Genomic DNA, 116,468 nt, shown 5'->3' on the forward strand with positions numbered 1-116,468 from the left:
CGATAACATATTCAGAATATTCTAAACTGATCAACACCACAAAATAAATTAATTAAAAATCCCCTGTGCCCTTAGTTTCTGTGGCTGTTGGCTTCTGTCACATTTGTCTGTGGTAGGCCGTTTAAACCGACCACATTAAACGCTATGAATTTAGAGCTACTTCAACGCTTAATATATCAACGAAAAATTGCCATTCATATCTTAAACTCCTTATACAGCTAACGCTGGTGCGTTAATCCGGCGCGCTGATTGAGACGCGCAGCAAAGGGAACGGACTGAAGGCTTTATAGAAGGAGATAGGCATCGTGAGGTTGATTAAACCTCGCATCTAGAGTTAAGGCGAGGAATTGTATCGCTGGCAGATGCAGTTCTTTGTGGCGTTTATAAAAAATTACATAGAATGTTTCCTACATTCCAATCGGAGCGAAAGCACGTGTTGGAGAATGTGGCCGTTTTAAATTTAAGCCTCAGTGGTCACTGCGGAAGCTTAACTCTTCGTTTCTAAATGAGGAGGACTTCAAGCAGCGAGTAAGGGCAGCGTTGGAATCTTGCTTGACCATGTGAGTCCCATTATTTGCAGCTTGGGAGCCGTTTAAGCAGGAAGTTCGTGGCGTAGCAATTGAGATTGGCTCCATGAGGTCTTACTTTAAGCATGGTGAGGAGTTTCAGAGCCTTTATAATTTGCACGAACTTGAATGCGAGGCTCCAGGGTTGTACACAGAAGAAATTCCAGCTGTAAAGTGTCACCTTCAAAAGTTCGATGCAGAACGCTTTCGAGCGGCCCCTGCACGATCCCGCAGTAATCGTGCTTTGCACTGCGAGGAGCCAACTAGACAGGCCTTGCTTGATGAGCGTCGGAACGTGAGTGCCAAGCGCGACTCTGAGATGGTGCCCTGGTCGCAAGCGCAATGAAAGATGAAATAGTAACCGAGTTTGCCAATATTCCTCAAGAGAAAAGTCTACAACAGCTGCATCTCACCGGCACTCATCTACGGGGCAGAAACGCGGAGGCTAACAAAGAGTGTTCAGCTTAAGTTAAGGACAACGCAGCGAGTTATGGAAAGGAAAATGATAGGTGTAACGTTAAGAGATCGGAAGCGGGCGGAGTGGGTGAGAGAACAAACGCGCGTTAATAATATCCTAGTCAGAATCAAGAGAAAGAAATGGGCTCGGACAGGGCATGTAATGAGAAGGCAAGATAACCGGTGGTCCTTAGGGGTAACAGAGTGGATTCCAAGAGAAGGCAAGAATCAAGAGGAAGAAATGGGCTTGGACAGGGCATGTAATGAGAAGGCAAGATAACCGGTGGTCCTTATGCGTAACAGAGTGGATTCCAAGAGAAGGCAAACGTAGCAGGGGGCAGCAGAAAGTTAGGTGGGTGGATGAGAATAAGAAGTTTGCGCGGATACGATGGCCGCTACTGGCAAAGGACAGGGTTAATTGTAGAGGCATGGGAGAGGCCTTTGCCCTCCAGTGGGAGTAGTCAGGCTGATGATGATGATGGTGATGATGTTCATGGTGATATTACGGAAAACTGACGATAGAGAAAAACAACGATTTGTAGATGGCTACTGACCTATCACGTTTTCTAATGTTGATTACAAGATCTTCGTTAAAGTCCTCTCGAATCGCCTACAGCTTGCAAGGCTACTTTGATTGGACCTCATCAAACATGTGGCTTGAGGGGTCGGTCTATCTAATCTACATATAGCGCGCACAGTGTTGCAGTATTGCAGTGACACTCACGAACAATTAGCACTGCAGCAAATTGACCTGGCAAAGGCGTTCGATCGGGTGTCCCATTCGTTTCTTTTTTGTCTTCTAAATCCCGTCAATCTTGGTTAAGTTCTTTCTACTGGTATACGCCTTTGTTAAAAAAAACTGTTCAACGCACTTGATTCTTAATGGCCGTTTCTCACAACCAGTTCAAATTCAGTCCTCTGTGAAACAGGGCTGCCCGCTGTCTCTTCTGTTTGCATTATGCTTGGAACCACTTTGTCTAAGTGTTATAGACAGTGCAGCTGTCCATGGTTTTCGTATTATGGGTCACGAACTGAAGGTGTTAGCCTATGCGGATGACCTCGCGTTTTTTCTGCTCTGACAAGCCAAGCATCAATAAGGTTATGCATTTAACAGAAGACCGGTTCAGTGTCAGGAGCTCGAAATAATCGTTCTCAGGGTTGCGGTCTCTGGTTTGGTATGTGGGGAACGACGCCTGCCGAATGCGCTCGTATACAATGGAGACGTACGCCACCTAAGTACCTTGGTGTTCCTTTGAGTGCCTATGAGCACAGTAAGCTTTACTGGAAAGACCACGTGCCAACTCTTCAACGCTATGCTGAGACTGTTGTGCCCCGTGGTCTCCCGATTTTTGGCAGGGCGACCGCATGCAATCTGTTTTTCGCCACTAAAATTTGTCACGTACTGAAAAATTATTCATTGCACAAGACTTTACATGCAACGTTTCCACAGAGTTTTCGCAACTTTTGTGTGAGGTTCGTGTTTTGAATCAACGAGGCCTGGTAACCTTTTCCGGCCTGTAAGCGCTGATGGCCTCGGTTTAGTCCTCCTGTATGTTCGACAGGCGTTTTCACGTTCCTTGTTTTTCCGGGACACTACACACCCAATAATGCGGGCATTCCTGCAAGTAAATTTAGCTCAAGCTTTACCGAGCATCACTGTTTCTTGTAATGATTCTGATCGTCCGTGTTTGTGGGCATTGACGCATGAGGTGTATTTTTCTGTTCGTTTCATACTTGTTCGTTTTTTCCCTGAGTTCCTTTATTCGGTGTCAAGAAAACGGTTTTACAAAGACTTAATCTCTATGCTCTTTGCTCCGCCATTGTACTGCTCTGTGTGTTTTGGTTTACCGGGAACATGGCGTACTCAAGAGAGTACGTAAAATGCCCCTCTCGCCATGTACAAAAACATTTTAATTCAAGGTACACACTGAGACATTACCACTTACACATGGCTAGAGGGAAAAAAAATTCAGTGAGCACTTTAACTGTCTGAAGTGCGTAGAGGAGTAAGTGTTTTCCGCACCACTCTGACTGCCCCTGTGGCACTGGTGACGTCACCACTCGATGAGGTCACACATAATTCATGACTAATTACTAACTAATGACAAATTACTATTGTATGGCTAATTACTGATTGATGACTAAATACTAATCAACTGCTAATTAATGACGCTTAAGCTTCGCCTTTAGGAGGGGAACGCGACAGCGTGTTGTAGAGCTGCCAGGGAGTCCACAGAACGCCAGCACCCAATCGGCGCGATGCCTTGCCCTTTGAACGCAACGCTTTTTGAGGAAAGGAAATGGAGCAGTAATTCTCTGTCATCTCGGTGGACACCTGAACCGCATCGCACAGGAAGGGAGGAAGTCGGAGTGAAAGAAGAAAGAGGGGCCGTAATGAAGAAAATGAAAATTGTATTTTAGAAAAGTAAATTACGCAGGAACTGTCTCATATCTTGATGGACACCTGCCAAAATTACCACAGGCACTTTGGAAATTCTAGTGTCCTTGGCGAAAGCCTTGTTGTGGTCAACCCACTGCCGCTGCCCCTTACCCTAACCCACTATCATCCCTCCTTCCCCACTCCTGCTTGCGCCCTATGCCCAGAACCCTTCGCTTCTTCCCTCCACATCCTTTCCCTCTGCCCGGCGGACCCTCCCCCGCGGGACCTAGAGAACCTCAAGACCTGGGAGGACTGGGAGACCCTGCTGCGCTCGGAGGACCCGGCCGTGCAGACCATCGCCACCGGCCGTGCTGCCAGTGTTATGAACCTTAGGAACATAAACACTTGAGTGCAGTGGGGTCGTGCGGGGACCCTGGGGCGTGCCCCGAATTCCTGTTAAATTAAAGTTTTAGAGCGCAGCTCTTTGGCGTCCGTTCCTGGGTTTCGCTTCGTCGTCGGTGTCGGCCTCGTAACCAGCTCCGCCCCCCATTCATCCCCCCAACGCTAGCAGCGACCGACTGATACCGCTGGATGCCGCTGACGCCGCTAGAGAGTCAAGATAACGTGACTGCATAGAACACCGTCGCCGCCATGCAGAAAGAGGAGGAAAGGGTCCCCCCCCCCCCCCCCCCCTGTTCTTGTGTGGCGGATAGGGTGCTCTTCAGTTGCCGACGCGCCGGTTGCCGACGCGCAGTTGTCGACGCGCCGACGATTACGTTACTTTACGTTCTGTGATAGCGCCGACGCGCAGTTGTCGACGCCGACGATTACGTTACTTTACGTTCTGTGATAGCGCCGACGATTACGTTACTTTACGTTCTGTGATAGCGCATACATGTGTTGCTCGATTTCTTTGCCTCAATCTATCGAAAAGGTGAAACAGCTTATTTGCTGCGCTCAAATTTCGCATTAGGAAGTAACGTAATCGTCGGTATTTTCTCTCTCTCTCTCTCTCTCTCTCTTCCCCGAACCGCTTGGCGCGTGGCTGGCTTCCCCCGCACGTGCGGTTTTGACCGCACCACAGCCGCGCTTCGCGTTAGCGGTCGAAGCCAAGATTTGCTACAGCTGGGCATGCGCGAAACCGAGTGACGTCACACGCGGCACAAATAAAAAAATAGACAAAGAGTGCGCCAGGATTGGTTGGTAAACATTTATTAAAACAGTCAAGGGGCCGAAGGCCCTGATCTAGGGGTCGACCAAGACTCCTTGGAATCTGGCAGCCTCTAGAGCGAGACCGATGAGCGTTCGTTGGTCGTCTAGGGTAGAGCTGCGTAGACGAGCCTCCCAGGTATCTTGTGTGGGTGTTGGCATGTGTTGTCGTGGACAAGTCCAGACCATATGAAGGAGGTCTGCTGGGATATTGCAGTGTTTACACATCGGCATATACCGTTCAGGAAATATATTATGGAATCTTTTGGGATTGGGGAAAGTGTCCGTCTGGAGTTGGCGCCATACGATGGCCTCTGTCTTTGTAAGTTCTTGGTGCGAACCTGGATAGAGTTGGCGAGAAAGACGATAGTGCTGGAGCAGATCGCGTGAAGTGATTATGGTGTCCTTCCTGACCAAGGCGGGCATGTTGGGGGCGGGGTGATAAGCTGCTCGGAAAGTGAGCCCTCGAGCTAGCTTATGTGCTCCCTCATTACCCTTCAGACCCATGTGGGCTGGAGCCCATATTAGTATGGTCAGGTGTTTAGGAGGATTTGATACGAGTACGCGAAACGCTTCGACTGAAATACGGCCATGATTAAAATTAAGAATGGCGCGCTGTGAGTCACTTATGACTACTCTAGCTTTAGAAGTGGAGAGCGCGAGAGCAATAGCTACTTCCTCCGCTGTAGTGATATGTGAAGTGCGTACGGAGCAGGAGGCATGAAGAGTCATGTTCTCATCTGTGGCAACCGCTGTTGCAGCAGTCCGAGTAGGATGGTCTGCCGCGTCTGTGTAAAGCACGTCAAGTCGGCCAGCGTATCGCTGCTGGAGTGACGCGGCCCGAGCTTCTCTGCGATCTTGATGATGAGTTGGATGCATGCTGCGGGGGAGAGGGAGAGTCTTGATGTTGGCCCTGATGGCAGGTGGGAGATTGACCACCGAGGATGGCGGACGGAAGGGAGCGATGCGAAGTCGTTCGAGGATAGAGTGCGCCAGGAAACGCATATCTCGGTGGACACCAAAACCACGTCGTAAGAGAAGGAAAATGAAAAAAAAAATGGTTTTAAGGGAAGGAAACGACGCCTGTCTCTCATATCTCGGTGGACACCCGTCATCCGTTTGTAGACGAAGGGAGGAAGTGGGAGTGAAAGAAGAAACAGAAAGGGGGGCCATAATGAAGAAAATGAATTTGAGGAGAGGAATTTACGGAGGAGGTAGCATCGCTGCGCGGAGGAAAGGCCTCAGTTGGCACGATTCCAGCGCACGGATGGACACCGCGAGCATGGACGGACACCGCCAGCATGGACGGACAAAGCGAGCATGAGCCATTAAAGGCTTTCGCCTTAAAATTGGTTGTAGCTTGACCAATGGCGATCCTGAGTAGAATTGCGAAAGCAACGGCTTGACAATCGCAGCGGCGGCGGCATCTCAGGGGGCACTTTAACTGTCTCACGTGCGTAGAGCGAAAGCGTGTTCCGCACCACTTTGACTGCCTCTGTGGCACTGGCGACATCACCACTGAATGACGTCACACAGAATTCATGACTAATTATTAACGACAAATTACTAATTGATGGTCAATTACTGTTTAATCACTACATACTATTAACTGATAATTAATGACGCTTAAGCTTCGCCTTTAGCAGTGGAACGCAACAGCGTGTTGTAGCGCTGCCAGGGAGTCCACGGAACGCCACCACCCGTTCGGCGCGATGTCTTGCCCTTTGAACGCAACGCTTTTTGAGGAAAGGAAATGGCGCAGTAATTCTCTGCCATCTCGGTGGACACCTGAACCACACCGTAAAGGAAAGGAGGAACGCCACCACCCGTTCGGCGCGATCTTTTGCCCTTTGAACGCAACGCTTTTTGAGGAAAGGAAATGGCGCAGTAATTCTCTGTCATCTCGGTGGACACCCGAACCGCACGGTACAGGAAGGGAGGAACGCCACCACCCGTTCGGCGCGATGTCTTGCCGTTTGAACGCAACGCTTTTTGAGGAAAGGAAATGGCGCAGTAATTCTCGGTCATCTCGGTGGACACCAGAACCGCACCGTACAGGAAGGGAGGAAGTCGGATTGAAAGAAGAAAGACGGGGCCGTAATGAAGAAACGAAATTACGCAGTAACTGTCTCACACTCGCTCCTAGCGCATGCGCAGTTGGGGCTCTCCGGGTCTCCGCGAACGAAAGGTATTTTCGAAACAATAGAACATTATTTTCATCCATTGAAATGATACAATACTCTTCTCAGTGCATGCAATACCGCAGTCCCTCAGTACCGCACGACTGCCCGCCGATTGCGAGTGGAGTCGCTACCATTAGCCTCCACTGGCAAGTGTTCACTAGCAAGGCGAGAAAGAGCTCAAGGTAAGACAGCAAACTTATGTTCTGCCTTTGCGAAAACATTTTGCCTTCTCTTCTGCATTCAATTCCAGAGTTCCGCTCAATGCTTCGCATGAAATTCTTATTCTAACCAAAAGAAATGCTGCGTCATTGAGGCATATTTATAAAGTTATCAACGTTTCTATAAAAGACAATGATAGAATCTACAAAAATAGGCCACATTTGATGCCCGCTATGGTTGCTCAGTGGGTCGGGCGCTACACTCTTAGCAAAAAAACACCCAAAAGGGAGTAAATGGCTTGTCCTCTAACGCACACCCAAAAGAAGGTTTTTTTTACTCCATATGAATTTCTTTGGAGGAGAAATTCTAAAGGCCCGTGTACTGTGCGATGTCAGTGCACGTCAAAGAACCGTCGAAATTTCGAAAGAATGGTCGAAATTTCCGGAGCCCTCCACTACAGCGCCTTAGTCGCTTTGGACGTTAAACCCCATAAACAACAACCATATGTATGGCGTTTTTAAGCATGAAATGCTTTTAGCTCCCGTTGTCGGCAGTGTGGTGACGTCACGCCGAGACCGAGATCCACTCATCCGGGCTCCGAAACGAGAACATCCGGGCACCGTACGAGAGGCTCTCTAAGCCCTCCTACGCGACCGGCATGCAAGCGCCGGTTGGTCTCCAAACTAGTCACAAAAAATAACTGCTGCCAGTGCCTTCTCAATGTTTATCAAGATATCAGTCGAGCTGTGCGTTTGATAATGCACGGAATTATAATTTCCGATTTCTAATAACGCATGCAAAAAGCACATACATGCCACAATATTATAGCATGAAATGCTTTACGGTGCGGTTCGGGTGTCCACCGCGATGACAGAGAATTACTGCTCCATTTCCTGTCCTCAAAAAACGTTGCGTTCAAAGGGCAAGGCATCGCGCCGAACAGGTGGTGGCGTTCCTACCTTCCTGTAAGGTGCGGCTCGGGTGTCCACCGAGCTGACAGAGAATTACTGCGTAATTTCCTTTCCTCAAAAAGCGTCGCGTTCAAAGGACGAGGCATCACGCCGAACGGGTGGGGGTGTTCCGCGGACTGCCTGGCAGCGCTACAACACGCTGTCGCGTTCCACTCCTAAAGGCGAAGCTTAAGCGTCATTAATTAGCAGTTTATTAGTATTTAGTCATTAATCAGTCATTACACACTAATCAGTAATTTGTCATTACTTCGTCATGAATTATGTGTGACGTAATCCAGTGGTAACATCACCAGTGTCACATACGCAAAGTGGTGCTGAAAACGCTTTCGCCTCTACGCACTCTGGACAGTTTCGAACGCGCTGCATATACATTCTTCTCAGGCCTGCGTCTCGTCGTGTCCGCGTACGCTTCGCATTATGCCCGTAAACATTTCATGCTTACTCTACTCTCGGTTACGGGAGAGGCGGAGTTTTTTTATTTACTCCCTTATATAAGGGAGTAAATTTTTTACTACCTACAGGAATAGTGCCCAAATATGGCGTCATGTTTATTCTCATTCAGGCTCATTCTTACAGCAGTGGCAGCGGCGGTAATGGACAGCACCTGCGGGGGCCGCCGGCAGCCCAACTTGGGAAACTGCGCTGCCCTAATGTAACTTCGCGTCACACCTTCTATTCGCCGTCTGCAAACCCAGCGGCGACGTAGGCGGCAGGAGTCGTCTGCTTGTAGTCTCTTTTTGCTGTACGAGCTCGTTTGGTTGGCAGTGTTTGTAGATAAAGGAATGTAACATTATAATCAATAGCTGAAAACTGAGAAGGAGTCGCTGGGTAGTTTTCACGGTCATGCACCACGCTATATTTGACTAAAAACCAAAGCAGAAAAGTTGTAAAACACCCCTGATGGTAGTTTGGAATGACAGTGTTTGCTTTCATATTCACTTCATTAAGGCTTGGCTTTTCAGTATGATTGAGGAAAAATGCCGCCTACATGAGCTTAATGAAGAGCTCAGCGTTGACACTACGTTCTATCACAGTTCCATGTTCATGCAACACATAATCTGCTGCAACACATTACGAGGACCACTGAAAAAAGCCTGTGAGAATTAGGCCTAAGCGGGGGCTGTAACGCGGTGGCGACACTAACAAAGGAAATGCAGGTATGGTTACAGCACTGGAGGCTTCACAGGAGCAATTAAATTATGTAGCGTACTGTAGCGTAAAATGGCGACAAGCCGATATCTTGTACCGCGGCAGGCGCCCGTGAAGGAGCAGAAGCGACGATGGTAACCAAAGTCTTCACTCACTGCCATTACCAGAGACTGACCAGAAGCAGACGAGACGCTAGGTGGCTGGGCAGATAGTACAAAATGGTGTTTTTAAGCATGAAATGATTTTAGCTCCCGTTGTCGGCAGTGTGGTGACGTCATGCCGACGCCGATAGCCAACATCCGGGCACTGAATTCCACTCATTAGGGCAATGAAACGAGAGCATCCGGGCACCGTACGAGATTTAACGAGACTCTCTAAGCCCTCCTACAGGAGCGGCTTGACCGGCTTACAAGCGCCGATAGCTTCGCGCCGAACGGGCGATGGCGTTCCTGTCTTCCTGTACGGTGCGGTTCGGGTGTCCACAGAGATGGCAGAGAATTACTGCGCCATTTCCTTTGCTCAAAAAGCGTTGCGTTGGATGGATGGATGGAAACAACTTTATTACAAAAAAAAAAAATCTTCCAGCGTGGTCCCCTACTGGTCCAGGAGTCCACGGGCTTGTGCTTCACGTAAAGCCCGATCCACCAGCCAGTTCTGGCCGGCGGGCTGAGCGGTCTATTAAGCAGCCTCCCAGGAAGAATGAGTGGGATTGGGGATGGGGGGTACTGCCTTTGGGGAAGGACATTCTCAAAGGTAGTGGAAAATTGTGGATCTGGGCACGCCACAGGTGGTACAATCAGGAGGAAAGGTGGGGTGAAAGCATGAGAGTCGGTGGGGGGAATAAAGCAGCCTGTAATTGTGTTCAGGAAAGAAAAAACAGCGCTAAATTCTACACAAACCACACAGAAAGACGTACAGTACGGGCGCCCGTCCTGTCCGTCTTTGTGTGTGGTTTGTGTAGAATTTAGCGCTGTTTTTTTCTTTCCTGAACACAATGTCACACCAACTAGCCCAGCAAAAGGTACTGTCTGTAATTGCCGCCATGTGGCGCCGGATGAGGCTTCCTCCCTTCCCTTGCGGAGCGGGATCGGTTGTCCAGAGATGTGGACACCCCTCTAAAACCAAAAAACCAATGTTCTCAACTTGAGTATGGTAAGACAGTGCACCCTTTTAAGAAAATGAAAAGATAATGGTATTTTGACCGTAGCCCCCTATAGCAAGACAGAAGAGCGAGGAAGGTTAACGACGCAATGCCCAGTTGTCTACCATACTGGGGGGGAAGGAGGTGGGTGAGGTGTTCATAATATGCAACGTGCCCAAATTGCAGTCGACTTCATGGCGTTCTGCATCTATGCAGGCTGTCTCGATTCTGTTGACCTCCACAGCGGGTGGCTCCTTGGGTCCATGGTGAGCCACTGCACTGTGCAGAAATGCCGACGAGATCGTATACGTTTTTAAAAAGATTTTTTCTTTCCTGTGCTGTCACCCCTTGCTGGGGACTGGTTTTACTTGCTTCAGACTCCTGGTTAGCCATTACAGGCGCACTTAGAACGGTGCTTTTGGTTCACATTTTTCACTTATGCAGGCTGCTAAACAAAGCTGGATTTGCTTCATGTTACCTCCTAGTAGGCATCTTCCTTGCAAGACAAGTGGTTTTGAGAACACAGTGAGCTAGCTGTTCTCTGCCATCTACATCAGAGCAACTTTCTCATCAAAGCATCCAAATGCTTACCATTTTAATGTCAACAAAACCAGTGACACTGCCTCCCCAGTTCCTCCCAACATTAATTTCCTGGTCCGTTTCTTCTTTAGCGTGTGTGCGCATTATATTCAAATAACGCAGCGGCTGAGAAGCACGCTTTCTTTTCACGATTTACAGCTCTCGACGGCAGTCGTTCACCTCTCGTAATGTGGGCTCGCTGTTGTCACTGCAGATAAGCTTCGAGCTATTTTAAGCAGGCCCATTCAGAAAAATCAGCCCATTCCTAATGCTTTAAGAGGATTTAAAGGTACCATTAAAATAAGTCTCACATTGCTAATTTAGGCACCCATTTCTGAATAAAAAGTAATGTCTAAAAAGTTATTGAAAATGTCTACATATGAAGCTTTGAAGTCACCTACAAGCGTAGCGTGAAACCAGCTACAAGAGGACTTGTAGACATCTGTGTCTAAAGAGCTGCTTAGGTAAAACTTCTCTTCGACATCGTTTTGTTCCCAAGATGTTTTTTAGAGCGTTAGCTCTACTCGTCGCGTTTCGAGCCTCTGAGTTAGGCCAATTCCACAGATAGAATCCAAGATAGCAGCCTCCATAGCAACGACATTGTATTACAGCATTAAGCACTACTTGTCGCGTTTCAGGTGTCTGCGTTAGGTGTTAAAACGTAAATTGTAACCCAGTGGTTGCCATGGTAACCGAGGTGGTTACATAATGGAGTAAAATAACAGGCAGCAGCATGGTGCCCGAGCACCACAATTTCTAAATTTCTAAACTATGTCAATCTGGTATATATATCCCTCAGACTATCCCAAAGTCAGGCCACTTAGTCCCAACATTCGTATAAAAATAGTGGGGCAACCATTTGCCGCAGAATGTCCTGGATGGTGGCATACGAGTCTAGCTCGCGGCAGCAATTGGAAACGGCTACCTATGTTAGGTGTGTTAACGCTCGATACTTCATCCTGCCTCAGCCGCAGCCAACTTTTAGACGTCTACTAGCTCTGTTTCGTGCGAGCGCTTTTTTTTTGTGCTGGCAATTGGCCCTGCGACAAGAAAAATGCAAGTTCGTTCATGTGATAAGCATGCACAAGATCATGCACATCAAACCAGTGTGCGCTCTTTAGAAATGTTAAACTGCGGATTAAGGAGATTTCCGAATGTTCGTTGAAATACTTTGACAAAAGTGTGGTGCATTAAATAGTCTAATAGCAAGCAGTCATACTAACTTTCCAAAATTTCGAATATTCACTGTTGTCGAAGCTACGAGTACACTCCGCCAACTTTAAAAAGCACACACTTTTCACAAGCGCACACACAACCACATCAGCAGCTTATGCTAACAGCTTCCACTCCAGTATTACACAAAGTCCCCACCCCTGAGATACTAGGTTGTATTTTTGACCTTGCTTTGACAAAGACATACAGTGGCTGGCTGTCTGAAATGGGTAACACAAGAGTTACCTCTGTTTATTTCACACATCTAATACAGCCACTCTCACCCCAGAAAGTGGCATACAAAAATTGACAAAAGCAGCTCGAATGTCAGTGACCTCAAGATGATTAAAAATGGGAATCTCGCAAGGGAGGTCTGTCCAGGGAATCCCGCAAGGGAGGTCTGTCCAGAAGCCCTCCTGCAGATGAGCGTGGTTTCCGCTGGAAGTCAGCTGAACCCCTGAATTGCAGGTCGTCATAGCCATGACTGCTGCTGTAGTCCGTATTGTAACTGTCAGTAAAATCGTGACTCCTGCGTTCTCCATAGCTGTCAATTCCAAGCCTTCGATCAAAATCATCTCTCCTCTCAAAGGAATAATCTTGCTCTCGACTGTTAAATGTTGGTCCCGACTCTCCCAGCAGAGGTGGTCGTCTTGGAGCATGGTCTTCAAATGAATCACGAATAAGTGGGGCCTTATCACGCAAAAGCGGAGCATTGTCACGAAGCAGTGGGCCTTCATCCAGCAGTGGTGCCCCTTCTCTACGCAGCCGCAAGCCATCACCAAGCGGTGGTGCTCCTTCACCACGAAGCCGCAAGCCATCACCAAGCGGTGGTGCTCCTTCACCACGAAGCCGCAAGCCATCACCAAGCAGTGGTGCTCCTTCGCCACGAAGCCGCAAGCCATCACCAAGCAGTGGTGCTCCTTCCCCACGAAGCCGCAAGCCATCACCAAGCAGTGGTGCTCCTTCCCCACGAAGCCGCAAGCCATCACCAAGCAGCGACAGGCGCTCAGTTGTTCCAAAATCTTCCCTTGTTGATCGATCCCTGTCAGTGGCCATTTGCCGCTGACGGCTCAATTCCTGGCTCAAGTGATGGCTCAGCTGTTGACTAAGCTCCTGGCTGAACTCAGGTCTCGCCAAACGTTGCGAGAGCTTGCTGATTTCTAAAGCTAAGTCAAGCTGAAGTTTTGAAAACTGCTGTGATGTACCATGATGTCCATAGGCTCCCTGTTCCCTTTTAGCTTGCACAGGAGGATCCAAAAGGCCAAAGCTGCTACTGAAGGGCTCTTCGGAGGACCGCTGACTTGAGAAGGATGGTGCAGGAGTAGGCAAAACAGGGTTTCCCCATTGAGGCTGGACAGAAGGATTTTGCCATGGGCTAGGCTGACGTTGAGCAGGTGGAGCAGGTGTCCTGAAATGGCCACTGCTACTGTTAGGGGCAGGCGGCCCAGCCCAGTTCTGGCTTTCCCTTGTTGCAAATCCTTGCCGATTCGGTGCACGCTGTGCCCCGCCAGGAACTTTCTTTCCGGCTTGCGTAAAGGGAGATGGTCCGCTGCCACCCTGCAGTATGCCACAGTGATGCGAGCACAAAATGTAATGCGAGCACAAAATGGCCAATTCTACACCACCAGTTAAGATTTGTAACTGTCAAACCTTTGCAATTTGGTAGAGGGGTATGTGAATATCCTAATCATATTTCAAACACAGGGTTGGAATTCATGAGTGATTCAAACTCCGAACAGACAGTTATGTTGCTAGCCTCCGAGATCAACGATTAGTTTCAAACCTCAGGGTCTACGATGCTGAATGGCCCCATTCGTTTTGTTTCCCCTTTTCCCCCACAAAAAAGTTTTCATGAGCGACTATCTCTGACATGAGCGTGACAGCAGGCGTGACAATGAATGGATGGTCCTCTCTCCGAGAACAGCCCAATCACTTATTTCTCAGTTTCGCGCCAGCCCACAGCGGCCGGGCAGCCAGCTGACCGCTAACTTAACCCAGAGAGCACCGATTTGGACACTGACTGACACTGGTGTTTCCTACTCCCACCCAACCTTGTTTCCTCACCGCTCTGGCGCAGTTTCTTTTGCTTTCGTCCGCCTGGTTCCATTCATCTACTGCGCCGAAACTGTGCACTCGTCACGTGCCATTCATGGTTTGTGCAGTGAAGCCTCCTTATACACGACGGCACCGCTCATGATGGGTAAGACATCCTAGTGGTGCAGCTCCATCGCAACACACCGTGAAGGATGTGGCAGGCCCTTACGATTGTGGGGCGGTTCTGCTTCAATGCTCCTGACAGTATGCACACGATAAAGCATTGATGAAGACACGAAAAACTCACTGCTATGCTGTTCTCATCTAAAAATCTGGCAGCCACTGCCCAGTCTTTCACCAAATATATTTACCATGACGCAAACAGTTCTTGACAGTTTATTAAAGGTCATTCAATAATTCGACCTTTCGGAAAGTTTCAACATTTTTTGCAGCCCCTTGAGGTTCGAATTAAAGAGCTTTTACTATACTGAAAGTGTCGTGAAAACACTGCAGTTACCGTGAAAGTTTCGCTGGACTGATGCTGACACACGATTTGCATGAAAATATGCACACAAGCACTAGACTATCATTCTGCAGCATTCTTGAGCGTATAAACCATTACAGATGCTGCATCAGCATTTTAGTCATAAAAGTAGGTTCCATCAAATCTTAATTAGGACCTCCTCCGGCATAAAATTTGCTTTTCTTCACTAAAGTGATAATGCACATTATGTCACTGGCCATGTAATTGCAGCTCACTGCTACATGAGCTATAAGACATGCTCCAATTCTTGCTTTACCACATAACACGCTGCAGGCCAGTTGCTATAATGTACCATGTACTATACACTGGGAACAGTGGGACGACTTCCAGGAGCTGCAGCACGGCAATAGGTTGTGCTGAGGTCTGGTGATTAGTGTAGTGTTTGGAACACAGCTTCCTACACAATAAATATGTGTGCTATCAATGAGGCACCTTCCTACCTTTGAAGCGAGAGTGCACACTTGCGGTGAAAGCTGGTCGAGTGTTTAGCTTTGCTCTGATGTGAACCCATGTGTTATGCACCAACCACAGAACACGAGTGCAAAAATAAACAAAAAAATGTCCACCCATAAGAAGAGGCCATCAACAAGTGTAAAGATGACCAAATTTTTCACCTACCCGTTTATCTCATACAGCCATTTATTCTTCGGACATTCCATGGCTATTGCTCAGCACAATGAAGTGATTAATAAAACGATTATGCCATAAAAATGGAAATGGGTGGATCTATCAAGGACAGAAAGAAACGGCCTGGACGTGCGAGTGCCTAGAAAAAAACGTATCACTGGTGGCGACATTTTTGTATCCTCGTGCCCATTCCTGCTTGGAGAGGCGGTCGTTAGAGAATGTCCCCGGAACAGAGTTCAGATTCTTTGGCTTGATATACGTAGCAACGCTCAGGCACCCCGCAGCAACAACTGCCAGTAAAAATTCAGGGAAAGGGGGCACTTTGTTGACCTAAAGTGCGGTAAGGCGAAAGCCTTAAGCGCGGTGTTGCTGCTTGTGTCACTGATGTGTGGCTAATAAGAGTGAAACGCTGCCAGGAAGTCCACAGAGCGCCATCACCCGTTCAGTTCTACGCCTTGCTCCTCGGTAAATTTGTTTTTGAGGAAAGGAAATGTATCTGTCTCCCATATCTCGGTGGACGCCTGAACCTCTCCCTGTAACCAGAAGGGAAGAAGATGGGAGTGAACGAAGACACCATATTCACTAGACGCGCCTTTGCCTCCAAACCATCGAGCTGGCATGGCGAGCTGGCATGGTGGAGTGGTTAGCATGCTCGTCTCACACTCTGGAGACCGGGGTTCGATTTCCGAGCTCTACCAATTTCCTACTCGGTTTTATTTATTTATCTGGCCTGAATAGAAAGGTTAATTAGGCTAATTGGGTGATTAAGCAATTAACTAAACTCAGTCCCACTTACTTGGAGCATCACTATTCGATCCCTTTAATTGGTTGCATGGTTACTAGCCAAAGCACAATTGGCACCGCTTGAAATTCGCGCACTGTGGCGTCCCAACCGTTTCGACCAATTGAAAAGCGCGACGTTTCTGTCGACAACTCCTGCTCACAACGATGAGGCATTAAAGGCTTCCGCCTTAAAATTCAAAAAGAAATGCACATTGCTGGCAACTTATCAGATTAGTGGCATACACCGGGAAGCGCGCCAGCTTGTAGACACTTCCAGACGAGCATCCCTTGGTGTCAAAAATGGACGCGCCATTCCCAGTTCACTAGATGACACTGGTGACGCAGCGACGCATTTGAGCTAGTGGCTGCACACTCCAAGTACTTCTGTCCCTGATAGTAAATGGCTTTCTTTGGTTCTTTTTGGCTTCTCAGCAGCCCATCTGCAATCTCCACATCGAGATAAGATTTAAGGGAAGATGAAATTTCACTGGGTACCTCTAATTTATGTTGTTCTTTATCGCTTCTGAGCAGCCCATGTGCAACTTCCACATCGAGATAAGATTTAAAGAAAAGATGAAATTTCACTGGATACCTCTAATTTATGTTGTTCTTTTTGGCTTCTGAGCAGCCCATGTGCAATCTCCACATCGAGATAAGATTTAAAGGATAGATGAAATTTCACTGGATACCTCTAATTTATGTTGTTCTTTTTGGCTTCTGAGCAGCCCATGTGCAATCTCCACATCGAGATAAGATTTAAAGGAAAGATGAAATTTCACTGGATACCTCTAATTTATGCCTACAACAGCAATAACTGCTTACACAATGTCCACATATTGATATACTCACATAGCGAGCAAAGTTTTCGCAGTGACGATTACTTCCCAAGTGCTAGAAAGGAAGGAAAGAGAAAAGCAACCGTGAGAGAACCATTCCACTACCACACCACAAAACGCAAGCTTTCATCCTGCAGTTTCATACCTGGTTGAAATGCAATTGTGAGTTCAAGTTGACCTGACAAACATCGCACCAAAATGAACCACTTCCGTTCAATTTTTGCTGCTGCTGATTCTTCACCTTCGGTGCAGAACCTGGTAAAAAAAAAAAGAAGGAAAAAACATGCAGAGGATTACAAATTGCACATGCTCTTTTAAGGCCTGCGATCTCTTTGACCTGCACGTGCTGCAAGCAATTTCTATGCAACTTGAAGACACTTAGTCCGCACAGAATAAACAAGGAAATATGGAAAGTGACAACACAAGGATGTAGCACAACTACTGTATTTACACAGGTAATTTGGGAACTTTTTTTCCCCTAATATTAAGTCTTCAAAAAGGGAGTGTGAAAATTGAGCTGAGATTTTGCGAACACATTGTAAAAAACTCGACAAAGGTCGTAACATGCGATGTATACAGTATACTGTCGCATATACATTTCACCCCACGACTCACACCCCTCAATGGATGCTCGACAAAGGTCGAGCAAACTCGAGAAAGGTCGTAACATGCGATGTATACAGTATACTGTTGCATATACATTTCACCCCACGACTCACACCCCTCAATGGATGCTGAGATTTTGTGAACACATTGTAGAAAACTCGACAAAGGTCGTAACATGCGATGTATACAGTATACTGTTGCATATACATTTGACCTCACGACTCACACCCCTCAATGGATGCTGAGATTTTGTGAACACATTGTAGAAAACTCGACAAAGGTTGCAACGTGCGATGTATACAGTATACTGTCGCGTATACATTGACCCCACGACTCAGACCCCTCAATGGCAAAAAAAAAAAAGTTGACTCCAAATATCAGACTCATAGAACCCCCCCCCCCCCCCCCCCCCCACACTGTGCACGTCCCCGCAGGATGGCATGACTGCGCGTGCACAGCTCAAAGCAATAAACATGCAACGATACAATTTCGAAGCCAGCAGTCAGAGGCAAAAGGAGATTGTAAGGGATCGTTAGTGTATGCAGGGTCATCGGAACGCGGCTGGGAGCGCTCAAAGCGAAGCGTCTCCTTTCTCGGAACGCGGCCGCTCACGAACGCGCCAGGAAGTACGGGTGTCCCCCGCCCCGCGGTACCGATTCGCGCACGTACTGGCACGAATGTGTATTTGTGTTTGTTTTTATGTTTATTTAGTGGTAGAGAGGGTGGTTTACCTTGTTGAAGCCGGAGGGCTGGCCATGCCCTTGAAGAACCAATCATGTTAAGAGCAAAACATGATTGGAAGCTACGAAATGTGGGCCGGGCCTTTAGGGCTTTAAAACCGGGCCCCGGAGCCAGAAGCGGAGTTCTGCGCTAAGGTCAGATGCTATGCATCTTCGGCTACGCCGAGTAAGGGGCCTCCCCTAGTGTTAGCCAGTTCCACCCTTTTTTTTTGTTGTGTATCTCTTTGCCGTTTAATTTGTCTCTAGTGCCTTATATCTGTTGTAAATTGCTGTACATAAACTGTACATAAGTATTCGCCTTACCCCTGCGTCTCAATTCATCACGAGAGCGTCTCTGACGGGGCACCCCTGGTGCAGAGATCAAGCTTCAGTCTTCGAGTTACCAACCGTCTCTGGCGGTGCACCTCTGGTGCAAGGAAAGAGAACCTGTGAAACTTTACTGAGATAAAGGCGATAAAACGGCATCCTAGCGTATGACCCGGATCAGTAGCGGCAAACCAAACAGCAAACATCTCGATAGTATCGGATTCCTGCACGCTCAACTGTTTATCTGGGAAAGCGACCGCAAGCGCGAGCGAGCTGGGCAAAACGCCGTGCAATTCATTCCCTCGCCTCTTGCACTTTTCACAGCTGCACACACGGTGACATGGCCGCGCTGTTCTTACCAAGCCTGCCTTCAGCACACCCACTTGCATGCTGGTGGTCTGGCACAGCAGGGAGTGTGAAATGTGAGGGTAAAAGTTTCTTTTATAAACCCGGGTAATAAGTTAAAGGGACAGTGAGGAGAGCTCTATTAATATTTTTTTTATAGCAAAATCCGATAGTTCGGCATTTCATGGCTTTGTTGCCACTTGGCCGGCAGCGAAAGATGCATTTATTTTTGAGAAATTTGGATTCGAAGTTCGAAAAGTTTTTCCGCCGCTCAGATTCAAACTTGGGATTCTCCTATGACGACACAGGACTAAGTGACGTGAAACATGACATGCACATGACGTAACGCAGACTCCGTGATTTCTGACGGCTAGCACAGCGGCCTTGCAGCAGCCGAAATGAAAGCTACCGCCGGCCGCACGTTGAAGGCATCTATCGGCTATTGCGGCCGTCGCTACCGTCGCTTCGCTTACGTTTGCACCGGCGTTTTGCCAGCGTTACGATGGATCCTGTTCTCTAAGTCGTCAACGAAGTTCTCGCAAATAGACACCTTTAGCATACCGTGTACCTTGTTACCGTTAGCGGAATACCGGGAGCCCGCCTACCACCGGTGAGCAGGCGCTGATTGGTCCCAATGCTGCAGGCGCGCGCGTAGCTGCCGGGTACATGGCGCCATCTGGCGACGCCAAGGAGATTTGCGCATGCATTGGCTGCGCCTCAGTGATTCGTGGCTCCTCGTGTCTCAGTGTTACTAGAACCATTGGTTCTAGCAACACTGTTTTGTCCTATGACGTCGTCACGCTTGTACTTGCAAGTTTGGCCTGTGGCGGCGATACCTGTATTTTGGTTCTTGCTCTTTTCTATGTTACAAGAGCTTTGTTGTCAGTATGAGTGGCGTTTTTGTAATCAGGAGGTGGTATTCTGTCGATACAAGCCAACTTCAATTTCTCCTCAGTGTCCCTTTAAGGGTGCGCACGTTACGAGAGTAAATAAGCTAATCTATGTAACAGTTGACCCCTAAAACATGCACATTTCTTTTTTTTTTTCCTCCCTTTCCCAAGATCACTTCCCCAGGCAGACAGAGCTCAGTTACCCTGAAACCTGCCCCAGCCTTGCTGATGCCAAGTTTAAGTGTCCGATATTTTCGTAGTTGTTCTTTGTATCTTTCCATGTGCCCGTGTTAATTACACACCATTTACAATCGACATGAGAGAAAAGGGCCTTCGGACTCTTCTTTGCAGTCTGCAGTGCTCCATGGACATGCGGACGTCCCTTCTAACTCTGACTCAGTTTCATAGCACTAATTTGCATACCTCGACACCATGAGAGGCGGCTCAATCCCACTCATGTCCACTCACATCCACAACCACTCACTCAGAACTAGCACTCATGACCAATCGCACTCACTCAGAACTAGCACTCATGACCAATCGCACTCACTCAAACTAGCACTCATGACCACTCACTCATGCTTATGTTTACTCACTCTTTTCTTGTTTGCTGGCAGCGGAGGGGATGAGAAATTTACTGCTGCCGATGACTGCACTCGTGGCTTCCCTGGCACAGCCAGAGTCACAAAGATGGGGTGGTGAGCAGCTCACGCTCTGTCAGGCTATTTGGCCAATTTTCACAGTTTCAATGCTCGAAGAAAGCGGTCACTTATCATGCATATTCCATGTCCCGAACCAATGTTACGCATGTGTGCTCCCGCGCTTGTTGCTGAGACAATGAGTGCCTGTTTAGCACCACTCACCTCTACTTGTAATCACATATACTCACTCACACTCGCATCCACTCACTCGCACTCATGACCACCCATACTCAGATTCACTCACTAGCACTTACACTCACGTCCATTCACACAACCACTCACTCGCACGCACACTCATGACCACCTATACACTCACGGACGTGAGTGCGAGGCGATATGAGTGCACTAGTGAGTGAGTGTGCTGACCTATGCTAATGCGTATATGAGGGTCATCTCACACTCACATGTGCTAAGTAAAGGTTCATTTAAAAGTGCCTCTTCTAAGTAGGCTGAACTGTAACCTGCTTTGTTTTGGCTACAGTCTGCTTGCATGCCTCTCCGAAAGGGCAAACTGCTCACAAAAGCTATGATTACCTTGTTTTCCCGGAGGAGCACCTTGTGGTTTGTTTCCCAGTAGTGCACCCTGTAGCAAAGAAGAAAAAAAAGGAAAGTAAAATTTCTCTGAATTCAAAAAATGCTGGCACCCCCGGCAACTTGCGTTGAAGCATCAAAAAAAAGAGGAAACCACACAGCCGCATCAGACCTATACATTACCATGCACATTATTTGGAGGAGCAAGTTGCGTGCAGAGGCAGCACTGCACACAACTATCCATAAAAATGTAAGCAGTTTAGCAGTTTTAAGAGGAAGGCAACGTATGGTTTGTGTGTGTGTGTGTGTGTGCGCGTGTGTGCGTGCGTGCGTGCGGTGCATGCAACTGTGTGAGAGAGAGGGAGACAGAGCGAGATTAATTCAGTCCATCTTCTTGAAAAGTTCTGTGTTGTGCCCAATTCAACAATTACATTGTGGCGATGATGCTAATAAGTTGTTTATGCTAATAAGTTGTCTTGTTTTAAACGTTACTAGAAAACTAAATATGGTTGAACCCACTTATAACAAATGCACTAGCTCCACTAAAGGTGATCATTACAACAGTAATTCGCTACATCTGGCCCCAGCCTTAGCAGCATCCAAAATATTATGTATGCGTGCAAATCAGCACCTGTTTATATAAAAAAGCAAGCAATATTTGCTTTCACTATATCCTCGTTAGACCCAAGCAAAAGTTCGTCCTGTCTGCGCTCATCCAAAAAGATATATCAGGCCTGCGTGGTCCAGTGAATGCACACAAAAAAATTTGGCCACCTTAGGTCCAATAATTCTTCCCTTATGAGTTTTCTTCATGCTCTTTCCTATGGGCCTCTGGGCCTAGATAAACATGCAACAATATTTTATGGCATATATTTAGTTGAATACATGCATGACAGAATGCGTATTTAAATAAAAATTAGTACAAGAAAAATCATGGAAACGCACTAGACTTGGGAGATGTTTGGGTGCTGGGAACAGAAATCTAGTTTAGACAAATCAACCAACTTGAGAGGCTGCTCAGACCGCTCCTATTGTTTCACACTTGTTGAAAAGTTGGCTAGGTGGAACCACAGTGAGTAATTTCTGACTTCCAATGACACTTAAAAAAACAAATGTGCATTATAATGTATGCGGGGTCTGATGAGGATACAATAGAACCCCGTTCATACGTTTTTCACCGGACCGGGAAAAAAAAACGTAACAGCCGGGAAAACGTAACAGTGAGGAAAGCAACGAAAATTAATGAAAACAGTGCAGCTTTGACTTGAAACAATTTATTTCTGCAAATTGACCCTAGGTCTTTAAAAAATCGAGAATGGTGGATTGCAGTTTCTTTCGCTCGCTGGAAAGAACAACGCGTTTCTCAATAGCAAAGGCCGCATTGCTGTCAGCGTCGTTTGCGGTGCGGCCACACCGCACGTAGCAGTGCTGTGCAGTTCACGCGCTCACTGCAGTCCACGCTGAAGCGACGTTGTGCACAGCGTCAAGCACTGAAATGTTCGTAGGCTGCTCGCCGCGCTGCTCCGCGTAGGCCGCCCTGACTGCCTGCCGACTGCGTTTAGTACGTCCAGCTTTTCCTCAAGGGGAAGCGCCTTTCGCTTAAGCAACGCTATCACGCCATCAAAGCACGATAAAGATGTTGCGACCGAGAGAAGGATGAAAAGGAAATTGCACGGGCCTGCCGACTGGCTCCAGCCGAGCCACCACCGCTGTCACTTGCAGATAGAGGAGAGTTAAAAGATAAAAAGAAAGAGTGAAAGAAAAGAAAAGACGCGCGTCGCAACTGAGAAACACAGATAAGCGACCGCAGCCGCGCGCCTCCTCGTCACCACCTCCCACGATAAAGATCGCGGCATTCGGCGTTCGCGAGGCAGATAGCCATCTAGTGGCGGCCTCTCCAACTCGCGTGCGGCTTCTTGCAGCCAGTTCCGTAGCCAAGCCTGGCCAAGACTCGTCAAAAATCAAAATGCCGGTTGGCGCGCATTGCCCGGGCGGGTTCGGGGAGCCCGATTGCGACGTATCATGCGGGATCGTTTCCTCGGCTACGACGCAACAGCGGGGTTCCCAATACATTGGATCCTATGGAAGCTATGCCGGGACCCGAAGAAATCGAAGTAACAGCCGGGAAAACGCAGCAGTGAGGAACGTAACAGCGGGGTTCTACTGTATATGGGTTCTTTATAAGCTGCCGTGGCGGTCCTCAGGAGAAAACGAGGTCCATGAGGGCTGTGGTGTACTCGGGTGCCGTGGCACTGCTTACAGCTAAAGGAGGAGTGTCCTCATGATAGCATTCCATCACATGTACCACAATCTCAACACTGCTTCACTGCAATAAGTTTAACCTTGCTAACCCTTCTACTGCATTGAGGAGAACCTCGTACGCTGCTCCTCTTCCACTCGATTATGTTTGGGCAACCCTGAAAACTGTCGTTAACCTGAAAAACTTGCTCAAAACCCGAGTACACACGCTTCTTGGTGTCCATACGCATTTGAAAGCAAAACCTGACTTGTGTGGCTCGCAAGGAAATGAAACCCACTGCCGCCCGTCCAATGCACTAGTAGAATAAGGTGACGTTACCTTTCCACCTCAAATACAAGGTCAGAAACTGGCAGACTTATTTTCAAACATACAAGTTACCTGCTTAAAAGAAACATTAAGAGTGCATACAACTGCACAAACAGAATGCAATTCAAGCATTTTTTTAAATCAGATTTTTCTCCAGTATCACTTCAGCATTGCAGCTGTGGATCCTACTCTTTCCTGTCTGCATAGCTCTCTGTGCCAAGAATCCGTGCTCATTATATGGACAGTTATTCATTTGCGTGGTGAAGCCTCTTTACAAGGATGCCGTCGCTTGTGAGGAGGTTCCACTGCTATTGCATTGAAGCTGTGAAGGAGGCAGCGGAAGTCTTTATTAATGTGACAGCATTATATGCCCCATTAGCCGTCCAAAGCCGTCTATGACTTGCCGTATTTACTCGCATAATGATTGCACTTTTTCCATAAAAATGACGCAAATTTAGGGGTGCGATCCTTACACGGGGTAAATATTTTACAAAAAATTTTTGACCACTCAAAGCGCAAACAAGTTGCAGGCAGATAACCCTTATCACACGGACGTGCTACCCGCGGTTACGCCATTAAACGCGGTTATCGCGAACCAAGCTCTGTGATCTTGGTTTACGTCCTTAACCGGGAAGGTAGAGTGCGAAAACCGCACGAGCTGGCCCGCTTCAGCAACGTACTTTCTTCGCACTAAACCATGTTCCAGGAGCAACGCATAAAAATAGGCAGCAAGTATAGTGCTGCGCGACGGCGCTTTTATGCGGCCTTCGATCTCGTCCGATGGACGCAGCAACAGTGTACAACAGCAACGTCCCGCGGTGCTCAAGCTACGCAGTTTACCGCCATTACGCCGAAAAATATGGACGAGAACCGACACGTTGCGAGCCAACATAGGCAGCGGAAAGCTAGAGGCGGTGTGGCGGTGGTTCGGCAGCATGGCCGACTCGCAACAGACGGCCACCGGATGTGACGTCGGTGCAAGCTATGTAAACGCGTTTATACGGTATGTTGCGCGGCGAAATACAGTCATGAGGAGCTTTAGAATGTGCGCAATACAATTAGCCACTATCTGCGGCAATAAGTTCGTGATTTTTTCGGTGGAATTTGATTTTCCGGACTGCCAGATTTTTCGGTCGTTTTCGCGGTCCCTAGAGAGTCCGAAAAATCGGTTGCCAACTGTACATCTCTTTGTTTCACCAGAGCATGCTCAAACTGCCTACTGGCATCCTACCTTCAGCTGCATGGGCCCAGCAGACTTAATGGTACCAGCAGGCTTAACGGCACCACCTGGTCCCTTCTTCAGTTCAGCAAGCCGATCCTTGTGAACCTTCCCTTTTAAGTGCTGCACAAGACACAAAGACACGACATGAAAAAAAAACATTAACAAGCTGCACACGCACACATACACATTATGGATACACTTAAACCACTTGACCAGTGAATTGGTTGTACATGATGCTCGATTAGCATGCTACCACTGAGACCCTACACTATGAAGGGTACGACACCTCGCCCTCTGACAAACAGCAGTTACCAGTGTATGCTCTGTCTTCGAGGACTTCGTTTTTAAGGCAGAAGCCAGTAATGCCTCATCGTTGTAAGCAGGAGTTGTCGACAGAAATGTCACGCTTTTCAATTGGTCGAAATGATCGTGACGTCACAGTGCGCGAATTTCAAATGGGACCAACTGTACTTCAACTAGCAACCATGCAAACAATTAAAGGGATCGTATAGTGATGCTCCAAGTAAGTGGGAATGAGTTTAGTTAATTGCTTAATCACCCAATTAGCCTAATTAACCTTTATAATCAGGCCAGATAAATAAATAAAACCGAGCAGGGAATTGGTCGAGTTTGGGAATCGAACCCTGGTCTTCGGAGTGCGAGACGAGCATGCTAACCACCCCGCCATGCCAGCTCGATGGTTTGGAGTGAACAAAGGCCCATCTAGTGAATACAGTGTCTTCATTCACTCCCATCTTCCTCCCTTCCTGTTACAGTGAGGTTCAGGTGTCCACCGAGGTATGCAAAACAGATAAAGTTCCTTTCCTCAAAAACCAATTTACCAGTGAGCAAGGCGTACAGCCAAAAGGGCGATGGCGTTCTGTGGACTCCCTGGCAGCCTTGCAAGACGCTTTCGCGTTTCACTCTTAGAGGCGAAGCTTAACATCTTCACAGCACATCAATGACACAAGCAGCAACACCGCGCTTAAGGCTTTCGCCTCACTGCACTTTAGGTCTACAAAGTGCCCCCCTGAATTTTTGTCCCTTTAAGTGTCATGCAGGGTTTGGTCGGTGCAAGGAGGACGACATTATTTTTATTTCTTTTCGCCTCTGTTCAACTTAAAACATGTCAGCGGAGCATACCTCATCCCACTGTACTGCGGAAACTCTCACGGTGAGTGGGACAAACACTGTTCCACCTTTTTGGGTGAGGCATTTACTAGGTAGGGGGGCACCGAAAAATGGTTTAGACCAAGTATTCTGTGCTGACGAAACAATACCAGCACTAAAAGATAAAGTTCCACTTTACTCCTCCTTGCACCCAATAAGGGGTTAATTAAAGCACAGCAACTTAGCTACCAGGACTTGAAACTGCACAGACTGATTCCGTTTTTTCTACTGATTTCAAATATGCAATTTGTTTATTTCTAGCCTAATTAGTTCCTGAGATATTAATATATATCATGCCATTGTCTGCTGAAACAGAAAAAAAATGGGCCACCAGAAATTTAATTTCAATATGTGGGTAGATAATACAGTGTGTGAGGAATGCAACGCTGGAAGCAGTTTTCAGTTTTTTGTCCATGTGGACAAATGGGCTTAATAGTTAGTTTTCAAGTGAGTTAACCAGATATACAGTGCCAGAAAACACATGACACACATGAAACTAACTATTAAGCCCATTTGTCCACACAGACAAAAAACTGAAAACTGCTTCCAGCGTTGCATTCCGCACACATGGTAGTATCTACCCACATATTAAAATTAAATATCTGGTGGCCCATTTTTTTTTCTATTGTTTGAGCAGACACTGGCATGATATATATTAATATCTCAGGAACTAATTGGCCTAGAAATAAACAAATTGCATGTTTGAAATCAGCAGAAAAAAACTGAATAAGTCTGTGCAGTTTCGTTGCATTTGGTTAGTATATAAAAAAAATGCTCTAAGACCCATGTACCCCTTAAAGAAACTATGAAAAGGTTGAACATACCTCATTCCTTTGAAATTCAGAGTTGAGCCTGATATTACAGACGTCACATGACAATATCCTTTTGGCAGCAGGTTTTCCGTCTGGTGCCTTCGGCACTGCACTACCTGGAAACACCACAATGGAGCAATATTTAGTGATCTGGTTCCAAACCAGAGAGTGGAGCTCCAATCAAGGAGTTACACAGGTTAGAGGTATCACAACCGACAAAAGCGGCAAATCAAATCCTCATGCTCCTACATTACGCATTCAGCAGCACAGTAGGTGTCATTAACTCTTTCCGTACCATGGGGAAAATCAACATTTTCTGAAGGTTTCAGTACATTTTTCTTTTCTGTAAAAACTATTGCATTCAATATTTATTGCAACACCAAAAAACAGAGCTGAATAAAGGTGCTCTCTATTCATATAAGTTTAAACAACAAATTGCATGTTGCAACAAAAAAATTTCATTTACCAACAACGAGATTTTAGGAAAAAAATTGAACAAAACCTGCAAAGACACGCTTTGACTTAAAAGAAAAAAATGTTAAAAATTTTCTGAAATATGCAAAATGTTTTTTACTCTATTGGCCACTATCTGCAAAAAAAAAATCATTTCTATCTTGAATAATATTCTTGCTACAAAACAATAACTGGAAACCCTATAGCTATGCATTGGAGTGCGGCCGCCTGTGTTTCAAGGCTGGTTTCCATCATCACCGATGTCAAAACTGAATCTTCTTCAGCGGCTTGCAACATTTTCACGCTCATTGTTGCACAGGACGTCGATACAATCACTCGCAGACGAAACGGAGTCCTGACATTTGGTATGTTTTAGAGCGCAAGCACGCAGGTGAAGGCTGCCAAGCGACTTTGATGGTACCGCATCTTCGGAGCGCATTCAAAAAACGACGTTTTGTAGGGACCAAAAAAACTACATCGGAAACAAAGCTTCAGTTCTCAGGCTACAAGCCAGATGCGCATCGTGCCTGTAAGCAACACGGAAGGCTCCGAAGTCGAGCAGCGAAGGCGTCATCTGCGGGCAACATGGCGGGCAATGAGCGCAGGTCTGCGACTTCATTTCTTCGCAGTGCGTTAGAAAGTGCCCCCTCGCGGGACAAAATAAAACTACATCGGAAAGAAAACTTTTGTTCCTTGCCTACAAGCTACATCTGCAGCGTGGTTATTAGCAACCCAGAAGGTTCTGAAATCGAGGCATGAAATGATCGTTAGCGGGCTAACGATGCTCAGTGGGCATGGTAGGGAAAGAGTTAAGATCTGGTATAAAGCCACATGGTAATTAAGTTAGAGTGCAGTAATCGGCTGATGCATTACATCACTGCAGCTCTGGAGTACGGAACACAAGGACAGTCAAGAATTTCTGAAGCTAAACAACTTCAACTATAAACATGAAGTCAGTCACAAACACCCCCTAAAATATTAGTTACGCACAATCTAATCTGAAGTGGAACAGGCATATAGAAATAATGTGGGCAAAAGCACCGAGAAAACTTGGTTTTCTTAAATGCAGCTTGAAGATAGCCCCAAAAGAATGTCAGATTACAGCGTATAAATCTTTGGTTAGACCACTTCATGAATATGCTTCTGCCTTTTGGTCACCCTATCATCTATGCGATATAAAACTACTTCAGTCTGGTCAAAAAAAAAGCAATCAGATTTATTTATCACTGTTATGACTGTTTCCATCCCTTGCTGACAGGCGCATACATGACTGCATCATTCCCTTCCACAGGATTATACCTGGCACTTTATCTGTACAAGCACCAATTCAGTTCTCCAATACTTCTGCCTGCTCAACTTAGTTCCATTACAGGCATCAATTGATTCTTACAAATACCCGTTTTTTTACGGCACACTAGAGAAATGTGGAATTCACTGGATGGTTCCTTTCGTGCATTGCCGCATGACAAATTCTTCAATCAACTACAAAACCATATGTGATAGTGTGTTTATTTTTTTTGCTTTCCTTTGCACGCTTGCTGCTATACTGTGATCACTGTTTGTGTATGCACCCACTCCTGTAATGTCTTGCTCTGCGAGACAACAGTATATGTAAATAATAATAATAATAATAATAATAATAATAATAATAATAATAATAATAATAATAATAATAATAATAATAAACTACAAGCCAAACTACAAAAATGTTTTAACAAGTTTCTAATAGGACATAAGCATATTAAGCCCATTGTTTTCAGAACATAGTCTTATCATGGGTATGATGAAAAAGTTTCTTAGATGGACCTTTTTACTACTATGCTCTTCAAAATAGTTCTTTTGTGCAGTAATAACTTTTCCTCAGCACCTTTTACCTCAATTGTAAACTCCCCAGAAGTACTGCCACCCAGCAAACCAAAAACCTCTCAGAGACGTCTAGCTAGACGTCTCTGAGAGGTTTTTGGTTTGCTGGGTATCCAAGAATGAGAATCTCTTGCTTTTTTCTGGATGTCGTCCGTGGCTTTAAAATGGCATCCCCTAAGCTTGTGCTTCATCGCCAAGAAAAGGAAGTATGTAACTGCAGGCAGCCAAATCTCATAAGCAAAGAGGATGTTGGCTGTCTGTAGAGTTTCCACTCACCACAATGGGGATACCAGGACTATGCTGAAGTGTCCTTACTGTCTAACTTTCCTTATGAGCAAATTTCCACTCTTTATCATTATTATTTCATGTGACCTTTGACTCTTTCCTTGACCTTTTTTTTTTTCATCTGGACCATAATCCTTAATGCTCAAAGACACCAAGATGCACCTTAATTATTTCACCTTGACCACAGGCATGCCAAATCACATGCAAGGGCCCCCATTCCTGATCTAACAAATGTAATGCGTAAGTTAACATTAGTTAAATGTTCTAGAGAGTGCTAAATATAGGCAGTGTAACTGCACCTCTACACACAAACATAAAAACCCGTGCAACAGGGCTTCCAGTGTAGACACAGCAATGCCACTCAGTGCAGTGACATACAAAAATTCAGGGGGGCACTTTGTTGACCTAAAGTGCGGTGAGGCAAAAGCCTTAAGCGCGGTGTTGCTGCTTGTGTCACTGATGCGTTGTTTAAGATGTTAGGCTTCACCTCTAAGAGTAAAACGTGACAGCGTCTTGCAACATTGCCAGGGAGTCCATAGAACGCCATCGCCCATTCGGTTCTACGCCTTGCTCATCGGTAAATTGGTTTTTGAGGAAAGGAAATGTATCTGTCTCACATATCTCCGAGGGACACCTAAACCTCGCAGTAACGAGAAAGGAGGAAGATGAGAGCGAACTCACTAGATGCGCCTTTGTTCATTCCAAACCATCGAGCTGCCATGGCGGAGTGGTAGCATGCTCGGCGCGCACTCCGGAGACCGAGGTTTGATTCCCGAACTCGACCAATTTCTTACTTGGTTTTATTTATTTATCTGGCCTGACTAGAAAGGTTAGTTAGGCTAACTGGGTGATTTAGCAATTATTTAAACTCGGTCCCACTTACTTGGAGCATCACTATACGATCCCTTGAATTGGTTGCATGGTTACTAGCCAAAGTACAATTGGCCCCGCTTGAAATTCGCCCACTGTGACGTCACGACCGTTTCGACCAATTGAAAAGCGTGACATTTCTGTCGACAACTGCTGCTTACAACGATGAGGCATTAAAGGCTTCCGCCTTAATACTCTTAATCCCACTTCATGCACATCACACTGCTGGTAACTTTCTTGTGCAACTAGAATATCCCTGTAAATTATCACAGCAAGAGCTGTACTTGCGACATGCCCCGATGCCGAAGCGTACGACTGCTCACAACGATCACATGGCCACCTCCCACATGCGTCTTTGCTGCCTTCGTCACCTTCGAGTGGGGGGGTGTGCGCTCACCCACGACCACGTGACCACCCCCTGCACGCCCCCCAGGCCCTTTGTGCAACCTTTCTTGTCACCGGATGGGACAGGTGGTCGTAAGGCATCACCAAATTCTTCGAAATGCCTCTGGCAGGCTGCACATATCGTGTGTTGCGTAAATCAGAGAAAACCGAAAAAAAATTATCTCGGCCTAACCGCACGTTTGTTCGGGCTCAAATTTCGCACAGAGGTTGCATTTGGTGATCAGTTTTGTTTTATACTGCATTTAGGTGGGGTACTTGCCTGACTCGGTCAGAATTTTTTGGAAATCCCCATCGTCTGTGGTGACGGCGAACCAAAACCGAAAGACATCGCAGCAATGGTACCCGTGGCGCCACCTCGCACTGACCGAAGAAACCCAGCTGTGCTTAGTTGATGAGCTGCTTTGAAACAGCGCAAGGCATCACTGAAAATGCCGTACACCGATCAAGAGAAGGCCATGGCCGTAAATTGGCTTTGCGAGTCCAAGTCCACCCCCCGCCCTCCCCAGTAGAGGGCTCATTTCTCTGGTGGGTGAGAGGTGGCGCCACGGGTACCACTGTTGTGAAGTCTCTCGGTTTTTGTTCACCGTCACCGCAGACGATGGGGATTTCCAAATAATTCTGACCGAATCAGGCAAGTACCCCACCTAAATGTAGTATAAAACAAAACTGACCACCAAATGCAACCTCTGTGCAAAACTTGAGCCCGAACAAATGTGCGGTTAGGCCGAGAGAATTTTTTTTCGATTTTTTCTGATTTACGCAAGAGTCGGTAGCTGGGAGCTGAGAGCCCGCAAACATGTGGCAGGTTGTAGCATGCAGCAGGCATGCTGACTGCAAAGGCGCTGCCCAATAACATCCAACGCCTGCATCCACACACTTCATAAACAAAAATAGACTGACAATGCTTGTGCCACGCTGCGTAGCTCAAGGCACGAGCATCTTCACTTCTCTGAAGCCACAGAGGCTGCGCATCTGCACAGACCTCAGAAGCACCGTATAAACGCATGTAAGAGCCGCACTTTTTTTTTTTCCAGATTCGAGGGCCAATTTTCAGGGTGCCCATACATGCAATGTGAGAACAAAAATTTTTTTTTTTTAAGTAAAAAAACACCAATCAGGGAATGAGCGGCATTTATTCTACGTTCACCCGTCACTCCCGGAGTCTCCAGCCTCAGAGCTGGTGCTGTGCTCCGGTGCATGTTCATCCCACAGGAAGTCGCGCAGCATGTCCATTGTCAACACATAGTCTTTGTTCCGCACTTCCAACACATAGCTACAGTGTACTAGACACAGCACAGCAGCTCTTCTTCTAGTTTGGGAAATTGCAAGGCTTGCCTCCGAAAGCCCGCTTTTTGCAGTTTGTGCTCCTCAATGTTTGGTTTGGTTTGGTTTATTAGGGTTTAACGTCCCAAAGCGACTCAGGCTATGAGGGACGCCGTAGTGAAGGGCTCCGGAAATTTCGACCACCTGGGGTTCTCTAACGTGCACTGATATCGCACAGCACACGGGCCTCTAGAATTTCGCCTCCACCGAAATTCGGCCACCGCCGCCGGGATCGAACCCGCGTCTTTCGGGTCGGCAGCCAAGCGCTGTAACCACTGAGCCACCGCGGCGGGTGCTCCTCAATGTATCTTTGTGGTTGCACCATCACCACTGTCTGACGCACTTCTCGGCCACACTGAATTTCCTTCCCACCACACGCTTGCCGTGTTCAAAAGCAAAATCTCAGATATGTAGCTATTAAGGTGCTCGCCCATACCATGCTGAAATTGCAATGCTTGGTGGCAGCACCAAGCCACAGCAACGGTCAACTAACACACTAACATGCTACCAAACTCCCGTGCCTACAAAAAGCTGGAGCTGGCGATACTGATGCCAATATCAATAGCGGGAGCTCGCGGCGGAGGAAAAAGTTGATGATGATGACCTGTGGCCTCGGGCATCATCTGTGGATGGCACCAGGAAGCTCCTGTGTGCATGCGTGGCCTCCGCGGTCAAGCGCACCGTTGCTCGCGGCACGAGCTGATCACGGCGGCCACAGTTCATGCATTTCAAAGGCTATTCCCGCGCGAGTCATGGAAAGTTTGGGCGCGGCCCTTACACGAATCTTTCTTTTTTTAATATTTCCTTCGGGAAAACAGGGTGTGACCCTTACACGCGTTTATACGGTAGTTGTAAGGAAAGGCGCAGCAGCAGTCTTATAGTGGGTGGATGCCTGGACTGTACCATGATGGAAGGAATAACGAGAGGTGAAAGCAGCAGACATTTTTTTTATTTGGAAAATGTTCATGTTTGCTCTCGTTGAATTTTGTGATTTGGGTAGCAAGCATAAACATAATATTTCCACTTTTATTAAGGCGGAAGCCTTTAATGCCTCATCGTTGTAAGCAGGAGTTGTCAACAGAAATGTCACGCTTTTCAATTGGTCGAAATGGTCGTGATGTCACAGTGCGCGAATTTCAAACGGGGCCAATTGTACTTTGGCTAGTAACCATGCAACCAATGAAAGGGATCGTATAGTGATGTTCCAAGTAAGTGGGAATGAGCTTAGTTAATTGCTTAATCACCCAATTAGCCTAATTAACCTTTCTAATCAGGCCAGATACATAAATAAAACCGAGTAGGAAACTGGTCGAGTTCGGGAATCGAACCCCGGTCTCCGGAGTGCGAGACCAGCATGCTAACCACTCCGCCACGCCAGCTCAATGGTTTGGAATGAACAAAGGCGCATCTAGTGAATACGGTGTCTTCGTTCAATCCCATCTTCCTCCCTTCCTGTTCCAGTGTTCAGCTGTCCACCGAGGTATGCGAGACAGATACAGTTCCTTTCCTCAAAAACCAATTTACCGACGAGCAAGGCAGAGAACCAAACAGGCGATGGCGTTTTGTGGACTCCCTGGCAGCGTTGCACAATGCTGTTGCGTTTCACTCTTAGAGGCGAAGCTTAACATGTTAACCACACATCAGAGGGACAAGCAGCAACACTGCGCTTAAGGCTTTCGCCTCACCGCACTTTGGGTCAACAAAGTGCCGCCCTGAATTTTTTGTGGCCATATACTAAGACACCACTTGATTAGTGGTCTCTTTGAATTCAATAAATGCCCCAGAATTACCACTACAAGGTTTCACATACCCCAAAAATGTTGCAAGCACACACACATGCATATACAAAAATGAACGCACCTTCAGGATTTGGGTCTGGCTTTGCTTTCTTTGCAGGCCCACCAGTTGGTCCATCTGCTGGTGGTCTCTTGGTCGCCTGTGCAGGAGGTCCCTAAGGATGAAGGAATCATTGTAAGTAGTGTAGGCCCTAAATTAACAGAGAAAAGATGGTGGTCTGCCCAAGCCGCTATCTTAAAGGAGCAACTACCTTCTGTTTTCAACACCAAAGCTACAGTCATGTTCTGAGATCCAACAGAAGTTCCCAACACAGGGGCAATGTCTCAGGTGATGTCTCTGAGAAGCTGGTGCCAAACATTAAAGGTGCAGTGAAGAGGAATCTGAACTCGTCTTTTCGCCGCGGGAACTCAATCCACACGTTCCGAGCACTCTTAGAATGTTTGACTTATTACCCTGTGTGGCCGATTTTCCTAATTAAATCGAATTAACATCTAGCTCCAGCCTTTTTTTTTTGTATTCTCCCCCGTACGGTGGGCGGAGTCGACCAACGCGTGGAGTGCCTTTCACCCAGTCCCGGGGCAGCTTGCCGCTCTGCCATTGGCGGAGTAATACATAGTAGTCCATAGTAGCAAATAGTCCGCGCGTATTTTTATTTCAGCGGGCTTATTTTGCGGCTATATTATCTGCGAATAAAACTATTTATTCAATGAAACCTAAAAAACAAAATAAAGGGAAAGCAAAGCCTCCACGGAGCTGGTTGAAAGCCACTCCAAGCGTTGGTCGACTCCGCCCACCATACGGGGAGAATTCAATAAATAAAGGCGGGAGCCGGATGTTAATTCGATTTAATTAGGGAAATCGGCCACACAGGGTAATAAGTCGCAGTTTTTAAGAATGCTCGGAACATGTAGACTGAGTTCGCGCGGCAAAAAGACGAGTTCAGATTCCTCTTCACTGCACTTTTAAGCAGAAAAATAAAATCAATTTCTACTATACAACCCAGTCCAACCAAAACTGTCCTTTGATTTTAGCAATCTTAATGCTTGGAACCCAACAAAGGAAATGTTTCAGCCTATTTCTGAGAAGTAACCTGAGGTGCATGCCTGAAAATGGTATTTGAACAACGAGACAACTCATTAACCATCAGGCATAGATCCTCTTCTCACCAGACTCAGGCAAGCAATTTGCACTGTTTTATGTTCGAAAGGAACTATAGTAACTTTTTACCAGAACTTCAAAAAATTCATTAAAAGGAGTCTTTACTTGCATAAACACTTTAGAAAAGGCAAAATCGGAACTACAGGCATTGGAAGCACATCAATCAGTGCTCCCGTCTGTCACTATATGCTCCAAGTAAAATCGACACAGACCTCCATAAGTTCTCAAAAGGACATGACTTCATAACTACTTCAGGCTGCAGCAATGCACTTTTTAAAAATTTTCGATATGTGCCGAAACTTCTCCCTACCGCTGGCCGTGACTGTTCTGTGTAGCCTTGTATCACAGCACTAGTAAATAGGGTGTAGCATATATGCCGGTGATCCCCACCTTATATCCCCAGCAGTAAATGCACCAGCTAACGCTACGCGGCCCAAGCAATCCTTGCTAAAATCTGTGGGTTCCTCATAGCATGCGGAGCTGAAATACTTCCGTGTCTAAGCCAGTGCTCTGAAAAATGCGCGTGGTGTCTGCAATATGCAAAAACTATCAGTGGGGGCCCTTTCAACTTGTGCACAGAATACCAGAGTGACAGTTTGCCAGTTTCACAGCAGAATCTTGCTTATGCCCTTGGGTGACACAAGTGCAAAGTGTAGACAAGCTTTTGATGCAGAGTTGCATCAATGAATTCTTTAAACAATGCTGCTATGCTTCAAGGCACAAGGTGTGCCTGATGGGTACCTTGTGGAAGCACAATATTGCCGCAAATCTTTGTAGCGTTTGTTTGTTGTGTTTATTTGTTCATGCTTCAAGGCTGCAGGCACGTCGCTTTATCACTTCGTTTGTGATGCAAGACGGGCCTAGATTTATCTCGATTGATCGCATCCAGACGGAGCAGATTCCACTCTAGGCCAGAATGTTCTAGTAACTTTCCAAGCTTTATCTCGAATGTTCGCTATCAGCTTTAAAAAGAGCACGGCCGACAGCGGCGGGCATTCTGTTCGACGACCACCGAGCACACTTGTTGCTACGCCGCCGCCGAGTGAATCAGTTCTTTGCGGGCGCAAGTCAGCCAAATAAAGAGTTCCGTTTCGAAGACATTCTCGCTGTGTTTCTGTTCGCCGGACTGTAGTCACCACTACGTGACAATATGTATGTAAGATGCAGTGACAGACAACACGGCATCTGCTTAAGCCACATAACCCAGTTTCATAGATATGACTGCGCAGACCCCAGATGGCTGGAAAACTTCATATCTGATCAACTTAAGTCTCAGAAGGTCTGCAGTGTGCAAGTGGCACACGTCACTGAACACCACAGTGCAGTGGGAAGCCAACCTTCTAGAAGTTTCCAAAGCTTCCAAGCATCTGCCACTGTGGATGCTCTGGCAAGACATGCCTAAGGAGCGTTTTTTTTTTATCCATGAGACACCAGCTAAGTTATACAATGCATGTAGACATAGCTGTCCTAGACTGATTGATGCATGTTTAAAGATGTAAGGATGCCAGCAACATTTGACAAACACTGTTCCCACTTCGAGTTATTGATCAATTCGCTCTCGCCCTACCATAAGCTTGCCGTCCCAGTTAGCTCAATTGGTAGAGCGACTGCTCCAGTGAAGCGGTGGTCCCGGGTTCAAACCCCGGACCAGGACGAATTGTTCTTTAACTACGAAGTTTCTGAGAAAGCTGTATAGCTTTCCTTTGAAGCCGTATGGCTGCGCTCGGGTGGATGTCAATGAGTAATTACTCCCTTATTACAAACGATGGAACACGGCAAGTGGCACAGACACTAACAAACGTGCATGCACTGCTTAGCTTTGCCCCACCGTTTGTGCTGGCGATCACATCCTCCACATACCAAGCAGACATCCATGCATTGGTGCCAGCTACTAGCTTCTCACACTGACGTGAGAAGTGGAAAAAAAATATGCTTTGACGTTTGAAACGAAAGGAATGTTCTCCAACACCAGAAACTTGAGCTCTTTTTTAATGATTACTCTTTTTCAATAGTTAGTACCTTTCATCAAGAGAGACGACCATTATTTTCTTGTTACTTGCAACAGCATTTTAAAAATGCTATCTAGCAGCCAACTAGCGGTGTGTGTACAGCTGTACTGTTGCTACATACTGATGTCATATTGTTGATGCAACTGTGGACATCACTCACCAAGAAAGACCACCTGTCTCATGGCTGTCGTTGCTGTCCACTGTGGTGTCTAAAAAGCTGCTGCTACAGAACTTTTGTTCATTGCCCTTTCAGAGCGCAAACAAAGAGCGTTGGTCAAAGCTGCCTTCATCGTCAAAGCAAGTGACCACTAAATAAGCATCCCTTCAACATGCATCAATGACAGGAAAATGCTGCATCTTAAAGGCTACCCACAGACCTGGTTTCTGTTTCCTGCTCTGATGAGCACGGTGACATCAGTTGGTTTGACACTTCTAAGAACAAACAGTTCAAGGTCAGCACTGATCTATGTCACGTGCCTCTCTCGAAACTGCGTCTTGCTCATGTTGAAATTGTTTCCATTTGAGCAACTTACAAACTAGGCCGACAAAGAATACTTTTTAACCAAATTCCTCAGCAGCTTCTTTAACTTACAACAAAGAAGGCAGTAGAGCTACCTTCTCACATCAGATGTTAAAACTTAATAAAAAAAAACCTGAACATGAACACCTCACGCAACTAAACTAAGCAAAGCCCCTGCAGTTATTCAGTATAGCTGATTTGAACATTTCCTGTTAAGTTTTTTAGTCTTTTTAAATAACAAAATATTGGTATACTTTTTAATGTCCAGCAGGTTTAGGGTGGAACTGGGCAAAAACAATTTTTTTATTTTTCAATTTCCATCCTCTCAATTCCCCTCCTAGTGCTGTGCGATAGGTACTAAAAAGCTACTGTACAGAAACTATAGAGAGCCTCAGGCATCAACAATATATGCTTTCAAGCTCAGTACTTCTTTCCTTTTTTTTACAATATCACAGGTTGCCACGTTCAGAACAATCTCTCACCATGCAACACAGACTTTTACTTTATCTCTGTGAGAGGTCATCAGAGCCAAGGCCAATTTGCTGTAAAATTCCAGAAATCAGATTCACAACTACAGTTCCACTGCCAAAGGTTATGTAAGACGAAGTGTACAGCCATTGTTTGAAAGAAAAAGAAAAAACGTGTATGCCACAGAGGCACACTTTGTTCTTTTCATAACTTATCATTTCTTTTTTCCTTTCCATTTTGCACCTCCAATATCAGACTGATTATTCATAATGTGTTCGTTTCTTAAATCAACGGACCCCTCAGGAACTTTTGCATTGAGTTCTGGGCTCCTGCTTACATGAAACTTGTATATTGTGTAACCAAGGTCAGTAAAAAAAAAAATGCAAATCCTTTTGAAAGCTCATACTGCCACACAAGCTGCCAATGCTTTTGGCATGTGTGTGGCAAGCCAAAGAAGCCATGTTCATCTACCATGCCAACATGGCACTTGAACATGACAGCAATAAAGCACACGAGTTATACCCCTGTCACACTAGCAAATTTAATGTCATTCGAATCGAATGACACTAGCACCTAGTGTCATTAATCAACTGCTACACAGGAACGCGTAATGTCATTAGGTTCGAACGACATTCACCATCGAATGAGTTAGGAGAACTCATTCGCAATCGATCTCGAACCGAATGCGTACTCTGGACACCAGATACGCAGCAGGAACAAGCGACGCGAAAAAAATAATTTGCACACTGCCAAACTTAGAAAGTGCGTTTATTTAGTTCTGCTGAAAAAAGTTAATGTTGGTGTGAATCTGTTCACACTAGAGGCTGTCGTGGATAGCTGTTACTCTCGGCCTCAGCAGCCTACCGCAGCGGCCGAGCGCGAAGCAGCGTCTTACCCGCGACCGTCGGTCATTTTGGGATGCGCGATTCTTGCTGGTTGGCGTGCCATGTTCGTTAAGCTCGAAGGTACTTAAAGACGTAACTGAGCAGTTCACCTTTTGGAAGTCATTTCCAAGCTCCGCGCGTCCGCGCGCCGCCATGTCAGCCATTTTGTTTGTTTACATTTATCAGATTTGTGATTGACTTTGTACTTGGCTTGGCTTTTGATGGCTAAAGTGGTGCAGAATGGCCGCAAATATTTTAAGGTTATAATACGGCACACAAATGTTCTCAGCCGCTTTTGAAACACTGCACAACAATTTCAAGCATCTTTTATGCGCGCTGATGTCGTTCAGTTGGACAATTTTATTTTTTCACTGATCATCGACGCCATCATTTTCAAATGACATTTTTTTCCGTGTAGCACCGAAAGAGACCAAATGACATTCGATGCATAGAATGCCATTAGGTTCCAATGACATTAAATTTGCTAGTGCGACAGGGGTATTAGGTGTTCTTCCCGAAAAGAAAGCCAGAACAGCTAGTTGCAGCTTACAATCTGCAACAAGCTCGTGCAATACTAGAGGGGAAAAGCAATTCTCATGAATTGCTACATCTCTCACAGGATGCCATTCCCCTCAGAATCAAAGAGTCTGCAGCAGCATTGTTATTTACCTGGACAGCAACGCCAAGCTTGGGCACTGGAGCTGGTTTCGGGGCAGGGCCGGGCGGTGGTTTGCCATCTGTGAGTTGCACTGCGCTTTTACTTTCTCAGTCAGGCAGCAGATCACAAGCTATGAGCAACAGGAGTCAGCATGTGAAAGCACTATTTCAGCATGCTTTCTGTGCTCTGTATACAGGGTCTGTTCTGAAAGTAGTAGGACTCATTTTTTTTAATAAAATTTATTCATGAGAGTAGTAAACACGACTGGAATTTTTCAAAGTAGCACCCTTCCGCACCTGCACGCTGCTGCTAATGAGTTTTCCAGTTTTCGTACGCCTCCAGGAACGCATGGACCAGAATGAGGTTTAGCTCCCTCGTCACGGCCTGTTGAACCGCCTCTACCAATCCATGATGTTTCCCCTCGGGCGTCGATTTTATTCTCGGGAATAGAAAAAAGTCTGCCGGGGCCAAGCCGGGGCTGTAGGGGGGCTGAGGCAGCGTTGCCGCCTTGTGCTGGACAAAAAATTGGGGTCCTCATTCACATGACGAAGAAGATCCTGGCAGATCGCTTTCCGGTTGGCCTTTCGCTCCTCTGACAACACTCCCCGCACCAACTTCGCGCACACTTTCCTCATGGCTAAGTTTTCTGTCACGATCTCAAAAACTTGGGTTTGAGGAATGCTCAAGTCATCAGCAATCATTCTGATACTCATCCTACGATCACTGTTCAGTAAATGTTTAACTCGCTACACATTTTCGTTGGTCTTGCTGGTCGAAGGGCGTCCGGAGTGGTCGTCGTCCTCCACTCTTTCCTTACCTTTTCGGAGCAGCTTGCGCCACTCAAAAAATACCTGGTCTACCCATGGCAGCATCACTGTAGGCCTCCTTAATCATGTCGTGAGTCTCTTTGCCCGTTTTACAAAGATTTGCACAAAATTTGATCGCGTATCGCTGATCCAGTAAACACTCCATGATTTTGCGTGACGAGACGTTTCGACAGGGGTTCACAGAACAAGCGACCTGCTCTCTTCAACGGCCGAGAGCCGACTGCCGATTTTTCCCAGCATACCCAATATCCCCCTTCAACGATCCTGCATGCGCAGACCGCCTCTCGTCCGCCCATTTGCCCAGGAAAAAACCAGTCCTACTACTTTCAGAACAGACCCTGTATAGTATAGCCCAGACAGGCCTACAGCTGCAAGAGCCAGTACAGCGGCCATCTCCCTGAGACAGCCGCATCAACGGCAGGAGTAGAAGAAAAAAGCGCTTCTGCACAAAACTGGGCAAAATGTAACAATCTGAATGCATGGCAGCTCTGCCATGCATTACCCACAATGACCAAACTGGTAAGCTCTCAACTATTCTTCTGACTGAGAGCTCCTAAGAATACACTGAGAGATGTATAGTTTCGCTGGGTTTCAAAGGAAAAACCCTGTGTCAAGAGTCTCCATACAGGATGTCCTGGATGCAGCCACCATCCACTGTTAAACAAGCCATATCCAGGGTTCTAGCATAGAAATTCTTGCACTGCAGAACCATACACATACTAGCGGTCATTGCAACAGGAGAAAGCTTATGTGTGACAAATAAAAAAAATGCACAAATAAATCAGGCTAAGTAACACGTTCTGCTGGGCGAGTTGGTTCATCTTGGTAATGTAAAGGCTTTTAGCGCAAAACGACTAAGAAAGGACGGGGACAGAACACAGACACAAAGGAGCGCTCCTTTGTGTCTGTTCTATCCCCGTCCTTTCTTGGTCGTTTTGCACTAAAAGCCTTTACATTACTAAATCAGGCTAGCTGCCACGTTACATGAACATTTCTTCAACTTCAGTACTGTGCACATGGCAAGATGCAGCCAACAGTACAGCCGCATTTCTTGTATGAAGAAGGGGTGTTTAGTGTTTGGCTTTCAAGTTATATATGCAAGACAGCAAAAAGCTGTCCTACATAGTACAGGGCCAAACACTACAGATAGCTGCACAAATTGCACAAACACTTCGTGTCAACAAAGCTACGAAAGGCATCCCGAATTCAAACCTGCACACATCTGCACTTGTGACAGCACAGTGAGATGCAGCTTCTTTAAATGCAGAAGATTTAGCCTCCATGGAAGCCTTGGATGCACATGACCAGGGCATCACATAGCTAATGTTAAAGGGACAGTGAGGAGAGCTCTATTAATATTTTTTTAAAGCAAAATCCGATAGTTCGGCATTTCATGGCTTTGTTGCCACTTGGCCGGCAGCAAAAGATGCATTTATTTCTAAGAAAGTTGGATTCGAAGTTGGAAAAGTTTTTCCCGCCGCTCTGAGTCAAACTTGTGATTCTCCTATGACGACACAGGACTAAGTGACGTGAAACATGACGTGCACATGACGTAACGCAGACTCCATGATTTCTGGCGGCCAGCAATGCGGCCTAGCAGCAGCCGAAAAGAAAGCTACCGCCAGCCACACATTGAAGGCATCTATCGGCTATTGCGGCCGTCGCTAATGTCGCTTCGTTTACGTTTGCACTGGCGTTTTGCCAGCGTTACGATGGATCCCGTTCTGGAAGTCGTCAACGAAGTTCTCGCAAATAGACACCTTTAGCATACCGCGCACCTTGTTACCGTGAGCGGAATACCGGGAGCCCGCCTACCGCCGGTGAGTAGGCGCTGATTGGTCCCGATGCTGCAGGCGCGCGCGTAGCTGCCGGGTACATGGCGCCACCTGGCGACGTCACGGAGATTTGCGCATGCATTGGCTGCGCCTCAGTGATTCGCGGCTTCTCGTGTCCTAGTGTTGCTAGAACCATTGGTTCTAGCAACACCTTTCTGTCCTATGACGTCATCACACTTGTACTTGCGAGTTTGGCCTGTGGTGGCGATACCTGTATTTTGGTTCTTGCTCTTTTCTACGTTACAAGAGCTTTGTTGTCAGTATGAGTGGCGTTTTTGCAATCAGGAGCTGGTATTCTGCCGATACAAGCCAACTTCAATTCCTCCTCAGTGTCCCTTTAAGCACTGCATGGTTGAACACACGCATGCCCATCGCCACAGAGAGCAATCAATGTGCTCCTCCCACTTGGGCCATTGATGAAATAAACCCCCGCACAAAATTAGCGTGAATATGAAGGAGCAGCTTTTGGACAGCACTGCACTGTCTGGGCCCTAAGCATGCAGTTTTGTGTAAGGAGGCTCACACAAACTGACTGCGCAATTCTGTGGGCACTGCTATAGAAGTCACACGTGTTTGAAGCCTTGCGCTTGAAGCCTTGAGCCAGTGTTTCCCGAGTGTGTCAACATATTACATAATCAAGTCGGGAGTCAGCTGATTAGTGGTCCTGGGCAGTATTCTATCTTTGCTCTTTCAACGAAATCAACATAAAATGTGACCCAAGCACAGCCTCCCAAAAAAATGCGAATGCAATAAAAAGCCCTTCAAGTGTATACAAGTTCTTGAATTACACTGGATTGGCAGAAAGAACAAACTATCTCTCAGAGAGACTTCATGCCAGCTCATAAGCATAAACTTGAAAGCAACACATTCACAATAAGGAATATCACTTCTTAGATGCCATATGCAATGCTGCCTAAACCAAACCTGAATCCAGTCTATCCGCTGACAAAAAATATATATACAAACAAGGAATATGTTGCTCTCTGGAAAAACAACAACATAAAAAGAAACTATTTCGAGTTATATAGCTTGAGCAGTGAAAGCAAATTTTCAACTTTGGAACTTGTATAAGTTGCACTTAAAATTCGCTCCCATTAAAATTCGGGTGTGAATTTTGAAGGTGCACCCCATACACGGACTAAAAAAACAAACAAACATATAACTATTTTTTTAATCACCACATAATCTCGTGTCAGGGCCGCGCCCCCCCATTACGAACTAAGTAATTGATAAAAAAAATACAGTTTACACATTTTTTTAAAATTCGTGTATGGGCTGCACCTTCAAAATTCACACCCAAATTTTTTTTTAAAAAGTGCAGCCCTTACATGGGTTTGTATGGCACCTAGTCCAAAACAGGGGGCGCGGCTCTTACACGAGATTATACGGTAGTAAGCAGCTCTGTTATAACCCTGCCACATAAAAACTTAAATGTGTTTCCAACAAAAGGTAAATTATCCAAGCTAACATTTTATGTGTCACTGAGAATAGTGCATGCATAGTAATAATCAAATGATTTACTATAAATATTGTTTCACACTCAAAAAAACACCTTAAAACTTGTATAAAAGGTTGCAACAATTCTGATAACTTACAGAGGAACGTTATCAAGAGCTAGGGTAGGCAGAAGCTGGTTTGGCTCATGGGCTCTAACATCCCAAAGCGACTCAGACTATGAGGGTCACCAGATATGTTCGACCACCTGGGGTTCTTTAACATGCACTGACATTGCACAGTACACAGGCCTGTAGCATTTTGCCTCCATCGAGGAGGCAAAATCCTTTCTCGTTTTTTTAATCACAATTCTGGATGTCCTTCACAAGAGTTGTCAAATGCAGCACATATTACACCTGTTCCTGTATTCTTTTTGCACAAAACAGACAGGTCTATTGCAGTCCAACCTTGCAACATTGAACATGGACATCGCGAATTATCGGCTATATTGAACTGTTCCTAAATGTTTTTGACAAACACGTGCAATTCTTTAACACTGAACGCAGTTGAATACATTCAACTGCCCACCGTCAAGCTGTGCCTGCTTGAAGGGCAGGTGGCAGGCTTTGCCTCACTACACAAGTGACAGGTGGTGGTGCAGCAAGCACTTGCGCCACGGTTCGCACCTTTATCCTGCATTATCATTAAACTATCCATCCTTTGCACTTGTGGATAGCACCCCGTAAGATACCGCAACGTGAATAGTTGGTAGCCAGGCAGTCAGCCTGCCGTATCCACTGATAGTGGCCCAGAACCAAAGGCATGGTCGGTGGTAGCAGTCTATAGTCGGATAGAACTCAAAGGTGCAGTGAAGAGGAATCTGAACTCGTCTTTTTGCCGTGGGAACTCGATCCACACGTTCCTAGCATTCTTGGAAACTTCGATTTATTGCCCTGTGTGGCCGATTTCCCTAATTAGATAGGATTAACGTCCGGCTCCCGCCTTTTTTTTTTAATTCTCCCCCGTACGGTGGGCGAAGTCGACCAACGCGTGGAGTGCCTTTCACCCAGTCCCGTGGCGGCTTCCCGCTCTGCCATTGGCGGAGTGATACGTAGTAGTCCATAGAAGCAAATAGTCCGCGCGTATTTTTATTTCTATGGGCTTATTTTGCGGCTATGCTACCTGCATATGAAACCATTTATTCATGAAAACCTAGAAAACAAAATAAAGCGAAAGGAAAGCCTCCACGGAGCTGACTGAAAGGCACTCCACGCGTTGGTCGACTCCGCCCACTGTACGGGGTGAATTAAAAAAATAAAGGCGGGAGCCGGATGTTAATTCGATTTAATTAGGGAAATCGGCCACATAGGGCAATAAGTCGAAGTTTCTAAGAATGCTGGGAACGTGTAGATCGAGTTCTCGCTGCAAAAAGACGAGTTCAGATTCCTCTTCACTGCACCTTTAAGTCTGGAGTGATTCAGGATGGCCGAACAGAATTCCTCCGTGACGAAAAACAGAACATTGTTAAAGCTTTTTTTTGTTACCTAAGCAAAAAGCTAATCACGAGACGATATTGTATGGTCAACAATTTTGATGCCTCTGACTTTTTTCATACAGTCTTAAAAAGGTGACTTTGTAATTACTGTAATCGGCAATTCAGCAGTGTCTGTTTGAAAGCTAGTTGGTTCATGGTTGTCGGCTTTTATGGATGTGGTGAAAACGGCAATAGCTTTCATTCTGGTGCCCCGGTATGTGCTGGTGGCGTTGTGCAGGGAAGCCAACCTAAGTGGCACTTGGCGTTCGGCTTTCCGTGGTCTCTGGAATTGCCGCAAGCAACTTCGTAATGCCGCTAAAACTCACAGGCCGAGTTGCTTTGGGATGTTAAATCCCATCAAACCAAACTTCAGAAATGGTCTCTCTCTGCTCTCTAGTAAGGAGGGATCGAGTTGCTATCCTTTCACTGACTGAATTTTGCTTCCCTCGTGTACATTTTTGGCAAAATTTTCTCTCATGAATTTCAACTATATCAAACTATTTTAAGAACTTTTGTGCTCATTCACAGAAATTTGGCTGTACTTAAAGGGAGACACTGGTATTGAAAAAAAAAAATTTATTAATGAAGTCACAGCTATGAAATCTTCAGGGAATATGTATTTTTGTGTGCTGATTCTAAATATGTCATTTAATTTCATGTAAAACAATTCCTTGAGCACTTATGCACCTTTTATGCTAGTATTTTGTGGAGAGTTTTGAAGAAAATTTGCTGCGGGAAACTCGCTGAAATGTATGCCATTGAGTTCTCTTGACACCAAGGAATGCAATAAGGGTGAAGTTGTCTTCCTGCCTATCACAGAACTTAAGTTATGGGGTTTTGAAGTTGTCGCTCCAGAAATGAGAAGGAAAGTGTGTATTCCTGTTTCTGAAGTGGCAGCTTCAGTACCCTATTACTCAAGTTCTATGAGAGCCAGGATGATAATTTTACCCTTATTGCATTCCTTGGTGTCAAGAGAACCCAATGGCATACATTTCAGCGAGTTTCCTGCAGAAAATTTTCTTCAAAACTCTCCCCAAAATACTTGCATAAAAAGTGCATAAGTGCTCAAGGAATTGTTTTACATGAAATTAAATGACATATCTAGAATCAGCACACAAAAATACATGTGACCTGAAAATTTCATAACTGTGACTAAATTAATAAAATTTTCTTTTCAAGACCAGTGTCCTCCCTTAACTTTAAAAAAATGTTTACAGAGCACCTTCTCTGCTCAGAGACAGTCCAAGCTGCCAAACCAGTCACCAACAAGCAGAGAAGGCGCTCTCGTTAGCCATTGTGCTTTGCACAGCACTGTTTCGGAAGAAATTTGTGCAAATGATACCAAAAAAAAATGGTAGAATATTTAACATAACAGGTCTATGATGCCTATAAAATAGGTAAGTCAGTTTCGAAGCACCCCAACACGGGACAATACCGTTTTTTCGAGTCGGCATCCTTAACTGAGGAGGTCTCAGGTTTGGAGGAAGTCTCTGCAAAGAGAGTAAAGAAACATGCCAACATGCTGTTGTGACAATACAGTCCTCAGCAGTCAACGATATATGGCAGCTCTAAACAGAATAAGCATATATCATCTGCAACATCTCAACCGGTCTTTACTGCACTACGTTCAGCTTACCGTATTTACTCGCATAATAGGTGCACTCACGTAATAGGTGCACCCCTAGTTTGGTCGCGAAAAATCAGATTTTTTTATTTCCGCGCATAATAGGCGCACCCCGAACTTGACACTGTGATCAATACTGTATTTACACGATTGCAAGCCGTCGCCTCGCCGCCCCGCACCCCCAATCTTTATTTTAAGAAAGTTTTTGCTTTCTTATTTTTCTTTAACTGCAAAGTTTCTGAGAAAGCTGTATAGCTTTCCTTTGTAGCCGTTTGGCTGCGCTCGGGTGGATGCCAATGAGTAATTACTCCCTTATTAGCAAATAAGCAAAAACTACCGTCAACTCAACAACAGCAGGCACACATTACTCCATTCGTTACATCCAAAACTGAATTCCTGACATAAAAAAAACAACCTAAGCTCCACACCCCAACCTTCCCAAAGTTCAACATGTTGAACAACGTAGTGCCTGCACGATATAACTGGCTTATGGACGACAACAACAGTTTATGGCCAAAGCCTAAAATGACAATGTTTTATTTCGTCCTGGAATGTGCTTGCATGCTAACATAAAACAAAAGCAAACTGCATGAAGGTGACAAAGCATACAGCAGATAAAGGGGCTCTGAAATAATTTATATGGGCATATTCTAGTGCAAAACAGATCTGTAGGGGTGGTCTTCGTGGTTATTCAAGTCAAATTTGAAAGCTTTGCGTGGACCCTATCATTTAGAAATAATTTTTAAAAATCACTGCAGCAGTAGCTTGCAATCGATTAGGGCGACACGCATCACCGTGCGTCCCCTACCTCGATGACATCGGTGGGCAGATGGTTTGGTTGGTTTGGTTTTATGGGGTTTAACGTCCCAAAGCGACTCAGGCTATGAGGGACGCAGTAGTGAAGGGCTCCGCAAATTTCGACCACCTGGGGTTCATCAACGTGCACTGGCATCGCACAGTACACGGGCCTCTAGAATTCAGTGGGGTGAGCCTGAAGGCTTGGCCTTCTGCCCACTGACTTCATAGGCGTAGGGGGGGGGGGGGGGGGGGGGCGGGGGGGCGTGCAGTGAGATGCGCCGCCCTAATCAACAGCGAGCTACTGTGACAGAGATTTTAAAAATTATTTCTAGACTACAGGGTGCACGGAGAGCTTTCAAATGTGACTCTAATGCCCACAAAGACCACCGCTACATAACTGTTGGCCAATAGGCCCATCGAAAACATTTCAGGGTCCCTTTTCAACATTCCCCCAGTTGTTCAACCTGCGGCAAGGAGACCTGGCTTCGTCCGGAAAAAAAGTCAAACACAAAGGCCGAAGGACAACAAAGCTTACCGCAACAGCCAGCTTCAAGGCAGTGACCAAATCCTTGTGCCGTTTGCCAGCCAGGTGCTGTAAAACAGTAATAAAAAAAAACGTCAAAATAAGCCAAGAGTTACATTAACTGAAGGACATTAACCCTTTGAAGGTTTTTGCCGTATACAGTAGAACCCCGCTGTTACGTTCCTCACTGCTGCGTTTTCCCGGCTGTTACGTCGTTTTCTTCGGGTCCCGGCATAGCTTCCATAGGATCCAATGTATTGGGAACCCCGCTGTTACGTCGTAGCCGAGGAAACGATCCCGCATGATACGTCGCAACCGGGCTCCCCGAACCCGCCCGGGCAATGCGCGCCAACCGGCATTTTGGTTTTTGACGAGTCTTGGCCAGGCTTGGCTACGGAACTGGCTGCAAGAAGCCGCACGCGAGTTGGAGAGGCCGCCGCTAGATGGCTATCTGCCTTGCACGCAGAACGCCGCGATCTTTATCGCGGGAGGTGGTGAGGAGGAGGCGGGCGGCTGTGGTCGTTAATCAGCGTGTCTTTTCTTTCACTCTTTCTTTTTATCTTTTAACTCTCCTCTATCTGCAAGTGACAGCGGTGGTGGCTCGGCTGGAGCCAGTCGGCAGGCCCGTGCAATTTCCTTTTCATCCTTCTCTCATTCGCAACATCTTTATCGTGCTTTGATAGCGTTGCGTAAGCGAAAGGCGCTTCCCCTTGAGGAAAAGCTGGCAGTACTAAACGCAGTCGACAGGCAGTCAGGGCGGCCTACGCGGAGCAGCGCGGCGAGCAGCCTACGAACATTTCAGTGCTTGACGCTGTGCACAACGTCGCTTCAGCGTGGACTGCAGTGAGCGCGTGAACTGCACAGCACTGCTGCGTGCGTGCGGTGTGGCCGCACCGCAAAGCGATGCTGACAGCAATGCGGCCTTTGCTATTGAGAAACGCGTTGTTCTTTCCAGCGAGCGAAAGAAACTGCAATCCACCATTCTCGATTTTTTAAAGTCCTAGGGTCAATTTGCGGAAATTAATTGTTTCAAGTCAAAGCTGCACTGTTTTCATTAATTTTCGGTGCTTTCGGTGCTTTCCTCACTGTTGCGTTTTCCCGGCTGTTACGTTTTTTTTTTCCCGGTCCGGTGAAAAACGTATGAACGGGGTTCTACTGTATGTACGGCGGCGGTTTTCTGTCCCGCAAGGTCTTTGCCGTACGGTTTCGATCTTCCGTTTGAAATTTTGCGCCAAAAGAACGATGCGTGCTCACTGGGGGGTGCTGCCACCTCTTAGGACTTACAAGAAGTGTTTGAATTTTGTGCTGCCTTCTTACGGAGATAAGCAGAACTTATGCCTAGCTTTAGCGCGGCGGCACAGACTGCGGCAACACCCCTTTTGTAGTTTTGGTTCCGCCGCGTGATCGCAACGGAGTCGAGCGAAATTTGAGTTTTCTTTTTGTCAGCAATATCTTGCAGGGGCTGCCGAAGTTGATTTCTATCTTTATTGGCGCTGCTCGGAGTCGCGCGAAACGTGTTTTCTCTTTGTGGGCACTGTTTTGCAGAGGCGGCGAAAGTTGATTTCTATCTTTATTGGCGCTGCTCTTAGCTTGCTTATCACCGTTGCTATTCTATTCTATTGAACATTTTCCAGTTGTGAGTGATGCTGTCACCAAAGTACTGTTCCTAATTTTTTTTTACGATTTATTCTCGATTATATACATTTTGTAGATTCAAGACCCGCAATAAAGTAATTTGACCACCTGGGACAGCTTTCTTGAAAATAATTCGACCCTCAAAGGGTTAAAGTAAAACCCTGTCGGCCAGAAATAGATTTGCATAAATTCTGCGTACTAATTTTGTTAGTTCTGGATGATAGGAATTATTTTCGTGACCCTGCGAGATTCATATGATTGAGATTATGAGAAATGCAGTTTTCCGAAAATAGATTTTTCGGCGATTTTTTTCGCGTCCAAGATCCGTGTCCCCCCTTAACAATAAATAATGAGAGGCAACGAGAGCAATGTTCAAGAGTGCATCAAGTGAACCCAGCTGACACAACACTTCAGTAACGTATGTTGCTGGGCAAGTTGGTTCTGCATATTTGAAAAAAAAACATGGTGCTACAAGTACTATCGGGCCGGAATGAAACGCGAACACGGGAACGCGTGGCCTGTGGCTAATTTTGGTACAGCGCGCGCCGTCTAGCAGCGTCCGCGATAAGCTGCTGACGTGTGCACTGGGTTGGTGGCTTCTTCCCTATGCAGCCCTTGCTTGACTTGCCGAGTTTGGCAATCCCCGTCTAGCACCGGCATGGCCCCAGCCACATCGCTTTAAATCCGACGTCATGACTCCGGTCCCGGCTAGCAGGATGACGATGTGGTTTTTGCTCCTCCTAACTACCGCGTTACTTTTCAGTGCAATGATGAAGCTTGACTGCCCAATGAGGTCGGTTATGATCGTGCAAGCGATATCTGCTTCGGCAGGATGTCGAAGGCTCAGGTCGATCTTTCTTGTATGTATGCTAAAAAAAAAAAATGCGACAATTTTAGTTAAACGTTCTGAAATGTCGCAGAGGCTATGACGGATGCCGTAGTAGAGGGCTAATTTTAATTTAGACCACTTAGGTTTCTTTAAAGTGCGCTTACATCGCACAGCGTACGGGTGGTTTTGTATCTCGTCTTAATTGACATACGACCGTCGCCACCTGGATCGAGCCCGCGACATTGGAAATGGACATTGGAGCACGCGACATTGGACTTGCCAAAGCCACTGAGGTGCCGTAAAAAAAAAGTTTCCCAATTTAATTTAGTTTTTATTGACTCTTAATTAATTCACTCTTCTATTCACAGCACAACTGAAATTGCACAAGCAAGTGAATTGCACAAATATTGCACAAATTAAGTTTTACTGAAATGTATGTGATGCAAAAATTAAACACAGACATCACGCCGAAGCGGCCGTCACTAGCACGTTCGTGACAGAGGTCATCCGGCAGTCTAATGGCCAAGAGATCGCGCTGAGAGATAACACGGTCATCAAAGAAAGAAAAAACCGCAACGTCATCCCGCTCGCCCAGATCGTGGACTGGCGAGTGTCGGTATCGAGGCAACACGGCTAGCGCCATGCTGGAGCTAGACGGGGATTGCGAAACCACGGCAAGTCGAGCGAAGGCTGCACTTCTGGGCACAATAGCTGCACACAGGGCGGCTGGGGAAGAAGCCACCAACCCAGTGCACACGTCAGCAGCTTATCGCGGACGCTGCTAGACGGCGCGCGCTGTACCAAAATTAGCCACAGGCCACGCGTTCCCGTGTTCGCGTTTCATTCCGGCCCGATAGTACAGTCAAGCCCACTTATAACAATATTCAAGTGCCATGGAAATACCATTGTTATATCCAATAATTGTTATAACAGGGTTGTGCTGTAAAAAGAAAAGATGACAAACTTCACCGCATTTATTGGCAGTAAATACCCGGAGGGGTTTGATTGTTCTAATGCCTGTAAAAGCTTGTTCATTTGAACTTCAGGGAACCGGAACAAAGGTTAACCGTTCACCGACGACCAAAGCACCGCCATCACTGCGCCACTGGGAGCTTCGCGCACCTCCACGTCACAGGAATCAAGCAGTCTTTCCGGAAGATATTCTTATGGGAAATTCAAGAAGCATGCAGAACTAAGGGTGCGGTGACAGCTGACAAGAGAAAAACCGCGCTGGCTGCATGAGCGCGCACTGCACCGACTGATTGGGGGTACGCACGGTGCGCGTAGCCAATGCAGCAATGCAGCAGCTCTCCTGACACGATGACGCCTGCCTCTTTTGCTTTCGTGGCGTTGCTGCGCCAGCTTAGTCCACTGGTCGGCCCCACACGTGCGCGCTTTTGTGTTGTAAGCATGGTTTTGCTGGTGTGGTTGTAGCATTTCCTTCTTTCTTTTTCTACAATGGTTGACACTCAATTACCAGATTTAATTGTTATAACCAATAATGTGCCTTGACAGCATTGCTATAAGCAGTTTACCGTACAACACGTGGCAAAGCTGATGGTGCCATGATTGACCATTGTTATATCCGATATATTGTTATAACCAATATTGTTATAAGTGGGCTTGACTGTACATGCACAAAAAGACGAGGAGACGAAGCCTTCGTCTGTTTGTGCGTGCACTTATAGCACCATGTCTTTTTCAAAAAGACACAACACGTTGCCCTTTTGTGCCAGTGGTGGCTCAGATTTCGGCTTGCACAGTACGAGTGCAATGGGCACTCATGGCAGTACAATAGCTATAAAGAAGGTAAGCAAACTTCCTCCCTCTTCAAACTGATTCCTAGCCGTCTCTTACTGCAATGCTAAGTCTCTTACTGCAATGTCTTACTGCGTGTACTGTACATGTGTCGAGCTTGAGTGCACGCGTGCATGTCCAGTAGGTGTGTTAAAGGTGCACTGAAGAGGAATCTGAACTTGCCTTTTTGCCGCAGGAACTCAATCTGCACGTTTCGAGCATTCTTACAAACTTCGGCTTATTGGCCTGTGTGGCCGATTTCCCTAATTAAATCGAATTAACGTCCGACTCCAGACTTTATTTTTCGAATTCTCCCCGTACGGTGGGCGATGTCGACCAACGCGTGGAGTGCCTTTCAGTCAGCTCCGTGGAGGCTTTGCTTTCGTTTTATTTTGTTTTTTAGGTTCCCGTGAATAAATAAATAGTTTCATTCGCAGATAATATAGCCACAAAATAAGCCTGCAGAAATAAAAATACGCGTGGACTATTTGCTACTACGGACTACTACGTATTACTCCGCCGATGGCAGAGCGGCAAGCCGCCACGGGACTGGGTGAAAGGCACTCCACGTGTTGGTCGACTCCGCCCACCGTACGGGGAAAATTAAAAAAAAAAGGCGGGAGCCGGATGTGAATTTGATTTAATTAGGGAAATCGGCCACACAGGGAAATAAATCATGGTTTCTAAGAATGCTCGGAACATGTAGACTGAGTTCCCGCGGCAAAAAGACGAGTTCAGATTCCTCTTCAGTGCACCTTTAATTTACGGTTTATAAAGGCGTTACGATGCCCAGCTGTCATGCGTCTGGCTGCCAGTCGTGCACAGAAGTTTACGTGAAAGCCATGTTTATGTCTTCGAGCATTAGACAAAAAGCAACAGCAATCTGGCCTGCAATATCTTAGATGCTGGCGCGATGGATTAAAAGCGAAATACTGCCACTTTCCACATCGAATTCCGCAGGTATTTTGTGAGCGTTGTACACTTTGGTCAGCCCGAGTTTCACCGCAGTTGAATAAAAACTTTAGTTGGTAGAATGAGCTCAAACGTACGTGTCTGTCTCTACCTACTTTGTCTGTGTTCTCGTAATTCTAATCAGCGCAGTACTAGAATAATTAAGGGGGGATGTAAGGATCAAATCGCAAGAATCGCGAAAAAAGTCAATTTTTGAAAAGTACACTTTTTGGCATGTCCAACTGTTTCTATGTTGTACTGAAATATTTCACGCAAAAATAAACTTTAAGCACACCAAATAAATATATTTGTCGGCATCTACACATAGACAGTGTGTGCTAGCTTAGAACTTCCAGGCTTGTTTTCTCGAAAGTTTGTTTAGAGCTTAATACCTTGTTCGTGGAAAGCAAAACAAAACAAAACAAAAGGGGTAAAGATCCATGCACCACAGCAATGGGTGCATGGATCTTTACCCCTTTTGTTTTGTCGTGATCACTGAAATGTGGTCCGCATCAAGACAGTCTAAGATTTACCATTTAGGCTCGCATGTTTTTATTACAAGGTAACTAGAGCATGATACATACTAATCATACAAGGTGCACATTGTGTCCTTTAAAAAAAGCAGAGAAATTTTTTTTTAAAAACTGAAAGAGTCTTGATTAACACAACACTTCTTAGTAAATATTAGAAGCATTTACAGACCTGTAGCCTGTTTTTTTTTTTCATGTTAGGCTTTCCACAAGCAAGCAACGTGGGGACATCATATAAACAATGATTAAAGGGAACCTACTGAAGCTGTCATTGTGGAACTTTATATCTGATTGTTTGATGCTATTTTAAGCCAGTCTGCCAAATTTCATCACTCTAAGCCAAAAAATAGAAAAGTTGCCTTCGATCCCCTCATCCCCCCTTAACTCTTTCGCTACCGCGCCATAGGCGATCGTTCGCATATGATCGATTCCAATCGCCCGCGCAAAAAAGCTAATTTTGGAGCGTTGTGGACGTGCTCCGCCATCTCGTTAGCGAGCTCAACAACTGCTCTTTCGATTGCAGCCTTGGTTTCAGTGTTTTGACATGAGGGGGCGCCGTGAAAAATAAAACTTTGAACGGCCGCAGCACCGTCAGCCGGAGAAAATGGCGTCCGCGTCGCCGCGCGCTCCTCGGAAGCGAAAGCTGACACCGAGCACGTCGGCCGGTTTCAGTTTCGTTTTTTGCGACGAAAGCAGCGGTTATTAGTCGGGCAACAATATACAAACGTTGGATTTCGGTTTCGGCAGCAAGACTTCGCCTCGGGAGCCTGGAACGTCAGCGCGTACTTGCATGTAAGTTCTGTTTTCGTTCGCTGTGTGTTTTCTGCGGTGCTTACGGTTTGTAATTGATGACAGTGGTTTATTTTTGTGCTTCAGGGTCTTGACAACGTATGGCGAAGACAGTTTGCCAAATGCTCAAGGTCGCGTCGCGTTTTTCAACCAAGACGACAGCTAGGTGTCCATATCGGCACATCGCTGCGGAGCGGCGCTCGGAGATTCGCTCGAGTTCTCGACTTTTTTTTGATGCTCTTCACGGCGGAAATGATGAAGATCGTGTGCGGAAACACTAATAAGTATGCATGGATGAAGATTTTCAGCAAATTCGGCGTGACGGCTCATGGGAAGACGTGCATCTGTTGGAGATTCTGATGTTCATTGGAATCATCATATACATTGGAATTGTTGACCTGCCACGACTGTATCTCTACTGAAATACCAGAATAATCTATTCTGGCTCTCTGCCATCAAAAATCTTTTCTCAAAATTGGTTTTTCGCTTTTTTTGTTTTTGTTTTTTTGCACGTAACGGACCCGGATGATTCAGTGGCGGCAGCTTCTATTGGCAACACTTGAAAAGTGTCCTGGCTTTTGAACCACATCGATAAAACTTATTTCATCGATCCTGATGTTTTAGAGCGTGCCTAAAATGCCAAATTTTATCAGCTGGCTTTCAGGGAGCAGCTCATTCAAGAAATCTTCGGGTATGATGAGGGAAAAGAAGTCCACGCCCCCAATCCTCTCATAGAATCCATTCAACACCAACCGAAAAGAATGAAAAAAAGAAGAAACTACAAGCTCGGCTATCAGAGAACAAGGGAGGAACAAAGATAAAACCTTATGTGAAGCACTTGTCAGTCTACCTCTACTTCACATCTTCACCTCTGACTGCTCTTCACAGTGGCACCACAGTCATGACCCCTGACTTGACAAGCCATGGAAAGTGCAGTAAATTTTTCTCATAGCTGAAACTGTGAATAATGACAGCTATAAACATGTGCAACAGTTTGTATATTCCAGTTTTCCTCTAATCAAGTTCGGGCTTAGTGCAGCCGGTAATTTCTGTTTTTGCTATTTACTTTTTTTGTGTTTTTAGCAAATTTCACAAATAAATGTTCATTTACTTTTGCACACACAACTCTGGTGTTTGTTTCATTCAGAAGTGTAACTAATAAGCTACAATTTCATGCATTGCAATATGTGCTGGGTGTATTAGTTCTTGAGAAAAAAAATTTTCTTTCAATACGCTCCAAATTGTGCATTTTTCCGCGGTAGCGAAAGAGTTAAGGGGGGGTCACTGGTCTTGAAAAGAAAATTTTATTAATTTAGTCATAGTTATGAAATTTTCAGGGCACATGTATTTTTGTGCGCTGATTCTAGATATGTCATTTAATTTCATGTAAAACAATTTCTTGAGCACTTATACACTTTTTATGCAAGTATTTTGTGGAGAGTTTTGAAGAAAATTTGCCGCAGGAAGCTTGCTGAAATGTACGCCATTGGGTTCTCTTGACACCAAGGAATACAATAAGGGTAAAATTATCATCCTGGCTCTCATAGAACTTGAGTAATAGGGTACTGAAGCTGCCACTTCAGAAACAGGAATACACACTTTCCTTCTCATTTCTGAAGCGACAACTTCAAAACCCCATAACTTAAGTTCTATGATAGGCAGGAAGACAACTTCACCCTTATTGTATTCCTTGGTGTCAAGAGAACCCAATGGCATACATTTCAGCAAGTTTCCCGCAGCAAATTTTCTTCAAAACTCTCCGCAAAATACTAGCATAAAAAGTGCATAAGTGCTCAAGGAATTGTTTTACATGAAATTAAATGACATATCTAGAATAAGCACACAAAAATACATATTCCCCGGAGATTTCGTAACTGTGACTTCATTAAGAAAAATTTTTTTTTCAAGACCAGTGTCCCCCCTTAAGTGTTGTAAGCATTTCCGAACCAAAGGAATCTCTGGTTCGTTTAACACCCGTTGAAAGCAAAGTTAGCTGCCAAAGCTCAGGCAGGTTAGCTGCTGGCCTTGTGGCTGACCCAAGGACGGCTACCAGAGCTAATAAAAGTGACAAGGCCATCTCACCTGCATGAGCTGGGGCACCGAGCTCAATGTTATGCTGCAGACGTCACACGCCGGCCTTTCTGCTGGCGGAAGGGAATCTGCAAAAGCAAGAAGATGGCACAATGACTTCCAATCCTCAAGACACAACCAGCAGATGCCCATTTTCAGCCTGCCCCACTTTTAAGGGGTCACGAGTGTCTTAAAACTTACCGTTTTATTTAGAACCTCATGAAATTCTGCGCACAGATGTGTTTTTCTCTTCCGATTCCAAATATGTAATCGTAACTGAGCTGGTGGTCTTAGATCAAAAGTTATCTTAAATTCTAGAGTGTAGTTAGGTAATTTGTTACGCAGCTTTAATGAACTTTCTCACTGCATTTTGTTGCTTTTAATTACACAAACTGATAGCCAGTGAATTCCCATACCCAATGACATTCTTACTTTGTTTTGTTTAGGCCACATATAAATCATCATCATCATCATCAGCCTGACTATACCCACTGCAGGGCAAAGGCCTCTCCAACTTTACTCTCAACATCGTATATCAGGATGACATGCCTTTAGAGAAAAACGAAGAATGTCACCGGCTATGGGAACTCTCCGGCTATCAATTCATGTAAATAAAACCAACATAATGGAGTGAAAAAGTTCATTAAAGCTGCGTAAGAAATTACCTAGTTACATTCTAGACTTTGTAAGATTAAGACCACCAGCTCAGTTATGACTATACATTTGGAATCAGAAGAGAAAAACGCATCTGTGCACAAAATTTCATGAGATTATAGCCATAAATAAAAAAGTTAGTTTTAAGACCCTCATCCCCCCTTAACTGCACACAAGCCGTGTGGACTGGGCACAGGGTAAGCCTGACAAAAGTAACTCACTATGCAGAATGAACACATCACGAGTGGCAAGATCAAGGTTATCTTTTTTTATCTCTGCTCTAAATTGCCATGCTCAAGCACTGTTAAGGAGAAAGAAAGAAAGGAATTCTGCGCAGCTTGCTAAACAACTCTGCCACATCAATGCTAAGACCAGCGCTTTCATCAAAAGGGCTGCATGCTCTCTAAATCAGTACCCACATATACAGGTGTGCTCAAGTAGTGCACATGAATACGAGAAACCATGCAATAACAATTTCCATCACGGAACCTTGTCTTGGCGGAAATTTAAACCCATTTCAGCCTTTTCCAGGTAGCGAGTCCCAACAGAAGAGAGAGAAAAAGCAGAAAAAAAAACCTTTAGCCATTTCTAGTCAGTCAGGCTACACAACAAATCTGCGCAAGTGCCACAGCTGTGAAAAATCTCTCTTCATCCCTCCATTTAATTGAATTGAATTGAATCGGCTTTTTATTTGCAGGAAACAATACAGATGAATCCCTGCGGGTGGCGTAAGGCTAAAGGCTATCACCGCATATCCATAGAACAGGTATCGTAAAATGCTACAGACGCCTTTCTGAACTACACCATTTAAGAACAGTGTGCTAGTCTTTCAAAGTAACGTCCAACTCAAGCAGGCGTAGAACACGCCTTTCAACTCAAGAACTTAGAATTGCATATTCCTTTGTGACTAGCCTAACAGTTTGGTTTATGGGGTTTAATGTCCCAAAGCTACTCAGGCTAAGAAGGACGCCGTAGTGAAGGGCTCCGGAAATTTCAACCACCTGGGGTTCTTTAACGTGCACTGACATCGCACAACTACCCGGGCCTCTAGAATTTCACCTCCATCGAAATTCGGCCGCCGCGGCCGGGATCGAACCCGCGCATTTCGGGTCAGCAGCCGAGCACCATAACCACTGAGCCACCACGGCGGCTAGCCCAACGAGCAATGTTTTCAGTCGTCCACTTCCAAAACAACTACCGTATTTACTCGCATAATAGGCGCACTTTTTTTCCAGAAAATCCGGCTCAAAGTTTGGGGTGCGCCTATTACGCGGGGTAAAATTTCCGGAAATTTTTCGACTCGCAAAATTGAACACACCGCGTAAACGCACTCGTGTACGGGCCGCACCCCGTTTTCGCGAAGAAAATGTTAAAAAAAAAAAGGTCCGTGTAAGGGCCGCATCGAAACTTTCGGAATGCACGCGTCGAGGCCTCCGCGATCGGCTCCAGCTGCGCGCAACGGGCGCTTGATCGCGGAGGCCACACACGCGCACAGGAGCTTCCAGACGCCGCCCAAGGCCAAGCTCATCATCATCGTTTTCCTCCGCCGCGAGCTTTCGCTATCTATATCGCCATCAGCATCTCCAGCTCGTTTTTTTTTTTGTTGTTGTTGTTGTTGCTGTCAAGTGCCGGGATTTGCGGTAGCGCGATAGTTATCGTGGTTTATGGCTTTGCCGCGGAGCGTTTATGTTTTAGCTCGACGGGCAAGCACCTTAACAGCTACACGGCTGGGAGTTTGCTCTCGAACGCGGCAAGCGTGCCGCGGCAAGCGTGCCGCAGATCGGAAAATACGACGTGGCCGAGAAGTGCGGCAGTTGCGACTGCGGCGTCCCTAAATTTTCGTACGCGACTCCAAGCGCCGAGGTTTTCGCGGGCCTAAGTCGGGAACGTTTCCGGCTGGAGATGAAGCTTTCCAAACAGACGTTTAAAGTGAGCATCCCTGAAAACTGTGTGCGGCTGTTCTACGCGATGTTGTTGTACGTGCTGTGGGTCCGCAGCAGCTGCGACGGCAGCAGCACTAGTAGGGACTAGTAGTCAGTTCAGCAAAAACTTTGTTAAAATAAAGATTGGGAAGCGGGGGGTGGCGAGGCGTCGGCTTGCAATCGTGTAAATACAGTATTGATCACAGTGCCAAGTTCGGGGTGCGCCTATTATGCGCGGAAATAAAAAAATCCGATTTTTCGCGCCCTAACTAGGGGTGCGCCTATTATGCGAGTGCGCCTATTACGCGAGTAAATACGGTACAGCAGAATCTCAGTGATACAAATCTCACAAGGTCGTAAAGAAATTCATACCATCTGAAATGTTGTACAGTCAAGCCCACTTATAACAATATTCAAGTGCCATGGAAATACCATTGTTATAACCAATAATTGTTATAACAGGGTTGTGCCGAAAAAAAAGAAAGGATGACAAACTTCAGAGCATTTATTGACAGTAAATACCCAGAGGGGTTTGATTGTTCTAATGCCTGTAAAAGCTCGTTAAATCGAACTTCAGGGAACTGGAACAATGTTCACCGTTCACCGATGACCAAAGCACCGCCACTGCTGCGCCACCGGGAGCTTTGCGCACCTCCACGTCACAGGAATCAAGCCGGCTTTCTGGAAGATATTCTTATGGGAAATTCAAGAAGCATGCAGAACCAAGGGTGCGGTGACAGCTGACAAGAGAAAACCGCGCTGGCTGCATGCACGCACGCTGCACTGACTGATTAGGGGTACGCATGGCGTGCGTAGCCAATGCAGCAATGCAGCAGCTCTCCTGACGAGATGACGCCTGCCTCTTTTGCTTTCGTGGCGTTGCTGCGCCAGCTTAGTCCATTGGTCAGCCCCCCACATGCGCGCTTTTGTGTTGTAAGCATGGTTTTACTGGTGTGGTTGTAGCATTTCTTTTCTTTTTCTGTAATGGTTGACACTCAATTACCTGATTTAATTGTTATAACCAATAATGTGCCTTGACAGCATTGCTATAAGCAGTTTATTTTACCATAGAACACGTGGCAAAGCTGATGGTGCCATGACTGACCATTGTTATATCCGATATATTGTTATAAGTGGACTTGACTGTACTATCATCCAAACGAACAAAATTAGTATGCACAAGCATACAAAACGCATCAATGCAGATCTGTTTATAGCTGACGGGATTTATTCACAGCTGTGCAGCCACAGCTCATTTCTCTCTGTGCATACAGCGTGACTGGCGATCGTGACGTCTGCGATGCTCGTGGCAATCGTGATCGCCGCTCACTGCTCGTGGTGCGTACTGCACGGTTAGCGAAAACAGCATTGGTGATGTCAGGTCAGCACTTCGTGCCCGAGAGTGCGGTCGCGGCTTGCACGTTCGTATCATCCGTAGTGGTACAGGATAGAGCTGGGAACATTCGGAATTCCGCACATTGTGCGCAATGCACTCCGGCCAGGGAATTTTAAAAATTCGTATAATCACAAAACTCTTACCAACCGTGTTTGTATCACCGAGATTCTACTGCATAGTCGAGACCGGATATATCGAACCCGGATATTTTTAACAACTCTTGCTTCTAAGTTACAGATAAGCTTGTCTATTACCATCTTTTATATACCAAATTATCGATATATCAAATTATTTCAAGATTCTCTTAGAGATCGATATATCCAGGTTTACCAATATCCCTGAAGAGAAAAGTATACAACACCTGTATCTTATCGGTACTCACCTATGGGGCAGAAACATGGAGGCTAACAAAGAGGGTTCAGCTTAAGTTAAGGACAACGCAGCGAGCTATGGAAAGAAAAATGATGCGTGTAACGTTAAGAGATCGGAAGCGGGCAGAGTGGGTGAGAGAACAAATGCGCGTTAATGATATCCTAGTTGAAATCAAGAGGAAGAAGTGGGCTTGGGCAGGGCATGTAATGCGAAGGCAAGATAACCGCTGGTCTTTAAGGGTAACGAAGTGGATTCCAAGAGAAGGCAAGCGTAGCAGGGGGCGGCAGAAAGTTAGGTAGGTGGATGAGATTAAGAAATTTGCGGGAATATGGTGGCCGCAGCTGGCGAAGGACAGGGTTAAGTGGAGAGACGTGGGAGAGGCCTTTGCCCTGCAGTGTGCGTAGTCAGGCTGATGATGATGATGATACCCAGGTTTGATTGTACAGCGCCATATTCTTACTAATGTGGCAGCTCAAAACAGTCGGACAAGTAGTGCCACCAAACACACCAGCCGATACATTGCTTGAAAAGTTCAGTGCACATATGTATTTATACACCCACTTGGATCAGGGGGTCCAGGAGTCTTGGCAGGAGTCACTGGAGGTGTCGGCGGCTGGCGGTTCTTTCCGGGAAAGTCCATTGCTGAAGGGTCCAGGCCGAGGCTGGCACAACGTGCCTTGTGTTTGGACCCCCCGAGATGCATCTGCATTTGAGTCTTGCTGACAGCCGACACGTTGCACAGGTAACATGTGCTGGGCTGGAATTCAGCAGCTGCGCAGAAAAAAAAAAGAGCCCTGCACTGAACTACACCGACTCCAGACAATTATCCAGTATAAGAAAGATCTCCCAAGAAACTTTGGTTTCCCACGTTCCTGTGCTTGCACCTAGTGGGTGCATTGACAAACCACCCCTGTTGTCCAAGGCACATGAATGTGACAAAACCTAGTGTGAACAAAACCCAGGTCCACACTTGAACTGAACATACTGTCACGTAGTGGTGACTGCAGTCCGGCGAACAGGGCAAACAACGAGGATGTCTTCGAAGCGGAACTCTTCATTTGGGCTGACTTGCGCCCGCAAAGAACTGAATCACTCGGCAGCGGCGTAGCAACAAGCGTGCTCGGCGGTCGTCGAACAGAATGACCGCCGCTGTCAGCCGTGCTCTTTTTAAAGCTGATAGCGAACATTCGAGATAAAGCTTGGAAAGTTACTAGAACATTCTGGAACAAAGTAGAATCTGCTCCGCCTGGATGCGATCAATCGAGATAAATCTAGGCGCGTCTTGCGCCACAAACGAAGCGATAAAGCGGCGTGTCAGCAGCCTTGAAGCATGGACAAACAAACATTACAAACAAACGCTACAAAGATTCGCGGCAATATTAATGTATCACTAGGTCATGCATTCTAACAGCATGAACAAAGGGCACTGCCCACTGCCCATTTTCAAATAAAATGTCACTAGTGTGCAATACGATATACCATGCACAGGCCAGGAAATCAAGTACCAACAAAAACAGGCCCCATCATTAACCCTTTCCGGTCAGGTGTAGTTTCCCGACTAACTACTGCACCGGTTAATATTAAGGCGAAAGCCTTTAATGCCTCATACTGTCGTTAGCAGACGCGTCGGCAGCCGTGTCGGCAAATCTGTCCGCCTTTCGGCGTCACTGCTTAAAAAGAAACTGCGCCGAGGGTGGGAATTGAACCAGGGCCTTTGGCACTTGACGCGGAGACGCTACCACTCCGCCACGAAGGCTCAAAGTTCGAGCATGAATAAAGGCGCATCTAGTGAATGCATGGGCTTCATAAATAAAATAAAAGGAATAAAGTCAAGAAAAGAAAAAATAAAAGTAAGAAAATAAACCAAAATAAAAACAACATAAAAATGAGATATGAAAATAAAAAACAATAAAAATAAGAAAAGGAGTGAAAATAACAAATAAAAAGATGTGAAAAATAAAAAAAGTAAATAAAAACAAGTAGTGCGCCAGGAAACACTCTCGCCTTGCAGTACTTTAGAGCCAAAGTGCCCCCTGAATTTTTTGGGGGGGGCCTTCTAGACCCTCATAAAGAAAGGGAGTGCCACGAAATGATTTGGTAGTAAACATTAATTGAAAGCATTTTCTTCAAGTTGTGCTAGGGCTTCAGTGGAACTTCTTTGAAATGTGGAACCTCTCGAAGCACTCTCCTGGGTGCAGGCCAGGCTCCCTCGCACACATCTTGCAAAAGAATACAGTCTCCCTTCTACCTCCTTTTGTCAATCCTTGCTGCTGTGGCCTTCAAGCCTCCCTTCAAGTCATTAGACAACTTCCCATAAAACAGGCCTGCCGGAATGAAACTCATACCGCAAGTTTTCGACACCAATTCAAAGCCTCAAAACCTCGCAATCAAAAAATATTTTTCCAGTGCTATCGCACTATCATCAATCGAGAGAAAAGTCCGATGACCAATCTGCAGGATACAACAAATTTAACCAGATGCCACGTGAATTTACCTCCACAAATAGTAGACAAAACGTTGTGTCCAGCCATGCCAGACAACTGGCTGAACGGGTACTGTTCTGCTGTCGGGCAATGCCTGACAGATGACCGCAAAGGGCTAACCCTGGCGTCGGCTATTAACCCCTTAACCGTTTTGTTCTTCCCTTCAGCGTTTCGGACGAGCAGCGCTCGTGTGTGGGTTAGATGGCAGTTTGCTCGACAGATGGCAGCACTGACCTGTTAATTTCGTTTTCTTCTACCGCATAAACGTTTTCTTCGAATGCCAACCTTGGTTTTCAAAATAGCATCCGGCGAAGGCGACAGTGTTTTGCTGAGCAGTCTTCTAGGAAAAGACGCTTTTCTTCGTCGTCATCTTCTTCAGACGATGGTGATTCAGACACCGAAGTGTGCATTGTTTCAGGGAGCGAGGACGATACTGATGACGTTGTGCTGATCAGTTCTTCCCATGAAGAAGACAACAGCTCAGAAGCGAACATCGCGAGCGTGCGTCGCTGGATGAAGATCGATGTCAGCAACATCCCTACGCGACCCCCTCGGTTTCCTTTTCTCGCAGCTCCCAGTTAGACCACTATAAGCTCGCCTGATGACTTGCTTGAATATATTTATCGCTTATTACCAGCAGGAAGCTGGTTTTCTGTATTGCGAGATATAATAAACTTGAATATGCTAATTTGACTTCGTGTTCGCTTCAAATATTTTTTAAAGATCAAATGCATACTTTTTATTGCAATAATAATCAATATCAGGAATAAAAAAATAAGCAGTTTTGTTCAGAAATTCATTGATATAACAAAACGGTGAAGGGGTTAATATAAAGGTCTACTAAAACATCTCAAGCAGTCCATAGGACAGGTAGACAGAATGGGCAGGGCAGCCATGGCAGTAAAAAAACACACAAAATAAAAATATTGTTGTAAGATTCCTTCCTTCAGTTTATAAGGCAAACTCACTGCAAGACCATAAAAAGTGAAATTGAATTCAAAAGAAAGCAACACGTCTGATACAGCTGTCGTGCTTTTCCAGTCATGGCTAGAAAAAAAAAAAAAAAGACTCCATTCCTAATACCGTGCTATGGCGTGGTATCCAGTGTCCTTCAAAAGAAAATTTTGCGTCACATAGCAAATATTGATCCTGGCTTGACCACCGCCGATAGTTTTGCTGACTACAATATTATCCGAATTCATCACTTTTATGAGTATCGCATCTTGAAGTCATTTCTCTTTTCCACAAAAGAGTTCCAAACTTTTTTTAAACGTGTATCTTCATTGACACTCCACGAACACAATGTTGCTACTCGTAACACCGACCCTTGGCTCGTTCCTCACTTTCGCACCAATTATAAATTGCAGTCCATAAAACACAATCTACCTGTTATATTAAATCGCCATAAAGATATGAATAACTTTTCGCGCAAAAAGCTACACGAATACTTCAGTAAATTGTAATTGCCTTCTGCCTCGCATTTTGTAGTTATATAACTCTGTATAAGTGTCCTCTTTTGTGTGCTTTGTATATATGTATGTACTTTTTATATGTGCATACTCTGTTTAATTTTTGTACTGTATAGTATTTCTCCGTATGTACTGCCTGTCGCTGCTGTGCAAACGTCCCCGGGACTCAGTCAAGGCCCAGTCGGTCCTTTTAGCCCGGAGAACGTTCCAGTGTATAACTGGAGAATAAATTGAATTGAATTGAAAATTGAATTGAATTTCAGACCCAAGGATACACATGGGCAGTGAGAGATGCTGTGGTGGAGAGCTCCACATTGATTTCCATCAACCAGGGGTTCACTAATGCAACACACAGGAATTTAAAAAATTTTGCCCCCATCAAAGTATGGCCACTGTAGCTGGAATTCGATCCCCAGACTTCGTGCTTGGCAGCAGAGCTCCTTAGCCACTGAGCCACCACAGCAAGTCCACCCCGGACACTAATCCCCTCTTTCAATGCAAGCATTACTACCACTTGGTCCGAGACAAGACAAAGGCTCCCGTACCAGCAAAAACAGCCTGGCTCTCAGCCAAAGCAGAACACTGTGCAAAACACTCACCACAGCCCATAATGCTACCCAGTTTCCTTTGCTTACAGCATGCACATGTGGATGGTGAACATTACCGTATTTTCCGGTGTATAAGATGTGGCTTTTTTTTCAAAAATCTTGCTGGTGCGTCCTATACAAGGGCGAGTCTTATAAGCGAATTTTTCGTTTTTTTTTTTTTGCGAGTTCAGAAATTACTCAGGTTAATGTTCAAGCTTTTTTCACCAAAAACATATCGCTACCAATGAGGAGGTTGTAACACGGTTAATACTTCAATACGGGGACCGCCATGCGCAACTTTTTTAGGTGAACTTTAATCATGAAACGGCGGGGATGACGACTTCCGGGTTCATAAACATGCGCCGTTTCAGAGGCCCCAAGCAAAAGTAGTGTGAAATGCCAAAAGATGGAGACAATCACACTCCTCGCCATTGTCGAGACAAGTTAAAGGTGCACTGAAGAGGATTCTGAACTTGTCTTTTTGCCGCGAGAACTCGATCTACACGTTCCAAGCATTCTTAGAAACTGCAACTTATTGCCCTGTATGGCCGATTTCCCTAATTAAATCGAATTAACGTCCGGCTCCCGCCCTTTTTTTTTAATTCTGCCTCGTACGATGGGCGGAGTCGACCAACGCGTGAAGTTCCTTTCAGCCAGCACCGTGGAGGCTTTGCTTTCGCTTTATTTTGTTTTTTAGGTTTCCATGAATAAATAGTTTCATTCGCAGATAATATAGCCGCAAAATAACCCCGCAGAAATAAAAATACGCGCGGACTATTTGCTGCTACGGACTACTACGTATTACTCCGCCGATGGCAGAGCGGCTAGCCGCCACGGGACTGGGTGAAAGGCACTCCACGCGTTGGTCGACTCCGCCCACCGTAGGAGGCAGAATTAAAAAAAAAAAGGGCGGGAGCCGGCCGTTAATTCGATTTAATTTGGGAAATCGGCCATACAGGGCAATAAGTCGCAGTTTCTAAGAATGCTAGGAACGTGTAGATCGAGTTCCCGCGGCAAAAAGACAAGTTCAGATTCCTCTTCAGTGCACCTTTAAGAGAAGCCGGCGTTTTTTTTTTATTCACCCTTTGCAACTTTGTTTGCTCCGTGCACGTAGTACGTATGTAGTGCGGAGAGAATGTTTCAGCCGCGTTGCCTCCAAATGGGCTAACTTTTTGATAGCGCATGCAAAGGTTAAGACTGCAAAGGTTTTAAGTAAAGATAAAATGTTGTTATGGACATAAGAAGACTTCTTTCGCTTTTTTTTTCCTTTTTTGCTAAAACGTGGGCGGGTATAGCGTGGGTGTTGCCTTTTTCGATCACTTAGCGTTGCTTGACAACTTCTCACAGGTACAGTGCATTTCGCGATGGTCGCACAGCTAGCCTTACTAGCCTAACTGGGTAAATTTGGGTGCGTCTTATATACCAACTTTTTCAATGACAGCCTGCATATCTGGCGGATGCGTCCGATACAAGGGTGCGTCTTATACACCGGAAAATACGGTAAAAAGAAAAGAAAGTTTCCATGCAAGCAGTATGTAGCGCGCTCTTACCAACTGCTTCCAGGCTGCCAAATTTCTCAAGCCTTTCCACCAGCTTGAGATGCTTGCGTCCCTTCAAATGCTCCTCCTCAGTTTCCTCAAATGTTTCCTGGCACATGTCGCAGGTGTATGATGGCTCCTGAAATCATCGAAGACACAAGACCTCGCCCTACCTCTTGCACCAATGCACGAGAATGAGACCATCAGATGTGGTCTCAAGATCTGCCAAAGTTTAAGGGACAGTGAGGAGAGCTCTATTAATATTTTTTTAATAGCAAAATCTGATAGCTCGGCATTTCATGGCTTTGTTGCCACTTGGCCGGCAGCAAAAGATGCATTTATTTCTAAGAAATTTGGATTCGAAGTTGAAAAAGTTTTTCCCGCCGCTCTGATTCAAACTTGGCATCCTCCTATGACGACACAGGACTAAGTGACGTGAAACATGACGTGCACATGACGTAACGCAGACTCCGTGATTTCTGACGGCCAGCAGAGCGGCCTAGCAGCAGCCGAAAAGAAAGCTACCGCCGGCCGCACGTTGAAGGCATCTATCGGCTATTTCGGCCGTCGCTACCGACGCTTCATTTGCGTTTACACCAGCGTTTTGCCAGCGCTACGACAGATCCCGTTCTCGAAGTCGTGAACGAAGTTCTCGCAAATAGACACCTTTAGCATACCGTGTACCTTGTTACCGTTAGCGGAATACCGGGAGCCCGCCTACAGTCGGTGAGCAGGCGCTGATTGGTCCCGATGCTGCAGGCACGCGCGTAGCTGCCGGGTACGTGGCGCCATCTGGCGACGTCAAGGAGATTTACGCATGCATTCACTGCGCCTCAGTGACTCGTGGCTTCTCGTGTCCCAGCGTTACTAGAAGCATTGGTTCTAGCAACACTGCTTTGTCCTATGACGTCATCACGCCTGTACTTGCGAGTTTGGCCTGTGGCGGCGATACCTGTATTTTGGTTCTTGCTCTTTTCTACGTTACAAGAGCTTTGTTGTCAGTGGCGTTTTTGTAATCAGGAGCTGGTATTCTGTCGATACAAGCCAACCTCAATTTCTCCTCAGTGTCCCTTTCAAGGTACATTAAAATTCCAGAATAGGTCGGACAAAGTTAGCAAAGAGTAATATGCATACACTTTTGATTTCAGCAGCACTGCTGTCCTCTGCCTGTGGATCTGCAAGCTCCTGGTTTACATCTTCGGAAGCAGCTCCAGTTTCCTCTTCCTCTTTCACGGCTCCTGCCTCTGCACTGGCAGCTGCAGCGTCTTCAGTCTTCATTTCCTCATGGCTAGCTTGCAAGGGCCTAAAAGAGAACATGCACAGTTAAGTTTAAGCTGCACAAAATGTCAGGTTAGAGAAAAATTAAAGGACACTTAACCTTCGCCTTTAAGAGTGGAACACGCCAGCGTGTTGCAGGTGGTGGTATAAATGAACGCATTTTTCGTTTTTTTTTAATCAGTTAACTCCCCTTGAATCAGTTAACTCCTACAAATACCTAGATGTTCATATCTCACGTAACTAATGGCATAGACACATCGAACATGTCGCAAACAACGCCAACAGGACTCTTGGATACTTGCACCGAAATTTCTCTACCGCGCCTCTGCCGATAAAACTAACCCTTTATAAAACATTAGTACGACCAAAGTTACAATATGCATCTGCAGTTTGGGATCCTAATATAGTCACACTGATAAACACACTAGAACCCATTCAAAATCGTGCAGAACGTTTGGTTTGGTTTGGTTTATGGGGTTTAACGTCCCAAAGCGACTAAGGCTATGAGAGACGCCGTAGTGGAGGGCTCCGGAAATTTCGACCACCTGGGGTTCTTTAACGTGCACTGACATCGCACAGTACACGGCCCTCTAGAATTTCTCCTCCAAAGAAATTCCAGCCGCCGCGGCCGGGATCGAACCCGCGTCTTTCGGGTCAGCAGCCGAGCACCATAACCGCTGAGCCACCGCGGCGGCTGTGCAGAACGTTTCATCTTACCTAACTATTCCCGTTACGCCAGCATTACTTCTATGAAAAACACACTTGCCTTACCAGACCTTTCTTCGCGCCGTTAAAGGATCTCTGTTAAAGGATCATCTTTTTTCGAGCCCTTCATACATTTCATCCCGTTCCGATCATATATTTAAAGTCGGTGTTCCATTTTTGAGAACAAAATTGTGTCACGATTCTTTTATTCCTAAATCCAGCGTTGACTGGAACGACCTTCCTCCCTCCATTGCTGCCATTACCGATGTTGAGAACTTCAAGAAAACTGTATTTTCTGCCATCATATAACTTCAGTTTTGTATGACTATGCACTATTTTTTTGTACCACTCCTTTCTGTAATGCCTTCGGGCCCACAAAGTATGTGAAATAAATAAATAACTAAATTGTTTCAATTAATTAATTGATCACTACACGCTAAATTTTCTCAATTACCATCATCAAGCATTGGCTATTCATTGAGCATTTTGACACCTTCGAACCCCCTTTTTCCAACTGTTTTCATTTCTTTAATAAATTAATTACAATGATTTCATTAACTCGTCACCACCTATCACACACCAATCAATCATCAGTCACTAGAACCACAAATACCATGATACGATTTTTCTTACACAGCCCCCCGATTATTTCCGACAAGCGGTGCCGACCACCCCTACTATGCCGACAGCTTCCCAACCAAACGACCTGTATACACTGTTAACTCTTTCCTTACCACGGCACTAGGCGTCGATCGCCGACGAGCGAAGTTTTTGAGAGCGAATTTTAAAAATACCACTGCGCCCTGGACTTGTGGCGCCATCTCGGTGATTGTATACAAAGTAGAGTTTCCGTTTATGCACGGTTCACATTTTTACCGCGTGGCGGCGATTTTTAAAGGGCGCGTGGGTGCGAAGGTTGACGCGCACTTGAGCGGAGTGATGGCGTCGACATCCAAAACCGCGCGCGCTCGAAAGATCGCAGTTTTGCTCGATCCCGACGACCCGGCAAGTGATCTTTTAGACACATCGAGCACAGATGACTCGGACATCGATGTTGCGTCGTCGGAGTTCAGCTCAGATGAGGAAGACGCAGCCGATCAGCCGGGAACATCAGCTTTCATTAATTATTTGTGATTGCTAATTTTTATTACCCATTTTGTTATTACTGTATTTCTTTCGTAATGTGCTTTTGTACTGTGCATTTAACACGCGCGTTTTGGTATATAGTATTGTGCTATAAGTTAATCTTTTCCTTGAAAAAAAAAAAAATTTAAGTAGGACCAATCAAGAACTTGAGTTATTTCACTATGCGTCTTGTAATTTTTCCTAACTCAAAGAGTACTGAGTGTATGGGTATCATTTTATAAAGAAATGTTGCCTATTGATATACCCACAATTTGTATATTTTGGAATTTCGGTAAAAAATTTTTTGCCAGAGATATTACTCCTTACTCAGAAACTTTTTGCATTTTTTTGTTTTTTTTGTTCATGAATATTTTTTTTGTAAATCAATTTTCGTGTATTTCTTAAAATAAATACTGCTTGAAAGCACGTTCATTTACCTTCACTTTTATGTACCGCATGGCACTGTACATTTAGTAGCTGTTGCACAAAGAATGCGTAACTAAACCATACAAAAAACAGCCAATTTCCCCGTGGTAAGGAAAGAGTTAAGAAATAAGCACTCAACATGAGCCAACGGGCAGGGATACTGGAGTGCAGACCAAGACTGACCTCTTTCTTTTGCCTGATAGAAAAAAAAAAAAAAACTCTAAATGGGAGCTAAATGGGACTTCAGAATTGTGCACTCTGCAATGGCCACAAGGAAAATAACTCAAAGACAGGGATCAAGGTCAGTCCTATACCAACTTAAACTTCTTTGACAATGGAGCGGAAGCTACGCATCCAAAACACACCCTCTCTTCCTGTGCAGCAGAATACTTATTTATTTATTTTCTATTTGCAAATACTATTGGCTGTGGGGCCCTTACAGTGGTGGGGCGTGACACTTGAAAAGTAACATGTTTCGTCGATTATATAAAAATACAAAGTTCATCTTCATCTATACAATCATAGTTCTTGCAGCGCAATGTTTCACTTTTTGTACAGAAGCAGTGTTAATAAATATTCACTTGAAAGTTATTTCACACAAAAAAGGAAAATAACAAAAACATTTCTACATTCTCAGCCTTCACCTTAGGCGAGTCGATTAGGCATATGACACTGAAAAAAAACTTCTTAGTGCGAAATGGAGATAGCTTTTTCGAAAGTTGTTAATGCACTGGTCTGTAAGAGAGATGCTGGTAAATTATTCCATTCTGCTATCATCCTCGGAAAATAAGAATTAGCATACACATTAATGCGTGGGTTCGGGGTTTGGTAACAGTATTCATTGCTTGCTCTGAGATGTGTAAGTTGTCTTCGAACCAAGTAATTGCAGCTATTGATATTGAAAGAATTTCTTGAAAGCTGAAATAAAAATTTTAGTCTGATCACTCGGCAACGTTCGGCTAGAGGTGGCAAATTGAGAAGACACAGCATCTCTGTTACAGAATCAGTACGCGCATATCTGGACATTATGAATCAAGCTGCTCTTCATATAGTCCCCGTCTGTAGCTATTAGTTTTCTTTTAAAACATTATATTGTCAATATTTATTATTTCAGGCATACTCCCAATACAGTTGCCAACTCACAACATTATAACGTCAAGAAAAAAGTTTTCTCGATTACAACTAATCTGCTAGACCCGTCTTGCTACAAGAAACTTCCACAAATGGTGCCAGCTAAACAGTGACGGATTGAAGCTACCACAGAAAGAGCAACATGCCAGGTGGCCAGGTGCACCATCGTGCAGCCAAATTATTTGACAGAAAGACACAGTTAAAGGTGCACTGAAGAGGAATCTGAACTCTTCTTTTTGCCGCGGGAACTCCATCCACACGTTCCGAGCATTCTTAGAAACTTCGACTTATTGCCCTGTGTGGCCGATTTCCCTAATTAAATCGAATTAACATCCGGCTCCCGCCTTTATTTTTTCAATTCTCCCCGTACAGTGGGCGGAGTCGACCAACGCATGGAGGGCCTTTCAGCCAGCTCCATGGAGGCTTTGCTTTCGATTTATTTTGTTTTTTAGGTTTCCGTGAATAAATAGTTTCATTCGCAGATTATATAGCCGCAAAATAAGCCTGAAGAAATAAAAATACGCACGGGCTATTTGCTTCTACGGATTACTACGTATTACTCCGTCGATGGCAGAGCGGCAAGCCGCCACGGGACTGGGTGAAAGGCACTCCACGTGTTGGTCGACTCCGCCCACCGTACGGGGAGAATTCAAAAGAAAGGCGGGAACCGGACATTAATTCAACTTAATTAGGGAAATCGGCCACACAGGGCAATAAATCGAAGTTTCTAAGAATGCTCGGAACGTGTAGATCGAGTTCCCGCGGCAAAAAGACATGTTCAGATTCCTCTTCACTGCACCTTTAAGGGCACTCCGCCATTGTACCCTTCCCTTCATTGCTAAGAAAAGCGGCCACCAAATGTAGCTCAGTACAGAACGGGGTAGTATTGTTGAAAAGGGTAACAGTTCCAATTTTGGACCCCAATTTTGACCAATACAATTTTTTATGCCCCACACATCTTTTTCTTCTCAAAGAAACAATTAGTCCATAGAAAAAAACAATCACCTATACATTAACGATATCAATCAAAGCACTGACAGCGATCTATGTCTATGCATTCACACTAGCAAAAAACTTCAGAAATTGCAGCACAGTAATACCTTCAAAGGGTAGCATGCGCGTAGACTAAGAACTGCCTTTTAAGAAAAAAAAACTCAATATCATCATCAGCCTTACCACACCAACTACAGGGCAAAGGCCTCTCCCATTAGCCCTGTCCTTTGCCAGTTGCGGCCACCGTATCCCCGCAAACTTCGCAATCTCATCCGCCTACCCAACTTTCTGCCGCCCCCCGCTAAGCTTGCCTTCTCTTGGAATCCATTCCTATCACCCTTAATGACCATCAGGCCTTCACTTCATGTGCCCTGAAATTCAGAACTCTCTCGAAGACTTTGTCTGGTCTCAGTTGAGAAGAATCAGCTTGTTCCCAATAATTAACCCCAGAAATTTAACCTGGTCATCACACGACAAAAGAGGAGGAGGCCCGTGCCATGATAAATCTTGCTCAAGCACCACTTACTTCCTTTTGCCTTTGCCCATTTTTCATTCAGACACAAAATGCTAAAACATACAAAACAGATCAACACAGTGATTGACAATCAACCCAAAGCCACAATTTTTGAACTTGCAACCTGTGTGAATGCCAGACCAAACGTATATATCATCGCGAATTAAGGCATCTTTCTGATCCATTTCTTTTTGGCAATGCCTATTCTGCTGGCCGCTGGGAGCATTACTGGGTGAATTCTCCCAGCACTAGCTTCTAGCAGCTGCTCTAAGCGAATTGAGAGCACGCGTACTCATGCGTGCGTGCGCCTCAGCCCCATGATCATTTTTTGTTTTTAATTAAATTTTTATATGTTATGGGCAAATGTTTCACACAAAGGAATGAATCTTAGTTTTGCAGGAAACACTGTAGTTTTCTTGTGGGAAAACCAAATATTACGAGAGGTGGAAAACACTGAGTAAAGCAGAAATTTGGGCAAGTTGGTACGTATTCATTTTTGAAACAGTGCAACACAGATGGGACGTGGAAACTGAGGGGTAAAGACAAACAGGCGCTGACTAACAACTGGGTTTATTGAAAAAAACACCAAATATATCGACAAAGTTAGGAAAGATTAATCGCCACCATAGTCAACTCATGCCACATGTGACGCCAGATACCCAATCTCCCCTTCAGAAAGGGCGACCGATGGGCAACTAATGCACGTTGCGCCCTTCTCACGTTAAAGAAAAGCTTCAATAACTTCTCGCGTCATCTTATCACTATGGCGGAACACGATGTTGGTGTTCTTATAGTCGGGGGAACATTTGCATTTCTTGCAACGGAATGCACATTTAGAGAGAGGGTCTCCTTCTGATTTTCTTTTTTCGTAATCTTTTTCGTGTTGACATTTGCACTTTCTGCAGTGGACCGCCACGTGTGACAGGGGGTCTTTTTTTCTTGTGTTCTCATGTTCCATGAGTCTCTTGTTGATGCATCTTCCTGTTTGGCCAATATATGTGGCGCCACACGAGAAGGGAATTTGGTATACTACCCCTACCTCGCAAGGTACATAAGGGGAAACATGGCGCACCTGACAAGCCCTTTTGTTTCCCTCCTGCCTCTGCCTTACCTGTTTGCACATCCTGCCTAATTTCTTCGGGGCAAAAGTGGTGTTTTGCAAAAGTGGAAAACACCACTTCTGCAATTCTGCAAAATCACAAGATTGCTGTTGTTTCACAGTTTAAAACAATATAATGCATCACTTCACTGTTGCTCTAGAATTATCGAATATAAAAATCCTTGCAGGAAAGTTCTAAAGAAAACCAGCGATGATGTTTTCTTAGAAAAATCGAATCGAAGTTGGCCATTTTCTCAATTTTTCAATTACAGAAAATTTGAACAACCAACAAAGAAAAAAATTAGGGCAACACTAAACTCCACCTTTAAGGGTATGACGCGACAGCCTTAACGGGTCCCATCAGACTCCACTTGATCTCGTCAGCATATTACCCAATCACGTGCTCTACTAATGTTACCAGGTCACATGACACAATAACGTCACGCGACACAGGCATACAGTCGTTCACGTACGCTCGCCCCTCACCAACATGCACTTTGCTACTCGCTTAATACTACTCCCTTAATTAGTGCCTCTCTACCACACACACACTCACTAGCATACAACTGTAAGCCATTAAATTACGCGAGACACCACACGACATATATTAAAACCTCGCTGCATCTAAGCCATACGAATGTGCCTGCGTGGCCTAGGGGGTAGCACATGACTCACAATGCAAAGGTCAGGGGTTCAATTCCCCAATAATTGCCCCAATTTTCTGTTCAGCACTATTAACTTCCTTTATACACTTACATGCCGTAATGACGTTCGATATAACACAACCTTGTATTCACAATTTATGTGAAGTTTTATACATTTTTACCTTAGTTTTGCCAGTGCAGAGCAAGCGTGCTGCACTTCCGTCTCAGTTTTGCAAAAGTGCCTGTAAACACAAGCGGTCGAGTCCCATGAGCAGCATTTCAGCGACTATTCATAAATCCCCAGTGCATGTACATGCAACAACTTTTCTTTTAGTAAAACGACGATTTCCTGCTTGAAAATGCTTCACTTGGTTCGAGATTTTGGCGGATGTCGACAGCACTCAGCTAGCTGTAATTTGGTGGCGACGCCAAGGCGAGTAAAAGAATAGGCCTGCACTCAACTATTCCTTTTGGAAGGAGCCAGTGCCAAGCTGCACAGAACTTGACGGCACTAACCAAATCAAAGAGACTTATTACTTCAAAAAGAAGGTGGCAACTTTGGCGCCGCACCATCAGGGAAGGCAATGGTCTCGGCATGGTCAATGGCAATGGCAATATTACCACGCATAGAGAGAGGAAGTGGGCTATACAAGTCAATGCCGACAACGGCGAATGGCACAGCAGGGCATAGTAGATGGTGATGATGGATTTTCATAGTGCAAGGGCATCTGCAGCCAAAGAGCACCATGGCACACGGTGTTTTCTACTCAAGGCGGGGTCAATGACTCATTTCCCAAGCATTTCACCCTGAAGAAGCCGAACACCAGGCAGGGGAAAGCTTGTACCCATTAATTCACCGGTGGGTACCTGGAGGCACTGGGGAGTACCGCAAGTTTACGTAAACAAAAAAGCGATGGTCGTACTCGCAGTTGTGACAAATGGTTTGTACCAAACCGGCGTACCGATTATCTCTGTCAGTCCCTACAGTACCTGCTTCCATTTCTTCTCAACGATTATGAAAATAAGGATGTATATTTCGAGACCTACAGTAAAAAAACAACTGCGACAATATTTTGTAACCCACTAAACAACCTGTGTACAATAATCATGCTAACTTTGTATTAGAGTACGACTGATATATGGGAATTCCGCAATGTTTTCTGATGTTCAGGGTGAATTGAGACAAAATGCCGATTACCTGGAATTCTCATAAACGATTGTTTTGTTAATTATTGTACTCTATAGTTGTTCGAATGATTGTTTGAAGATGTGTACTCACACTGTAATTTAGTCTGTAACCACTGCTGCCTTGTATGGGCCCCCAGGCACCTTTCAAGCTGTCGTAGAACAGCTTTTTCGCCTGGGGGCCTTCAACCTCGAGTTGAAAAATAGATGAATTGAATTGATTTGAATTGAACCCCGCACCTCCTGCAAGTGAGGTGGATGCTCAGACGACTAGGCCGCTGCTGCGGTTTAGGGCATAGTAGAGGCTGCAGATGACCGGCAGGAAGTGACCGACACTGGCAAAGCTGGCAAGAGGCGACGTATTTAGCACCACTTGAGGAAAGGCCAGAAGAAACTGCTTTTCACGTGATCATAGGTTTTGTAAGAGCCTAAGTGACTGCCCGCAGCGTCATCGTCGAAGGTGCCCAAGATACAGAAGCAAAGCGAACATGTCACCACTGGAACTCAGCAGGCGCCGTTAGGGCAGGAAACTCAGCGACAGAGCACACTATTCTTGAGATTGAACTTGTGAAGCTGCCTATGCAGCCTGGTGTTAGGAGGGTCGGAAGCACCGCTGAGGCGGTCGATTTTGGAGCAACAATACGCATCAGTATGCTGACGTGATGGAAGGGCATTGAAATCTTCAGAAGCAATATAAGGCAGTGATGTGCAGAACAGCTGACAACAATGCAGCGTCACAGTGGCAGGAAAAAGATGGAGTAGAAAAATCGCACAAAGACTCCGGAAGCAGGCAGTGAGAAAGAGTATTGGCGTCTCGGTGCATGCGACCAGACTTGTCGCAACTTCCAAAGTGTATTCTTGGAGATGAAGAACCCAGCAGCCAAATTTCAAGAACCTCTAGACAAATTTTTGAGGCTAGACAACCAGCATAAAGCGTGGTGATCTGTAGAGACCAGGAAGTGGTGGCCATAAAGGTAGAGACAGAATTAATGAACTGGCCAAACAACGGCAAGACATTCTTGATCAGTGATGGTGTAGTTACGTTCTGCAGGTGTTGGAGTGCGGCCTGGTGAATGCAATTACTTTCTCGCGAGAAGTACTATCATGCCGCAGAAGGACGACGCCAAGGCTAAGGCCACTAGAGTCAGTGTGCAGAATCATGGGAGCAGCATCATCAAAACGGTCAAGGACAGGGTCGGAGGTGACAGCACGCTTGAGGGTTTGAAAAGCACTTTCGCGCTGCTCAGACTGGACAAAAGCACAGCAAGCAGTGAGAAGCTGATGCAGTGACGGGCAACGATAGCGAGATTTCTGATAAACAGATGAAAATAGGAGCAGCACAGGCCAAGGAAACTGCGCAGTTCTTTAGGCTACTGGGGACTAGAAAAGTTCAGGACGAAGACAAGCTTGTCAGGGTCGGGTCGAATGCCGTCTCAGCTGACAAGGTGTCCTAGGATCTTGATTTCCTTCCAGGCGAAATAACACGTTTTGTATTCAGCTGAAGGCCAGCGGAAGCAAGGCACATGAGCACTTCATCGCAGGCCGCGTAAGTGGTCACAAAAAGTCTACGAGAAATTAACAATATTGTCTAGGCAGCATTAGCAGGCCATTCCATTTCAGGCCACAGAGGACTGTGTCAATCATGCGTTCAAAAATAGCAGGAGCATTAGAGAGTCCAAATGACATAACACTGAATTCATAAAGCCTGTCCGGAGCAGCGAACACGGTTTTTTCCTTGCCTGCTTCTTGCATGGGAATCTGCTGGTAACCAGAACAAAGACCTAGGAAGGAGAAGTATTCAACTCCCTGGAGAGAGTCGAGGGAGTCATCAATCCGGGGTATAGGGTAAACGTCTTCACGAGTTATTTTGTTCAGGGCACAGTAATCAACACAAAACCGCACTGACCCATCCTTCTTTACCAAGACCACCAGGGAGGACGAAGGACTGGATGAGGGGAGAATGTCTCGGCGGAGCATGTCCCTCGCACTGTTCTCTACGACTTTTAGTTCGAATAAAGAAACGTGGTATGGGCGGTGGCTAATAACAAAGGTACAAAGGTAAGGTAACAGTGGCAGAGCATAGTGTATTCGTCGTATTTTCCCGTTTTCGGTTGTTTACTGGATGTTTCTATTGCACTGATCTGTGCACCATGTTTAAATTATTCGTAACGACGACTTGGGTTTTCCCGCGTTGAACTCACACTGATACCGCGAAAACGTTACCGCGTTCAGGAATTGCTGGGTAAGTGTTGTACTTGGCATTCGAGGGAAAAGGCAAGAAATTAATTTATGCTTTGAGCAAATGCAGCGGGAATGAAACAAACTAGATGCAGCATCATTATTCTCTCTCTAGATTTTCTGAGAGCAGGATGCATTCCTTCCAGGACTGTGGCAAGCAGTAGGTCAACTGCACACATATTTCCCTCTGGTGCAAAGTAAGGAGTGCAAACATTATAAGAACCACAAGTCGCCGCTACGAATAATTCAAACAAGGTGCACAGATCAGTGCAATAGAAACATGCAGTAAACAATCGAAAACGGGAAAATACGACGAACACACTCTTAGAGCGGAGGAGAACGCGCAACGCTGAGAGGAGGGTTATGCAACGCCAACGAGAAAAAGAGCCCCCAATCGGAGGAATGTGCCGCGCGAAATACAGCCGGGCGATTCACCCCGCTGCCGGCAGAATAGACACTGCCTGACTTTTCTTTAGACTGCAGGTTCGCGAGATGAGGGAGAGGGATGCTTATAGTTCAGACTACTTATTTTTCAGTAACTAGCGTTGTTTTTATGCATCAACACGGTATCTGCATCCGCAAAACGAAACCTACGTCTGGTCAAAAGGCACATCATCGTCCCAGTTCTTTGATTCCGTGTCGTCTGCTGTGAAGTCGACGTCTTCACCTGTTACAAGAGAAAAAAAAAAACGCGAATTAACGACGTAACCAAGGCGGAACAGACAGGCTAACAGAATAACCCAACAAAACACGATTAGGCCTAAATGTAGACCGCAAAGTTATCGCGTACAAGCAATTTACGGGCTTACGGGGTACGCACTATGAATTAGGGTGGCCGGGGTGTATGTTAAAAAAGTGAGCTTCCTTGCATACGCAAAGACCAAAACCAAGGGGCATACAGCAAACTCACCGGCCTCGCAGTCCCCTACCGCTGATGCCTCAGACACAACCTCGGTCGACATAGCGCACAAAAACTGCCAGCTCCAGGAAACAGTGGCGACCAAACTGTAACAGTGCAACGAAAAGGTGCAATAAAAATTAAGCAAGCCTCAATTCTGCACTTAACTAGATAGCAACTCTCCGCTACTGCACCAAACACTGAACGCGCGCAAAACGTGACTACAGTAACGTGACAAGGTACCTAGCATGAGCCTAGGCACACCAGCCCCCTAGTGTCCCTAGCGCGTCAAAACAAGAGCGTCAGTTTCATAAACCTAGAGAACCTTGTAGAGAACGTAGCGCTTGACAGTCCCTAGGCACAAAAAGTGGTCGTTTGCAGGTATTCGCCTCGGAATTTGTGCACTTAGCAATGGTTCAGCGAGGCGTTCTGGTCGGACACTCGTCAAACTCGTCTGCGCTTTCGGACGCACGCAGTCTGGCAACATTGGTACTGTAGGCTGGCGGCCTTCTTTAAATGCCAGCCGGATCCATACCGGCACACCAGCCCCCTAGTATCCCTAGCGCGTCAAAACTAATAAGCATTGTTTGTAAATATACCAAAAAAATTATTATTTCAGCTAGACAAACAACACAAACAAATGTAGACAAGGGAAGGAAATTACCCCTAAGGACAGGGATTTCTAAAAGCGGCCGGGCGGAGTCAAACCTAGGGAGGACTCGGATGGGTTGAACCGCACAAACAAAAAAGAAGGCTGCTTATTTTCTCGTTTTACCCGGCTCGCGTGTTGACAGGTAGAGTTTGGGTGTGTATTTTATAGAAAAATGTTTTGCGGCAAGGAGAAATTGGCATTTTACGCACTCGCTTTAAGACATCATGACCCATGAGCACGAAGTAGACAGAACGATACTGATGGGGACGGGAAGAGCGTCGATATCAAATCCCTGTACAGATTTTTTGCGCGAACCAGAATATAAGTACTCATTTTAAAACCGGACTGTAAAAAAACGCACGGAGGCATAAACTTCCTGCATAAAGCCTAGTAATCGCGGGCGTTCAGCAAAATTGGAAGAAACTTCTAAGTTCGGAAGTAGAGTGTCAGTCGCTGGACGCCTTGTTCGATCGCACCCGCTACAACTGAACACATTTATTGAAGGCATTTCTCCCATTTCTCGGATACATGATCTCCATCACATGACGGTCGGCGTCGCTCTCCTCCTGCTCCCCTCTTTCTCTGCCGCCCTCTCTCCAGTCCCGTCTCCGTTTTCACACGGCCGCTCTGATCGCTTGATCACGCGCGCGCGCCGATCCAGGTGGCCGTGGTTCTCACCTTCTAGCTCTCGTGATATCGCCTAGCTGGCGCTAGGCGTCCGGAGATAGTGGGAGACTCGAATGCTTACACGACCGGGCCCCCAAACATTGCGTCCTCGCAATGGCGTAGACCCTGTCGCTGCTGCGTATTATTCGGTAATATAATCTTCGAGCCACTTAGGCGGTTTCCTTAGGCGCGTTCGGCGATCTGAACAGTCTTCCGGTGCCTCTTCGAGTTTTCTTGAGCGCGGCGAGTCTTGCGTGAACGATTCTTGTGCTTCCGGTAGTTCAGGTTATGGTGTCACCGCGCTGTCTTGCGCATGGTAGAGCTTCAGTTGTCTAGCTGTGGCAAGTCGGGTATCTTCGTAGCCGTTTTCTTCCTTAGCGGTGGTAAACGTGTCTTGGTTTACATCAAGAATTCTGTATGGCCCGTCGTAGAGAGGTCCCAGCTTGGCATCTCTTGCTCCTTACCATATACTTCGTCACCTATTTCGAAATTGGATAGGCGGTGTTTATAGCGTCGTGCGTCCGTTTCATTTTGCGTAGATAGGCCGTTAATGTGGCATTGGCTTGCGCACGTTTTGCTTCGATCTCGTCAGTTGGGTCCTGCGGGATGTTCATTTCGTTGTCCAGTTGCTTGCGTGGGACGTAGTTGAAAAGTAGTTCGAATGGAGAGAATTTTATTCCTAAGTGACGTTGGTTGTTCACTTGAAATGTTGTTTCTCTCATGTATTCGCTCCAGTGGTCGATGTCGCCGTTCACGTTTTTTTTTGCAGTGCGGACAAGGTTTTGCCGTTTGCTCTTTCGACAAGACCGTTTGTTTCCGGAGCGTAAGGTACTGTCAGGCCGTGCGTGATGCTCTTCTCGGCAAAGTATCTCTTTGCTGCTCTCGACGTGAAAACTTTGTCGTTGTCCGTTATCACGGTCTTCGGTGTTCCAAACGTGAGAACGATGTCTTCCTCGACAAAACGTAGTACATGTTCCGTTGATTTATCAGGTGCGGCCAAGGGCGTCCGCAGAATTTGTTGCAGGGGGGGGGGGGCCCGTTGGTGCCCCGGGGGGGGGGGGGGGGGGGGGGGGGTATGTTCGTAGCAGAAAGGCGCTATTTGCGGAGTAAATTTATTTATTTATATATAAATAAAAATTAAACAAAATGCACACATGAAAGAAAAATTACAAACAGCAAATTAAAGCGCGGCTAGGAGAGGTACATTGGAGTTTATCAACGAAGAAACAACTAAAATTAATAAAAATGCAAAAAGATGCTATATCACTTCGTGGAGAAGAGTGCTCAGTCTTGCTGCATACGGGTTCTCGACTCACCCGGATTGATGACCAGCACACAGCACAATATGTTCACAAACACGCAACTACAGTCACTCAGTCAGTCTTCCTTGAACAGCAACTGTAGGCGCCTCGGATTTTTCTGGGCGAATTGCGTAATTACACGTGTGATAAATTCACTTCTGTGCTTCATTACACGCTCTCGGTGCACACTCATCATACACATTGATTGGAAAAACTGTTGAACGCGTGCGTTGAAAACAAAAGATGACTATATATACAACGAAAACTTATTTACAAGATAAATGCACGCTCGCAGCTTCATACACCTCGCTCCATCTTGCTTGCGCATCCGCACAGTCGAGCAACCGCACACACACTGCTCTCCGCTCGTCGTTTTCTCGTCCGCTGTCTTGGTTGTTCTCAGCTTCGCTGACAACCGGCCACTAAAAACACCCAAGCACAAACACAGAGGCGCGCACACGTGCAAGGGCTTACTTGCCGCAGTATCCCCGAATGCGCACTTTGGGGGTGAAAGGAACGCCGCGCAACTTCCGAGGGGAAGGGACACTCGCCACTCCGGTCGGAAAATTTGTTTTTGTGTTTTTATGGGGTTCAGAGCCCCAAAACGACTCAGGCTATGAGGGATGGAGTAGTACAGAGTTCCGGGTAATGTCGACCACCTGGGTCTCTTTACCATGCACTGACACGCACAGTACATGGGCGCTGTTGTGATTTGAGGCCCAGCCAGAGGTGACAGGCGAGCCAGGCAGGCGCCATCGGGCTGCGTTGACCAAAGGCGCTGGTTTTCGCAGAAGACGCAAAGAACGCTGGTGTGGGGGCGCCTCGGAAGACTGCGTCGCCGTGAACAAAAGCAGCTAATCCCCTTTGCCGGAGATTCTGAAAGCGGCGCTTCTACCGAACTGCGCTACCCGTGGATCGGAGGAGACAGCGAGCGGCGGCGGCGCCAACTCATCGCCCGCTTGCCCCTGAGCAGCCCGACAAAGCGGGGGTGGACACGGCTGATTTTACCTTCCCTCCTTAAGAATTCATCGGTGACCGGCGTAACGATAGGCGAAAACAAGATGCCCCGTGCACTGTCTGCCTCCGTGTCGCTATCTCTCTAGAGATCAAAGAAACAGACACCCATCTCAAGGCGGCTCGAAACACATGCTCGCCGGTGCCGCTGTATGTCTGGAACAGGTCGCCCTTCAGTAGAGCTAACGATGGCGTGGTTTGAAAACGGCGGAACGACGCACGCCCGGACGCGGCATTTCGCAGATGTGACCATGCGGGGCTGCTTTTACCCTTTTGACTGAGCGCACCACCGCCCCTGGCGTGCGGCCATCACTCACGGTTCGAGTGAGTGATTTTCCAGGGGGGTGCAGCCGCCCCCCCTTGCCCCCCCCTCCGGACGCCCATGGGTGCGGCACGTGTTACGATGAATCGCGTTGTCACGTCAACAGCGGTTATAAAATATTTGTTGGAGTCCTGGGAATTGATGGGTCCAACGTGGTCCATTGCGATGGTTTCGAATGGGTTGTAGGATGGCATACGGGGGTTTAGTGAACCAGCTTGCACTCCCGTCAGCGAGTTGAATCTTTGGCAGGTTTCGCATCCTCTCACGTAGTTTTCAACTTCGTTCTTCATGTTTTCCCAGAAGTAGCGTCGTTGTACGAGGGGGTACCCAAAAGAAACCGGACTTATTTTTGTTTGAACTCATTTGTTCACATTTTCAGCACAGACCTTCAATATCCTTCAAAGTACTCTCCACTTACAATGATACGTTTGTCGAATCTTTCATTCCATTTTTCAAAACATTGTTTAAATTCATCTTTTGTTATGCTTGACAGTCCCTCCGTCGTTTTTTTCTTCACCTCAGCAACATCAGCGAAGCGCTTTCCATTCTCCTGTTTTTTCCTTCTACGAAACAAAGAAAGTAGCACGTGGCAAGGTCGGGTGAGTATGAGGGTTGAGGAACAGAGGTCATGCCATTTTTGGTCTGAATTTGTCGTAGAGACAGGGCTGTGTGAGCAGGGGCACTGCCATGGTGGAAAAACCAGTCACCCGTCTGCCACAAATCAGGCCGCTTCCACCGAACACCAATCTTTTCAAAACATCCAAGCAGAAAGAAGCCTGGTTAACTGTCTGACCCTGCGGAAAAAATTCTGAATGGACGACTCCTCTCACGTCGAAAAAAACAAATCAGCATTGTTTTGAGGTTTGATTTTACCTGACGAGCTTTCTTGAGGCGAGGTGAATTTGAAGTTTTCCATTGGCATGACCCCAAGCAACCACAGATATCCGTCGGACGTACGAGCTAGATCCGAACGTCCTTTGCCGAGATCGGACGTCCATCGGACGTACGAACACAATCCGATTTCGGATATCCGTATTCGTACATCCACCGGACGTACGGACAGTGTCCACTTTTGTATATCCGCATGAGAGACGAGGTGGACGTCCGAAGGATGTAAGGTCGAGTATTTTCCCAGGCCATGAGTATGGACGTTTTTTATTTCACAGAAAATTCGAGTCTTCCGTGTATGTATACTGTTTTATTGGCATCAGTTGGAGAGTTTGACGCGAAGACGTTTGTAAATTGGTACGATTCCACTCCTACCTGCAGTGCAAGAGCCGCCAACGAGCTAAATTTATCTAAGAGGAGAAGCAGGTGTTGCAGAATTTTGCAAGAACTCAATGACTAGTTTTATATTTATAAAACTTCTCCAAATTAGAGGAGTTGCGCGACATGTCCACTGTTTTGATAGCTAAACTTGCCATTGAAACCATTCGTAAGCATCAAAACTCCCGTGCATTCTGCTATCACCATCATCATAGATGTCAGTTCGCGGTCAGACCAATCCAATCCATCAGTACGGCTCCGTAGCGCTGTTGTTGATTTGTCGCGTAGTGTTGTCGCGCAGATCTTTATAGCTCTGTTATTATAAAATGTGGCTTTGTTCGGTCTGTGGACGAAAGTTGTATGTAACTTAAGCAATTCGAAAGATACGGGAAGCGCCTGAAGTTCTTCCGGAACACTGGAATCCCGTACTGCGTCGACCTTGGTGTAAAGAAGGCTTAGTGCACATGTGATTGCCTACGAAGGTATGTATCCAGTACACTTCTTGGAACTTTGCTTCTAGGACAATGCAGCATGCTCATATAACATTCGTTCACAGGACAGTGGGAGCAGTAAGCGCGAGGAGATGGCTTCCACAAGTGTGTGCTGTTCTCACACTTTCGGATGCCTACATCACACAGCTGCGGGAGCCCTCAACTCGCGCGACTAATTCCCACTCCTCTTCAAAGTTGCGGGACGGAGTGTTTGCGCATCTTGTTAATTTTTAAGGCATCGCTATGTTCACTGTGCCTATATAAAGAGTGACAACGCGCGAAAGGCAGACCACAGGAAGCACGTGAAGTCGCAGTGGTTCGCAACGGAAGCTTTGCGGCTTTCTGTGCATTGTCTTTTATACTTGCAGCATTAAACACTTCCATTAATTGGTTCCAATGTTTTTACTTGGGCTACTACATTGTGCCATTTGTTTCACATGACTGATGTTTGTCGCGTTCTTTTTTATTTCAGAAATCCTGTGGGTGGGAAGATTACGGATGTGTGTCCCAAGCTTGCCACATTTGAAGAGTCACATTTAAGAAATTTTCCGAATATAACCCATTGCTCTGCTGATGTATCATCAACCACAATAAAATATGCGTGCTATGCATCAAATTATTTTTGGTTTTATTGCATCGCGCGGAGTGAAAAAAGCACGCATGCACCATGTATGCGAATATTCGAGAAAGATCCGCCAATGGACGTACTCAACTGGACGTCCGTCGGCGGGCGAACCGTATACCTTTGGCCACCTTTCGGACGGCCGACGGACGTCTACCGGCTCTTTGCGGATGTTCAGCGGACGTACAGAACATCCGAAACAGACCTCTGTCGGCCGTCCGAAGGATATCGGTGGTTGCTTGGGACTGTTGCTTTGATTCAGGATTTAATTCAGGAACACTTGAGTTGTCCCCATAGCATCGTCCTTGAACGTCTTTCTGAATATTTCAAGAGTTTCCGTTGCACTTTTTTCGAGAAAAAATCAGAATTTCACCGGCGCACGCTGTTCACGAAAATCAGCCATTGCAAAAACGACACTCACACAAAACAGACGTCACTCTAAAACTCTGCCTAAACTAGTCTGACCTCCTTCAGCGACGGCACTCGGCTTACTGACTCTGGAATGTTCGTTCTATGCACTCCTAGCGGCAAAACGCGGTACCACAGAAGCTGTACCGATTCAAAAAATTATTCCGGTTTCTTTTGGGTACCCCCTCGTATTTTAGACAGTGTCCAAGTAACATCGCCATGACCATCGTTGTCGTGGTACAATTGGAGTACATCTTGTTTCAGCGATTCGGGTATTATAATGCCATGAATCTCCTTTTCTCCGTTATTCGTCACGTGTACTAGTCTATCGTTGACAAGCTTGTACTGTGACTTGCTTTCCTGCGACTGCTGCGTTTGCGGAATGAGTGATGCAAGTTTCGGATCGGTTCGTTGCGCTTTGTTTAGTCGATCATCCTCGGCTATGAGAATGAAAACTCCGTGCGTGTCTTCAGGCGTTCTTGATAAGGCGTCGGCCACTACGTTTGTCTTCCTGATGTATGGCGGATGCTGAAGTTTCAGGTCAAGCACAATGCGTGCAAAACGTCTGTTCAAATTTTTATTTGACATAATGTGCGAGACAGCCCAGTTGTCAGTGTAGATGTCGAAGTGCTCGAGTCCTTGTAAGTAATGGTGAAACTTGTCGGTAACGGCCCAATGCACTGCAATTGCTTCAAGCTCTGTTGAGTGCTTGTGCTTATCCGATTCCGGCACTTTCTTGCTTGCATATTCGATTATGCGTGTTTCGTTTCCGTGTTTTTGGGACAAGACTGCACCAAATGCCGTGTATGAAGCGTCGACATGCACTTCGGTTGGAAGCGATGGGTCGAAGGTAGCTAGTATGGGTGCTCTGATCAAACATTCCTTAAGTTTGTCCATGGCTTCTTGACATGGACCTGGAGTACATAATAAATTCTTGTTGCTAGAAAGGTGTTGCAAGCCTGGGCTCGACCAAAAATTGAAAGCCTATGCGGTACAAACGTCTGAGCATAACGCTCAACGGCCGCAACTCGCGAAACCCATGCGTTCACTATAGACGCGCCTTTATACATGCTGAAACCCTCGAGCCTTCGTGGCGGACTTGCCAATGCCCGCCACGAAGGCTCATGGTTTGAGCATGAATAAAGGCGCATCTAGTGAACACATGGGTTTCATAAATAAAATAGAAAAATAAAGATAACAAAAGAAACAAAATAAAAATGAAATAAACATAAGAAAAGAAACAAAAATAAAAAAGAATAAAATGACAAATAAAACCAAAAAAAGCGCCAGGAAAAGCTTTCGCCTTGCAGCGCTTTAGAGAGCCAAAGTGGCCCCTGATTTTTTTTTTCATTATTGTAGCGTTTGTGAGCGCAGCTCTTTGGCGCCCGTTTCGCGGCGTCGCCATCGCCGTTGCCCGTTCGGCGTTCATTGTGTTCATTGGCATTGGCGTTGATATTTTACACTGCGATCATTTTAAGGAAAGGAAGTGCGCAAACTGGCTCCCTGGGTCAGTGGATGCCTGAATCGCGCTGTTGTTGATGCGGCCGTGCGAGCCGTTGCCTAGCAACCGTCGCGGTGGACACCCGAATCACACCGTACAGGAAGGGAGGAAGTGACAGTGAAAGAAGACAAATAGGGGCCGTAGTTAAGAAAATAAAAATTTTAATTGAGGAAAGAAAATTGCTGAGGCTCAGCTTGGCTAAGCCTTGGGAATGCGAAGCACCCCACGACGACGGCGCGAGGTGGAGGCCGGCTCTCTCATCCGATGTCACGTGGTGTGACGTCACGTGGCGTGACGGCTAGGGGTCCCACGGCGACGGCGCGAGGTGGAGGCCGGTTCTCTCATCCGATGTCACGTGGTGTGACGTCACGGTGTCACGTGGTGTGACGTCACGGTGTCACGTGGTGTGACGGCTAGGGGTCCCACGGCGACGGCGCGAGGTGGAGGCCGGCTCTCTCATCCATAGAGTTTCTTACTATTACCTAGAGGGAAAGCTGGTGGCGCTGCACTTCAGCCACCATGGACGCTCAAAGCATCATGGGGCGGTGAGCTACTTGTTGCGGCACAGTCGTAATTTTTCGGGAACACGGAGTGTCATTACTAAGATGTTTCACTCCGAAAGCGCTGTTCGTGTGTGCGCAGACGACTTTCGCGCGAACGCAGTGTGCAAAATCCATAGTAGTGAAAACGCAACAGCACACGACGCCAATAAAAGGTTTCACTTTTCTGAAATGCCATTAAAAACCTCTTATAGTGTTTAAGCGACAACATTTTTTTTTGAAAACATATTTACTTTTAAAAGTGCGCCCGTTAATTACGAAATATTAGTTTTTATAGTGTTCTTTACTTGGCCAATAGGAGAGTGAGTCGTCTCTTATTTTGGGCAAACTTTGCAGTTAAATGCTTTTCTGCTCGTTTGTTGCAATCATTAGACAAGATATTGAATATTAGGACGTTTGTAGTTATCAAACAGCTTAATTTTTCTATTATTTTTTGGCCAAAAGTTGCTGTTCCGCAACAAGTAGCTCACCGCCCCATGATGCTTTGAGCGTCCATGATGGCTGAAGTTCAGCGCCGCCAGCTTTCCCTCTAGGTAATAGTAAGAAACTATATGCTCTCATCCGATGTCACGTGGTGTGACGTCACGGTGTCACGTGGTTTCACGGCTAGGGGTCCCACGGCGACGGCGTGAGTGGTAGCTCTAGCAATATGCTTCGCATAAAAATTACGCAGTTCATTGGTCAAACCACAACCAATTTTAAGGCGAAAGCCTTTAATGGCTCAACGGCCTTACTTTCCGAGCCCGTGACATAACACACGCGGAGGGGGTCGCCATTGCTTTGGCTGCATCTCATTTCAATTCAAAAACAATTATTTCCGACTCGCGAGGGGCATGTCGGAACGTCGAGCAGGGCTGGGTACCGTATCTAGCCTACCGCATTCTCCAAAACAGCGTCTATACCGGGGACCCCGCTCACCGGCGTATCGTTTGGGCTCCTGCTCACATGGGCCTTGAGGGAAATGAGGCAGCTGACGCCGCCGCCCGCGCGCTCTCTCACCGGACATTCCCCTCCGACCCCGACGATCAGGAACTCGAATTCTCTCCAGCTTACTCGTTTAAAGACATTTCTTTACTTTATCAATCTGGCCATAGTCTTTATCCCCGCCCGTGTAAAGGTCTCTCAAAGGCGGAGGAGCGGCCTTTGCTGTGCCCGGCAGCTCTAAAACACTTTGACCCTTCTTTCTCTGGCAGCTGTCCGCACTGTGCGGAGAAGTCTTCGGACATCTACCACATGGTGTGGGCCTGCCCCTCCAACCCTGCTATCCCCCCTCACCCCAACCCAACCCGGGAGGACTGGGAGGCGACCCTGCTCGGCTGCTCTGACCTGCAGGCCCAACGGGCCTTGGTCGCGCGAGCCCGGGCAGCGGCCGACGCCACTGGGGTCCCGAACTAGGGACCTCCACCTAGTACTTGTGAGGGCTGGCCCCCTTTGGGTCAGCTCATACCTCACCTCCCGAAGTTTATCTGTAAATAAATGTTTTCCACCACCACCACCAGCTCGCGGTGTCCGTCCGTGCGCTGGAATCGTACCAACTATGGCCTCTCCTCCGCGCAGCGGCGCAACCTCCTACGTAATTTCCTTTCCTCGAATTCATTTTCTTTATTACGGGTACCCTCTTTTTCTTCTTTCACTCCCACTTCCTCCCTTCCTCTACAAACGGATGACGGGTGTCCACCGAGATATGCGAGAGAGTTACATTTCTTTTCCTCAAAAAACAATTTACCGTCGAGCAATGCGTAGAGCCGAATGGGCGATGGCGTTTTATGGACTCCCTGGCAGCGTTGCAAGACGCTGTCGCGTTCCACTCTTAACCACACATCAGTGACACAAACAGCAGCACAGCTCTTTATGTCAACAAAGTGCCCCCTGAATTTTTTTTCCAAACAATTGAGCACTACTTTCATCAATTGAAGAGACACAACATTCGCCTGCCTCGAACTGCACAAGGAGCCGTAGCTGTTAGCCTCCACTGGCAAGTGTTCACTAGCAGGGCGAAAAAGAGCTCAAGGTAAGACAGCAAATTTATGTTCCGCCTTTGCGAAAACATTTTGCCCCCTCCTCTGCATTCAATTCCAGGCTTCCGCACAATGCTTCGCATGTAATTCTTATTCTAACAAAAAGGAATGCTGTATCATTGAGGCATATCAATAAAATTATCAACGTTGTTTCTATAAAAGAGAGTGGCAGAATCTACAAAAATAGGCCACATTTGATGCCCGCTATGGTGGCTCAGTGGTTCGGTCGCTCGGCTACTGAGCCGGAGCCGCCGGGTACGTACCTTGGCACGGCGGCTGCGTTTAGATGGAGGCGAAACGCATGGCGCCCCATGTGCTGTGCAATGTCAGTGCAAGTTAAAGATCCGCAAGTGGTCGAAATTATTTCGGAGCCCCCATTCCCATATTCCCCACTCCACTCAAAAGGACTGGGAGGCGACCCTGGGCCCGCATTACGGAACTTCAAAAACCTGTCAAAAGTTATTGACAGTGACGTCAAAATGACGAAACGATGTGACGTCGACGCATGACGCAAAATTGACGCAACGAGGAATCAGCCAATTACAGCAGAGCGGCGCCCCGGAAGCGTTTGCCTGCACGACGAGGGACCGTCTGCTAAATTTTTGCTAAAAGAGTAAAGAAATGCGCAGCAATAAAAATAATTATTATTTTATTTTGCCAAAAAATGATGTTTAAAGCTAAAAAATATTAAGAAAAGCAAGAAGCGCAAGAAGTTAGGCTATTAAATTTCCTGGTGGGTAACTTTTGCTGCCGCGGGGGTGCGCAGACGGCGGTAAAACGTCAACAAGCCGCTTTGCACGTGAACAGCTGTTCCACGCCTTGATAATGTTTTCTTACGTGGCGACGAAAATCAAGGTACTGTGCGGTTGTTCTAAGTGCGAAAAAATCGACGAAGCCAACTTGTTAAAGGGAAGCTGAAGAGATTTGCGAATTCATTAGGATGCTCACGTATGGATGTGGCAACCTTAAAAATCATGCGGGTGAAATTTTTTTTTGCAGATTAATCACTTAGGAGCAACGTAATCGCCGTTTAAAATTGCCCGGTAGCTCCGCCCCCTGCTGTCCGCCGAGCGCTGCTGATGACACTGACGATGCGAGCCGAAACCGGAAACCGTGGGGTGGTGACGTAAACGTTGGTGTTCCGTCGCCACGTAGCCTCCGCGACCGTGCTTGTTTCTGCGTGCGTGCCATCATAAGCTGCTTCGAGCTGCCGTGTGTTTCTTTATTTGTCCGTTTTTATGTTTGTGGTGCGTGGTGGTGACGTACAGAAACGTGTGCACCATCGAATGAAGCGGTGAACCAGCATGCCGGCGTTCTGCGCAGCCTTCGGCTGCACTAACACCAGCGGCCGCGACGATGTGGTCTTCCATTATTTCCCGCAAAATAAGAAGCTTTCCGCGAGGTGGGTCGCTGCTGTGAAGCGAAGGGATTTCAAGCCCTCAAAGACTACAGTGCTATGCTCTGATCACTTTCGTGATGAAGACTATAACCAGAGCCTGTCAAGGGCGTCCGCAGAATTTTTTGCAGGGGGGGGCCCCGTTGGTGCCCCGGGGGGGGGGGGGGGGGGGGGTATGTTCGTAGCAAAAAGGCGCTATTTGCGGAGTAAATTTATTTATTTATATATGTCGTGTCCGGTCGCTGTGTTGAATGCAGCGAAAGACGCACACGGTACTTTTAGACTTCGTTTATTTAAAGCCGATGAGGGTGCGACCAGCGTCGACCGAGGCAGGAGCCGAACTGGCCGCCCGAAGAAAGGAGGGAGCTGAGAAGCGTCCACGGGAGGGAGTGGCTTCCCAGAACAGGAGGAGGGTGCGGGGGCGCACCGTGGGGGGGCATCTGGTGACAGCGTGCGACGAGGGGCAACTGTCGTGGTCGTTAGGAGGAGGATTGAGTGGTCGTTAGGAGGGGAATGCGAGTGGTCGTTAGGAGGGGGCGCACACACACAAAAGCAATACGGGGACACAACACTTCCTTCCCCCTTAGAAAGTTGCCTGGTATCGTGCAGGGGGTCGGCGCTCACGCGTGGAGGCGCGCTGGCTTTGTGCGCTCGGGGGAGAAACCCTTGTAGGCTGGCTGTTGTTCGCTGTGTCTCCTGGGTCTGTCCTGGGCGAAGTCTCTTCTTCCGGGAAGAGGTGCCAGGCTATGTGGGAAAATGGTGCACGTGTTCTCTCCGCTGGCGGACAGCTCTCAGACGGCGTCGTAAATCTACGCAGCTGGTTGAGATGTCGGCGTGCTACTGTGCCATGTATGTTGACGAGCCAAGAGCGCAGGCCTATGCGTCTGACAATTGTAGCTTCCTCCCAGCGTGGCTTTTTCAGAAACTGTCGGGCGAGGACGCGCTGCCCCTCATTAAGCGTGCCGCAGCGCGGAATTGCTTTTTCTTCCCGGAACGTCTCTGCCTTTGGCTCGGGGAGGATGGCTGTGAGCTGGGTTCGCATTTCACGCTCGAACATCATTTTCGAGGGGGTCTCGCCTGTTGTGCTCTGAACCGTCGTGTGCTGCTTGAAGAGAAAGCGCGCAAGGCGGCGCTGCAGCGAGCCTGTCTGATCTCTTTCAAGGGCGCGTTTTAGCTCGGCTACGTAGCGCTCGGCTTGTCCGTTTGTCGCTGGGTGGTAGGGGGCCGATGTAGCTGATGAGATCCCGTTGTCGCGATAAAACTTGAGGATCTCCGCAGACACAAATGGTGTTCCGTTGTCCGACACTACCTTGCGCGGCAGGCCGAACGTTGCAAATAGTGATCGGAGGTTGTCAATGACTGCTGCCGAAGTCGTCTGTCCCATTTGCCTTATCTCAAGCCACTTTGTGTAGGCATCTACGACCACAAGGAAAGTGCAGCCCTCAATTGGTCCTGCAAAATCAATGTGCAGTGTGTGCCATGGTGTGTCTGGCTTTTCCCATTCTGGGACAGGAGCTTTCGGCGGGGCGCTCCGGCTGCTCTGGCAAGGCTTGCATTCTCGCACCACTGTTTCGATGTCGTTGTCAATGCCAGGCCACCACATGTAGCTTCTGGCACACTTTTTCATTGCAACGATGCCCCGATGTCCGGCGTGGATGAGAGACATAGCTTGTGCGCGTAGTTCTCTCGGCATCACAACTCGGGACCCAAATATGATGCAGCCGCGATGGGTGCTCAACTCTGTAGCTCGCCTGCGGTAAGCGTCGAAGTTGTCCCCTTTGAGTTTATGCACGTTGCCTTGTTGAACAGCTGTGTAAACTAGCCGGAGAGCTGCGCACTTCTGCGTAGATGCTGCAACTGTGCCTGCTGTAAGCGGAGGTTCTGGCAGTGCTTCGAACATCAGAACGTCTCCTGGTGGAAATGGTTCGTCAACAGTTGCGTCTAGTGGCAGACGGCTTAGCGCATCGGCGTTTTGATGTTTACCGCATATCATCACGCCTAGTGGAGAAAACCAGTTTCTCCCTAGAAGGCTTGATCCTGTGCCCTTCACAACAAGCAGAGGTAGCGTATGGGTCTGGCCGTTGTAGTTAACCTGCACGTTGGCAGAGCCCAATAGTGGCAGATTCTGTCCTGACCACGTTCGCAGGTGCGTGTCGTCTTGTTGCAGGGCGGGTGCGTCAGATGGCCATGAAGTTCGGAACGTGTCCTCACTGATCAGAGTACAGGCTGCGCCGGAGTCCACCTCGAACTTAATCAGCTGGTGATGTACGCTTACTTCTGTAAAAATCTTCGGTCGCGTGCCGAGATTCATGGTGTTCAGGTCGTACAACACAGATGGTGTTGCTGATGTTGTTCCATGGAGATCAGATAGCGGCGTATTCTCTGAGGCGTTGACGCTGTGATTAGGCTGGGAAGGTGACTTTATCTTGGCAAGTCTCCGTTTCGTAATGCATGCTCTTTCGATATGCCCACGCTTGTGGCAAAAATTACACGTGGCTGACTGGAATCGACATCCCTGGGGGTTGTGTTGGTCGTCACACCGCCAGCAGCGTTGTGCCTTTTTGACCGATTTTACAACAACAGAAGGCTTGCGCACCTGGTTGCTTGTCTGGTGTACCGGCTCGGTGTTCCGGCGAATCCCTCTCTGCTGGTGACCGGCGCTCTCCGCTCGAACGGCGATGTCGTAAGCTTTGCTGAATGTGAGGTCCTTCTCAGCGAACAGGCGCTGCTGCAGTGACTCGTCACTCAGTCCGCACACAAATCTGTCGCGTAACATCACGTCCAAGGGAAGCATGGTGGTGTTAGCAGAAGAAGCTGCGTCTCCCTCCTGCCCGGTAGCTGTTGTCGACAGCGTTCCAAAATTGCAGTCGGCAGCGAGCTTCTTGAGCGCGGCTACGTAGGCGCTCACAGTTTCTCCTCCCAGTTGATCTCGTCGTTGGAAGCGAGCCCGGCTGTAGACCTCGGATGGCCTTGGGTCGTAGTGCTTTTGCAGCGCTTTTACGATGTCGTCGTAAGACACTGCCGCTGGTGTGCTTGGCTGAATAAGGGCGCAGACAGTATCGTAGGTCTGCTCCCCGCACAGCGTCAGCAGGTTGGCCCTCTTCAAGGCTGGGTCTGTGATGTTGTTAGCTTCAAAGTAGAACTGAAGGCGTCCAACCCACGATGACCACGATGAGCCGTTGAACTCTGGTATCTGATTGGGAAACCCTCGCGTAGCCATGGCTTGTCAATAGCGTTGCGTAGCGCGGGTCGAATCCACTTTCTCGTCGCCACTGTCGTGTCCGGTCGCTGTGTTGAATGCAGCGAAAGACGCACACGGTACTTTTAGACTTCGTTTATTTAAAGCCGATGAGGGTGCGACCAGCGTCGACCGAGGCAGGAGCCGAACTGGCCGCCCGAAGAAAGGAGGGAGCTGAGAAGCGTCCACGGGAGGGAGTGGCTTCCCAGAACAGGAGGAGGGTGCGGGGGCGCACCGTGGGGGGGCATCTGGTGACAGCGTGCGACGAGGGGCAACTGTCGTGGTCGTTAGGAGGAGGATTGAGTGGTCGTTAGGAGGGGAATGCGAGTGGTCGTTAGGAGGGGGCGCACACACACAAAAGCAATACGGGGACACAACAATATATAAATAAAAATTAAACAAAATGCACACATGAAAGAAAAATTACAAACAGCAAATTAAAGCGCGGCTAGGAGAGGTACATTGGAGTTTATCAACGAAGAAACAACTAAAATTAATAAAAAATGCAAAAAGATGCTATATCACTTCGTGGAGAAGAGTGCTCAGTCTTCATGCATACGGGTTCTCGACTCACCCGGATTGATGACCAGCACACAGCACAATATGTTCGCAAACACGCAACTACAGTCACTCAGTCAGCCTTCCTTGAACAGCAACTGTAGGCGCCTCGGATTTTTCTGGGCGAATTGCGTAATTACACGTGTGATAAATTCACTTCTGTGCTTCATTACACGCTCTCGGTGCACACTCATCATACACATTGATTGGAAAAACTGTTGAACGCGTACGTTGAAAACAAAAGATGACTATATATACAACGAAAACTTATTTACAAGATAAATGCACGCTCGCAGCTTCATACACCTCGCTCCATCTTGCTTGCGCATCCGCACAGTCGAGCAACCCCACACACACTGCTCGCCGCTCGTCGTTTTCTCGTCCGCTGTCTTGGTTGTTCTCAGCTTCGCTGACAACCGGCCACTAAAAACACCCAAGCACAAACACAGAGGCGCGCACACGTGCGAGGGCTTACTTGCCGCAGTATCCCCGAATGCGCACTTTGGGGGTGAAAGGAACGCCGCGCAACTTCCGAGGGGAAGGGACACTCGCCACTCCGGTCGGAAAATTTGTTTTTGTGTTTTTATGGGGTTCAGAGCCCCAAAACGACTCAGGCTATGAGGGATGGAGTAGTACAGAGTTCCGGGTAATGTCGACCACCTGGGTCTCTTTACCATGCACTGACACGCACAGTACATGGGCGCTGTTGTGATTTGAGGCCCAGCCAGAGGTGACAGGCGAGCCAGGCAGGCGCCATCGGGCTGCGTTGACCAAAGGCGCTGGTTTTCACAGAAGACGCAAAGAACGCTGGTGTGGGGGCGCCTCGGGAGACTGCGTCGCCGTGAACAAAAGCAGCTAATCCCCTTTGCCGGAGATTCTGAAAGCGGCGCTTCTACCGAACTGCGCTACTCGTGGATCGGAGGAGACAGCGAGCGGCGGCGGCGCCAACTCATCGCCCGCTTGCCCCTGAGCAGCCCGACAAAGCGGGGGTGGACACGGCTGATTTGTCCTTCCCTCCTTAAGAATTCATCGGTGACCGGCGTAACGACATAGGCGAAAACAAGATGCCCTGTGCACTGTCTGCCTCCGTGTCGCTATCTCTCTAGAGATCAAAGAAACAGACACCCATCTCAAGGCGGCTCGAAACACATGCTCGCCGGTGCCGCTGTATGTCTGGAACAGGTCGCCCTTCAGTAGAGCTAACGATGGCGTGGTTTGAAAACGGCGGAACGACGCACGCCCGGACGCGGCATTTCGCAGATGTGACCATGCGGGGCTGCTTTTACCCTTTTGACTGAGCGCACCACCGCCCCTGGTGTGCGGCCATCACTCACGGTTCGAGTGAGTGATTTTCCAGGGGGGTGCAACCGCCCCCCCTTGCCCCCCCCTCCGGACGCCCATGGAGCCTGTCGATAATGCGTTCATTGGGCCTGTCAACAAAGTCAGCTCGACTGAAACCCGGGGCAATACAGTCTGTCTTCGCGCACAGGAGCTCGTCACCGCCATCGAGGCCAGCTTTCGCGAAAAGGAGGAAGCTCGAGGTAAGAATTTGTGTATTTACTCTATGAGAATTTGACTGCGCGAACCGGTGTTCTGTGTAGTGTATGGCGCGTTATTTCGTGGATGCAAGACTTTCGGTAGTAGTGAGATGAACGGCGCTGGAATGAGAACGTCAGGACGGCAGCAAACTGCAGCTTACAAAATAAGTGCTTAGCTTTTATGCTTGCACGCATGCATCATGCATCTCGTACAGCATTACTCATATCATAGCTCGGCCCTAAATTTTTTGGCTGAATAAAAATCTTAAACTGCTACGAATACTGCAAGAGCTGGAGCGACGCGAAGTGCGCCTCACAACTGGAGACTGCGCACCGCGCATGAGCAGAGAACTTCGTTTGGTAAGCGAGCACGTGAAAAGACGTTATATGCAGCCTCTTCAATTATGTTGGAGCTCACATATTCTAGGATTCATGCGTAGCCCTCAGTGGCGAGAACATAGGGAGTAATACGCGGCACATTTTTCTTCGTGCTCGGAGCGCCGAGAAAACTCTTTGCAGATGTTTCTGGTATACGGGCGCGCGGCGGTTCGTTTTCAATTTGGTTTCGCCTGGGCCTGGCTGATAGCAGCCTCGTCAGCGCCCAATGTGCGCAGTCATGGCGCTTGCAGTCCGGCCCCAAAGCGTACACTTTTTTTTTTTTTTTAGCGATCTACGTCGGACGCGCCCGCTGGCGCTGTGTTAGCGCGTGAAGTTGCCTACCAGGGTGTAAGTTTTTAAAGAGATATTTTTTGCTTGGCTATAGTATTTGCAGGAGGTGCTCCAAATCCGCAAATACAACATAATATGAAAATAAAAATTTAATTAAGATATGCAGTTTAGTGAGCTAATGGAAGCCTTCTGCCTATTACTGGTGCCTTCCATATCCCCCAATATAGCCCCAGGGATAAAATTAGTACATGGTTAGTTACCCATTTTTTAAAATAAATTTTGGACCATCTAAAGAAACACCTGGTATATAATAAATGACCTCACTTTGCACGGAGCTCGCCAATCAACAAAATGGTTTATGAAATAAACCAGAAGATTTTACTCATACTGGAGCACACTTTTGTTCTGTTTGCAACAATAACATCATATGGCTTATGCCTTTCAGGTTCTTGCCGGACTGCTGCAAGATCAAGACTGCACACCAGACGATAGTGCAAATCAAGAGTGCATGGAAAATGACATCACACCTGGAGGCTGCACACCAGACAGTCAAGAATGCACACCAAACACCAATACAAATCAGGACTGTGCAACAAGTCGAATGCCACTGGCAGATGCTGCTGAGGACCCTGCACTGAACTTTTGTAAAAGTGCTGACAAGTCTGTTCAAGTTCTAATGCAGCCAATACCAGTAAAGTGTTCTGCCAGGAATACATTTATAATAACACATGTAGTCGTAAAAAATTGCCGAGTGCAGCATGGCTTCATACATTAATAATAATATATAATTGTGCGCCACGTGTGCTACGCCAGCCTTGCGATTCGGCCTGCTCGGTTGCAGCCCGAGGCCATCGAGTTAGTGAAAAAAATCACTTGTCGCTTGATCTGAGAACAGCACGATAAAGGCGGCCGCAAACGGATGGAGATATTCCTACAAGGGCTTGCAGTATGAAGCAACTCGCCTAAACAAGGATTTTAATTTACTGCCAGATACCATCTTGGCACGCAGAACGGAAGGCGCACGTTTGTCACCTCGACGAGTTCTGCCGCAAAGCGCCGCGAACTTCTGTTTTACGCGTGTGTTATGAACCGAGCCGGCACGCAGCGACCGTGAAGCGATGCCAGCATAAAATTTGCGTGCAAAAAGAGCCTGATAACTTCTTGCGCATGTCAGTGGTCTGTGTGGATTACAAGCAGATTTGCGGCAGCACCGACAAGCGGCAAGACAACAGTGCCGACGATCGCATCCCGCTTACATTGCATTAGGAAAATTTCGTGGAGCAGTGCTATACAACATTTGCTCGCTTCAAAATTAATTTATTGTATCTCTGAATGAAGTTTGGCTAGCAAAGTATGCTTACGAAAGGACATTTCCAACACGTGGAGATGCTGACACTTCGCTTTCGTTCAAGCCAAAAGCACCGCTTGCGCCAGCATCGTTGCTTCCTTGGAGCGGTTTGCTCTTTGTGATTGGTTCGTACATGCAGGGGATGACGCCAAGATCCTCCTGGTAATCTTCGATGTGTTCCATTGTGATATAAGCATCAAACCAACAGCCCGAACCACCGCGCGACGCGCTTCATGTATTACATCGGCGGTGACCGAGCCGGGCTCACCGAGCCAACGCCAGTGTTCACGTCACGAGGCGCCCAACCAATCACAGGCGGCAACGAGGCGCGCGAGCTGGCCCGAGGCTGCTGCTGCACTTTTCGCCAAAATAAAATAGGTTTACGCTTTCCTCTGCCTAATTTCGATGAGAAATTCGAATTCCGAGGGTGGAAAACTGTAAAGTGCATCTCTTCACCCAATTTTTTTGGGAAACCTTTCAGCATCCCTTTAAGGTATGTCAAGTAAAACTCTAGTTTGGGCGAGTTGGTTCATGATGAAATAAAAACTGGTATGGCGCAAGAAACGGGGACACAGAAGGCACACAAAACACAGGACTGTCTGTGTTGTTCGGCTCTTACGATCGATGAAAAAAGTGTCAAAGCGTGAAGCGTTGTATGTGATGTGTGGTCGTCTGTTTCTTTTTCCTCGACCGGTAAACAGAAGGCGACCACGAAGTGCGGTTTGCAGGGCAAAATAAAGTTCTTTGCCAGCATAAGCATGTTTTATTTGTATGTAGCTGTGGCACAGAGGTGTCGTCGGCTGCCGAAGCTTGCATGAAAGCCGCCGGTCGCAAATAACCGCTGTGCACACAGCACCCGCCGCTGCACCGACAGCGCATTCGCACGCAAACCTCCAAATTCATCGGCGAGTTCGTCGCATAGCCACACCGCAGTCTGCCTCTCCAGTCGAAAAAGGCGTCGGAACAGCTCGTCCGGCAAGTCAAACGCGTCTTCGTGCGCCCTCCTTCGCCGTTGCTCGCGTCGCCGCAGCCGCCTCAGCCACATACGACGCCGCTGCTGCCGCCGCCATTTTCTGTCAAAAACGGAACGGTCCAATTTTGACCGCCTCGAAGCCGTCAAAAAAAATCGTCAAAATGCGCCTGCATAATTAGGCGTGCAACGTCACCACTTCTGTCATGTCCGTGACGTAAACGCCAGCCACCCATGACGCAAGAAAGCAACATGGCCGCCGGACACAGCCGACCAATAGGAGCGCGACTACGGCGGGGCTTTTTGACGAGTTTTTGACGCGTTTTTGACAAGTTTTTGATTTGACAGTTCCGTAATACGGCCCCTGATCAGCAACTCCGGACAAGAGGAACAACGAGCTCTGGTAGAACGGGCTCGAGGAGCGGCTTCGATCCACGACTTCCCTGACTAAGGACGACGCCTAGTTTAGTGGAGCCCACGGGCTTCACCTTCACTACACCTCCACTACGGCACTCTTTTGTTGCGAAAGTAACACTACGCTAGTCGCCGAGCCATTTCGCGGAACACTGGAATGGCCAAGCTGCGCATGCGCGAGGAGCGGGTGACGTCACACAGCGCACAGCTGGAGCTCCGTGGCCGCCGCTGCTAAAGCCCCTAAGTAAACTGGGCTTTAGCCGCTGCGCGCTCTCCGTCGCCTCGCCGACAGTCTCCCTCTCTCCCACTCTGATGCGCAGTAGCGATTGCGCATCGCCATCTGCGTGGTTTGTGGTGCATATGCAAAATTCAGGAGCACTTTGACTGCCTAAAGTGCGTAGAGGCGAAAGCGTTCTCCGCACCACTTTCGCTGCTTCTGTGGCACTGCTGGCGTCACATATAATTGAGTACTAATTTCTAAGTGATGACAAATCACTAATTAATGGTTAATTATTGATTAATGCCTGAATACTAATTAACTGTTAATTACTGACGCATAAGCTTCGCCTTTAGGAGTGGAACGCGACAGCGTGTTGTAGCGCTGCCAGGGAGTCCACGGAACGCCACCACCCGTTCGGCGCGGGGGAACGCCGGTGGCAGGCAGCGCGAGCGGTCGCACGCCACGTCGGCTCTACCAATGATCGCTGTTATTTGCGGTCCTCAACTCTTTCCCGTATAAAGCTTGGCACCATCGTCTTCGGCAACCTAAGCGGCATCCGTGGACACCACATTTGCCAAGGTGCGCTGAATTTTGTTCCATTTTCAGTGCTTTGAAGACCTCGCCCCATCTCTGCGGCGCTAAGCCTGACGGTGGCAAGGCCTGCGCCGGCAGCGTTCGGGGTTTCCTCTGGGATTCCTCGGCAATGGCGGTCCAAGGCCAAGTCACCGGATACGATCCCACCTCCATAGGGATCGTTAACATGGAAACCGTTCAACATGAAGAGCCTCTTCCCAGCGAGGAGGAATACCTCCAAGACATGGTCCGCGTATGGCGCGGACGCAGGAAGACTAAGGCCTCCAGGGACGCCAACACGAACGCCGGCCAGCAACGGGTGGCGGGACGCTCTGCACATGTGCAGGGCGAGAACGCGCAACATGCAGCTGTGCAACAAGCAAAACAGCCCCGGTGGCGGCCGCAACACACGCCCCGCATCGGGAAAGGCGAAATCATTGTGGTGCTTAAGCCCCGAGAAACCATCGACCTGAAGGCCACCTTAGGTCCTGGACAAGCCGGCGCTGCCGTTCGCAGCATCCTCGGGGACGCCGCAAGTGTGGGGCTTGCAGTGTGGCCCGTGTGGGAGCAAAATGTGCTCGTGTGCACACTGAAATCAGTGGAAGCTGCGGAGAAGCTGCTCCGGGACGTCATGCTGCCGGTCGGAGGCCGCACGCTGCTATTCCGGGGCCACCCTAAGCTCTCCGGCGAATTCTGCAAGGGCGTCATCACCATCTCCCCGGACGAGACATCTGAGACTGTCAAGAAAAAACTCAGTGAGGACCCCAACGTAGTATCCGTGCGCAAACTGGGCAAAACGCAGGTTGCTGTGGTCACCTTTGTGGGGACAAGGGTGCCGCGGACCGTGCTTTATAGTTGCGAGCGTCTCCCCGTCCGCTTCTATAAGAAAACGATCCCTGCCTGCCCTCGCTGTGGCACGGTGGGGCATCGGGCCGACGCCTGCCCGCGGCCGCAGCCTGGACGCTGTGAACGCTGCGGGGCTCAGGTTGCTGCTGCTCCTGACGGTGGCCCAGCTGAACATCAATGCTCCCCGTGCTGCCTCATCTGCGGAGGCAGCCATCCCACCGGAGCGCCTGGCTGCGCGGGCAAGTACCGCAAGGTCGTGAAGCCGGGACGCCCACCCACCCCAAAGCAGAAGCAGACGCCGGGACCCAAAAAGGCCCAGACGCCCACGGCCGGACCCAAGCAGGCTCCGGGGCCCAAGCCTGAACCCAAGAAGGACCAGTCGGGGCCGCCAAAATTTGTGAAGTCCGGGAACCCGACGAGGTCACCGGTCCTGAAAGCCGAGGATTTCCCACCTCTGGTACCGCGCCAAAATCAGGTGAGCAGTTGGAGTGGGTTAGTCTCTGGGCCTACCCCCCCCTCCCTCCCCCACCGAATCCGCCCTACAGCGGCAGGTAGAGGAGCTCAGGCGCCAAAATCAAATTCTCGCCCGCAAAATTCAAGAATTAGAAGCTAAGCAGGCCGGGCAGTCCGAGCCCATGCAGAACGCTGAGCCCGAGGATAGTGATGACGGATCCTCAGTATCATCTTGCCTAACTAGCGTCTCGCGGCAAACCGCGGACACGGTGGTCGATTCGGCCCCCGCGGACGCCGGCCGCTTCGAGGCCCTGGAGCGTAAAGCCGAGCAGTTGGAGGAGCGGGTGGCAGCGCTCCCGAACCAAATTATGATTGCGGTCCGCGAGTCCTTTCAGGACATGTTCATGTCCGCATTTGCTGCAATGCTTCCCGACATTGCGGGCCAGGTGACTGACTCTGTCCTTAAGGCGGTGCAGCCCTGGGTCAGCTCCCAAATAAAAAATTCTCTCTCCTGCGACTCCCCGCAGCTAAAACGTAAAATAGCTCCTCAACAGGCAGCGGAAGAAAGCGGTTCCGGGCCGATAGCCGCGGCGTTGATGCAACCCCTACCTGGGGCTGCGCCGGCCCCCGAACCGAGTGGCTACCCAGCACTGTAAAATAAAAACATCAATATGGCTGGCAAACCTTCTCAGAAAGCTAAAAAATTAGACCAATTCGAAATCATTCAATGGAACTGCAGGGGTTTCAGAGCCTGCAAAAAACGGTCACATCTCCAGCTCTACCTGCAGTCCCTTGGTGACATGCCGGCGCTTCTTGCTTTGCAAGAGCCCGGCAATGATGCTAAATTCTCTGGGTATAGCTCGTTTCAGGGGGGCCCCTCAACCTGCATCCTGGTGCATAAAGCATACACCGCGATTCAGGTCGATCTTGATCTGGAGACTGAGCAAGAATACACCATGGTGAGGGTTCTGCCTCTCAGGCGCCGCGACCCGTCAATACATGTGCTTAATGTGTATTGCCCCCCGCATAAGCCGCGTGTTACTTTCAGCGAAATTTTCTATCGTGCTCTCAAGTCGGCTGACAATGAACCTCTGGTGATCATTGGGGATTTCAACGCACCCAGTCTACACTGGGGCTATCACTTCGAGAAATCCAGGGGACGCAAGCTGGCGGAGCTCATCTCCACCCTTCGTCTTACGTTGCTCACGGATCCGTCTTGCCCCACACGTGTGGGCAACTCGGTCACCCGTGACACGTGTCCAGACTTATCTCTGGTTAGGAACACTACAAACGCCACATGGGAGAACCTGGGGGATACCCTGGGCAGCGACCACTGCCTTCTCCGCATCACGCTTTTGGCGAAGGCAGCCCGTAAAAAATGGGGCCAGGCGAAAATAACCAATTGGCACCAATTTCGAATTCAGGACGTCCCTCCGGTACTATTCTCCGACGGCTATGCGGAGTGGGCAACACAGGTCACCAACATACAGAAACAACACACGCAAACACTTCACACCACCGACGAGATCCCCGCAGTGGACAATCACCTCCTGCATCTGTGGGAGGCGCGCCGGAGCTTAACAAAACGATGGAAGAAACACAAGACGAATCGCAAGCTTAGAGCTCGTATTGCACAACTTACGGAGCAGGCTGCGGCATATGCCGCCCAGCTCACAGACACCAATTGGATAGAACGCTGCAACTCGGCAGCGCGTCAGATGAGCTCGAAGGGGACTTGGCGTCTCTTGCGCAGCCTCATCGACCCTTCTCAAACGAAAGGGGAGACGCAAAAACAGCTCCGGCGGGCTCTGCACGGGTACCAAGGTACGACGGCGCAACTTGCGGACACTTTGTGCGACAGGTATCTCTGCCGCACAAACGACCCGGTTGGGCCCGAGTACACGTACTCCGGCAAGCCAAATCAGGATTTAGACGCCCCTTTTGAGTTGCATGACCTTAAGGCGGCCCTGGCTAAAATGCGTCGAGGTGGGGCACCGGGTCGGGATCGCATAACAGTGAAACTGTTGGCGAACCTCTCCGACTGTGCATATCTCCATTTGCTACAATACATAAATCAGATCTGGGATGGGTGTCCGCTCCCACTCGAATGGAAAACATCGCTTGTAACGTTCATCCCCAAAGCAGGTAAAGCCGTGACTACGGACAACTTGAGACCCATCTCATTAACCTCGTGTGTGGGAAAGCTCATGGAGACGATGGTTCGGGATCGCCTCTCTCCATACATGGAGGGTAAGGGCCTCTTTGCAGACACTATGTTCGGGTTCCGCCCGCACATGTCTGCACAGGATGTCCTACTCCAACTACACAGGGACATAATACGACCCACAGCCATGCAACAAAACGACGAGGCCATTCTCGCCCTCGATCTTAAGGGGGCGTTTGACAATGTTAAACATGGCACCATACTCTCTAACTTGAACACCACTAACTGCGGGGCGAAGGTCTTCGCCTATGTCAGAGACTTCCTCTCTGCGCGTCAGGCACTCCTCCGGATCGAGGACGAGGAATACGGCCCGTACTCTATGGGTACACGAGGTACACCACAGGGGGCGGTGTTATCACCGCTCCTTTTCAACATCGCCATGATGCACCTTCCCGGCCGACTGGCTCAGGTGGATGGCACAAAACACGCACTCTACGCAGACGACATTACAATCTGGACCACCGAGGGGAGCCTTGGGGAGATAGAGGACCGCCTTCAGCAGGCCGCCTCCATAGTCGAAGCATATGCTGCCGACTGTGGTCTCCAATGTGCTCCCGCCAAATCAGAGCTTCTACACGTCAGGACAAACCACAAGGACAACACGTCTCTACACATATCTCTGTCAGGCGGTCCCATCAGAGAAGTGGCGGAGCTCCGGATCCTGGGTCTGTTCATCAATAACAAACTTAGGCCGGACTCTACTATAGCGAAACTCAAGAGCATAGGTGAACAGGTAGGGCGCATGATCCGCCGTGTTTCCAACAAGCGGGGTGGTCTGCGGGGCAGGGACGCGCTACGGCTCGCCTATGCCTTCGTGACCAGCCGGATCCTCTACGCCGTGCCGTACCTACGCACCACCAAACAACAAGACGAGCGCATTGACGCCATCATCAGGAAGGCAACAAAGCGAGCACTGGACCTCCCGGTGGCTACCTCCAACGCCAAACTGAAGGCGTTGGGAGTGGTAAACTCCTATCAGGAGTTGCGGGAGGCCCACCTCGTGAACCAATATACGCGGCTATCGCAGACGGTGCCTGGGCGCCGCCTGCTAAACCACTTACACATCCAACACACATGCATACCAGAGGGGACGGAGAACATCCCGGTGCTGTGGCGCCACATGCTCTTGGTCGCTCCGCTCCCGCGTAACATGGACATGGCTTCACATGAAGGCAGACGACAAGCGCGGGTTCGCACGCTTGAGAGGCAATATGGCTATAAAGAGGGCGTCTATTACGTGGACATCACAGGGCCGTCGCCCGCGGGATTCTTCACGGCTGCCGTAGTCCACCGGGGAATGAATGTCGATGGGCTATCTTTTCGGGCCCCAAATTCAACACGAGCGGAGGAAGTCGCAATAGCTCTCGCTGCCGCCGATCCAAAATCGAAAACGGTTATCACAGACTCTCGCCGGGCCTGTGAACATTATCTTGCAGGCGAAATATCACCTCTGGCCTCGCAAATTCTAAGACGCGCTCTCGCCGATCCAACTCGCACAAAAGTGATCTGGGCTCCTGGCCACCAGGGTCTACGAGGCAATGAGGCCGCTGATGCGGCCGCCCGAGCGCTCACACACCGGGCTCCTCATCCTAGCTCTCATGGCTCAGAAGCTCATAAACCGCTTCTGCGGTTCCGCGAAATCCTAATTTATTATTGCGACAGCCACCGTCTCTACCCGGCACCTGCCAAGGGGCTGAGTAAGGCGGAGGAGCGAACTCTGCGGCGCCTGCAGACAGGAACTCTTCTCTGTCCTGCAATAGCAAAACACTTCGATCCGAACACAGATGGGCGCTGCCCGCACTGTGGAGAGATCTGCGATATCTTTCACATGGTGTGGGCATGTACTCAGAATCCTCACCTTCCCCCCTCCCCCACCCCCACCCGAGAGGCATGGGAGACTGCCCTCCTCAACTGCTCCACACTGGAGTCCCAAAGGGCTCTGGTCAAGCGGGCGCGAGACGAGGCTTCGTCATGCGGTGTCCCGGACGTCCCGGACTAAGGATACCGACCATGCAGGAGGGTTTTTTTTCCTACAAAACTACTAATCTTTCCAACAGTTCACCGCCTGTGTCTTGGCCACTCCCCCGTAGTGGGTATGTGGCATTTTATTTGAGGCCAACCAGTCAACCAACAACAACAATTTCGACCACCTGGGGATCTTTAACGGGCACTGACATCGCACAGCACACGGGCGCCTTTGGCGATCCGCCTACATCGAAACGCAGCCGCCGCGGTCGGGTTCGAACCCGGGTACTCCGGCTCGGTAGATGAGCGCCTTGACAACCGAGCCACCGCAGCGGGTCAGACAAGTGCAGTCCTGTAATTTTAGAGTGCAGCTGTTTGGCGGCCGTTTCTGCGTTTCGCGACGTTGTCGTCGTCGTTGCCGTCGCCGTTGTCCGTTGTAACCAGCAGTGAACACCTTAGTCGCTGGGAAACGAAAGGAGCGGGAGCTTAGAAAGCCGGGGGTAAAAGTGGTGAATTGGTTTCTGAGGAAACGAAATGGCGCAGTATCTGTCACATATCTCCGTGGACTCGAACCGGAGGGAAGGCCCTCTTGGAAAAGCGGACACCTCAATCATGCTTTGAGCTACGTGGCGGTAGTGACAGATGTGCGCTGCATGCGCTGGCATTGGCAACGTTGTGCCAGAAACGCAGCGCTGAAGCCATAGGTCGTCGGCGTTCGTTGGCGTTTTTTTTTCTTTAACCCTCAAGCTCTCTTTGATTAAAGTTTTTCACCACCACCACCACCACCACCGTTCGGCGCGATGCCTTGCCCTTTGAACGCAACGCTTTTTGAGGAAAGGAAATGGCGCAGTAATTCTCTGTCATCTCGGTGGACACCTGAACCGCAGCGTAGTGGAAGGGAGGAAGTGGGAGTGAAAGAAGACAAAGAGGGCCCGTAATGAAGAAAATGAAAATTGTATTTGAGGAAATGAAATTACGCAGTAAATGTCTCACATATCTCGGTGGACACCCATCCAAATTCAGGGGGGGGGGACACTTTTTGACCTAAAGTGTGGTCACTGATGTGTGGTTAAGATGTTAAGCTTTGCCTCTAATGTTGAATTCCAATGGCAGATCGGGATCAAGTTTTTCTGCTCGGTTTGGATCAGTCGTATTCCAATGGTAAGATGGGAGCGCGTGTTGTATGTTCCAATGGCAGATCGGTATCAGGCGTAAATCCCGGATCGCTCCGTGGAGCAGCGATTCTTGATCTGCCGAAATCGGCGGATTTGACCGGAACCTCGCGTGACGTTTTCTTTTCCGCTGCGTCTGCTTCCTGTCGCGACCGGCAGCAGCCGCTTCGCTCCTGTCCTCCATGGAGGAAGGAAATTTTTCCTTCCTCCAAGCTGTCGTCGCTACGTGGTGAGCCGGGCGAGCCGGGACAGACGGGCACTTTCCAGTCAACAGTGGACGGCAATGATCTTGCTTCGAGCCGTGCGGCACTAATTTTGCTTCATGGAAGTGACAGTTCCGACTCGGGCACTGAAAGCTCAGAGTCCAGCAGTGAAGATTCATCTGAAACGGACAGCGAGTGTGAAGCTGCCGGCCTGTATATGCCTGCCGCCGGCGTCAGAAAAATGCGCTAATATTCTTTGTTCGCGTTCATAACAAGCCCTGGAGTAGAGGAATGTAAAAAATGAATCATTTTTGAGGATCGTTGGCCAATACCGAGTTGCTGGTAGAAGTGATAACTGCGATACAAGCAAATTTCTTCCTGATGCCCAGTGCGGCTGGCCTGCTGTCTGCTTTGCTCCGCTGTTGGAGGCGTCGCAGAAATCGATCATGTCTTTGATTTATTATGAGACGAGGAACACAGTAAAACGGTGACGCGAGTAGCACCTTTACTACAGCGCTGGCCAATTCCGAAGCGCCCTCAGCTGCGGCATCGATGAAAAACAGTTAGGCTTAGCGCCGACTACGGCAGCCAGGGAGAAACGTTGGCCGGGGGGCAGCACAGTTCGTCGCTCGGCGTGTCCGCGGGCGGCGTCGTTGCCGAAAGCTCGACTGTCTCGCTGATTGGTTCAGCGGCATGCGTCTCGCAGTCGCAAGGCTGGAAAATCGAGCAGCGAGCAACTTGCCTGCGCGACGTCCGCCACTTCTTTCGTGAACGGTAGGGACAGGGTCACTGGCTCTCCGAAGACCGCGGTCGCATACTCGCGTGTTCACGGAGAGTGGACCATTCTGTACATACGCTTTGGTTTTGGTTTTACATTACGGCCTTCGTACTACCTCCTTTTTGTTTCGCCGAGACGGCGTCTGTCAACGCGGAGATCGCGCCTCGCGCAACTCCTGTTGCACTCGAACACGAAGCTAGTAGGGCGTCCGCTCCGGCGGCGCGCCTAGTTTCCGCGGCTAGCCGCTGCGGCGCTGGCGTCGCGCTCCCGAGGGCGCACTGGCATTCCAATCGCAAACTGGGAGGTGGCAAATCTACGCGCTCCGACGCGATCCGTACGCGATCCGACGGAGCGGTCTCGATCTGCCATTGGAATTCAGCATTAGAGTGGAACGCGACAGCGCCTTGCAACGCTGCCAGGGAGTCCTAGAACGCCATCGCCCATTCGGTTCTACGCCTCACTCGTCGGTAAATTGGTTTTTGAGGAAAGGAAATGTATCTGTCTGTCATATCTCGGTGGACACCTAAACCTCGCCGGAAAGGAAGGGAGGAGTATGGGAGTGAGCGAAGACACCGTATTCACTAGACGCGCCTTTGTTCATTCCAAACCTTCGAGCTGGCATGGCGAAGTGGAGCATGCTCGTCTCTCACGCCGAAGACCGGGGTTCGATTCCCGAGCTCGACGAATTTCCTACTCGGATTTAATTGTTTATGTGGCCTGACTAGAAATGTTAATTAGGCTAATTGGGTAATTAAGCAATTATCTAAGCTCAGTCCCACTTACTTGGAGCATCACTATACGATACCTTCAATTGGTTGCATGGTTACTAGCCTAAGTACAACTGGCCCCGTTTGAATTTCGCGCACTGTGACGTCACGACCGTTTTGACCAATTGAAAAGCATGACATTTCTGTCGACAACTGCTGCTTACAACGATGAGACATTAAAGGCTTTCGCCTTAAAATTGGCAGTGTCTCAGCTCTGCTATGCCAGGATATACGTAGCCTGAGGTGAAGGCGAGGTGTCCACATCTCGGTGAACACCTGAACCAGAGGGAAGGCGCATGACTGCCTTCTTGGAACAGTGTACACCTCAACAATGTTTTAAGGAAAGTGAAAGCCAACTTGACGACAGCCGATAGTGCGCATGGGCGAAACCAGAGAGGTGCAGCAGGGGGGAGGAGCATGACGTCAAAGTTCGCCGCCGCCGCCGCACGAGAAGCCGCGCCGGCGCCGCGCGTGAATGCGCATGCGCCGCAACCAGAGATGGGCAGCACAACCGCGGCGCTGAATCCATAGGCCGTCGGCGTTCATTGTGTTATTGCTGCGGCGATGACAACGTTTTACACTCCGATCATTTTAAGGAAAGGAAGTGCGCATAACTGGCTCCCTGTGTCAGTGGACGCCTGAATGGCGCTTATAGGTAGTAAGTACGTGGGGTGATGATTCATCGAATACTTCTTCAGTGCTTCGTAACATTATAGACACAACAACAAACTGCCGCCGTGGTGGCTCAGTGGTTATGGTGCTCGGCTGCTGACCCGAAAGACGCGGGTTCGATCGCGGCCGCGGCGGTTGAATTTCTTTGGAGGAGAAATTCTAGAGGCCCGTGTGCTGTGCGATGTCACTGCACGTTAAAGAACCCCAGGTGGTCGAAATTTCCGGAGCCCTCCACTACGGCGTCTCTCATAGCCTGAGTCGCTTTGGGACGTTAAACCCCATAAACCTAACCTAACAACAACAAACTCGACAACATGCGTAACCAGGGGGGAACTGTAGCTAGAGCTGAGCTAAGCCACTGCCATTTTTTTTCGTTTCACCTACATCGAAAAGTGGCCGCCGCCGCCGGGTTCAAACCCGGATACTCCGCCTCAGTAGCCGAACCCGCTAACCGCTGAGCCGCCACGGCGGGTCTGCACCAAAACCGCTGCCAAAGCGAAACCGCACGCAGAGGGGGCGAACGAAGACGACGCCGGGCTGTGACACTTGACGCCGTATGGTACGCAACAACGTCGGTTCGGTTGTGGCCTTGATACGTCTCACTGTTCTCATTCCTTCCCACCCAAGACGCCTACGGGCCGAATATGCGTGTTTTGCGAAATAAACGGGAATGCGTTGAGCCTACAATATGCGTCATTTTGCTTGCTCATTGTTATCTTCAGTACGATAGCACTTCTAGCCGCACTCCTCCGGTTTCACAGGTGTGTGTATATGTGTGTGAAGCCTCTGACTGGCAGGTGTAACTGTCTCACAGGGCCAGTGGACACCTCAGTCGCGCTTTGAGTAGGCAGTTATGCGCTTTCTCAAAACCAGCGGAAGGTTTGCACTCCGGGGATTTTGAGGAACAGAAATGCGCATAACTGGCTCCGTGAGTCAGTGGACACCTCAATCACGCTTTGAATTACGTGTCGGTGGTGTTTACCTGCAAAAACGTACTTTCGCACAATATTTCGCGCTTAGCAATGTTAAACCGCCAGCCATTTTTTTTTCGCGTCGGTTATAGATAACTACCTACTGGAGCCAGACTTCTCCGCGTGTACTGATATTACAATTTCTGTAAGCATCGTGCTTCAACGTCCTCTTTATCTGTCTATCCATCATCTCATCTCAGTCACAATCTAATCAACTTAATTTTACCTAAAAAGACAAACAATGATTTTTTTTATACAGGAATATGGTTTACGTTTCATTGGGGTTTGACGTCCCAAAGCGACTCAGGCTATGAGGGACGCCATAGTGAAGGGCTCCGGAAATTTCAACCACCTGGAGCTTTTTTACTTGCACTGAGCCCGTGGCTCAGTGGTTATGGCACTCGGCTGCTGACCTGAAAGACGCGGGTTCAATCCCGGCCGCGATGGTCGAATTTCGATGGAGGCGAAATTCAAGATGTCCATATACTGTGCGATGTCAGTGCACGTTAAAGAACCCCAGGTGGTCGAAATTTCCGGAGCCCATCACTAAGGCGTCCCTCATAGCCTGAGCCGCTTTGGGATTTTAAACCCCCATAAACCAAACAGATCTAGGAATATGCCACTAAACCTAGCTAGTGCTATCACATTTGAAAGCAAATTTATTGATAATGTCGAAGATCATAAGATACTAGTCGTGACATTTTCCTCGCACCTTACCTAGGACGCGCACATATTTCACTTATACAATAAACTTTCTTCCATCACAGGGGCATTGTCGCGATGGCGAAGCTTTCTTCCCGCGCATTGCAGGAAGTTTACAAGTTTACTATGAATTGTTTGCAGCATATATTATTTACTGCAGTATAGTCTTGATGACCACAACTAAACAAAATGTCCAGAGAAATATTTTGCAGAAGAAAGTTTTTGTCGATGCCAAATATGGAATATTAGCTATTATACAAGTAAATTTTTGCAGAAATATCATCTGATTATGAGGGAACACCTGCACAGTTATCATATCCTTGTCGGACTGACCGAAGACGCCGCCAGGGAAAAAGACATCCTGGCCAAAGTCCAGGTTTGATGGTGGTGGTAAAGGCGACGCCCCCTGCCTCCTTGGCCTTAGTGCCGGGAAGCCTTTTGTGTTGGACAATAAAAGTTTATTCACATCATTCACATGTCGTGACAAAAGTAAACAAAATACTTCGGAGGCCTTCCCCGAGAGAAAAGGCGTCAAATTTTTTAGTCGCGCAATCGATTATCATAAAATAAAACAACAAAAAAACAATCAGAGAGGCATGCCTCCCTCCTACATGAAGGTGATAACGGGAGCGGAAAAAGAGAACAATATAAGGAAAAAGAATTTGCTTTAGCATCATTCACGTGATAAGTGATTGTTTCTTTTCCGTGTTCAGAGTAGTGTGATCAACTATGTGAGTCAAGCTGCTGACGCCACAGTTTCCTGAATCTGCATTGACTACTTCCTCTCCTGTGTACCACCACCATCTTCCTTTTACCTGGAACGCCGCCGCGGTGGCTCAGTCGTTATGGTGCTCGACAGCTGACCCGAAAGACGCGGGTTCGATCCCGGCCGCGGCGGTCGAATTTCGATGGAGGCGAAATTCCAGAGGCCCATATACTGTGCGATGTCAGTGCACCTTAAAGAACCCCAGGTGGTCGAAATTTCCGGAGCCCTCCACTACGGCGTCCCTCATAGCCTGAGTCGCTTTGGGACGTTAAACCCTGTAAGCCAACCAATCTTTTTGCCTGGAGCAACAAACCGAGGCGATATGCCCAGTCTGAGTTTTCTCCAACAAATCCTCTCTACTACCACTAATCAACCAAGCCGTAACAGTCACTGACGTCAGTCCTGTCTTTTGTGTGCCTTCTGTGTCCCCGTTTCTTGCGTTAATACCTAGTTTTTTCTTTCAACATGAACCAACTCGCCCAAACCAGAGTTTTACTTGACCGTAACAGAACCATGTGTTTATCTATATGTTACAATTTTCGTCTCCTTAATTTTTAATCGCAAAATAAATGAATGAATCCTCGCTTGGTTTTCGTGGAACATATGTGTCCCGTAACTAGGGAACCACCCCGTCCGGTGCCTGCGTGTTCCACCGATTTATTTCGGGCCCAATAAATGTTGAGTCATCATCATCGTGTGACGGAAGAAGAGGCAGGCTGGAAACGCAGCACAGGTCACGAGGGGAGGAAGTAGAAGCCCACAGCGAGCACGGGCCTAGTAGAAACAGCTCAAGGGTTCTTTGCTGCTTCCAGGATCGACGTCGCCGCAAGCACTGGGCTTTGGGTTCCAGGAACAGAGCACTCCAGTCCAGAGTGAGTGGCACGTGCTCATGGCGCTTCATGTGTTACCTTACTGTAGCTGGATTTTCTCTCGTAGCCGGCCGCCGCGGTGGCTTAGTTATGGTTCTCGGCTGCTGACCCGAAAGACGCGGGTTCGATCCCGGCCGCGGCGGTTGTATTTCGATGGAGGCAAAATTCTTGAGGCCCGTGTACTGTGCGATGTCAGTGCACGTTAAATAGCCCCAGGTGGTAGAAATTTTCGGAGCCCTTCACTACTGGGTCCCTCATAGCCTGAGTCGCTTTGGGATGTTTAAACCCCAGTAAAGCAATAAACCAACCAATTTTATCTCGTAGTGTTTTCCCAACGTAAATATTTTCTCGATTTCGTGGGTGAAAATAATTTTTGACTCAAGTAGTTTTTTTGTCGCATTTATACTGCTTCGACCTAGTGTCTTCAGGCATATAGAAATTTTTACCTGTGATTCAACGCGCAATTTGGAATACCGCCCCTGTTGTGGCAGTCCTTTTGAGGCGTACTGCGTCTTCTTCGGCTGTCAGCGGCAGATTATGCTCGGCTCTCATTACTTCTGTTCTCGTGCACTCATTGCGAATATTGGCCACGGCTACAATAGCGGCTACAATTCTCGTTGCGATGCGTTGTATTTTGATCGCAGCGGCGCAACAACATCTAGCGAATAGATCCTCACGTCCTTTTCGTTCACCGACAGGGTCAGTGCTTCAGAGGGGAGAGCTGGTGGGCGCTGGGTTTCGTTTTGTTTTGCATGACTCACCCTCTATGCGAACTGTGTAGCAATAATCGACTAAACAAGCGTGGTCTTGTATCCTTTGCGCTGCCTTTGCTAATCCATGATTTCCCAACTTTTCCAGGATCTGAACTAGGCGATCTGAAAGAAGAGCGATTATGAGGTCGAATACACAGCTTTTGGCGGCCTATTACGCGGTAAGAGTAAAAATATGTAATCTCCTTCAGAAACTGCACGTTAACGGAGGTGGTCGCAAAGTAGCAGAACATGCCAGCGTTAAAACGATAACTATGCATTCTTTGAAATTTCCACCCTGCTGAGAATTATGAAAGTATGCGCAGTCTGTAAGGTATAATTGCGGTGAACGAGGTAAGCTGTTTTAAAACACCAATAAAATATGCTTCAAAGCAAGGCTATACTTGTAGTCTTCAACAATATTTCCACTCTGCGCACTCGCATATAATGCAGCTGATAGTTTCCCTATTTAGATGTTTGAAAGCATCGCTATTGCTTTAATACCAGCTACACTGCTTCCACATACCTCCAATTTTAGACGCCGCTTGATTATTTTCATGTAAGATGTTCCATTGCAGCCGATGATTAGAGACTCTCCTTATAGTAAACTTGAGCACGCGGGTTTGTATAAAGATGCCAGCTTATCTCGCTGTGACCTTAAGGATAATGTTAGTCAGCGCTGGAGCATCCCGTCCGGCTACAATTAGTTTCGGCATCTAATTACGGTACAGCACATTCGAACTCAAAATAAGCGCCACCTACTGTACCGAAATATCGGTTCGCCCCCTTAAGCAAGCTTCTCTGCTCAAAGCGCAATGACGTGTTTCTTTTCCTCTGCGGCCTATAAGCACATTTTTCTCGGCGTATGTGACTTGCCTCCAGAACCTTATGCTTTGTAAGTTTGTATGCGTTACTATGCCAGCCGGCATGTCAGGTGATTGATAACGCCCTGTCACGAGGAATGTTCAAAAAGCCACCCCTCGTTACATGCCGCTTTTTGTTATATTCCTATTGAAAAACACAGCACAATATTTTCTGTTGTCACAACACGTTATCCTGTAGTATTCTGGGACCTGACAACAGAAATTCGTGGAGTAACAACAGGATTTTGTGTGGTATTGAGCAGTCTCCTGTCTTAACGAGACAGCCACTTCTGTCGCAACAACAGATAATTTCGCAACACTACTTGTCGTAACGGCAGGACAAGAAAAGTTTGTTGTATTTTGGGACCGGCTCGGCCGAAAAATGGTGAAAGTTTAGAAATTCTGTTTTTTAGCACCAGCGCATCACATTTTGCTAAAGTTCCGAGTAGTTGATTGGTGGGCGTCTGCTGCCAGCGCACTGCGCCTGTCGTGGAATAATTCCAGCCGCAAATAGCAATGACAACTGCACATAAGATTCTGACCTGTACTTCGAAATGCAAACTGAGCAACATCATATTTTTCTTCCTCATTGAAAACAAACTCTATGGCGGGATATAAATCTTTTTTAAAGTAAAAATGCTTTCCCAGTCCTCCTACGAGAACGCACTCTCCTATGATGCCGCAGTGGGCGGAACCACGTCACTGTTATTCCTAACTGCATTGAACAGAAATCCAACTCTGGGGAAAATGAATACGGCACTTTTATTTGTATGTGACGTTTATGAGCAATACAGATTGTTAAAAGCATAAAAGTTGAGATGAAATCTACTGATCATTCATTGAAATTCGTGATATGACATGAACTTGACATTTGCAAGCAGTGATATGCAATGCACACGAACCACTTAGCTGAACCATGGTTCAGGCTACCTCTGCTCAAAAGAGGCGCCACCGTTTATGCGTGTTCCTGCAAGAGCACAACTCGCACAGCGGCACTGGCGGGAAGTGAGAACTGTATGTCATGCCTTCGCTAATGCAGGGTCGAAAACCTGGATCCCTTCGCTTAACCATAGAAGTCCTACGATGCTCTCCGCTCGGTGCAGAATAAATTCTATTGAAGCACTTTATTTACGGCTTTGATGAAAAAGAGCAAAGCATTTTTTTTAACCTTGGCTCGTAAACAGTCGTATTATTAAGATTCGATTAACGTTTTCGGCGAAGCAGTAGCTTTGATAACTACCAAGGTTCCACTACCCGTATTCCCGCGGTGGGTGACCTGCCACGTCAACACGTGCCCCTCTAGGTGAGTGTGCAAAAAAAAAAAAAAAAACATGAGTTGAAAGGACTGCATAGCACATCCTTCAGCATACCGCCTGTACAGCCGACTTAGCAAGTACCTTGGCAGCAGATTTTCCAATAATGACGGGAGAGCATACGCGTCTGGAAAGGATGTGTTTTTACTGACATGCCAGGGAAACT

General features: G+C 47.5%; 1 protein-coding gene across 2 annotated transcripts; it reads right to left on the reverse strand.

The window, feature by feature from the left end:
• Positions 1-12,219: 12,219 nt before the first annotated feature.
• LOC149336568 (uncharacterized) lies at positions 12,220-79,588 on the reverse strand. 2 transcript variants are annotated; one of them, XM_089553002.1, is made up of 17 exons: positions 79,570-79,588; positions 79,257-79,351; positions 78,941-79,013; positions 68,143-68,311; positions 67,021-67,147; positions 61,493-61,702; positions 56,600-56,676; positions 47,999-48,055; positions 46,477-46,531; positions 39,423-39,490; positions 33,778-33,868; positions 26,731-26,834; positions 24,746-24,856; positions 20,952-21,000; positions 16,975-17,084; positions 16,843-16,884; positions 12,220-13,562 (listed from the first exon to the last, which is right to left on the reverse strand). In XM_089553002.1, exons 2-17 carry the CDS (start codon positions 79,306-79,308, stop codon positions 12,351-12,353), a joined length of 2,607 nt encoding a protein of 868 aa, XP_089409128.1. In that variant the 5' UTR covers positions 79,309-79,351; positions 79,570-79,588; the 3' UTR covers positions 12,220-12,350. The 2 variants fall into 2 exon arrangements, with proteins under 2 accessions (XP_089409128.1, XP_089409127.1); XM_089553001.1 differs by lacking the exon at positions 79,570-79,588 and adding an exon at positions 79,488-79,506.
• Between the last annotated feature and the right edge of the window lie 36,880 nt (positions 79,589-116,468).

Source organism: Amblyomma mixtum, chromosome 7, assembly GCF_055824585.1.
Source record: "Amblyomma mixtum isolate Tamu chromosome 7, ASM5582458v1, whole genome shotgun sequence".
Lineage (NCBI taxonomy): Eukaryota > Metazoa > Arthropoda > Arachnida > Ixodida > Ixodidae > Amblyomma > Amblyomma mixtum.

Coding starts and splice junctions, on each gene's coding strand:
- LOC149336568 (XM_089553002.1), bottom strand. CDS start 79,308: ATGTCGACCGAGGTTGTGTCTGAGGCATCAGCGGTAGGGGACTGCGAG. Junction 21,001..24,745: donor CTGGGCCCATGCAGCTGAAG/GTAGGATGCCAG, acceptor TCTTTGCTACAG/GGTGCACTACTGGGAAACAA. Junction 13,563..16,842: donor GCGAAAACTTTGCTCGCTAT/GTGAGTATATCA, acceptor GGCATACTGCAG/GGTGGCAGCGGACCATCTCC.